The sequence below is a fragment of the Myiozetetes cayanensis genome, unplaced genomic scaffold (genome assembly GCF_022539395.1).
Source record: "Myiozetetes cayanensis isolate MyiCay16 unplaced genomic scaffold, myiCay2020 scf3, whole genome shotgun sequence".
Lineage (NCBI taxonomy): Eukaryota > Metazoa > Chordata > Aves > Passeriformes > Tyrannidae > Myiozetetes > Myiozetetes cayanensis.
The window spans coordinates 58,203,111-58,313,836 of NW_026087521.1; the positions used below are offsets into that span (position 1 = coordinate 58,203,111).

Below are 110,726 nucleotides of genomic sequence, written 5' to 3' on the forward strand. Positions count from 1 at the left end.
CCTGCTGGTGGTGCAAATCCTGAACAGCCATGCCAGGACTGAACACATAACTCTGTGATGAAAAGAAGATGCCAAGGTGTGGATGGAATGGAGTAGTTTACTTCACTAAGAAGGACTCCAGGTGAGTGCTATTGCCCGCGCTGGGACTAGCTGTACAGTGCTTTTCATTGTCACAGATGGTAGGTGTTAGATGATGCAATGTGTATGGTGCCAGACAAATTACTTTTTTAGCTCATTCCTGTGGAAACAGGAGAGGAATCTGAACTGGATTTCTGCGCAAACCTGGAGCAGGAGCTGCAAGCTGCAAACCCAGCTGAGACCTAAGCAGTGAATGGACCCAGTCTTTCAAGTGAAGGCAGAGACTTGCTCTGGGGAAAGGGAATTACACAGAAATTGCCTGGAGTTTGGAACAAGTCCACTTAGTTTTAAATTAAGCTGTGGATTGGGGAACACTCTTATTCAATGGATGTAATGAACCTAAAAGTTGGAAAAGCCTGCTCCTAAATGAAAGCCTTGATACAACTCCAGCAACCACTACAACCAGAAGTGTTGAAACACCATTACAAAGGTTGTTCTCATACCGCTTTCAGGTCACGTTGAAATTAAAACCTAGGGGTGAGGACTCAGTTTGATGAATTTTTTTTTAATTGTTTTTGTGTTTTTTGTTTGTTTGTTTGATTTTGATTTGTTTGGGGGTTTTGTTTGTTTTTGTTTCTTTTGGTTGTTTTTGTCTTACTTATTTTGCACTTCCCAACAGTATTTCCAGTCCAACACGACCCCGGTCAAAATGGTAAGCTCGAAGTCAGCGAGGCTAAAGTTAAAGCTCCCCAAACTCTGACAGGCAAAGACGATCCGGGCAAAAGCTGCTTTGGATGTTTGTACCTGCAAAGGCAGCTGAAGCCCCGACGAGCCCCCGCACCGGCTGGGGGTGGGGTACCATAAGGTGCACCTCCCGGCCCTCGGCTCCCCCTCTCGCTGGGTACCGTGAGGAAGAGGAGAGGAGGCTGACAAGCCCGGTAGGGGCTCTCTGGCCAGCCCCGCTGCCGCGCTGCGCCGCCCCGCCGGGCTGTCCCCCGGTGCGCTCCCCCGGCGGGAGGAGCGGGGGGAGCTCCCGCCGAGCCCCGGCGGAGCGGAGCGGCCCCGTCCCTCCCCCTGCATCCGCCCAGCCCCGGCGGCGGGGGCGAGGCTGCCCCTCGGGTGACCCGCCCGGCGGGCGCGCCCCTCCGCATCACACGAGGGGGCAGCGCGGCCGCTCGCTCTGGCCCGGCACCCGCCTGCCTCCCTCCTCTCGCCGCCTCGCCGCAGCCCGGGCTCCGCCGAGTCAAAGAGCGGATCAGGTTCCCTGCCTCCAGTATAAAAATCTCGGCGAGAAACCTCCGGCGGGAGAGAGAGACGGGGCGCGGGTGGAGAGGAGCGGCGGCCGGCGAGCCCGTCCGTGGGGAAGAGAAGGGACGCGCGGCGGCCGCACCAGCCGCTGGTCACCGGCGACGGTCGCTGCTCGCCCCTTTCTGCTGCGGAAGAGGAGCTTTTTGACGCCCGAAGTAAGTCCGAGGCGGCGGCGGTGGCGGGGACTCCTGCGGTCTGCCCGAGGGATGGTACCCCCAGCAGATCTCCTGTGGTCTGACAGCCCTCACTCCCCCGGGGGCAGTGCGGGAAGCACTTTCCCCTTCCCTGTCTTGGCTCCAGGGCATTTGCTCCAGTGGGGATCCGCAGAGGGTGACCGGACAGAGGGGCCGTGGGGCTGGGTGGGAGCCTGGACCCGGTGGTTGTGGGGGGGTACCCCGGAGACATCTGCCCGAGGGGCAGCCGAGGGGGGAGGTCTGGGGGTGTCCGGGAGCACCCCGGGCACGGGACCGCGCTGTGCCGTGGTGGGGAGGCGGCGGCGGGTCAGTACGTGTGAGCGCTTAAATGCCAAGGCAGGGCGAGAGGGAGAGAGGTGGCAGTGGGTGACTTGACCCAGAGGGAAAGGGAGGCAGGAGTCGTAGGACGGGTCCGTTTAGAGAGGACAAAAGGTCAGCAGAGTGACCCCGGAGCGGCAAACCCCCTGGGGGTCCCAGTTACTGTGTGCCAGGAATGTCCCGGCTGAGACTTGGGATAATGAGTTTAAATTGTACCTTCAGACCGAGCACTGCAACTGATATTTTTCTTGGGACTTTGCCTTCTTATCCCTATTTACTTCTGGTGGAACAACTGAATCTAGCAAGTGCTGATAGATCTATTTCAAACTGCCGTCGTTAGTTTGTGTCTTCTGCTTCCTCCAGAAGGATGGGTTGGGCAAAAATCTGAGTTAACAATGGTGAAAACACAGTTGCCTCTTTGTTGAGCATATATATTATTCTGCAAATCTACCGTGGTCTCCAACACTGGTGCTTCTAGCTCCTTACCCTCCTTCATTCCCTCCTTTTTAAAAGTAGAACGTTTCATAGAGGAAATGTAGTCTTCGTTCTTTAAGAGCTTATCTGCTCCTTTCATATCTTCCACACATCTGTCGCACATCTTTCTCTTCCCCACTGCAAGTGGCTTTTCGTGAATGTCTACTATGCTTTCACTTGGAGATACACTTGGAATTTGGCTTCTAGGGTGTAAAGCTTAGAGACTAGTTGGTTCTTGGGAACACTGTGTTTGCAACGTGTTAAATCTTTCTCTGTGAGATAACCCTGCGTCTGTGGATAGTGGTAGGTGTTTTAATTAGATCCTGTTTGCATTACATTACTTGTATTACCATAGAGGAAAGCTTTACCTGTGGCCATCAAGTCTTGAGTTCTCTGCCCTTTCCTTGTTTCGCCTTTGGGCATTGATTTTTTTTGAGCTTTTAGCAAAGCTCAACTTTTTTAGCAAGCAATAGTAGACTGAGTGTGTAACTAACTGTATTAGGGAGAAGGAGGGGAGAGAAAGAGAGTAGGAAAGGAAAGTTATTATGAAGAAATAATTATTTTTTACCTGGTCTGAACAGTGGTCTTGAGCTAATTATGAAACAAATTTAATGTTTCTGTGTGTTTGTTATGTTTTGTTTATTTCACTTTCCTCCTTGCAAACAAATAAAAATAAAAAGTCTGAACTCGTGATCATGAGAAATGGTTCCAAGGGAAAAAGGAACCTATGTATTTGTGATAGAATTTAATAACTTGCTGTAGAAATTAAAATTTGGAAGTGCATGGACAGGGTACTTCATTGGACTTAAAAAAAAACCCCAAACCCCCCAACCAACCCAAAAAAGTAGCAACAAAAAAACCTGCTGCAATAATTTAGTGACTTTTCCTAAAGAGAAGGAAAGCAGATGTTTAATATACTCCTGTCTTCAGGCTAAGCTAAACTCCTCAGTGACTTATTACGCATGAAGCTTTGTGTAAAATTGAAGGACAGAAACTTATTGACTTTAGCAAGCTCCTGAGCCAGCTCTTGGGTGAGCAAAAGAGAAGACAGCAACAATTTTTTTATTTTATTTTATTTTATTTTTACAAATGGTAAACCTTTGTTTATAGTGTAGAAGTGGCCTAAGAAAAACAGACTTTTTGCAATTATCCAGATGTCTATCCCCAGTTATTTGAGATGCAACCTGTGGTTGATACACCCTTGCCAGCAGAAGGTTTGTCTTGCTATAGTATTACAAAACACAGCCCTGCTCTCCCAGTACCATATGCCTGTCTTCTACGCCTATACTGACACTGGGGACACTTTGGAGGCTTATCTTATTCCTGACACAGCTGTACTGATGGATGTTTTGTGTAGATTATTTTCTGCCACAAATGTGAACATTATTACTTAGTGGACTTCCAGCAGTCATGACTCCAGCGAGGTACTTCCCTGACATGTCCTGTATTTCTTCTTTATTGTTCTGGGAATGGTTCTCACTGAGTGCTCAGATATTAGTTAAAAATAATGCTTTACAGGAGCTTAAAAATATGCTCTTTTTTTTTTTTTTTTTTGCTGTAGTTTTTTTTTTTTTTTTTTTTTTTTTGGGGTGGGGGGATTTGTTTGGCTGGATTTTTTGTTTTATGGTTGTTGGTTTCCTTTTTTTTTTTTTCCAGGAAAGATACAATTTATCTAGTGTTATAGTGTAACAAGTGTTTTAGTGTAACACTAGAGCATTAGGGATGGAGCTGGCATGGCTCATTGCTCCTGCTCTGTTCAGACCCCCTCATTACCTACATTCCCAACCGTGGCGTTTTCTGTGGGAATTGGTCTTTAACAATGTCCGCTTTGCTTCGATATTTACAACTTCTTGCTGATCAGTGTATCAAAAGCATTTTCATTTAGAGGATGCATTTCAGGACTTTAATTGAGGAAATCTCTTTGTTTCAAGCCTCTATAATAAACCATTCAAAATGCAGTCTTTGAACGAACTAGGTCACTGTAACGCGTGCACACATAGAGTGATTCTCATCTGCTTAGGGTAGCTGAAACTCAGTTGAGCCATATCCCTGGTGAGCTTGTCCCTGATTTATCCTTCTTGGACTGGCTTGTTCACAGGGAGCTTATGCTGAAAATTCACTGCTGGAGGTCATTCTCCATTCTTGGCATCTCTGGCAGCCTTAAGCTTAAATTGCAGTCTCGTTTTCTATCCAATCAATACCACTCTTATGTCGCTGAGTTTCCATGGTGCCCCCAATCTTCTGTCTACATATTGATGTCTGACAGCAGGAATAGCATTCTGTGTCGCTATATATACTTACTAAACCTGTCAAAACTATTTAGGGTCTGTCGCACTAATTTATATCCATATCCTGATATTATTTGTATCTGTTGAGCTTTGACTGATGGAACTCGCTGCACTAAGGAATCAGCCCCAACAATGCACTCCAGGGATGGCTCAAGGAATGGATGTTTTGAGAAAGGGGAAAAAGACTCTCTTCTAGAGTAGCTGGGGTAGTCTAGAATCCTTTGAAAACAAAAGAGTCATTTTAAAAACATCCAAGTCTCAATGGCTCCAAGTTAATGCTTTGGAAATCATTCTTCATTGTGCTGCTCTGAATGCACAGAGGGTCCTCTCTGATGGAACCGTGCAGAGGAAAATAAAAAAGTGGGCTTTGTCAAGTGTTCAATGTGCATTTGAGGAGAGGTGGGGAAAATTTGAGTCAGTTGTCTTACATCAATTTCTTAGCAGAAGCACAGTGGAAAAATTCAATTAAAGGAGCCAACAATGTCTTCTGTAATAACTCACAGAGCACTGTAGTTGTGTAAGAAATGATATGGTGGTGTCTCTGTGGACTGACACAGCAGCAGCTAAGCTAGGTGAGAAAAGGCATATCTTTTGTGTATCACTAAATTTCAAGGTACTGATTCTTGTTATTCATGCCAACAGTAATAGACACTAAAAAAAGATCAATGGATTTTTTTTTTTTTAAATTTAAATATGCTTTGCAAACTCTTGGATTTGCATTGAACAGCAGTGGTCATAGCTGAAGAAACTCTTAAATCTCACTACCTTTAACATGAGATTGATCCAACTCATGAAATAAGAACTGGCAGTCCATATGGGATTTGCTGACTAAAATTTTTCTTGTTCTGAGTTGCCAGAAAAACTGATTTTGTGATGCCAAATTCATCAATACTTTTCAGACCCTCTCCAGGTTCCTACAGTCTTTTCACTAGTGAATACTTTCACTTGAAGACTTAAAAAGCCCCATTGCAGGTGGTAGTATTAAAGTAGTTCAGTTTATGTTTTCAGCTACATTTACTTTACCATCATGGAAAGGGTCAGTAGGACTTTACCAAACTAGATGCTCTCTTGGCCAGTAGGTCTCACCTTCTTTTATTCCAAGGAGTAGAATCACTGGGCCATTTAAAATACCTGGCTCTATACTCTTCTGCAGTGGCACCATGATGGTTCTGTTATTTTTCAACTTTTTTAAGGTCCTTCCTTACTTATGTGTGGAAGTGGCTTTGTAAAAACTGTAGTCATCTTGCAGACTGCTTTTTAATCTTTTTTCAGAATGAAGATTGAGAGAACACAGCAGTAGGCAGTTTCAAGGGAGATGAGAAGGGAGAATGTAAATACTAATAAAGAGCTAACTATATTACTGATACAGCCAGGGGATTTTTACCCTCACCATCCCTCAACTCCAAAAAGCCACTGCCCTTCCTTGCCTTCCCAGAATGGCACATTCTGGTTTCAATGTGGATAACCTCTGGAGGTGAGGAATGGAGCTAACTATGTCTGAGGCAAAACCTAGTTCCATTAAGTTAAGAAAAATGTATTAATGTGTTATTTTGGGCCCTAGGAACACACTGCTCAGTAAGTACCACTGACTGCATGGCAGCTGCAAGAGAGGGGTAAAGACTTAAGAGCAGAAGAGCATTACAGGAGTTAGGGACTTTCTGATAAAAATAGTCTCTGCAAATAAATAGTGCTTGGGGCTCCAGTACACTGCCATGTAGCAAACTGCAAAGTTCAATTTTAAACTCGGCCTTTCTCCTTTGAGGCCTGCCAGCACTATTTCAGAGATCATTAAATGTTTCACAAGACTATTATAAAAATCTTCCTTCCTCATTAGTTTCTACACAGTTGCAGTGTAGCTGGACCTTGTAAACATCCCCTGTTTAGTTGTAGATGATATCATTGTCAATGCCTGTGGGAAGGGAAGAGAAAGACAAGAAATTCTATAATTTGGCACTGATCAGAAAGCTCGCTATCAACTTAAATGAAACAGAACTTTTGCCATCTTTCTAAAAATATTTTTTGAACCACTCCCTATCTATACAAAAGCTCTTCTCTTAGTACTAAAACCAGACAGAACAACTGGAAGGAAAGAGGAGGCCAGACAGACTGCTTTTTTTCTGCAAGCATCCTTCTACACACCTGGGCTGATGCTCAGTTGTCTAAGGGAGGCTGGTCCAGCTGGCACAGGAGACAGGCACAGGACTAGTGAAGCTGGCAGTGAGGTGGAGGTAGCCTATTTCTTAGGCTTGAGTGCAAAATTGGTCTTGATCTTCTGAGCCTGTGAAGGCAGATAGATCACTCTGCTGTTGTCTTCACCATCTGACTTTGCTGACTACATTATCTGTTGCCTTATGCTGCCTTAAAAGATTAGAAAGTCAGAAACCAGACAATTTCACTTTATGGGTATAAGGGAAAGGAGGAATTCCTTGTGCATTGACACAAACAGCAAATATATAGATATTTGTGGAAGCAGAGAATCCCTGCCCAATTGAAGGCAACAGAAAAAACTGAATTAACTTCTCTGATTCAGTTCCAGTGTATATCAGGCACAAAAACCTGTTTTGTTCTTTTTCTTTTTCTTTTTTTCCCCTCAGTGCCATGTGAACAGTGGCATTAGTTTATAACCAACTAAAAATGATATGACTATTGCATTTAAGGCTTCCTTGTTTTGACTGGATCATTAATACAACAGATTCATTTATGTATGTGTTTATTTTTTTAGCTCCACTTCTCACACATCATGTTCTCAAAGTGCAAAAGAGTCTTAGTAGTGCAATGCAAATGTATGTACCCATCTGTAGCCAACAACAGAAGGCTCACAGTCTGTAGCATCTTTGCCTCTGTGATAGGAGCATCTAAAATGTGCTTAATACTGAGTGTAAGCATTTGTCATCTCAAAAGCTTTGTATTTAAAGATTTTTTTTAACAGGTTTACAGCATGTAAGCAACAGTGGAAAGACTGACATTGTCTCAAAAATATCCATTTTAACATTACTGTGATGCCCTTTTAGGCCCTTTGTTAGATGGTAAAGGATGGCTCTCTTAAGAAAGATCTATTGTCTTTGAAAGTGAGATAGGAAGGGACTTAGAAATAGCCTTGGTAGAAGGATGGCATCTGTAATATGGTGATGTCTCTGCAGTGGCACTACGAAGTCACAGCTTGCTTTCAGACAACCAAGCTTCTTCCATTTCGATATTGAGACCTTTCCCAGCTCACTAGAAATCTTGCTCTTCCTGTTGAGCAGAGATTAATATTAAACCAGGCACACATTCTCCAGCAACTCTTTAGGCAAAGTTGATGTTTCAGCAAGAGCTTCATCAGAATGAGGATTATGGAATTCACACTAAGATTTAGAAAGAATACCTACTCCTTTGTTCTGGTAGCAAATTCTTCCAAATAAGGTGAGCTATAGGGCTGGTAAATGACTGTGAGTCTTCTTGTACTTCTTGCAGCAAAATCTCATTGTTTTAATTAAAAGTGCTTTTGGAGTGAAGCATATTTTAGTAAATTAAAGTTTAATCAAGAGATTGTTCTGATATTCTGCCTTAATTACAGTAGGAAAACACTTTTTTCCCTTAGTTTGAATAATAAAATTTACATGTTAAAAGTAGTCACCCCACCTCTATCACATTATACAAAAATAATTTGAACTTGCTCTACCTGGGATGGTTTCACCTGGAAACGCAGGTCTTCTATAACAGTGGCTTAGCTGGCAAAAAGCCCCTGAGATGCTCTGGTTGCTTCCCAGTAGCTTGTACCACCTGACTGCCTGGTTGTTTGTTTGGATTACTGCCTTCCCAGAGGTCAGAAAGATGTTTTGCTTTGTACAAGAGTCACTTGCTTTTATTAGAAGCCCGTCTGGCTGCAGCTGATATGCAGTAAGGACAGACGGATGGAAAAAATCTACTAGCTTTCCCTTTAAGGCCAACAGATAGGATTTTCAGCAGTCTTCCAAAAGTACTGCAAGCTTTGATTCAGGAACTTCATGTCATTTCACTTATTAAATCCTCACTTTTCTAAGCTGTCCCTTCAGCCCCTGTTTCTTGTCCGATTTGCGCGTTGTCAGACGCTTTTGCTAATCTCTGTAGTTGATGTTTGCTTAAGTGATTATTTGGCAGAAGAGTGTGAGCGGGTGTGTGTGTGTGATTGCTGCTGGCATGGCAGTTGGTATGATATGGCATTAGCATACTTGTCCTGTGCTGTGGGCCTCCTCCTCTTCTAGGCTTATTTATGCAGCAGAAGGACAAAAAAACCCCAAACCAAACCAGAAACTCATGGGGGAGCTGGTTATGGTGTGGTGATCCTCTAGCTGGTTTGACCAAAGATCTACAGAGTTCAGAGGAGCCTAAAGGTTGCTTTCATTTTCTTTCTGTTAGTAATCCTAAATAGACCATCCACCAGCAGAGGATTTACAAAGAATGCAGGAATTATGGGCTGCCTAAATAGGGGTATCTACACTGAATCGAGTTTTCCCTGTGCTTGCAAAATAGCATGGGAACTGTGGTTATGGGGTGATAAGGAAAAGGCAAACTCCTCTCCCTTCATGTTTGTTTGCTCAAGAACATGTCTTTAAATGGGACATGTGTTTTAGTTTGTGTTTTGGACTCACTAATGCTGAGTGGTTATTGGGATTATTGGTACCTGTGTTTTAAGAGGTACTATTCTCCTCTTTCTGTCACTTTTAATTTGAAATATAGTCTTTGCATGTCTTGTGTGATGTTGGAACATCTATATGGGCTCTGAGTTACCTCACTGAGAACAGTGGGATTTACTTAGACAATGTAAATGTAAAAGTGCCTGTGAAATCTTTTCTTGATCAGTGCCTTCATTTTTAAGTTTAATGAACTTATTGGAAATAAAACTCTCTGACACAGTAGGTGCTCAGGTCCATGCCCTTCGTGAGAAGGTGGGGATGCAATCTCTTGTGATGAGTCTTATAGCAATACGTTTACTATGGGGCCTTTGACAGCTTCACTTGATACCTGATATTTTTCTGGAAATCTGTTTAAGCATGAGCTGCTCTAAATTTTTTTTATTTTTTTTTTTTTTTTAAGTCAAACTAATGGTGAGCTGGGTTTCTTTTCCACTGTCTGATGTAAACTGCTCCTGTTGGTCCACGTTAATAACCGTACCCTTCCAAGGCAGGGTCTGGGCTGTGCATAACCCTTCACCATAAACATGTCCCTGAATGATTGTTTCATGTTGTGAGTTTATCCTGATGAGAGGTAGAGGCTGCCATCTTCCCACTGGAATCATCCCTTTGTTTTATCTCTGAAGGCAGAAATCTTCTCGCTTTGACATCTGAAATGTTTTGTAAAGTTGGCTGAAATGAGAAATGTAAGAGAGAGGGGAACATTTTCTCTCTCTGTCCACAACTACCTGCAAAATTAGTCACGTTTTCATAATGGAAAAAATCTGAAGTTCAAAAAGGATGGGAACGTGAGGAAGAGTGTGTGAACTTCCTGCTGTTACTCATGATTTTGATCTATAAAAGTTATTTTGAAGCTGCTTTCAAAAACATTTATAGATGCTTCTAGTATATTGTAACTGAGTTAACAAACATCTCTTTTACATCTATTTACAAACATCTCTTCTTATTTGGTATTATAATGTGCTATATGGTCCTGGCTTTTCTTTAGCTGCTTCTCTGCGCACAAATACAGCATCTCTGTGCTAATTTTCCCAAAGGGTTGGAACGTTTGAGAACAGCTGGAGATTGAATACTGATGCACCAGAAAAGGACTAAGAAATGAAGGTGGCGTGTTACGGCATCTACTGTGTTCATTTAATTGCTGTGTACTATATTTTAGTTTGAATTATTTATTACTATATCTGAAAGTCCTTTAAATAAGAACCCTTCTTTCTTGTGCTAAGCACAACTGTAGGATGAGTGGATATGGCGAGCATGTGTTTTTATAGAGGAAAAAAAGAGGTGTGTAGAAACCTTGCCCTGACATTATCCTTTACACACCCCCCCTCCAGAAGCAAGTGTCTGCTTGGAGAAACTTTTCAAAGCTGTAGGGTTGTGTAGCAAAAATATGTCAGATAACTTTAGACTTTCCAATTGTGCAACATGTACTATAAATGACAAGTTCACATCTTTATGCATTGACACTTTCAGCATGTGCAACAAGGCTCCAATTCTAGTTGGGATTTTACCAACTGAGATTTCTCAAGTAATTGTGGGTGGGAATTTCTTGTCTGATTTAAACAGCAACAAACAAAAAACCCAAAGCAAGTAAAGTCTGTGAAGTGTAAATTGTCTGTCTTAAGTCAAGAAAAATTGAGGTTGAAATATTTCATTTAAGGCTTATTGAAATGGAAATTTTTGAGTTAACTGAATCCGTGATTTCTGTTCCAGGTCAGTGAAATTCAGTTCAAGTGTGTGTCTGAACACTTACAACCCTTAATGGGCATTGAGAGAATAGAAACAAGAACTTGAGCCTATATATTAGATAGACACATTGGCTGCAGTAAGGTCTTCATGATGCTCTGTGATGTCCAGCTGGTGCTGTTCATTATGGTATTTTTATGATCATGGTGTCTCACAAAAAGTGCTAGAGTGTGAAGCAGTGGGGAATGAGGAGCAATTTCTCAAATTTGTCCTTTCCTGATCAGTTTAAAATTTTCCTCAAAGCTTTGAAAGTTAGAATACAAACACGATATTTGTAAACATTTTAAACAATTGTTATAATTAGTTGTTATAAAATTACTTCTATATGATATATTTGTAAACAGTTGTAATAATTGGCAATTTTTATTTACAATTATTATTACTATAACTACAGAGTTGAATAAAAATGGAAGTGTGATTTGATTTTTTTCCCAAAGGCTTGTCCTTGTCCTTTTCAGTTGCTTCACAGGACACAGTGTTTTGGATTTTTTTCTTTTTCTTTCTTGATTATATAGGGAGAAAAAAAGAAGAAGGAAAAAAATCCCAAACATCATAACTTCTGTAGGGAAAGACAATTTAGCCTTTGTTCTGTGTTCTTAGCATAGAATAAATGTACTCTTCACTGCCTGATGCAAAGTGTGATTTGTATGAAATGAGAGGGATATTTCTTAAATCTCATTTATATGTATCTTCTATTCCTCCAGGTTTTAAAAAAAAATATTCTAGGCCTAAATACTTTTTGGAGTAGCAGAACTTCCAAGCTCCAGCTGCTGATCCCAGGTGAACTCTGGTTTCCTTGCTCAGATTCCTACATTGTCCCAGTTTTGCTGCCTTGCAAAGCTAAACCATCAAAGGCTGCTAATGCTTCTGTAGCAGAAGTTGTATCAGTCTGTGAATTCAGCCTAGGTTTTTCCAAGACATGGACCACGCCCTGTGAGTGGCAGTCCACTTGTACAAAATATGAGTGCATGGCAGGTTTTGTAAAACCAGGCTTGTGGGGACTCCTTAAAACTCTTTGCAAATCGTGTTCATCTTCCTCAGCTTTAAATGTGAAGAGACTTTTAAAAGAATTTTCCTCTAAACAGATGAACCACGCCCAAGCTGTTTTGGTGTTGAAGATGTATTTTCACTACTCTGAATAGCTGAGGTTTTCTTAACCTTAATTTTGAATTCATGTGTCTCTGTCCTTATTTTCATAACCTCAGCTTCTCTTTGCTTTAATCTCTCTTCTATTTAAATAGTGCAGTAGGTCACCTTTCATAAATATTACACATTCTCTCATGTTTCTCATTTTCAGTGGCCTTTTCCAGCCCCACGCCTTGTTCTAAATCACCACAATGTTTCAGTTCTTTATTTCTAAATGTACTCACAATTCACGTCCTTATTTTAGCGAGCACATTTAGTTGAACTTTAACCCAGCATTCTACAATTATGTTATAATGTTATAATTAAACATTTTTTTCATATTACATTTTAAAATGTTAGAAGTGCTGTTCTAAAGTTTTGTCCACTCTGAAATGACTCTTTTCATTAAGCACATGGATGTGACAACTTCAGTCTCCAGAACTTTTTTGATGTCTAGAAGTTCATTCAGGGGTCATTGAATTACACTGAATATACATATAGAAGTAGATATATATATTTGTTCCATTAGACTTCAATTTTATTTGATATTTGTGTTGTCCCGTTGCCTGGCTATTTGTGAGGACAAGGACCTCCATATTGTTGACTCATACTATATTATATAAAGGCATTATATCTTATTGCCTTGCTTTTAAATCTTTCTTTCAGATGCTTCATAAATGCATTCCACAACATTGATCCTAGGCTGTACTTTGGGTGCTAAAGCATCCCCCTTTTGTACAAAGGACTGATTATTGTTCTTACCCTGGGATTCTCTGCTTCTTGGCTAATGTTGAAAGAGAGACAGGATCTTACCTCTTATCCTGAGAAGAGAAAGCTCTCCTAACTATTTCAGTCTTTGAAAATCTGAACAATTTACATCTAGTGAAAAATAGCCAGGGTATGTTTTTAAAGTCCTTTTGTAGATTAATGAAGCATGATTTATCATTTTGAAAAAATCTGCTTTTTTTAGACTCTAGTTTGTGGGGCTCCTATTTCAGCCTCGCTGGTTTACACTTGCTTTTAACTGACTTCTCTCAGCTCTGGAAATGCAGTTTAGCGCAATTGAATTTCTCACGTAGTTTCTTTTTTTAATTTACTTTATTTTATTTTCCCTAACTCTCTCTGGCAGTTCTGCCTCAAGTTCTTTACTGCTACAACCCTGGAGTATGCATCTCTCATCTCTATTTCAAAGCAAAGACTGAAGCAGAGGAGCCACTTAACTTCTGTGCAATCTCTTTTTCTGCCCTCATTGGCTTTGCATTCAGGGTAGTCTGCAAGACCCACTGACTCTTCTGGAGTTCCAGTTATCTGTGTGCTTAAGGAATGCCTTATTACTTGTCACTATGTATTTGCTTCCTTGTTCTTCAGCCTTGCTCTTGGACCTCTTAATTTCCATCTTACATCTCACCTGCCAAAGTTGTTCTCTCCCATTAGTTTCACTTGGGCTGCGTTTCCATTTTCTTTCTCTTACAGATAATCCGTGAGTGAATAAATTCTTAAACTACATTTGCAAAGTAATTTTTTTCTTTTTTTTTTTTTTTTTTTTCCTGAGTGACCAGGAGTACCATCAATGACTGCACTTTGGTACCCTGTCAGAATATCTGTGCTCATTCCTGGCATGCTTTTTGAAAGGAAAGCAATCTTCAAGCCAACTGCCACCATGTGAATTGGTTACATGGGCAAGAAATTGTTTATAAAAATTAGCACATTTTCACCTTTTTAGAAAATGATAACACCATCATCATTTGATCACCAAGTGTTTCATGTTGATCTGCTCTGTTCTGAATTGGAGGCTTGCATACTATCATCCTCAAGATTGGAGTTCAGAATTTCTAGTTGGAAACTCTCCCCTGTTGTACCTCCCTGCGAGAAAAGCCTGAAAAGTCAGATTTGTACTTCTGACTTCTTCCTTAGTTGGTATGTGTGCAAGCACAGATTCGAGATTGAACGTTTTTGCCTTTTAAAAGAATCCCCTCTAAACATTAGCTAAAGACCTGATCTGAAGTACCTTAAGTCTACCAAAGTAACTAAATATATATGTAAAAATAATTGTATATAGGCTAATTATGATTTATATTGACTGTATAATTTAAAATTTTGGTGCTGTTGTTGGGGGAGGAAATTTTTTTGTTTGGTTGTTTGTTTGGTTGGTTTTTTTTGTTTGATTAACATATGGGCAAACTGTGCTCCAGGAAGTTGTTTGTGATACTAGAAATGTGTGCTGATTGCACCCATACACATCTAATCTGTTGGCCTGATTCTTTTCAGCTGTGGTAAATGGACTGCTATTTGAAAACAAATGTGTTGTCAGAGTTGGAATATCCTGTGCAAGTTACCCATTTTCCCTTAAGTCTGACTGTGTTCAATTTTTCTAATTTCGTGTTAACTTAGTCTCCATGTATCTCACAGAGAATGATTTTAATATTAACTTCTCATAGCAGCACTTATACTTCTAAAATATCTTTCATTTAACTTATAGAATTATTTATATTATTTGCAAAAATTGATTTTTATTCTCCCCTCCCCCTTCATGATTCTTATTGCAGAAAATAGAGACTCAGTAAGTTGAGGTTACAGGTACTTTAAGGTTATTACCTTTTAAGTAATGAATCCCAAAGCAACTCTTTGTTTTTTGAATGGGAGGAATCTGTTGTTTCATCCTTCACTTTTGGATGGATCCTACATGCTTGGTGGTGTGGGGAGGGCTGAGCCTGGATGTGTACTGCTGTGCTTGCTGCTCAGCAGAAGGTCAGGAGCAATCCCTTCCCCAGGTTGCATCTCTGTGCACAGATGGAGCGAGGGAGACAGGGGACAGTAGTGTGTTATCACTAGCTGATGTCACAAGCAGTCTCAAAGCATCTCTGCGCATTTTTATTTTTTTCTGTTTTGATGCATGCCAGCATCTTTTTAGCAGAATCAAATCAACTTATGCAAACATATGCCAAGAGCAGGAAGGGAAGGCTATTTGATCAGGAAGAATAAAATGGGCTTGTCTTTAACAGTTGTTTTTTTACTTTGGGCTCGTGGAACAAGATTTATAGTACTGATTAGTAATCACAAAGGTCACTTAAGCCATTTTAAATTCATATATTTAGAGAAAAGCATCTGTAAAGGAGTATATGGGGAGGAAAGAGTCAATTATGAACCAGAGCTAGGCAGAGCCAACACGTTCTTCCTTCTTAGCAAACTAGTGTGTGCAAGTTAGATGCATTGTCACTTGTCAGCTCTGCCTCTCAGTATTTCCATATAAGCCTGTTAAATGGATTGGGCTGGACTTAAGAAAGAGCTCATTCCTAATCTTGATGAGCTCAACTGGCTTTTATGCGGGGTGCTGTGCATGGGCACAAGGACTTGGTGTTCCTTGTCATCACGTGAGTCAATAAGTGTGTTACAGGTTTTGCTATGACGTACATGGCACCAGGAGCAACAGAAGCCAACTGGGCTTGCAGATGACCTCCTGCTTCTAATGATGGTGCTTTTAGAACATTTGTCTAACATGCCTCTGAGTGTGGCAAATGAAAGGGTGACAATAAGTAGCTTTTATTTAAAGTCATTCATTGTTTAGATGGAACATGAAGAAAAACGTGCCCGATTTGAATGATGCTCCACTGTGCATAGGCTTTGGAAATGAAATAACTTGACCTTTCTTAATAGCACACCCGTGTTTCACATCCAGCTGCTATTGCCACTGGACTGAACTGCACAGGGAGAGGATTTTGGGGGGAGGGAAGAGATTAACTTAATGCACTGATGACAGGTAGAAACAAAGACCGCCAGCCCCCTGGGACTGGAGTGAGCCTTCACCTTGGTACGGTGGGTCTATGGGTTTTGACAGCTCTGTCAACTCAGCAGTGTCGTGTTAGTACACCAATAGAGCAGGTGTGTTCTGCTGCCTTGGTGTTCCCCCTGGCTCACTCGGGGTTCATGAAGTTGTCTTACAGTGTGCTTTCCCATATGGGTGATTTGCAGGCTGCCAGCAGATTTGGGAAGTCCCAGAGTAACCTGCCATTGATCCCATTCTCCTTCCACCCTGTTTGTGTGGTGGAATAGAAAGCATATGTGTACACCTTGCAAATCACAGCAGCAGAGGGCACGAGGTAGTAAAACTCAAAATGATCCAGAAAAATTGGACAGTTTCTCTGTGACTGAGAGAGTTTTTCATAGAGAAATAAAGCATGCTGTCTTTTGGGGTTTAATAAGATGCACACACATAAAATTTGGAAATGTTGTATGATAGCAGGAGGTGGTCTGACAGCAGTTTCTATATGCTGATGAGAATGTCTGAGTGTTCATCTGTTAACCCAGTCCCACCAGGACAGCTGAGCTCTTCTTGTGGTCTATATGGGTTACTAACAACTTTGCACAGGAGCTAACCTAGTTACTGTGTGCTTTCAGTTATGACACATTTTGGTCCAAGAATCTCCAAGTGAAAATTGAGTGTAGTGGCTGAAATGTGCTTGACCTCATTTGGTGCTACTTCAGCATCTACCTCTTTGGAGGCTGGGTTGGTTTGGAGGTCAGAAGAGTCCTAAAGGGGCAGAGACATCTTGTAGCATTTGACTTTGTGATTCCTGCAACATCTGCCATAGCTATCAAGGCAGAGGAAGATGGTGTCCAAGAAAGGATCAAAGAGAATTGTCACCTGAGGACGGAGAACTTCTTTGATGTGCCATGACAAACCTAGGCAGGATATGTTGAGAAGCTCCCTGGCCTAACATTCATTGGAAATGCAGCTGCACTGTCGTGCTCTTAGACCATTTTCCCAGGGCCAGGCTTGGGATGGCTGGTGGGGCTGGGATAAAAGAACTCCCACACTGTGGGGTCCAGTGGATGTTGCAGGTAGCAATTAAGAAATGCTGACTGTGGTGGTGTGAGTTCAGTGGCACCAACGACTGCAGCGGCAATGCATCTTTTATTCCCCTCCTTTTGGTTAGAACAGGACTGTGAATACAGAGGAGGTGCTGTAGATTAAGATACATGGAAGACCAGGGCAACAGAAATGAAATGATGCAGTGTGAAAGGCTTTTGCAGAGTTGTGTGTGGGAAGGTTACATTTCACTTGCCTGCAGCCAGCTTGGTGTAGCTAATAGTATTTAATGCTCTGTTATTTGTTTGTTTGGGGTTTCTTTCCTCCCTTTTAAGCAATGTATTTACTGCATAGAGGAAAACAAAATCTTATTCATGTACATAGTACGTTCCTGGGAACTGGGAGGAGCACAGAGCAGTTTGCAACCGACACAGATTTATTCCTGGCTGCAAAAGTGGTTCCTGAGATGCTGTGGGCCCATTCCTAAGCAGCTGTGTGACTGGACTTCCATGGAATTCTGGCTTTTTGTGTCATAGTATCAATTCAAAAGATTTCAGGATATTTTTAAAAGCTGGTCATGATCTGGGCCCATTTCTGATTTTTCTCTCCCATCTCTTTTCTATTCTAACTACTTTTAATTTACAGCACCTGAGCCTTGAAGAGAAACCCCCTTACAGATTATGTGGAGCCTCTAGATCTTTTACTGCATACAGAGTCCAGGCTTTCTCTTGTTCCTCTTTGGCAAAAAGGAGGAAAAAAATCTATTGCTGACGTCACATTGGGCTAAAAAGGCAAGAGATGAAATAAATATACATTATGGTCCCTTGGATGTAAGAATAAGTGGGTGTAGAATCAGATTGCAAGGGAGATCAGAGGTAGAGCTCCTTCAAAGACTCTCCCCTGGCAGGAGCTGGCTGGTCTGATGGCAGGGAGTTTGCAGACTCTTTGAGGAGGTCAGTGTTATGGTGCTCCTCAGTAGCCTGGGTGTTAAATAGCATCTCTTTCCCCTTTTCCCAGTCACACGGCTGCACAAGATAAAAGCTCCATCGGACTCCTAGACCTTGGATCCGTCTTGCAAAATCCAGTCAGCCATTGTGAGCGGGGTTAATTCACACCGTCACCACAGAAGACAAAATGGACCTTTGAAACAAATGTGGTGGTGGGGGTAAACCCATCAATCATGTGAATACTGCTTTACAGTAATTCACAACTGCAGCTTTTCTCTTAAGCAAGGGCTGGCTGAGTCCGATCAATCCCTTGGCTCTCAAATAGGTCTCAGCAGGCAGTAGCTTGCTCCTTGTGGGTTTGTATGTACATGAAAGCCCACTTTATATTAACTCTGTGGAATAGTATTTTTTCCTCTCTCTAAACCCCTTAGCACTAATTCAGTGTAATTATACTCATTGAATACGGTACTGACAGCCCCACTCCTCCCCCTTTCCTGTCAGGATATTGGCCTAAAAATCACTAGATGAGGAAAATTCAAACCAACGATGGGATTCTTTGTTCTGGCCTTCCACGTAAGTTTTTATTATTTTAATATAACCCAATGATAGTACTTTCAAGTATTTTCTTTAAAGCTGAAGACTGAAAACACATTTTAATTCTTTTTTCTTTTAAAAATTTATGAAGAATTGAACTTTAGTCATTAAGGAAAATATTAAATATTGCAAAATTCATTACTAACTGAACACTGGCATAGTTATTAACAGCCTGAGGCTGCTGAGGACCTCTTTCTACCTTTCTGGAAACAGGGAAAGATGTCAAGAAAAAACAGGGAGCCTCTTTCCACCTGTTCCTTCCCATGTCTGTGTCTTAGGGTTGGGTGACATTTTCTGTGTCGTGTTTCAGTGCTGAAAATAATGATGCAGGTGGCTTAGCACAGCATGTTTTAGTCCCTTCTATCTCTCTGCATATGAACAAAATATATGGTGGGAAATAGCTGGAAAGCAGTGATTAAAAAGGATTTTAGGGGGTCACATTGGCAGATGAGCTTTGAATGTAGTGTTGTGGAGAAATGCCTAAAACCATAGGCATATGCATGAGAGGTCTAGACTAGGGCAATGATGGTGATGACAGAGATAACAGGATAAGGTATCCTCTGTTCATACCAACATTTTCAAAATGTGAAAAAATTAAAAAGAGAAATGGAAAAATTCTCCAACAAACTAATGTCTGGAGAAAGTTTGCTCTGTGGCTTAAAGAGCTTAGTCTGCCTGACAAACTCAAGAAGAACAGATAGCCACATTATAAATATCTTCTAGGGAAGAAAAATAGCAAGTACCGAAGGCCTCTATAACTTACTGGGAAAAGCCATGATAAGAAAAATTCAATTACAAACTAATTTACTATTTTACAGTGTTGATGGTGGGAGGCTGGATGATAATTTCACAAAAGCTTTCATAGTAGGCAGTGGATCCCTCATTTTACAGAGTGTAAATGGCAAATGTGGAGTTGTGGATACCAGAAGATTGGTACAAGGAACTAACTTGGGGCTCTTGCATAAGGACATCCATTTTGTCTCGACAGAAGAGTTTTTCTCAGGTTCTCAGAGGTGAAATATGGGCAGGTCAGCGAAGCAGAAGCCTGTGTTTTAAAAGATAGCAAATGTGTCCTGCTTTAACAAGTCATTGAGTTCCCTTTTTAACTGTAATATGCATATACTGTAGTTTAGGTGCCAATTTGCTTCCTACAAGGGCTGTAACGTTGCAAGTCACACCTCTTGTGTTGCCCTTTATCATATGAAATTGTAACTCAGCTCCTGCAAACCTACTTGAATAGAGTCAAACATCGTGTGAAAAACAGAGTGAATGGAGAAACATGTATTATAGAAATTAAAAGGTACCTGCTTTTAAAAGGTCATTTTACTATCAAAGTACAGAGTAGCTTAACCTTCTCTTTCTAAGCATATGGGTTTTTTTGCTGATGTCCTTTTGTCTGTTTTCTTTCTCTATCTGCTTTTTCTCCTGCTGACCTTGCCTTTGTGGAATGCTAGCTAAGTGTGTGCTTTCCTTTCCAATCAGGAAATATTTTTCTTGATAGCAGACAGGCAGGACAGAGCCCTTATTCCAGAAACCCAGATCCTCTAGCACAAAAGGTCTCCATCTAAGCATTATCTCACTGTCTTCATGTTTCACCTGTATAAAACCTCTTAGAAAAGTGACTCTGAATGAAGAAAAGCATGCATTTTTGAGATAGGTAAACTGTGTTTACACGGGGTGGAGGAAGGTGTCAGCTTTATAGGCTTCCTTTGCTTATGTGAACACCTTTATTTATGCTTTTCTAGTTATGTGGATAAGCCAGTTCAGTTTCCAGAATCAAGAAAAATGCTGATTTTCCCCTCATTAAGAAGAATGAAGCTTAGCACTTTTGAACTCTAGTTCAGTTTGAGCACTGGCTATGGTTATAATAAATTGCTGGCTTTATTTAAGAAGATTCTGAAACATCAAATACCAAACAGGATCTTCCCAAACGGGAAAAACTTGTTTGCTTCTCTCTCTGACAATATGGAACTGTGCCACAAAGTACATTTCCTTAAATTGAGTTTTCATGTGTGACACAACTTGGGTGGAGAGGGCAGGGGGCAAAAAGCAGAAGTTGTAAGCCTATGATGTGGAAACTGGTTACAGACTATGTCAGTTCCCCAGACTTAGAGCAGCCTCTGTTCTCTCTTTCCCCTGCTTTGTTTTACACAAAGATCATTCTTCCCCAGTGACCATTAGGACCCATTACCTTTTGGTTTGTCTCTGTGATTAATGTTGCTTATTTTGATGATTGTGTTGATGTTGTGGAACCATCTGGTGATTCAACTTCAAAAGGCTGAAGCTCTAGGCTGAAACCTTTGGATAGAATTGCCAGAATTGGGCCAACCTAGCTTCTGTGAGAGCACAGGGAAAGTAATTCCAGATTTCTACAGCTGATGAGATATCTATTCTCTAGCTTTATGTAGGTAGTTCCTCCTATTTTTACAAGAAGTGTTTTCAACCAGTTCTATTGTTTAGGCGAGGGCATCTTAATTTTGAACTTTTTTTCTGTGAGTAGTTACCTAGACAGCAAACTTTCCAGCACAAGAGACAACTTAGTTTAAACAACACAGATGATAAGTGTTACCAGAGCCAGTTAGCTACAGATAAGCAGGCAGTTTGATGAGATTAGAAGGGCAGCAGTAGATACCACAAACAGAGGCATATACATTGTGAGCTTTTCTGATTAGCTCCTAATCCTTAAACAGACTTTACTGAACTCTGCCTGATTGAATTGTTCTTTTTGGGGACACTATTTTTTGATTTGTGTTGCTTACACAGAAGATCCATCCGTGCTACCTTTTGGGTGACTGTGAGCTGCCAAGGCTGAGAGTTCAGCCCTGGAGCACACTGAATTGGGGAACAGCGGCCAGGAGCTGGTGCTCTTGCTGAACAGATGGTGACCCAGAAAGCTGTCTGCTCAGCATTAAGTGCTTAATGACATGCAGGTGTCCTTCATGTTTGGTGCACTGAAGTTTTTAAATTTACTGTAGGAAGTTTCTTTGAAGACCAAATGAAGCTTCCCACCTCTGTGGAGCCATTTGTGGCACAATTTACAGCTACCAAAATCTGTCTGTTTTACATAAACAGAAGTGCAGCACAGAGCTGACCTGAACTGCCCTACAGTGGGAATTAAACATGGATCAATCAGAAACATCTTCATTCAAGACAATCCAAGGCCTTAGCCTGAGGCTACCAGAGAGTACCCTTTAGAGGATAACTCCTCACTAAAATATTACTTTTACCTGTTCTTAACACTAACACAAGTTTTATTGAACCAGAGCTGTGTGGTTGCTCTGCTTGTGTGGTATAGCATCATCCTATTAATTTCTGTCATTCCCTGGATAAACAGTAATTTTTCCATAACTAGCAAAACCTTTCCTTAGTGATCTTTCTGTTTTGCAAGCCAGTTTTGAAGAGGCAAAGCTCCAGGTCCATGGAGGTGGGAGATAAGAAGAGGTCTGCAGGTCAGAGGCATGGGGAGGATAAGGCAAGGTGTTGAGGATATGAGGAGCATCACTGTAAGGTTTCTTAGTGCCTTTCCTTTCCCTCCCTGCTGTGTTGCAGTGCTCTCCTTTCTGTTCTCATTCTATGAGGCTGTAGCATTACTTCTGGCTTTTCCACATTAGCAGAGCTGCTTCTTATGAAGGACAACACACAGAGAGGCAGCAGCTATTCTGCATCGTGCCTTCAGTGCTGGCATCCTTCTGCAGTGAAATATGCTTTCCTAGATTTAATAGGTGATACCTGTGGTCTTAGCAAGCCTTTGGGTATTTGGAGGGATTGATTCGCCAATGACAGGGAAGGAACAAAAAGGTAAACCCCCATTTCAGTAGTAGGCGTTCTGCAGGTGAAAAGGAGTAGTATCTGTGCCTATTTCCATTTTTGATAACTGTGAAAGAGAGATTTGGGAGCTATGGAGAAAGTCAGCTTTAGTTTCAGTTAATTTGTGTACAAGTTGCCAATTCCACTTTTCTTTTTTTTTTTTTTTTCAAAAGGCTTTGTGAATATACTGGGTCCCTCTTACTGTGACTCACAGGCTCTATACAGTACATATACTGATGTGAATGTTTCTGCTTGTGTGCCTGAACTTCCCTCCCAGAGTAGCTCAGGCTAGAGTTAGTGTTTGAGCCACCATGGAGGGAAACATAGATTAACAAAAGATGAAGCTTAAGTATGAGCTCTGGGTCTGAGCTCACTGGTCAGCAGAGGTGCTAATGCCACTCCCAGGAAGCTTGGCTTGGCATCTAGTTCACTGAATTAACAAAGAATAAATGTTTAATGATTCCTGCCTCTCGAGTGATACCTTTTCACTAGAATACTAGAAAGAGGAATGAGATTGTGGCAAAGGGATTGGAGGAATGAAAGAGAATCATGCCTGATTAGCTTTTGGAAGGAGGAAAAAGAATCTCACGGTTCAGAATGGTAATCACTCTGCAAGGGGTAACTATCTCCTGGAGTTATCACTTAATCCCTAGGTAGGCTCTCTTCTGAGTCATACTTAATGGGTAAGCTTTAGACTGGTCTTCAGTGAAAAGGAGAACTGCATTATCACTTCTCTGTCAGGATAAGGTAGAACGCAGTCTTAGGCAAGAATTTGCCTCTTAGTGAGATTTGCCCTTTACAGCTTTTCTCCCATACCAATCCCCAAGGACCCTGCTGGCATCTGCCTGATTTTTGGCATGCTTGAGATGAATTTTGACTGGTTATTCTGGAAAGTCATCAATTATATAAATATTCCTTTATAATCTATGACACTCTCATCTAATACCTTTGCAAAATATTCTGGGTTTAGGGAATCACTTGTCACTGCTTCTTGCCTTCCTTCTGTCCTGCTTATCTCTTTTTCAAGTGGCACAGGCAAATAAGCTCTTTGGAGCTCCTGTATTTCAGACTTTCTTTTCTGCCCTTCTCCTTTTTTTCTGTCACCAGCATCAGGAGGCTCCCTCATCTCTGTGGGACAGTGTGCAGTAGCACATTTTCCTTCATCTGACGTTGGGATACATGGTGTCATTTAACTAATTTTTTTTACTTATTGCAATTTTATGTACATCTGTTTCAGATTATCTGAAAAAGAGCTCTTTGCAGTTGTTGCAGCTGTAGTTAAGTTGCAAGAAATGGGGAAATCAGAGGAACACACCAGGAAAACTGGTGCTATGTCTGTATGAATAAGCTATTGTCTCTTAAGTGCTTTAATCCCTAGTGCTAAAAATTGCCTTGGTATTTGATTGATATCAGATATCAAGACAAATCAAGCTATGTGATGCAGAGGTGATGGGGAGAAAAGGCAGGTGTATGCATTGAGAGAAAAATGCCTCCAAAATAGGAAATTTGGTGAAGGGAATTTCTACACTACAAACACAGTTTTGTTTCTAATTATGTTTTTTTCTTGCGATAAGTTATCCATCCTTCCGACTTTCACTGAAATTTCTTTTCAGGCATTTCTTCCTTCTCTCCTGAAGTTTCTATCTTTTCCTGGTAGTCTGACAAGAAATTTTATCTCAGGAAGTGGCTGAGGAAACCACCCCTACTCCCCAAATAAGCATCTTTCTTGGTGGAATCTGCAGCTTTTGCAAGTGAACTGTGTTCCCTCACACCTCCTGTGCTTTTCTTTTTCAAATCACATAACTTCCTGCATGAGGTAACCTTTTCTATCTCAGTCTGTCTCTCTCCCTTGCTTGCTCTGCCTCTGGCTTGCTCTCTGGGTCCCTTGCTCAGTGATGAATGAGTTTCATTCATCTTTCTTTTGGGGGCTCTGTGAAAAGCTTTAGACTTTGCCTGCTCCCATTTTTTCGCTCAGCTATTCATTTCCATGGCAATGGAGAAAGGAGGGGGGTGGCAGAGTGGGTGGCAGCGGGGCCAGAGGTCAAGAGTGGCCACTTTCTGAATTAAAGCTTTGAATTCCATTAAAGGTGACACGTTGTAACCTGGAGTAACTCTCCAAGAACTTGGCTGTCAAAATCATCAAAGCAAAGGGAGAGGGAGGCAGGAGAAAGAGAGAGATCAGAGGAGGAGGAGGAACTCAAGAGCTTGGAGCTGCTGTCAGGATTACATCTGGTGACTTAATATAGGGGTAGTTCATTTGTGTTGCTATACACTGTGCTTTAGTGAGGCCATGCTCTGAAATCTGCATGTGGATGGGGCGTGTGAGGTAGAGAGGATTCCCTTTATCCTTTGATCAACAAATGTAATCTTCTGATTAAGTAAACAACCCTTCTCCTCTGAGAAATGGGAGGGGGAAATTGAGTATAGATAAGTATCCCAGCTACATTGGCATTTCATTAGGTTATTTTTCAATTTCTTTCACAGAGGTGCCAGTAGGACTCAGCCAACAAAGATGAGGGATGTTTCCTTGGCATCGTACAAATAGCCATGGAGTGAAAGTCTGTGTCCCAGAAGACAGCATGTGAAGTAGAGCAAAGTGTATCAAGCTGTTTCCAAACTTTAGGTGTTTTAAAAACATTAATTTTGGAAACATGCCAATTTCTATATTAAAGACAAAAAGCAAACAACAAAACCCCAAACCCAAAACAAAACCTGCTGACTTTTGACATTTGCAGGTGTTTTTTCTCTGAAAGTTGATTATGTGGGGGAGGAATTGGAAGAAGACACCAGGACCTCGTGCCTTACATGTTATATTCTGAATTCACATCTCCTCTTTAAATAGTGGTCTTATCATAGTGATAATTGGGGTCTGTGTTGAGACTCACCCTTTTCACTTGCTTGACCTGATGAGCACGTGGTTTTCGGTTAGTTTCTGAATGCGAGATCTTACTTCTGATACTATTGAGTTTCAGGACTTGTTATCCCTCCATCTCCAAGGTTATCCAGTTCTTTTAGGATGACCTGAACCTAATGTGAGTTAACAGGAAAGCCTGCTAATTTTATAGTGTATAAAATTTATCATCCTTGATCTCTTATTTTCTGTATTAAGTGAAAATTAAACTCCCTGTGGAGCTTGCTTTTAAACCTTGCCACAGCATTATGTTTGTAAGGTTGCTAAATCTGCCTAGATCCCAGACTGAAAAATACTGTTCTTGCCAGTCCCAAGCATGCCACCATCAAAAACTGTGCTGTGTGCCCAGCAACCAAGATTTATAAAAGTCTCTCTGTACCCTGAATCATACATGATATGAAGCCTTCAGCATCCAGATCAGGTTGGGATGTTTGGAAAGACTCTGTTCCTTCTCACTCAGGGTACTTGACATTTCTTAGCAAGATTTTTCTTATAATTATGGTTCCCCTGTCATTTTGCTATTCACTAGGATCCCTGTGCTTCCCTGGGCCCTGTAACAAATAACTTAACCTGTTCAAGGTGGAGGAAGATTCTGGGGTTTTATTTGGTTAGAAAAGTGTGGTTTTTATTGCTGGAGGCTGTAAGGGTTTTTTATTGAAAGTAAACTGTGACTCTCGCCTGTGTTTTGCAGTTGTATTTTTTTATTATTATACATTCTTCCATAAAAAAATCCAGAATATTGTAAAATAATTAATCTTTTATTGTCAAATTGTGTGTTTTCATGGTGTTTTTTTCACTGATGTGTGGTATATGAAACAGTAGTAGCCAGTAATTCACCTAGTAACATAATATATTGGTTTTTATTCTTTTTCATTTCTTTACTTGTTTAAAAAGCAATAAGGAGGAACTCAAAGTAAAAGGAACAATAAATTTTTCAGACCAATTTGCACAAATTCTGCCAATTTGTGATGGAGTAAAAGTAAGAATTGAGGCTGTATATACTGACTACAGAAGTTAAAAATGAGGAATAATATGCTAATAAAAGTTATTAGTTATTATCAAAGTTGCACGTTCATGTGCATTTTTTTGTTTGTTTGTTTCTTTGGGGCTTTGCAGCTGGAGAAGATAGGGAAGGAATAGTTTGAGTTGTCACAAATGCCCTAAACTGACAAGCAGAGGAGGAACAGAGACTCATATTACTATATGAACAAGACTTCCCTCAGTCAAATGTAACTCAAGAGATGTTAAAAGTCCTCTAATTAGGCAGAGAATCAGCTGTAATATGTATTATTCCATGCTAAGGCAGAGACTGCTGAGAGAAAGAACTCTAACTTTGGAGACATGCTGCAGCTAATAAAGGCAACTAAACCAGCCAGGGAAAGGATCAAAACTGTAACAGAACTGCTGGTTCAGAGGTATGCAAACTCGGGCCGAAGGGACCTCAGAAATGGGGCAGAGACAAAGTGAATGGAGAATAAAGGCATCGTGGGTTTTTTACATGAGAGGTAGAAAGAAGCAGCGCAGGGACTGAGAGTGGAGAGTTTCTTTGTTAATAAGAAAGATATTGGCCTACTTTAGCACACTGTTTGGCAGCACACAAATAGGAGGGGAGCGGCTGACATGTTTGTAATGATGGCATTTGATGGGATATCTCTCTATATCTGCAGGATGCTGTTTGATACAGCATTATCTCAAAGAAAGGGTACTGAGAACTGCCTCTAGAGCAGCACTTGTATCAAGTATAATGACCAGCAAACCAGGACCATTCTCTTTTTTCCTTTTAAGAGGTCTGTTTCCTTTTCTAATCTGCTTTTGTTGGTGAGATGCTTGTTTGAAACAAATCTGCTCCAGCAGGACTTTCAGTTCTGTTATTCCTCTCTTCCACTCACCTGAAACAAAATAAACAAGAAGTTAGGCAGTGGAGAGGAAGCACAGAGATTTGATTTGATCCAGAGACTTGATTTATCTGTTCCTCTATTCTTGATCTTACTTTTCCACACACTCTTCCCTTCATGTGACATTCTCGTAGTTTCACCCTCAAGGCTTTTGCTTTGCTTACTCTTATTACATTTCTTTTCATTGTCATATTTACGTTCTTCCCCTCTCTGTAGCAAACCCACTTGATAATGTTGGCTCTTGCCTCAAAAAGCTAGTGCTAAGAGTAATCAGGAAGCTGACCTCGTTAATCTGTGTGTTACCTGAGGAGTGAGAGTTAATCTCTGTGTTACCTGAGGAGTGAGAGTATACTGTCTCACAGAGGCTGTAATAGGATTGATTGGGTAAAGCACAGGAAGTTTCCTTTCCTCTGTCAAGACATTTTGAGCATTAAAATGCAGAAATACAGCATTTTGTAAGCTGTAATAATTATGCCTTCCATTTAGAGATGTATCTTGCTGAAGAGCAGCCATGACAAACCATTAAATCACAGGAGTTTTGCCTCCCTAGCTAGTTGGGTGTTGACTGTAAAACTTGCACGCAGTAGCACAGAGGCTACACAGCATTGTGGGTGCTCCAGGACTGGAAGAAGCAATGCCCCACACCACAATAAGGGGATTTGACTAATCATTGAGTACCTAGCCTTGCAAAAAGCCAGACTTGCCTGTGATGTCAAGTGTGTGGGGTTCTTCCTGACTGAGCACTGGCACAGGTTGCCCAGGGAGATGTGAAAGTCTACATCCTTGGAGGTAGCAAAAGACACCTGGACATGGTCCTGGGCAACTGGCTCATGGTGGTTCTGCATGAGCAGGGGGATTGGACAAGATGAATCCCAGAGGTCCCTTTCAACCTCAACCATTCTGTGATGTCTATACAGAGTAGTGTTGTGATTATTGGGCAATTGTCTTGTTCAGGCCTGTACGTCATTCCTGTCTTTCTGCTGGTCAGTTTTTATGTTACAGAATAGCTGTGTGTGTTAATAGAGGTGAGGAGAAGGACATGCACTATGAGTTACGTTAAAAGAGAAGGGGACAAGCAGTATTAAACTAACCTGTTACTTGTAGGAACTAAGGGCAGAAACACTGCCATTTCAGCCATTGTCTCAGTCATGTGCAGAGAGCGATGTCCTGATGAAGTTTTGTGTCTGAAGGAACAATGTTCTTACTCCTTCAAAGAGACTCAGTTGCTGTGTAAGACAACCTGGAGTTAAGGGGAAATTAGTCCTATGTTGTGTTTTATACCAAAGTAACACTTAAGACTGCAGTGCTTTCTGGGCATCCTATGTGTCTTCTTTGGTCATGTGGCAGGGAAGAAAAAGTAGCCAGGGGCTAACTTTGTTAGGAAGCCATCTAAATCAGAATTATCTTTGCTTCAGAGGAAAGTCCAAACCTCCATATATGCAGAGGAATAGTTGGATGTTTTGTGCAGTCTGGGTGCTGTGAAGAGGTCCTGATCACATGAAGTGTTTAAATACAGCTTTCCTGAAACCCATGTGAATGAATTGCTGCTAGGAAAACTGGTAGGAATGTCCTGAGAATGGGCTGCTGTTAACTGGGCACTGGAATGGCTTGAACTCCTGGGATAGTTTTTCTCCTTCCTTCCCCAGTCTCCAGGCTTTTTCACTGAGGGTTGTGCTTTTTTTTTTTTTTAAGGTTATTTCTGGGTCAGTAAAGAGGAAGATGTAATCCTTGAGCCTTGTGAGGTAGTTACCTTAATCATCCAAACTTCTTCTGGCAGAAAGCTGCTTACAACAAGCCTATCTTGTGGCAGGGTGGAGGAAATACGGTGGCCTAGATCATAAATCTAGAAATAGGTGTTGGAAATCCCACTCTTGTGACGTAGAACTTCCATCGTCAAATCCCTGACAGCCTTTGGCTTATGTAAATGTTTATATGAGGGGGCATTAAATTACTTTGATCTCCTAGTGGTTGAAATCTGACATCTACCTGTAACTGGTTTACAGTTAAATTCTGTAGGGTTTAGTAGTAATAGCTATTAAGTTTTATGTTTCCATCCTTTGAAATCTTACAGGATGCCTTTTGTTTAAAATCTAGACCCTAGAAAATTCCAGCATAATTAAGCTGTCATCACCTTGGCTTGAGAAGAGAATCTTCCGAAGTATTTATTTTTCTCCATTTTCTTCCCTGGGTTTCTAAAAGTGTCAGGACACAAACCAGTCCTGTCTCTAGTGCTCCCAGGTGAGCTACTGCCTCAGTTCCTGTGTCCTCAGCCCAGTTGGCTGGGCTGAGTTTCATATTCAGATATTTTTCTGTATTAGCCTTCCTCCTCAATTCATAGGCTGCTTCTCCCTGTGTCTCCTGGCCCATTACATTCCTGATCGTCATCTTCTTCCAAGTCCTTTCTTGTACCATCTGTTTTAGGCCTTGGCCATCTGTGACACAGTCCTCTACCCTGAAAGGTTTCAGAGTCTTTTCTTTGAGTGACAGAGTTGGGAATGATTGTTTCTGTGTTCAGTTTTTGCGCCATCTCTGTCAGCTTTTGAAAACTTTTTCTCAAAACATATATATGCAATATCTGCGAATGTAGATACTTGCTTTTATTTTTTCACCCTTAAGAACCTCTTGGTAGTAGAGGGTCACAGTTCTGTCTTCTGTGTGCTGTTTGGATGAGCTCATTCCTTGGATTGGCTGTATCATAGACCCTGCATATGGGTGAAGCAAGGACCCTGTGGCTCTTTCTCTGCTACAAATGTCTGCAGTAATGCAAATGTGAGCCATAAGATGAAGAAAGGGTCGTGGCACTAGGCTGCATTTTGGGATTGTACCCCTGGGAGAGAAGGATTGGTCCAATGCCCAGCTGAACTGAGCCTTTCTTTGTACCCAGGTGCAGTCAGTCAGCAAAGCGGCATTCACTGGGAAATGGGTCCAGGACTGGGCTTCAGGGAGTAGGTCTAAGTTTACAAAGCATCACAGCCCACCTGTGTGAGATCCAGCCCTGGATCTGGAAGGGCTTTTGGAGGGAATCAACTCTTGAGTCACATGCTACATGTATGACACTCTGGAGAGATCCGTAAAGTCAGGCTGCTGGGGCTGCTCACATGCTCACTTCTCCGAGGTCCCAGGTATAGACAGTGCAGGTGACAGCTGTGCCATGCGTGCTTTTTTTCCTTTTTATAACTTCTGAATAGAAGTGCCTTTTTTTTTTTTGCAGATGGGGTAAGTGTACTAGGACCTTACTTTGTATCTTCAGGAATGAATAAGATCTTGAGTGACAGATCATGCAAAAATGCAGTGATGTCGTGCTTTTTAATATATATATATAAAAGAACTAGTAGACAAGGGATATAGACATAGACAAATGTAAAGCCAAGTTCCTGTTCACTTCTCACTACATTTGTTGTGACTGAATCATGACTTTTTTTTCTGGAAAACTGCAAACCAGGCAAATGCTGACTCTGAAAATATCAAGTAAATAATTTCTGCTCTTATTTGGTTTGTGCTCTTGCAGTATGAGGGTAGATCAGTGGGTTGAATCAGAAGCTGAATATCTGCCCTGACCAATAAAGAAACACTGTCCTTTGGGTGGAGTGAGATATTTGTAGAAGACATGCTGCCTTTATTCCCACCTGTTCCAAGGGCAGACTGCTGTTAAGACCAGTCCTGGTTGGTATGGTACTGAGGATGTATTGCAGGTTGTTGTGCATCAGAGCGTCACAGTAACCAGCAATGCTGCTCTGGGAATCTAGGAAGAGCATCAGACTAGCTCTAATTTGCTCATCACTTTTGGCTGATGTGATTAGCAGTCAAGGCTAATTACCTGCAGGAATGCTCCCTCTTGCCTCCCTGAACCCACACATGAGAAAGCTGGTGTTATGATCCTTGGCAGTATAAGCTGTTCTTCCTTCTTTCTGTCATAGATGAAGACATAAATATTAATGACTTGGTGACAAGGTAATGCTTCAGGATCAAACATCCTCTTTCCTCAACTCTTCTTCTTTCTGTGTTCTGCTTTGTGTGATTTTGTTTCTCCTATTGCTAGAACAAAGAATGGCAGGAATGTTCTCAGAAGCAATCTTGTATGCATACATCCATTATGCAAACAGATGCAGGCTTGCTCCGTGCCAGCACTTTTTAATGTTGGCGTAGAAAGAGTAAAAGTAACTGGAAAATGGATATAAAGTATTTATACAATGTGATTTAGTGATCTAAGGAGGAGGTGGTAGAGAAGGAAATTAATTGAAATGGTCTGGAACTTCAAGAAATTCTGAATGTAACCCTGTGTTCCTTTATGTACGTGTGTCTGCTGCCCTTTATTGGACAGGGAGGTAATCTCCCCTGAAAGGTGAACCCCCAAAAAGTAAAAGCAGAAAAAAGCTAACTGGCATCAGCATACCCTGTGTACCACAAACCATCCAGAAGGAAAAAACTAACAGGGTGAGGCTGGATTTTGGTGCTTGAACCTGTGACTCCTGTGGCAGCACACATCACCAAAGGTGCCTTCAGACTTGTTGAGCTAATCGTACAGGAGTAAAATCAAGAATCATTAAAACTGATGTACAGAGAGAATTAAGAGTGCGTGACTGAGATCATGAAGGCCTGCTGACTGAGTGCTAGCTTGGGTGCTGAAGATTATGTGGCTACAGTAAAAAGGTAATGAGGTAAGTTAGCTTATAATGAGCCCTATGAATCCAGCGATTTCCAATATTCTGGCTCTTCAGGAGAGAGCTGAGATACATTTATATTTACCTGTATTTAAACTGCACTGCCATCTGAGAAATTATCAGTGCTAGCTGGGCCCTGAGCAGAGGTGCAAAAGATACACATTTTGTGAATCTACCTCACATGCCAGTGAGGTCCCAAGTCCCTTAAGACAGTATATGCAAGCACTTGCCTGGTTAACCATATCAGCACAAGAAGTTGCCAGAAAAAATCATGGAGTTCGTGGGATCCACACTTTTGTTCATTAAAGATAGAAAGTTCACCTAATACAGCTTTTTACTTTCTAAAGCATGCACCCTTACAGACATGAACATGTGATCCTGTTGTTGTATATGTGAAAGAAAATCCAATGCTGGGGTCCACTGAATATTTTGGGGTTTGCTTTGTTTTGGCTTGATTATTTTTAAATATTATTATTTTTATTTTTGCAGAAATTGAGGTGGGAACAAGTTATAAATGCATGAAATTGTCCAGTACTTCAGGCTTTGTTTGTAAATGAAACAGTTTTTGGCAGTGCTTTCTCTTGGCATGTAATGAACAATAACAAATAGTATAATTTTCAGGAAGTTTTGACAGTGGAAGGTTGTTCCTTGCCCTTCTGTCAGCATTACTCTTTCATTTTCCAAATTTCCTTAGGAATCACAGTGCCAAGAGATCTGAGCTGAATGTAAATCTTTCTGTTTGAGCTTGGACTGCACTTACCTTACTGCAGTTGTAATTTGAACTCAATCTTCATAGGTATTTTCTCTGATAGGGCTAAAAGTCAGCATCAGGAAGTCTTGAATACAACAGTTTCTTTCAGGTAAGATATTTTAAAATCGAGACTAGACTTTTTCTACCTACTTGTTGACAATAATTTCCAAATGCAATTATATAGTTTAACTATAAAGAGAACAAACTGGATTGTTTCCCTTTTCCCTTTGGCAACATTTAACTCTAAAGGGGACTGCATGTTGCCAGTCCTCCTACTCCAGTGGACTCTGCAAATCGCTTTGGAATGTGCCAGGACCTTTGGGACACTCCCACCCTGGGAGAGAAAAGAAAGATCAGCAGTTTGAAAGTGTTCTTCCATTGGTTTTCTGACACTGCTATTAAAAAGTATCAGGGATATATTGCCACTATTGTATTTGTGGACATCTAAAGTCTTGCAAAGTATTTTTTTTCCTTTTGTTCCCTGTGGTTGTTTATATGCAGATAGGTTTGAGACAGGGCTAGTGTCACATGGAGCTTTTTCACATTCTGATATATCATCATCACCAGCATTTTCCAGTTTAAAACATGAATATAATGGTGTAGAAAATATGTGCTATGATATAATCAGCCATGATGTACAGTGTGTCCAAAGATCAAGAGCAGTCCGAAGTAAAGTTTGTCTTTGTAACTTATATTTTAAATGGGAGTTTGGGTGTTTTGTTTGTTTGTTTGCTTTTGTTTTTTTCATTTTTTTTCCATTTGAATGGTTGTGGTTTGAAATACAAAGTAAAGAATGAATCTGAGTGTGACACATTGAGAATTTTATGATATTGCTTTGCACTTGACTGCTTTGTTGAACCATTTGCACTATGATTTATTCTCCCAGTCTTAAATTGGAGAGATCATCTGCATCACTGGCCAGAGAGACTGCTGATAATTCCAAAACAATTGATAACTGCTACTGTTTTGGAATTGCTGCATATTTAGGTTTTTCCCATAATTAACCAGAATTTTATGCCCTTGCATGTTGTCCAGTGTTTGGTTCAAGGTGAGATTATATTCTTTAATGGTCTACCTCATCCATAAAAGTCTATTTTGGTATCTAGGTAAACTTTGTATTTAAGAGTTGACTTCTAAATAATGTGAACCTTTCCACCTTTCTTATTTTACTATATATATAATTCTTATCTTGCATTTGTCACCCTTTTAGTACACTCCTCACAATTTCATGTCTGAATGCTTTCATTTATAATGGTGCAGACCTTGTATTACTATTAAGTTTCCTACCTTGCATAGTTTGTAAGATGGACTTGCTAGAATATAAAATCTGGACTTATATGCTAACTTCTTTCTAGAGATCAAAGAATGTGAGGTGCATTTTTTGTTTTCATTGCATGTGGCTGGGGTTGAAAATTTTTAAGTCTAAAACCAGCCACTGCTTTTGGCTTGACAGTACAGGGGGTAAAAAAGAAGTGGGAAAAGGGCAAAGTGCAGTCTGTTACTTTGGAAATGCAGTATAATGAAAAGGTGAAATGTTATGGTGGCAAAATTTAATTAGCTGTAACATAAGAGAAAGCAAATCATGACATTTATTTTTAGGAAGAAGCCTCCCACAGAGAACTGTGAATACCTTGCAGGGAGAAGCAGACAAGAGGGAGCTTTTTAGAGTACAGATATTCTCATTAAGCAACAAAGCAGGAAAGTATCATTAGTAGCTAAGTTGTTTATTATTGTTGTTGTTGTTGTTATTATTATTAACAATGGAACCCATGAAGAATAGTGAGTTTCTCCCACAGCCACTGGTGCAGAACAGACACATAATAGAGTTGGAATCCTAAGAAAGCTAGGGATATAAGCAGCTGCTTTTGCAGACTAGATGTTCTGAAGAGAATATACTGCATGTATTTTTGATGGAAGAGGGAAAATCTAAGGTAGAGAGTGAAAAGGAGAAAGAATGGTGGGAACAGCAAAGTTGGAAGAAATCTGATAAAGGACCACTTAAGAGGCACAAAGGTAAACTATGGGTTGGAAATTAGTATAAATGGTAAAGAGTTTTCTTTTTGCACTCCTTTTTAATCTGAAACAGTATTTTTCTAACTCTCAGCTTCCCATATATTAGTCTGAATTAGCAGATGTCCTGATTCTCTGGATGTGGTCCCATTTTGCACAGCATCAAGCTACAGGATGCAAAATGCCCTGCTGTGTCTTTTACATGATCAGCAAGAATAATAGCTGAAGAAATATAGAAATGGGATTTACTGTCTTTATCTAGATCATATGGGTTTAATTAACCTGCCACGGGCCACTATGTTCAAAGAAGTATAGGTATAGCTATATAAATACACATACAGGTATAGCTATAGCTATATACCTGCACATGCCTGTGCCTTTGGATATTTTCACCAGATGTCAATAAACCAGGGAACAGTCAGCAAATGACAGATGATGAAAAGCAAGGATGGACAAAATGATTTGCTTTATATTGTAATGCTGCATCCAGTTTGCCCTTTGTCGCGGTTTAACCCTAGCTGGCAATAAAGTACCATGCAGCCACTAGCTCACCTTTTTCTCCAGTGGGAAGAGGATTATCATTGGGAAGAAGGTAAAACCCATGAGTTGAGGTAAGAACAGTTTAAATACTGAAATAAAATAGAATATAATAATAACTGTAATGAAAAAGGAGACAGCAAAAAGAGAGAAATAAAATAGACTTAAGATAAAAAAATCCAAGTGATGCACAAGACAATTGCTCACTACCCCCTGACCAATGCCCAGTCTATCCCTGAGCAGTGGTAGGTATCTCCTGGCCAACTTTCCTCAGTTTATATACTGATCCTGATGTTCTATGGTATGGAATAGCTCTTCAGTCAGTTGGGGTCAGCTGTCCCCTCTGTGTCCCCTCAGAACTTCTTGTGCACCCCCAGCCTGCTCATTGGCAGAGAATGAGAAGCTGAAAAGTCCTTGACTTAGTATAAACAAAACACCACTTAGCAACAACTAAAACATCAGTGTGTTATCAACATCATTTGCATACTAAATCAAAAACACAGGGCTGTAGCACCTCCTAGGAACAAAATTAACCCTATCTGAGTCAAAAACAGGAGATCCTTTCTCATTTTTGTCATACTCATCCTACATCTGTCCACAGCCACTGTATTCATACCTATGAAGAGATTGAAAATAACTCTTGAATTTTCATCAGGAGATGCCCAGAAAGAAGTTGGCATCAACAGGCTTTTATATAGCAGGAAAACTATATGTGTGTTGGGTAACACCCAATTAGGTGTGACAGTCATGTAGGATGGACCATTCATGTAGGTACCAGAACTGTGGCATGGATTTAGCCAGAGTTCACCTACAGTTCAACTTTGGCCTTTTTAGATGTTGTATATCTGATTGTGCACTGACTCTGTTCAGTGTTTGGACTCTGGGGGATGCATTACAGCCTGTGACTGTTGCTGGACTGGGTAAGGGCTGAATGAGTCAATACTGGCCCTGTGTGAAGCAGAGCTAGTCCTGTGGAAGAAAAAAAAGGCCAAGGAATAAGCATTTATTCACTATTTCATTCCTTATTTGGTGGCAAGATATTCTCTTATGGTAATTAGTACAGTGCTTGTTTAAAAATCATCCACTCTAGCTCAGCCAGAGGCAACCTTTTCATGAGTAGAGAGCTTAAAATCCAGCAGAGGGCAATGCTGTATTGCACCTATACACACACTGCAAGGGAATCTACCTTGAGGACCTATGAGTTATCTTCCCTAATGGGAAATCATGCATTTAATTCATGATAGATTATTTCAGCCTTGTGGTTGGGGTTTTGCAATAAAGTCCTGAGGCATTTCTGGAGAAATCACTCCTATTGGTGGTAGGTGTGTTGCTAGTATCTGAATGGACTGATTGCATTGCATGTTTGAGCCGTGCAGAAATAAAACAATAAGGACTTATCATAGTTGTGGTGGAAAGTTTTCAAGAATTGCCATCCTCCACCTTTTCCTCTTTCCTTCCCCCACCTCTTCCCAATACCTGTCTATGAACTTCTCCAGCTATTGCAGTTCTATAATGGCTTTCCCCCCCCATCATTGTTTCTTGCAAATTCACAAAAATGAGAAATGACAAAACTGAGTAGTTAAAATAGGCTGTGTTCTTGGGAGTCTCATTGAAACTGAATTTCTTTTTTACAGAAATTGTAACAACCATGCATACCACAACACTTTCCTGTCTATTGAACCTCTGGGAAGAAATCAGAAACAAAGGATCAATGGGAAGTACTATTTAGAGTTACAACAATATTCAGCTTCCTAGTCCCTCATGAAGAGTATAAAAAGCAGTGGAGAGCTTACAAGGTCTGGTGCTCTAGTTTGATTTCTAGACGACTGCAATTTCACTGGTTTATATGACACTGATTTCATTTGAGGTCGATTGCAATCTTCTTGTCTCAGGATTCTTCTGTGTGTAATTCTACTGTAACTGAAGAATCCAGGGCCTTCAGGAGCTCTATGCTCTGACAAGGGTCTCTGGGCCCGGAGAGGAGCCCATGAAATTGATCTTTCAGCCACACACTAACTCACCTTTATTACCACTGTGGCAACTCACAGTACTAGTGAAGTCCCTGGAGAGCTGCTTTTACCATGCTGGTCTCAAAATTCCTCGGTCAGCAATAGCAGCAAAGAGTTTCAGTTGAGTTTATGGGAACAGAAACAAAAAGTGTTCACAAGGGATTCTGTCTGGAGTAAAGGACCTCTTTGAGAAACCTTTTGTAACCTTCCTGTCCTCCCAGGTTGGACTACTCTCTGGAGTAATCTGCAGAGTGACTAGAAGCAACAAATGGAGAAGGACTTGACTTTAGAAGTCCAAAATGTGTATGTGTTTTTATCACATTTTGTTGGTTTTCTCCTGTTCCTACTTCAAAAACAAGTCATGTAATTCCACATCTTGCAAACCATTTTGTTCTAGGGTTTGCATATTTGATTATAATTGTAGAGAGCAAAGGAGACGAGAGGGTAGAGGGGATGAGAATTTGTTTTAGTGGTGCTTATCTCTAGGACAGTAAGGATGGTATGATATTGAGGGATGATATATTGGAAGGGAAGGAGCACAAATTACTGATTTGAATTGTGGGTGATATACCTTTTTGTATTTAAGTGTCAGTTTCTGGTAGAATCCATCTTGTACAAAGAGAACTTGCTGGAGAATAGCAGACAGATGACATCCCTGCTTTGTCTGAGGGGTACATGCTGATACCCCTGTGCTGGGCAGCCACTGCATACAGACAGGGACCAATAAATTACTATGAATAATAAATTAATATTTTTTACACCACTGTTGTAAAGAACAGAAAAACAAGCACAAGTTAAATATTAAAGGTTTTATGACAGTGGAGTACATGAAGGAGATGGTTGTGAGCTTTTCAGTGACAAACACTACGGTTAAAGATTTGTGACTAATCTCTGGGTAAACTGTTTTTCCTAATTGATCTGTGCAGCACTGTAGTTAACTTTGGCTGCTTAAAATTCAAAATCTGGAGCCAGTCACTTTGCTGATTCAATGTGTGTGTGAGATGCCCCTAGTGATACAGACTGCTTGTTGTTTTCTAGGAGAACTGAAGTTGCTGAATCAAAGCTGTAAAACCTGGGAGCTATCTCCTCAGTAGGCACCAAGCCAGTGGATCAGCCAAGAGCTGTGTTGTGGGAGGGAGAGCTGTCTCAGGTGCTGTTCCTGCTCTGGACCTACCCCAGTGGGAGCTTCAAAGTGCTTTTTGGTTTTGGGTCTCCTCCGTACTCACCAAATCTAGCCCTAGGTGATTTTAATCTAGGTGATTAAAAATGGATGAGAAAATGAAATTTATTTGTGTTGCAAACAACAGGCTGTATGTGCAGATAAAGATGAAGGCAAAGAGACTGACATCACATTTCTCTTCCAGTGAGAACTAAAGCCTCCAAGTGTTGTTTATAAAACAAGCCTCAATATCCAGCTTTTCTTAAGTCTTTAGGACTGCAAATATAACTTGCAGCCAATGAAATTTCATTGTCTCTGTTCTGTGGTGAAGTAAGTGTTTTAATTATATATTTTTTAAAGGACATTTGGACTGGATCTCTGAATACCAAGTCCTGGCTAAGCATGAATTCAAATGACTGAGGCCTAAGCCCCTGATAATAAGGGTTTATTAAAGAAGCACTAACAGAGCTGAACTGGAGTGAACTGAATGGTCAAATGGAAATAATGGGATGCTTGTGGCAACCAGAAAATGATTATTTATTGGCATAATCCCAGGGTAAACTTCTGCCAAGAGCACACAGTCTTTCCTTGCCAAGTTCTTCATATGGGGAAATATAGTACTGAATTTCTGCACGTCATAGCAGTGCAGAAGACTGGGAGGAGGAGAAGTGGCAGTCTGCATGAGCAGGAAAAAAAGTGTACATCCCAAATGGTGTAAAGAATGTGATCCCTAGAGCTCCACTCACCAGCAGGCTCTAAAGAGACCACCTGGGATTCAACTTTAGGAATATGGTCGGAAAAATACGGCTTTGGCTATGGAGTTCCATCACTTGAATCTCTAAGTATTGCTACATACAGCATGCAGAGAACAGAAAAATTTGGAACTTCTTTTCTGAAAAATCTGCCTTTATGATTGTTGAAGTGTTTACAAGCAGTTTCTTTCATGCGTGAAAAAAAGGACTGTCTTGCAACTCTGCTGAGAAACACATTCTCAAGAAAATTCTGTTGAATCTCACTTAGCAAATATTTTATTCACTGTGAAACGCAGTTACAAGATGTAGTTACACATAACTGCAGGTTTAAGTTTAAAAGTTTATGGAATAACTGCTGCTTACTCAAGGAAAAAGAGAGCAGAGAGGCTACTCTTTATCATAGTGCCTTGCCCTTATCTGGTATTATTTTGGATAGGATATTCAGTGAGTCAGTCTTGATTCACATCACCTCTCTGTTGTGTTGGAAAAGGTTTTTCTTTTTAGCCCAAAGCTCACATATCTTGACGCTGTAAATGTTGTCCTTTATAGTGGTAGTTTCTCTGTATCTCCTGTGGAAGGTAAATATGTGGTATAAAATACTTAAATATTCACTAGGACACAATAATCTCACCTTCCAGGAAAATGTCTTAGAGGCCATTTAGAAATATCTCTACTGTGAAACAAGTTCTCTTTATGGGTGATTGAGATGCCTGCCTGAAAAATCTTTGAGCTGTAGCTAGGGCTATATTGAGGAACAGGAATGAGTAACCAAAACTTCAGCTATTAATCACAGACAGAATCTGAAGACAGATCCTCCAAGCCTTAAATTTTTGTTTTGTAATCAAGCAAAATCATGAATGATTTTTCTCTTTCTTTACTTTCTGCTTGTTAATTTACAAGTTTATGTGACTAACTGATTGTTCAAAGTCCCAAAGAGATGGTTCTCAAAGAGCTTCATCAAGAGCCTGGTTCCTATGATATAAGGTCCAAAGGTGAAAAACAGTCTGGTTTGGAAAGAAGTGGGAGAGGATATTGTCTGGAAACAACTAGTAGAACAATAACAAATCTGAGCTGTTCTGGGCCTTCTATTTTTTTTTCTTTTTATTTTCAGTTATTAGTGCATGTAGATATGTGGCATAGATACAGCTTTTAAAAATTACCCTATTTATATGTTAATAAGATCTCAATTTGAATAAAACCTGCCTTCCAGCAGTACTTCAACCTCCTCCAGGCTGTAGCCTCCCTTTGGAGGTTAAAAAAGTCAACTTCTTTCTTCCTATGTGCAATCCAATCTTTCTGGCATCTACTGACTGATTCTGTACCACTGTGATGATACAGTATGTCATTAGTATGACTCTTGTCACACAAGTCTGTGCAGAATCTGGACTTCATAAAACAAGAAAGAAATATAAAGAAAATATTTCTTTAGCTGTTGTGGTTTGGAAAGACGACTCTGTAGAAAGCTTTTAACGTGTGACCTGTTGCATTTTTATTTATGTGACTCTTGAGTCAGCTGAAAAGTAGGCCTTGAATCATTCTGTTTTTCTCAGCTTGCTATTAAGTCTCTACACATAAGATAGTGGTCTTAAATTTCAATGTTTAATACTTATTTTCTTCTTTGAGTATCCAGTTCTCCTGATTGGACTCTTAGGATAACAATGAGTCTGGTTCTCCCTCTGTAATCTGCCAAAGTATCCAGTTGTGTCCCTGAGATTTTTTGGCTCCTACTTGCATGGTGAATACAGAGATCTCTGGCAGATGCAATGTGAAGACTATGAGAACAGTGGAAAATGTGTTTTTGCCTGTCCACATTTTAAGAAGAGTTTCAACTCTGCTTTGTAAATTTTTGCATTAGTGTTACTCAATGAAATTTCAGTTCTCTGATTATTGTTGTGTATGATCTTCCCATCCAAAAAATCTATTAAATATTTAATTCAGTATAAATAACTCCTCCATTTTTTCCCCTTGTGGTGTTGTTCTCCCAATGGTAAAAGTTATTCTTAGTTTCAGAAACAGAGATAGAATTGTGTATGTGTCTGGTTTTGGAAGGACATAGCTTCCCTTAGGAACTCTCACCTTCCAGTGATTTGGTGAATGCTACCTCTCAGTTTGGAAAGAGGACTTTGTATATTTTTTTTTTATTTAAAAAGGTTGTTTTTGTACTTTTGAGAGAACTTTGTGACCATGAGTTTACAGCAGGGATGTCAGATGAGAAGAATTTTTAATTTGAACGAAATTTCCTAATTTTTTTCTACAACCTTCCACCAGACAAAGATGATGACAGAGAAGACTAATCAGCCATGAAAGCACATTCCCACCCTGCCTGGGTAGGTGAAAACAGACTTTAAAAAAATTAAATATATTGTGATGTTGCATGGCTGGAAGGTAGCTGCAGCACAGTGTGCTTTGAATAGTACTACAGCAGCATGCAGATTTATTCTGTAGCTACCAAAATTTTGCTGCAAGTATGCAGTATTGCATTCCAAAATGGAGAGATCTTATGGAATACAGCAAAAAAGCTCAGTGGTCTAAAAGCCAGAAAGGCTGCACTGAAGTCTCACCTCAAATGTACTGGATGCTGTACAACTTCATCCTCTTCCATCTGCCTCACGTGGTACAGTCACCATATCTTTTGATGTTTTCTTACCTTGTGTAGAAATATGAAATTTATTCAAATAAAACAGGGGACTGGACAGGGGCAACTCTGTCTTCCTGACCATATTTAAAAGCGGGATTGTCTATCTAGGATGTTTTTCTGGTTAAGGTGAAAGACTATTTTCTCTGAAAAAAGTTCTCTCTGTCACACAATTTTTCTATCCTCAGTTTCTGTTCTGCCAAGGGAAGATGATTTTACTTTCTTCTCTCCCACTGGCTTGCTTATTTCTAGGAGGATCTCCTATGGGTGGAGGCACTACCTTATGGTGCTGACACAGAATACAGATGTTCACTATCAGTGCCTGAAGGTGCTTCACTGAAGCTGTTGAAAGCTGTTGCTCTTTACTGGCACTAATATGGTTATTGATGAACATTGTCCAGTCTCCTGCCACCACCTGAAAAGGGAGTGGCAGCACATCCCAACTCATTTTTGTTACTATTAAATGCCATGGTGAATGTTCTTTTTTTAATTTAAGGCAGGGTCTGTCTTAAGTGCTTGTTAAGTTGCACTGGAGACAAGAGAGGCAGTTCTTGAAGTTGTAGCTATGTGGGAAGGGCTGTGGAGTATCTGAAAGGAGAATATAATGAGGTGGGGTTGGTTTCTTTTCTCAAGTAACAGAATGAGTGGAGATGGCCTCCAGTTGCACCAGGGGAAGTTTAGATTGGATATCAGGAAAAATTTCTTCACTGAAAGGGCTGTCAAACATTGGAACAGGCTGGCCAAGGAAGAGTTTGAGTCACCATCCCTGGAGGTATTTAAAAGATGTGTAGATGTCACACTGAGAGACATGGATTAGTTGTGGTTTTGGTAGTCTAGGTGAAAGGTTGAACTTAATGATTTTAAAGGTGTTTTCCAAGCTAAATCATTCTATGTTTCTATGAATTTCAGAACATGAAGTCTGGGCTTTTGTCTTTATTTGCTGACTGGTGTCACACTGCAGGGCATATGTGCCTTGGAGATGCCATTTGCATCCTGACTGGCAAAGATGACATAACATGCTACACAACTACCGCTCTCTGCTCGCTAACCGGTTTTGAAGGAGAATGATTTAAAAACACATTTTAGCCCTGTGTTACAACAAGGCCAAAACACAGATTTAATTTCACTCAGCCTTTGTTTCAGTTTAATTAATTTTTTCTTCATTCATTTTTGCATAGTTGTCCCAATGCCCTGGCATTTGGCACTTGAAGCAAAGCAACAGTTTATCTGAAAAAAAAATATAAATGCAGGCCCTGGCAAAGATTAATAGAAGGCATAGTGAGAGGCTATGTGCTTTCAGCTTAGATAGGTTTCTGACCATATTGCATATTTGGAATGTCATCTGGAAGGACAGACAGCAAAAGGGATAGAGTCATAATAAGTAAAAGAAATTTTTATTTATTTATTTATTTTCTGAGTATGGAGTATTTCCCAGAGCCTGACTGGAGGTAAAAAAAAACATTAAAAAAATTCTCCAACCTCACAGTTAGCTCAGGCAAATCAAAACTCAAATATTTGACAAAATTTGTTTACTTTCAATGAAAGGTATTTGTCAAAGATAAGAAAGTTCTGCTGAGTCTTGCAGCTTTCCCTCAACAACACGCTGAGCCACTGAGAGCTGCACAGTGTTGCTGCTCTCCTCTGCTAAGGGGAGTCTGGGTATCCTGCTCAAAACCTGGAACCATGGAGGCATGAGTTTCAGGAATGTAGAGCAAGCTGCAGCTGATGCTGGATAATAAAATTATCCCCTCTTCACATAATCACTTTTATTATGGGTTTCTCAGTGTTCTTTTGAAAAAGGCAAGTGCTATTATCCCTATATCATAGATGGAGAAGTGGGGATATTGACACATGCTGTGATTTGCCTACTGCCATTGAGCTGAAAATGTCCTCATTGGGGCAGAGGAAGAAAATTAAAATACAGTGGAGGCATCTGTTTGGCTTGTACAGTACAGCTGTTCACAATGAAAATCGTGTCACAGCTTAAATAGCTCTCAAACCATGATTAATTCACGATGATGGTGTGACCACTGGGCCTGTGGTGACATCAGTGTATATCTGCACACATTTTTTGTCTTCATAGTAGTAGTAATAATCTTCAGCTCTGGACCTGGTTACAAAAATAGTTGTACTCCTTGATCACTCCATTTTTTATCGCCCCAACTGTGATACCCATAGGACACTGTTACAACTGCAATGGTCAAGAAAATGGGGCTTCATAAATTTGTTCTGTTTCAATAAATGTATTTATATTAGTGAAGAAAACTTTCCCTTAGATAGACAAGGAGAATAAAAGATTCCTTTCTGCTCTCTGTTTCACAAGTGGATGGGAATGTGCCACACCCTACTGTAACATTTTACAGAAGATACCCAAATTAGTCTCTGGTAGATGGAAACACATTAGCTAGCCAAGTAGGTGTCAGCAACATTCCTTATGCCAGAAGGCTCTCTGTGACAGTATTTATTTGCCCTCTCCTGGTACTTGTAGTGTCACAGTAGCCGTGTAGTGGGGATCTGTTGCTTGTCAGGGACTTTGAAAAACCATGAAAAAAATCTTTTTTTAACTATCTGAGGCAACCAGATGATCATTAGGCAAAGTAATGATACTAGCTAGTTTGGGGTAGGAAAGAAGGCGATAAGCAATAAGAACCATTTCCCCCCTAGATAAGTTTACCCCTCTGCCATTATCAAGTAATTATATCTTTTGCACATTGGAGGAGCAGAGTTGAAAGGTTTACCAGTGGCTGGAGAAATTGTGACCACAACACATCGTTGCTCCAGGAGAGAAATAGTGATGCAGATGATGCACGGGAGAGTTTAGTCAGAAGTCTGGCCTCGCTGTCACTGAAACAAAAACATTTGGAGAAAATGGAGGTAAGTCTCCTGTGGTCTTCCCAGTGATCAGATCCAGGAGTGTTTAATCTCACCTTTAGTCCTGGTAAAATGAAGAGTCTGAGAAACCCACTGTGACTTCACTGATAGTGAGATAGCAGCTGTGATTGTTGTGGGAAGAGCAGGGAGGGAAAAAAATTGCAGTAACAAGTTGCTTAAAATGTCTTTTTCAGTAAGGATCTTGAAATACAGCAGAATGAACTGAAATATGAGTTGGTTTGGTTTGGTTTTTTGCTTTGTTTTCTTCAGCCTCTCAGCTGGAGCAGTGGGAGGGGAAGGTTAATAGAATAGGCATAGGCAATTGCAGAAGTCAGCATTAGTTATTACTTAGGAACCCAGATTTGCTCAAACCCAGCATGAGCAAAAGAGAGGAAGAAAATGTGGATGAGAACAAAATAAGAGCGTGGGGAAGGAAGAAAACTCATTTCAACAGCTACGTTCTTTTCAATGATCTTGTTTCTAAGAGAAATTTTGAAGGCTGAGGTTAAGAAAGTAATCTCTGTACCCTGACTGGGAACCAACAGGAAAAATAGCAACCATCTCTTTTACACTAAATAAATGTAATGCTTAATGCTTTTTTTTTTTTAAAGAACAGCATGTTTTTTCATACTTTTATTGACATGGTTAATTTCTTAACATCAATTTATTATACTGGATGGGGTTTTTTTGTTGCTGTTTTGTTTTGTATGGATGTTTTGTTTTGTTTTGTTTCCAATTGTGATGGTTTAGAAATAGCTGTGTTTCCTAGGCTTTCTGAAAATAAAATAACTTTTTAAAAATCTCATGTTGGAAGTCTGTAAAGAGAGAAACAAAAAAAATTTAACCACCTTGGGAGGTTTTGGCCATCTCCATTAGATTTTTAATTCTTTGGCCTTTTAACCATCCATACTGCCTGTTGTGTGTGTTTAGCACTGTTTCCACTTACTACAATTTTCCTCTGAGGAAGAAACTATCTGTTACCATTTTATATTCTTGTTTACAACTCTACTGCAGGAATGCTCAAGTTTGACCCAAAATTGATACCTTTAACAACTTGTTCATTCTTCTGTGATCAGACAGGGGCTTATAGTGACCTGGTTTGGCAAAATTTTGCTTAAAATTTGCAATGAAGGAATTACATATTTCTTGGTGCTCCCTGAGAGACAGAGCTGGCTAATGAGAAGTTCAAACAGAGGTTCAGATTTCTAGTTCTGATATTATGTTGCATACATGTCTGTAGAGTCTGCCTATGAGAAGCATTAAGATCCTTTGTATAGCTTATGTAAAATTATATTTTTAATGGGAGGGAATGAAGTTGTGTAGTCGTGAGCTTATAAGAACACAAAATTATTCTAATTCATAAAATTCTTTCAAAAACTTGCCATCTTGTTGAAATTAATTTTCTCCCATGAAATATTTTTATTTTGTTAAAACAATTTTGAAAAAATGAAAGAAATGTTCTATCTGTATTTGTTTCTACTGTCCATTTTCTTGAGTCAGTCTAAATTATGCTCAGAACTTAAAGGCAAAATTTATATACCTAGGGGTAGCTATTATCAACTTGAACTATTAATTTATGTCTGGGGAACTAGAAATATAAAATATCCACAGCATGGGTGTTTGCCTTAGTCTGATGTGAGAGATAAATATGCAATCAACTAAGCAAATATCAAAGGCTGGGGGAATTGTTATCCACAACTTAACTAATTACTTTAGCTTTGGTAAATAAGCTAGATGGGACATGTGAATAGATCATTGGTTTGGGGTTTGGTTTTTTTTGTGTGTGTTTTTATTTGTTCTTTTTTTGGTTTTGTTTTGTTTGGTTTGGGGTTTTTTTGTGTGTGTTTTTTTTTTGTTTGTTTGGTTGGTTGGTTTGGTTTGCTTTTTTTTATTTATTTACATGAAACTCTTGGTTCCCTACTCATTTTTATGGAATTGGCACAGCTCACTGGCTTCAATGCTCATTTTTCTGGTCCTTAATAATGTCCATGTTGAAAAGAGAATATGGAGTTGATTACATATTTAAAAATGTCATCCCCAAGCCGCACAGTGCAATTTTTGAAGTGAAGTGTTTAACTTGGGCTGGTCAGGCTGTGATTTCCCCCCCTTTTTAGCTAACTGTTTAATTCTGGCTTTTTATTACAGGTACCCCATGTTGTGGCTAAGTATAAATGTTAGTTTACAAAACAAAGAAAGTTTTGTCAAACATAATTTCAACCTTCTAGAGTTTTCCCACTTCCCCCGGGCTGATCTGTAGCAACAAACAGATAGTTATATTCAATTTTAGGCTTTTAAAATTTGCACTGTACCGCTGAATAAATTGCTGCTTACCCAACTCCTTCCAGCACTGGCTCACCTCGAAGCAATTACCTCCTCCCCACCAGTTGCTGCTTGCCGGCTTCTCCTCTCCTACACAGAGGGAGAGCATTGCTGGAGCTGCTTCCATGTGGGGTGACCCCTCTCTCTACTCTCAAACGGAAGCAAGGTAGTGGAAGGACAAAAGAAAAGCTGAGAAGTGCCTGCTAATTGACACTCCCTGATTCTTTACCATTTTGCTAGACAAGCTGCTAGCTGCTCTGGGTTGTGTGTTTTGAAATGGGGGCCTGCAGGCTGATGCTGGGATGCTGGCTCCGCTACCAAAACATGCTCCCAGACTGAAATGCTGGGAGCTTATTTTCAGTAAGGTTTACGGCTTCCTACATGGCTTTGGACTGCCTTGTTAGCTCACAGGCTGAGGCTACTGACATCCATTCACTGATGTTACTGATGGAGCTCCTGAAGTCCCATTACTATATGACAAGAGGATATCAAGCTCTCACAGGAAAGTCAAAGGAGTAAGGGAAATGAGCACACAGATTTTGCTTTGGGCAGGATTGCAGTAGCTGCAGGTTTCTGAATTAATATATGTGAGCATTTTGATACACTGAACAACTCACTGAGCCCTTCCCACCCCCAGCCTCCCTCCTAAGTGTAAAATATAATTTCATTACTTAATTAGTCCAAAGATGAAAACTTTGTGTTTCATTATTATTCTAGTAGGTTTTCTTTAACATTCTGAAAGATCACCACTGTTAGAAATGAGATTAAGTCATGGGTTTTGAGACAGAGAGAGTACTGTTGGTTGAACAGTCAGTTACTGTGATTAAAGATAATTTCTTTCCTTAAATCTTGGCTCACTCTTAGGCTTAGACCACTAAGGCTATAGTATGGTTTGAAATTAACACAGCATTTCTTTGGTCCATGAAGGTGTAACAAAATGAGGCAGACCTGCAAGTTGGTTCAAGGTTTTATGCTCTGAAGAGCGTTTGGGGATCTTTATCCATAAGAAAGCATACAGAGAAATGTTTGTGATTTCTATGTCTGCTTTTAGTACTCAGGAAGGAAAAGTAAAGTGAATAAAGATTTTGCATCAGATAAAGAAAGAACATTTCAATGGCAGATTAGACAAGAGAAAGAACTAAATTAAATTGAAAACCACAGTAGTCAGAGTCGACTGTAATTAGTAAAAAGCTGGTACCTGGAAGACATTTGGGTGAGAACAGATAGAAATATTGAGTACAAGTGGCCTAGGAAATTTATTGGGGAAGCTGGAAAGAGGTGTAGTACTTGCAAATGGATGTTATTGGGTTAGCCCCTACGCACTCTATAATGGTAATCACGACTGGTTGACAGAACTTGAAGGTCCTGAAAAGGTTCAGAAAAGATAAACTACAGTGTAAAAAATAAAGCTGTAAATGTAATGAATGATACCCAGTAAATAAATAAACAAATAAGAGCTATTGATATACTTGGTTTATTTAGCCTGGGGAAAAGGAGAATGAGGGGAGACCTCATTGCAGTCTTCAACATCCTCATGAGGGAAAGTTGAGGGGAAGGCACTGTGCTCTTCACTCTCATGACCAGTGACAGGACCCCAGGAAACAGCATGAAGCTGAGTCAGGGGAGGTTTAGGGTTGATATCAGGAAGTTTTTCACCCAAGGGGAGGTTGGCACTGGAACCCAGGCAAGTGGTCACAGTGCTGAGCCTGTCTGAATTCAAGAAGCCTGTGGATAATACTCCCTGACACATGGTGTGATTCTTGGGGTGTTCTGCACAGGGCTGGGAGTCGGCCTGATGGGTCCTTCCCAGCTCAACATATTTATTCTATGATGCATAAAATAGGATTAATATGACTCAAAAACTATCTTGGAGAAGTATGGAAAAACACCTGCTAGTTCTGTGTCATCCCAAAGTTGAATGTGATTTTAGTTGGAAGTCCTTGTGTTATTATGCATGGGGAAAAGAGAAGGAGGTCTTTCATTACAGAAGGGTTTATCTTTCAAAACTCAAATCAGAAACTAAATGGTGCTAAATATATTAGGGGCCAAATATTTGTGGATGTGATTTCTTCACTACCTATCAGAGGACTGCAAAAATTTGAGCTACTTTAGAATTTAATTCATGATGGCCTTACAGCTCATTCTCAAAGCTCATCCTTAAAAATAACCACTTGTATCAAGTTTTATCAAGCTGTTTTGCTTTATGTTGCATAGAAGCATGAACGTAACTCTAATTAAGATTTTAAATTTTAGAAGTTGATTTTTGTGAAATTAGGTGAACTGGTGATATATATTGGCCCACTGCAAGATTTTTAATAAAGGACTGACTCAGATTTATTTCTATCAAAGTAGGAAAAATTTTGTTTCCTTAAAAAACCAAAACCAACAAAACAAAAAAACAACAAAACCAAAACAAAGAGTGAGCAAAAAAAATGTAGAGAGGAATTTGAAATCTATCTGGGGATCAACCACTAAAGGGCTATCAGGAGCTTGTAAAAATTTTAAAAATGGTACTGATCACCCAATAAGGAAGTATCTTGGCAGTTCAGAAGTGGAAGACTGCTGAGACTCACCATAAAGTAAGTTGACTTAAACCCTGCAAAGGAAATGAAAAGCAAATTTAGAGTTTTAATTTTATTTCCCTAGTAGTGTAAATAAAGACAACAAAGGAAATGTGTATGTGTGCAAGGGAGGAGGGAACACCTTGCAGAGGGAAGATTATGGTTCATAAAGGTCTGGCTCCAGAAGTGTGTGAGCATTTGCCTAAGTTTCCTAAATAGGAGGACATAGGGTCAGGACACAGGGCCATGCACCAGATGGAGAATGAGAAAGAGACCTGGAGAAGCAGAAGTTTCTGCAGCTGTTACTGAATTGAAACTCCTAAGAGCCAAATGCTCTCAATTTCTCTTTAACAGAGAAACCGTGTGCTTCCACCTCGTAGTACTGTAAAAATGGCATTTGGCATCTCAGGTTCTTTAGGACTGTTAAAGCATGCAACAAATTTTATTTCTTGCTGCTGTACAACTGGAGCATAGCAAATATAATATTTAAGAAGGGGGAAAGGAAACAGATCCAGGTAACTCCAGACATATTCATCTGCCCTTGATGGACTGCAAAGTAGAACATATTTTGAATAAGAGAATAATTTAAGAGGTGGAGTTAAATATTAAGTTTCATTAAACACAGCATGTGTTTACTGGAATGAGACTGATGTCCCAACCTAGCTCATTTAAAAACTGATTTTGTAGATGTGACTAATCTGGGACTAATCAAACTGTTATTTATTTGTTGTGGGACTTGATGAGAAATTATTCATTCAAGCAGGAAAAAAAGAAGGATTAATGCAAAAGTTATTTCTAACATAGAAAAGGAGTTTAAAGAGGACTTAAAATGAGTAGTGTTGTGAAGAGAAATAATGGGTTGTAGGAACTTAAGTCTGTGTTTGGGATGCATTGTTATTATGGGTATGAGATGAAAATAATACTGTGCTAAAAGATGAAGCTGAGAATCATAGTTATGATCAAAATATTGTTTACTGGAAAAGAGGAACCACACCTTTTATATATATTCATATTAAGTCAAAGATTTACTGTTAGTGTAATTGAAATCTTAATGGTAATCCAAGAATCATTATTAGTGCAGATGTAATTATTACAGAAAAAGAACTGCCTATGCAGATGCTTTAATAATGTTGACAACAATGCCACCACCACCAAAGTTACAATTGTTATACATACACTTGGATTCAATTACTTTTCCTAATGTTATGCTGACCCTTCCCCAGCTCCTGTTGGCCCTAAGGTTGCTGGTTTCATTGTGGTGTTGGTGGTGAGGATTGTTATGGAGATCTCTCATCATCTGGGGTCCTCGGTCAGGAGGATGTTCATGTTGTTGGTTTCTTTTTCTTTGCTCCAGGATCCACTTGGGGTTGTTTTTTTTTTTTTTATGTATGCAAGCATGCTTTGAAGCCTTTCTCTTTCTTTGCTGGTCTGCAGTTCATGTTATACCCAAACTTACTAGATATGGCACCTTTTAGGTATTTCTGTGTTCTTTGTCTTACTTCAGGTCTGTATTTCTTTATCTGAACTTGGGTCAGTTATTTATAGGAGGTGTATTCTCCGTTGTCAAGCCAGTGCCTCATCTCATATCTCGCATATCTGTACTCTTCTACACTGCATTCTCTTATCCACTTCTAAAGGCCTTTGCTAAGATACCAGCTCTGTATTTCTCTATAGTATATTATTATAGGAGTCATAAAACCTGGGTGGCTCCACACAGTGACAAAGAAAACTAAACTAAGTTAGCCATAGCTAGTTGGGTGATTAGGGAAAAAATATGCTATTGCAGCTAAAGGAAATGTGACAAAGTTGTGAACAGGCCAAGGAACACTCAGGAAGGGCAAAACCTCTACAAGCCTCAGTTCAGAGCCCTTGCAAACTCACTGCAAAGCCTGTGGTTCATCATTAGCAATGGTAATACCTACAGTATTGCACTATGTGTAGCATAACAGCATTATAAATGTAACTGGCATTTGGCATTTTATACTGGAAGAGCTGGAGGATATGAACAGGTTAAGTCACATGAGAAAACCTGATTGTCCAGAGTGGTAGATTACTTTCACATGGACTAATAATAAAATACTCTCTTCTGTTATCTGGCACCTTCCCAGGTGCTTTGGAAAGAACATTATTAGTAGCAAAAAAAGCCACCTGCAAAAGGCATATGTGATCCTGGGATGTGCTGCATACGCTAGCTCCAGTCAGGCTAGGAAAAATAACACCGACAGAGCTTCATCTGACAGTGTCTGTTTTGTTCTAAAATGTTCAGGAAAGACTTGTTCAGATGTGAGAAATGGAGTACCTGGGTATGAGTTAATTGCATGAGTGAAGATAGAGTCACTCTGGCAAGCTTAACTTGCACTAACAGACATTCAGAGGTCTAAGGAGCACAGCATGAAAACACCTGGGATGTCTTGGGCTGCCAACTTTGGTCTGCACTTTCAGGGCCTGGAGTTGGATGGACTAAACTTTCTCTTGGGCTGATAGATAAAGCTGGCTCTACATGAAGGTGTCAGTAGCATTTCTGGACCCACATGGAAGTGACTGCATGCCACTGTGCTACACTATGCAGATACTGTTTGTTCTGAGTTGGAAGGGACCCACAAGGATGACTGAGTCCAACTCTTAATTGAATGGCCCATACAGGGATTGAACCCACAACACAATCGTAGCACCATGCTGAAACCAACTGAGCTAATCTCTCAGGTGTTCCTAAAGGTGTTCCACTTAGTCACATGGATGATACTCATTGCAGCAAATGAATGATTTCATGAATCCAGTTCAGGAGAGATGAGTGTGATTATAAAATCAGATTGGAGATAGTATGGGATTTGAAGTGGGAGGTTCAAGCTCTGCTCAGATCACTTAAACTGCAGCTACAGGGTTACTTCTGCCTGACTGTCTGGTGCTCAACATGCAATTGAACCCATGGGCAGATGGTTGATGAACTCATTAATTCTCTGATTGCCTGACATTTTTAAATTTTCCTTTCACTTCTTACCCCTAAGCAGAAATTGACTGTGAAATCAACTGTAAGACTCAAGTAATTCCTGTGCCTTATTTTTGCTGCAAGAAGCCACTTGCTATGGTGCATCTCAACTGGCCTTTACTTCTCACTTTGTTACACTCTTCGTATTTTCTTAACACTTCTGTTTTAGTGTTTCCCTATCATTAACTACTTGTCTCTTCTCTCTTTCCTGTTTTGGTTCTCTTTTCATGATTACTCAGTCTCTTTTTCTGATCTTGTTCCAGATTCCAACTTAAACTGTTCTAAACTATTTTCTCTACCTTTTCTCTCTTCTGAATTTTCCTGGAGCTCCCCCCACCCCAAATATCTTTCCTCTCTTTCACTTTTATCACTGTCTTTCTGTGGTTGTAAATACCACTGCCATTTGTTTAAATGCTGCTGTCGTGCTCTCTTTAGGGGTTGTCATACAGGATTTTAGACAAACTTTCCCTTCATGACACAGGTTACCTGTTACCACTGGTATGGCTAGAAGGCTTATTACAAAAATGAAAATATCAAGGAGGAGTCCATTTTGTATATCACAAAACACTTGTTATTTCATTGCTAACAGCAGTTTTGGCAGCTCTTTAAATCAAAGGTTGAACTGGTAATGTTATCAAAGAATCTAATAAAAAAGAAAAACTGTCACCTTTGAATTTTGAAAAAGTAAACCAAAAAAGGTAAAGTTATTTTCAGTAGAATATATTGTTTGCAGAAATAAGACCAATCTGACAATTTTTTTGTCTTTATAACTGTCAACTGAAATATTTGCAAGGAAAACCGAAAGTCAAATAATTGCTGGTAGGTGGGATTTTCTGGCCTTCTGAAAAAACATCTACTATTTCATAGGTACTAAATATTGGCTGTTTGTACTTTTGTGATAGCACCCACCCTTGTTATCTACCATGTGCAAAGCACTTATATGGTCTTCTCTAGTCATACTGGCTATATCATATTTGAGGTGTTGGTGCGGTGCAAGGCAAGGTCTCCATTTGTACAACCTTGGCTTTTCAGTTGTTGGTAATTAGAAGCAAAGGCACTTCAACAACCAGCCTGGGTCTCTCTGCAGAGAAACAAAATCTATAACTGTATCTGCACGTTTAGCATTTGCCTTAGACAACTTGGCAAGTATTTTGGCTGTAGGAAAGCTTGAGTCTTAGGAAACATACTATATTAAGGCTCTGCTGAGTTTTGTTTATAGGGTTTCTGGAATGTTTGAGAATCCCAAACCCAACTGTTTTCCCTGCCTGTTTTGCTGAAAACATTGTCAGTCAGGTTTGAATTTGAGTCTCTGCAAATTTAATAAAGGGCAGCTTTCCTAGTAAGAGTTTTATCCACGATTCCCAGTGTGATCACATCTGAGGTGCCTGGGGTGGGCAAAAAAGATGTAGGGAGGAAATCCAAACCCACCGTGGCCATCTCTTGTAGGGGCTGAGTGAGGAGTTGGATGTTTTAACAGTATGGAAACTCTGTTTGAATCACAGAATCACAGAATTCTTTGTGTCGGAAGGGACCTTAAAGATCATCTAGTTCCAAACCCCTGCTGTGGGCAGGGACACCTATTGCTAGACCAGGTTGGTCAGAGCTCCATCCATCCAGGCCTTGAAATATGGGCCCTTCCTTTCAAAAACGTGGCTTCCATAACTTCTCTGGGCAACCTGTTCCAGTGTCTCAGCACCCTCTCAGTAAAGAAATTTTCCCTGATATCTACAGAATATGCTGAGTTGGAAGGGACCCACAAGGATCACTGACTCCAACCCTTAGCCCTGCACAGGATCATCCCAAAGAGTCACAGCTTGAACTCTGTCAGGATTGGTGCTGTGACCACTTCCCTGGGGAGCCTGTTCCAGGACCCAACCACCCTCTGGATGAAGAACCTTTTTCTAATATCCAGCCTAAACTCCCCTGACACAAATTCAGTCCATTCCTTTGGGTCCTGACACTGGTCACCACAGAGAAGGGATCAGTGCCTGACCAGCCTTTTCTTCTCATGAGGAAGTTGTAACTGCAACGGGGTTTCCCCTGAGTCTTCTCCAGGCTGAACAGACCAAGTGACCTCAGCTGCTCCTAATAAAGCTTCCCCACAAGGCCCTTTACCATCTTTGTTGCTCTCCTTTGGATGCTCTCTAACAGCTTAATATCTTTCTTATGTTATGGTGACCAAAACTAATCTAAACCCACTCTTTTTCAGCTTGAATCCATTCCTTGTTGCCCTTTCACTACATGCTCTTGTAAAAAGTATCTCCATCCTTCTTGTGAGCCCTTCTCAGGTACTGGAAGGCTTCAATTCGGTCACCTCAAAGCCTTCTCTTTTCCAGGCTGAACAAAGCCAGTTATCTTAGCCTTTCCTCACAGGAAGTGGTGCTTGTTTGATTATGGAAAACCAGTTTGAAGTAAGCCAAACTAAAAGGCAGGTTGCATATTTATTTTTTATTTGCCTATTTCTATTTATTTACTTATTTATTTAATAATTAATTATTTTTCTGTGAAACATGAGAGGCTCTAAGTGGTAACATGTAGCAGAATAAGGGAAAAACAAACCCAAGCTCACACACAACTCGTGCTCTAGCTCCGGGCTCTGTTTGAGTTCACTGGAAACATTGGGGGCCCTTTCTTCGTAATGGGAAATGGTACTTCTGTTTGAAGTAAACCAAACTGGTGCTAATGACAACTCTTTCAGACATTTGAATGCCAGGTCTCTTGCAGTCTTCACAGGAACTTTATTTCAACAAAACTGTTAAGTTGTTTCATGTGATTTCTAGCATGATATAAAAGCTAGATACTTGAAAGCCTGTGTTTGGGATTCCTCTGCTGGTTTCCACGTCAATTACAATTATGTTGCATTTGAGCTAGAGGTTACCAGCAGAGAATACTGAGGAGTGCCAAATTAAATTTCAAATACGTTTTGTTCTTTGCTCATGTTGAGAAATATTTCTCCCCTGAGGTTGTTGTGCTCAGCAAATGAGATCAGGTTGCCATTAAACTTTCTGTAAATAACAGTCTAGTTGAGTTTTTAAGGCCATCTTAGTGGCTAGCACTACTGACACCTCCTTGGAGGGCTGGTGTAACATGAATATCATGGGTACTGGTTTGAAAAAAAAAAAGAAAAGCTGGAAAAACCTTCCTTTCATCCAAACAATCTCTGGTCCACCATCTTGGTACCTGGCTGCTTCATAGAGAGGTGTCTCTAGGAAATGGGGAGGTTGCTTATTTTTAACATATGTATTTGTTAAGACCCTGCTTTCCTATAAAGATTGCCAAAATGAGACAATACAAATTATAGCAAAATGAAAGGGAAAGCTCTGAATGACTTTTGCTGACTGGCTAGTGACCAATGCTCCACCAACAAGCAAATGTTTTTAATTCTTTTTCATATTTGAATAGCTGCTTCCCAAATCCAAATTTTGGGTTCATTAGCGTGGTATAGATAGCCTCTATCAGTGTGTGCAAGTCCTATCTCTGTGCCTATTTTGCATTTCAAGCAATTAGCTTAATTTATATTAGGAAGAGACACTAATTGGAGGGGAAGGAAAAAGTAGGTAGCAACATGCCAGTGATGATTAAGATAAAGCATCACGTATTATCTCTATAACTTTTCATGAAAAAGCTCTTTTCTGATGTCAGTGAAGCCTAATAAGAACTTGAATCCTTGCAAGGTGGACAATATAGAATTATCTACTTAATATGAATTGGTAAGCTGAAACATAAAGTCTATGTTTTGCTTAGGTTTACAAAGCCAGAGGTCAGCAAAGAAGAGGGAAGTTCAGACCTGTCAGGATCCTTGATTCTCTGACAGGTTTCTAGAAGATGAGCAATAGTTACAGAACTTCCTGTGGCAAAACTCATCCAGTGACATCAGTGATGTATATTGGGGATTTGGTGTACAGGCTGGAAAACAGCTAAAAGTCTCCACGTTCGCTCTGGAATGAAGATAATTGCCCATTCTGCCAGTAGCTGATTATGTTTGACCTGCTTTAGATGGAGTCCCACTTGTTACGGTCTAACCAACCTTTTTGTTTCCTCTCTGTCATTGATCTCCAGAATGCAACAGCAACACCACCACCGTCGGATGTTCACAGCTGCCCTCCTGGCACTTGTTTTCATTCTGGCAGCTGTGAGTACCACTGAGGCTGGGAAAAAAGAGAAACCAGGTAAGGTTCAGTGGAATTCAGAGTTAATCCCCAAGATAGAGTGCATATGTGGGAGAATGTCAAATGCTTCTAGTTTTGTTGTGAAATTCAGGTAATTCGTTAACCTTTTGACATCCAGGGTAGGGATTTGTGACTGTGACATGTTGTTCTGTGTTAAACAGGAAACCAGAAAGTGGTTTCCATGCAAACTGGCAGCTTGACAACCCCAGAGACTGGAGTCCTTGGTTTATCACACAGTGGGTATTGCAAGGCAGCTTAAAATTTGCTCTGGGAATAGTTTCATGCTTGACTTAGGGAGAACCAAACAGGAGTGATGAAAGAGCAGTTATGTTGCTTGTTCAGTGTTGTATATGACAATACTACACCAATGCTGCGTGATGTGGAAATCCTCTGACAAAGAATTGAACTAACTTGCTGTTGCAAAGCCAGCCAGACATCCAGTGGTAATTGCTTTCTGTCAGTGATGAACTCAGACCTCATTATAGGAGAGACAGGCCTGGGGTGGAAAATTCATATCTGTCAAACCCAGTTCTGACATTTTTTAAAGAACATATTTTTTGGTGTTTTTCTTAAGGTCTTATTATTTACAGTGTACTTACACTCAAGATAATAGGAACTGTGAGTCTATCAGAATTAGTGTTCCCCTTAAAAAAAAAGGGGCTTTCTAACCACTGTGGCTGCATGGAAATATGAGAAAATAATTTAATATAAGTTTATTTAAAGTTACTTGTGATGTTTTGGGGGCCTAAATAGTGACAATTATCTCTTTACTCATAAGGCTTGGGTTTAAAGGATTGAAATGAAGTCGTGATCCTTGCTTTTGTCACTGAGCAATAAACCCACCTGTACTAACAGCACTTGAAATATGCTTCTCCATACAGGTTTGGTTTTTTTTACCTTTGGAGTTTTGGTCATATTCTGACATTAAATGTGATATGGTATACCAAGTCAAAAGTTTGAATCGCACAGCTGTTTCCCAGAGGTGCTCAAATCCTCTGATACACAATGTCTACACATTTTAAGTTGTTTAGTGTATAGTGCTTCAGCTGGAACTGAGAATATTTGCCTGCCATTGGCTACTGGAGACAGAGGAGTGTCCTTTCTGAGTTTCTGTCCTTCTGCCTGTTTGGTCAGTGATCCTTGAGAGTTTTTAGGTGATTCCCTATTCTGACATGGTAGTGGGAGTGAATTTGAATGATCACCCTGCTTTGGACTCAAAGAGGCTGACCTGTCTCTGCAGAACTGGGAAGAGGATGTCAGACTTTTTTTAAAGCAACTGCGTTACAAATGTCTTCCTTATTCACCCTTTAAGGTGCTGTGACACTTTGGTTAAGTTTAGGGAACATCTCCACAGGCTCTGGGTATTGACCACTTCTCTTACTTGTCTCCTTGTCTTCATCCAGAGAAAAAGGCGAAGAAGTCTGACTGTGGGGAATGGCAGTGGAGTGTCTGTGTCCCCACCAGCGGTGACTGTGGTCTGGGCACACGTGAGGGCACTCGCACTGGAGCTGAGTGCAAACAAACCACCAAGACTCAGAAGTGTAAGATTCCCTGCAACTGGAAGAAGCAATTTGGAGGTAAGCATTGCTCTCTTAAGGGATCTGCTTTGTTTTTTTATTTTAAGAATGGAGCAGGAAGCCTGTATTTTCTGCTTAGTTCTGCAAATGTCTTGGTGAAGAGGTTAGTCCTGTATTTCAAGTTCATCAGAGCTACAACATGTAAGGCATCAGAAGGCAGCCTCTTCAGAGCTCCTCTGTATAGAGTCCACATAACCTACTTATTATAAACTCAGCCTTCCAGTATGCTGACATCTGCCCTCCTGTGGTGTCCAACCCTATTTAAGGCAGTAGTGTAAGTTCACAGCTGTGAATCATCTCTGATGGTTACCACAGGCTTTATGTGACTTTGTAATGCGTGATATGAACCTCACTACCAGAGTGTGCAGTGGAAGGAGCGAATGAAGACCAGTGTATTTCATCTTTACCATTCAGTTCAGAAGGTTCATATGCAACAGTTTAGAAAGATGCATCAGATCTGTGATGGGTAAGATGTCTGTACAAGAGTCAAATTTGATTATGCTTGCAATCTTGTTTTTTTTTCTAGTAAGCAGCCTGAGTGATTTTGACATTATTGTGACCTTACCAACACAATTGGTGCTGCAGTTTCAGACCTGAGAAGTTTGTAGTTGCATATACATTTTTGAAACTCTTCAAGCCTTATTTGGTAACATTTGGTATCCTACAAATATTGGAATATAGAATGTAGATGATGTTTCACATTGCTATTGTTTTTTCCTTGGTTTTGTTTTGTTTTGTTTATTGTTCATATTCACAGTTGAATATATTTTCTTTTACATGAAAAAAATCCAATATCCATGCAAAAGCAAGAGGATTAAATTTTAGAACACTGAGAAGAGGGAAGACTGCAATTACATCTGCAAAATTATCTTTAAATTTTTCTCGGGATTCTTTTCCTCAGCTGCATACCCTTTTTTCTATACATACTGACTGTTTGTGACATCCTATTAGACTCATAACATTTTTGTTTTCCCAAATTGTGTTTTAAATTTGTCATTGTGTTTTAAAAATAGCCCTTTATTTACTCATTGCAGCTGAGTGCAAATACCAGTTCCAGGCCTGGGGAGAATGTGACTTGAACACCGCCCTGAAGACTCGAACCGGAAACCTAAAGAGAGCCCTTCATAATGCTGACTGCCAGAAGACTGTCACAATCTCGAAGCCCTGTGGGAAGCTTACCAAACCCAAACCTCAAGGTAAATTCTATTTTCCAAAAGCTGCACGCTAGTTCATTTAAATCCCTGGATTTTTGATGTCCTGCATGCTTTGGTGGGAACTCAGTTGCACAGGAGATTACACTTTTGTGGTCCTTCCTCAGTTTTGCACTGCTCCTATCCCTCAGTGGTCAGGTATACAATATTCCTGAGCTGTGTAGTCAAGGCTGTCTCACACACACACAGCGTAAGCTGAAGATTAGAGCTCCAGTTTTAACTTTAGACCACCTGTACCGCTACCACTTTGCTTATGTGACTAGACTGCCAGACTGCAGATTGTTTCCATAACTGTTGATGGAAAAGACCAATAAGAGCATGAAAATAATATCCCTTGATAAAGACATCTTTTATATAGATTTTGTTTGGTATCAATTAATGACTAGTTGAAAAAAGAACCGCTTTCCTTCTGGGCAGGACACATTGAAAAGATATTCTGCTCCCTGCACCCTGAAATGTGTACACGTTGTGCACCCTTGGGCTTGTTTATTCTTTATTCAAATATAGCAGGAAGGAGACTACAGAAAGTATATGTCTTATTTAAATGTGACTGACAGTGTAATTCCTAGCACACATAAAGACATATGCCCTGCATTTGTGTTTCCAGGTGTCCCTTAGAAAAACTTGTATTCTTTCTAATCATTAAAGCCTTTTAATGTACTCTTTTGTTGGAGTAGCAGGTGTTATGTGTGTGGGATGATTTATAGTGGGAGCTAAAACTGTGAGGTCTTGTTTGAGATACAAAAGTAATGTGTTTTAAGTGGATTATACAAGCTATGCAACCCTGACATTTGTTTGCTTAAAACTAGCAAGGTTTAACACACTCCAGGCTCTGACTACTTGGATAGTAATGCAAATAAATGTGATTAGGTGTGACAGGTGCACCTGGGACAAGCAACTTTCTAATTGTGGATGGTGGTGCACCATTGATCTGAGGAGCACCTGCAGGTGGCCTGCTCTGCTTGTACAACCAGGGAGATGCTTGACGAGGCTAAAGGTGCTTTCTGTGTGTGTTTTTCCATCTGCTTTGCAGTCAGCGCGGTTGTACCTGCTTTACCTTGCACACCATCCATGGAGTTATCAGATGAGTCTGGAACCTGCCTAGATAGTGACAGGCTGTGAAGCAGGAGGATTACAACTAACTTTTTAGAGATCAGCTGACTTGGTTGAGATGAGGGTCAAAGTGGTTGGGTGGGAATGCAGGAAGGGCTTTGAGATTTTATTGTGTAACTGTTTTTGGAGGGAAGTACTTTTTTTTCCATGTTTTTGTGGTTTAGATTGCTTTCTTGGCAGTTTTTAATTTGTTGTTGTTTGGGTTTTTTTGTTTGTTGGTTGTGGTTGTTTTGGTTTGTATGTTTTTTGGTTTGGTTTTTGCTTGTTTGTTTGGGGGTTTTGTATGTTTGTTTTTTGTGTGGGTTTCTTTTTTTTTGTTTTAGTAAGTTTGCATGCCTGTGGAGCATTTGGGAGTTTACTGAAGCTTCCTAGTGTGCTACCAGAAGGCCTCTGCCAGTTGAGCCACCAGTAGCCCTCTGCCTTGTCCTGCTCCCACTGAGTCAGTTTATTCTATCAATGGCTGCCAGAAGAGGGGAGCGGGAGACATAGCAGAGCGTTGATGCAGCCTGTTTTGTGAAAGCAGTGCTGTTGGGCAGTACAGACTTGCTTTCAAATTATACTGGGTTGAAGTTAACTTTAATTGATTCTAGATATCACTGAGCTATAGCTGAGACTGAAGCTCAGGTTGGGACAGCTGCAGCAAAGAGGTATGGGGCTTTACTTAATTAGGAAACCTGACTTCATTTGATTTGAAGGAATGCAAAAGGAGAAATAGGTGCAAATGTAGGGGTTTGGTCATAATAACTGTGAGCAGGACTTCTGCTCTCCCGATTTGCTTTAGAAATCTCATGGCATCTTCCTGCAGGCCACCTGCTCCTTCATCTGCTGCTGGCATTAGTAGGAGCAGCAGGCATGGAAGTCACACACACACAGAGCCTGCCTGGGCTCTGGGTTAAGTCCATATTACAGATATGTGGGTATAACTACATAGGAGCTACAGTGGACAGTATGTTGGCATCAGTAGGAGGAACTAGAGTAAGAAATTGGGTCAAGCATATTAGTACTGTGTGAAATGTTTTGCCCTACTAGACTTTATTTCTGTCTGCTGACATGTTGGCTGGTATGAGTGTATTTGCTTTCTTCCTGAGGTGAAGGAAATTACAAGTTGGAGGTACGTCCTTATCCACAATTAGATGAAGGAAAAAAATCAAACTGCATTCAATCTATAGCCAGAATTTTAATGAATTTACTTCTTTGGTGATGAGAAGTAAGAACTGGATTATTGCCTGAGTGCTTAGAATGGACTGCAGGTATATATTAGTGTCCCTTTTCACACATAGCTTTGCATTAGTGTCTCAAGACTACAAGAGAAAAAGTCTATGATATATCATTTGGAAGCAGCAGGGTTTTTTTCTGAGGCACAGTGTTGCAAAAGGTCTATGTTGATAAGCAGCTACATCTGTAAACACAGGTCAAGGGCCATGAGTTCCTACTGTGATTGCCTGGGGTAGCAGGACAGTGGCTTCCTGGCATTTGAGAGCTCTGGCAACAGAGCACTAAGTTGGGCTTATCAGTTCCAGGAATCTGTTTTACCGCTGGATGGTTACCTTTCTGTCTGTATGCTTCGAGAGCTACCCCAATGAATACATCTCTGACAGCAACAGGTTGGGAGTACCAAAAGTAGATGTGAACTGACTGAGAATATTGCTCTGAAAAATGCTGACTTATTCAGAAAAAAAGTGTTGTTTTTATGATTCTCCTGACTAGACTCCTTCCCTGTGCACTGAAATTTTTCTTTTATTAACTTGTGTTTGTAACCTCTCCATGATATCACTTTTCCTTTTGATTTCATACTGAAAATGAGTTGAATAAAACCCACTTTTAGCTTATCCAGTCAATGGTAGTTATATACATCTTCTGTTACTTTTTGTCACTTGCCAGCTTTTCAAGCTAAAACCTCTGACTTAGGTATTTCTTTGTATAACAATTTGTCCACCTAAGAATACCCACTACTGGACTTACCTAAATTTCTTCTATTGTTGCAAAATAATTTTTGTGATGAAGAGACTGGACTGTACACAGTATTTCAAGCACATCCTCTACAGATCTGTGTTGAAAAAGAAAATATCATTGTAATACTACCTTAATTGTTCATTATACTCACTAAATATTTTAACTATGATTTAAATTTTGATCACTGCTCACATGTGAAGTAAACATCTTTATCTAAGACCTTCACAGTTCTCCCTAAGTCTTATATTTTTTTAAAAGTTAATTAATGTGATTAGTTAAGAACCCAGAAGGTGTGTGGTAAGACAGGTTATTTTTGTTTAGGCCTGACCAATGAAGTGTTGCACATCAAATTTGACCTGACACATTTCCTTGATATGACTTGGTGCCTGAAGCTCCTCCTCACATTTTCTGTTCTTTGAGAAAATTGCAAATAAATAGATCTTTACTGTAGATGCTGCCTTACTGTTGGTCATCCATCTTTCCAGCTCATGAACATATGGCAACTTTGCTGGTAGCATGAATTGTATGTTTCTTTCCTCTCACTTAAAGATTTCAAAAATGACTGCTGTTTATAAGATTTTCATCTATTCTTAACAGAAAGGAAACTGATACCTGCAGAAAAATCCTAAGGGTTATAATTTTGCAGATTTGTTGATAAAAGTATTGTTTGGTTTTCTAGAAACTTCTATGAGCTGTGACAAAATTTGTGCTAAATTAAACCAGGAGATACTCATGAACTTTGGGTATCAATGCCTTCTTCATAAACTGGTGACCCAAGTGTTCTTATGGATTTGTTTTATTGTTAGTCAGCTTCCATGTAAAAACATTAAAGTCTTTTTGAAGCACTCCTCGTTATTTTGGAAAATTAATAAGAAACAAAAATATTTTTTTCTTACTTAAAATTGCTCCATGACAGTACTTTTTTTCTTCTGAGCACCTGATTTCTATAGATTATTGTCTATGACACTTGAACATTTTGGAGCCCAGTGCTGTATGTTGAATTTAAGGGTGAGAGCAGATGATGAACCAGGTATTTGAATTTTATCTGGCTTTCTGATGAGCTCTTTTCTCCATAACTCTGTTCAGGTTGGAAGACAGAATTTGGTCCTGGGCTGCTGTGCTAAAGTGTAGCTAACACAGAATGAAATACATATTTGGTTTTTGAATATTGTGCCTTTGGACAGAGAGATTGTCAGCAAAGTGACAGTGATATCCCAGACACCATGGTTTGTGTATTTAGTGTACAAATGAGGTCATGAGAAAGCCTGTCACAAAGTCTGGACGGGATGAAAGGATAATTTTTATCACAAAATCCCGGTGGAGGCAACCACCTCTCTTCTAGCACACAACAATTGCATATTCTAATTGGCATCTGCAAGGCTGGAGATGTTCAGGGTCCCCCTAAACTGTCTTGACAGGTATGAAAGTCTTGGGCACTTCTGTCAAGTGGCTGCTCTAATGGCCAACTTGCACTGAAGAGCACAAAGCACTTCCGACATACTCCATCTGTCCTACTTCACAGCCACCCAAACTTTGATTAATGGTTGTTCGAGTTCCAACCACCTAGAAAGCAGAAGAATGGAGTATTGTTGGGATTCAGGACACATTTTGCTTTAGCTGCTAAAAGAGGAGGAATTTATTTTCGTTGAGCTGGGTTGCCTGATAGGCTTTATTTCTTTTTACACTCATTCTGTGTCTCTTGTTCTTTCTCTCTCTCTCCATAAGTCTTGTACTTTTAGATATTTATTCTTCTGATTAAGATAAAATTAAATAGAATAGACTATCTGTCTGCCCCTTCTGCAATGTACCCTTCATTTTTTGAATTATGCTCTTTTCTCGTAAGTTTTCACCTTCCTGTACTTAGTTCTTTTTAATAAATCTCCCTTCCCAACTTTTTATCAATTCACAGTGAGTTACTTTATCCTAGCTCAGCTCAGTCCTTGCCACATAGAAGAACAATTCCAGCTAAGGCTGGCAAACATTAACACTGCTCACAGCACTGTTGTCTTTTAATAATTGGGGTGCCGACCAAACACCACATCCTCCAACGTGCAGTGTTTGAAAAGATTTCCCACACAAAGGCAAAACTCAACTGAGTTGTTAATGGCTGTAATCTCTTTCGTATAATTCAGATCAGGTGTAGCATTTGAGAGCCTACAAGGTGTCAATACAGTTCCCTGTGTGCGTGCTGCTACAGCGGAGGAAAGACTGCACTTTGTGTGTGTTTTTAATCATTTAATATAATTTGAAGAGTTTTACTCAAGAGTTTAGTGGAATATAAATAATATGCCCTGCCTTGTTACTTTTATCTATCTATCTTTACAGGTAGCAATTAGCTAATCTCGCTATCACTCCTTGGAGCTCAGGAAGTTCAATTTAAAGAAAAGTAGTAATTGAAAGTCAGAAAGGCTAAATGGTTTTCCAGGTTGACACAAGTATCAGTGGCAGGTCCAGGCACACATCTAGTAGCTGCTGCTCCCTTTTATCCTGGTCTGCAATTAAAATTATCAGAATGTGACAACTGACTTCAAGGTGAGTGTCTGAACTGCAGTCTTTAATTAGGGTCTTTGGTTTTGATGGTGGTAACATCAGACAACTTAAGTCTGTGTAAACACTGTCTTACCTTGGGTCATCTTAGATAGCTTGGTGCCAAATTTAGAGATGTACTTATGGTAATGAACAGGTATATCCCTGTCTTTATGTTGGTGACAGAAGAAGAAAAATGTGTATTTTGAGTGCTCCAGTGGCAGATTTCTACCTGCAGAGAGAACATCTTACTTGCAGTGCTCTGCCAGGACAACTGGCCGTGTTTTGGCAGGAGGATTTGGCTGCTGGTTGTTACAAGGAGCTGAAAGTGGTGCTGTATGAGTGAATTGCTCTCCTGAGCTGTTTGTTGCTCAGACAAACAGGGTGTTGCACTGATGAAATAGAACCACCCCATTTTGCATGTTGGAAAAACTGCTTTTTCTGGAGTGCCCTCCCTCAACCTTGCCTTTGTGAAGTAACAAAACGTCTACTTCTAAAGAGCAGCTGAAGGGGACACAGAGTGAGAAGCAATGACTTGTTAGGACTGCGATTTCCTTTTGTTTGATGCTGGTATCTCCTGTTTTGGCTTCACAGTCACGCTGTATCTCCCTCTGTAGGTTTTAGAATTCCCCATCTTTAATGTAACTCATTAGTCGTGCAGGCATGCAGCTAGTGTAATAATTAGTATTACAGGAGGCAGAATAATAGGATCTGCTCAAACTAATTAGTTATAAAAATGAGGGATTTTCTCATATTAGGAAACAGCTGTGATAGCTAAAGAAAAAATCTGAAAGGCAAAATTGGGAGATTTTTCTCTTGTCTTAAGGGGTGAGACAGGTTTATTGAAGAACGGCCTCTGGCACTGACCACGAGCCTGTAGTGAAATACAATGATCTGAGCTCTGTGGGGCAGGACACTGGCAGTGGATGCCCAGTGGGAACAGCATAGCTGACTGTTATTATTGTTGCTATCACCATGATTATTTGTATTGCATGAGTGCCCAGAGGCCTCAACTGAAAAAGTGTGCCATTGTACTAAGCACTGCATAAACATTGTGAGAAGCAGTTTTGCCATGAATAATTTATGCCCTATGGCGCTGGGAAATGTGAAAACCAAGAGAAGAAACAGTGGTCCAGGGTGGTGAGACTGGATACTAAATGCTTGGTTGTGTTTCCCCATGCCCCTTGCTAGCCTGAGGACAAGGCTTGTATTTCAAGATGAAGTAAAACTCATTGGAAACTTTAGGCTCTGAGACATATCTCTGTGTTTTGACTCCTTGCTACCATAACATATGGAAATATGATTTTTCTCAATTTAAGTGGGAATGAGAGTAAGCCATATAAGAAAAATAAAACACAATGGTGCTTACAGTGTGGACCAGCCTCAAGCTGCTTGTAAGCTGTCAGTGCAGCCCATTACTAATAAAGTTTGGATGCCTTTTAATGGTGTTTTTTCTGCTTCCACTTCCTTATGTTTCTTGGAGGCTTTGCAGTGTAGTCTCCCTTGAGACTGCTTTTGTACCTTTGAAAAATTACACTGTTTGGATAAATAATTTGAATGCCTTGTCAGATCACAGCATAATATCAATCTGATTGACACAACACTAATTCCAGGGAACAGAAAATGCATATAGGAGAGGGAGAAAATAATTATTTTTCTTTAACTAAGTATTTTGCAATTTTCAGTTGTTCTGCAGGTTTTATGAGTGTTTTTGAAAAGAAGAATATTGTGATGTTCATGGGAAACCTAAACCCCCATGTTTTCTGACGCCTATTTTGTTTTTCATGTTTGTTTTTTTTCTATGCTGCCCCAAAAGATGAAAAACTGGATTTGACAAATTCTCGTTTAAGTGTCTAGTACCTGCAGGAGTTTCTTTTAGGGTTCAATATGGACCTTTATGGGTGAAAGTTTAAATACCCTTGTGTGTGCCAATTCTGTTACATGCTCATTGTCTCACTTTCCTGGCTTACAAGAGCAGCTCAGCCTCCTTGGCATTAGTTAGTGCCCTTGAGCCATGAAAATGCCTTAAGCTGTGGGATTTGCTGTGATAAAAGATATGCCATCAGCAAATGTTTACACTCACTACTGTTCCCAGCAATGAAACAGAGAGAAAGCCCTGTCCCTTCCTCTCTGTCCTTTCTTTTCCTTTTCTAATTCTTCACTTCCTTTCCTTTAAAGCTTTTTTTCTTTCCCCCACCTTCTTTATCCCTTCATCTCATTTTTCACACTGCCATCTCTTAATTTTTTCTTCTGTCTGTGCTTACTGAGGAACTTTTGCTGGCGACTCTTCAGAGTGTGCAGTGATCAAAGCCAAACCTGTGTCCTGTGCCCTGAGGGGAGATCTCATCTGGGGCAGATGCAGAAAGCACAGCTGAGAAATGCACATGCCTGGTTTTCAAGAACTAACAGAATAAAATAGGTTCTCTATTCACAGTAAACCACAAACAACTTTCTGCTAAATAACAATTCATATATACTATATATATTTATATACTATATATATTTATATACATACATATAATACAGATCTCAGGTTTCCATATATACTGCCTTAATATGTGATCTTTTTGCTGTATAGGTATATGTTAAAGTCCAAAGGTATTATCAATGCTTTCTGTTTTCAGCAGTCTCCTGCAGGCATGTTAATGCAGAGAGTAAACTCTGAGTATCAGTCTGTGCCTGCACCTGTCTTGCTGGCATTAAGAGGGATCTTGTGTACAGAGTAGACACAGAGAGGGCTGAAGAGCCAGCTGGGACTGTGTCCTTCTTGTGCTGAACACAGAACATGACTAACAACAGCAAGAAGTCCATTACTGCAGAAGCAGCAGCATAAATACACCTGAGGCAGATGAGAAGAAGACAACAACAGAAAAGCAAAGTGAGCTGCTTCTGGATATCATTTTCCAGTTAGCCAGACCCCTTCAGCAGTCTCCAGTTGCAAAACAGTCTTGATTTGAAAACTTTACCCCTTGCACTCTTCTGTATACTTACTCTTAAGATTCTAACATCTTAGATACATGTGACCTAGATGTAAAGAAAATTAGATGAAACTTCCATGTTCTTTGCCTTTGGGCAATTAGGCCACTCAGCAAAATCAGAGAGTATGTGTGTCTTTGTGGTCTTTTGTATCCCTAGGCTATTTTGAAACCTTTTTTCCCAAAAATGTGAAGAAAATCACCAAAATTAAACTTTTCTGTTGAAAATCCTTGTTTCAGCAAATTATCTCTTAAATAAAAGTTCCCTGTAATTCCTGACTAGTTTAAGTAAGGATGATAAAGGCAAGGTTTTAATCATCTTACATCTCTATGTCAGGTTCAAGAAAAGGTTTCTGACTGTCTAAGATTGTTTCAGAGTTTTCTGGCTCATTTTAGAATAATTTGGATTAATTTTTCCCCACAGTTATTTCTTCTTGCAATTCCAAGGAAAACAGGAATTAAATGACCATGAAATGTTCTCTTTCTCTACAAGAAGAAGAAGAAATCCGATATTTAAATGGTTTTTCATAAATCCAGGGATTTGTTTCCACAGTCGTGGAAATCACAAGATTGTACCATTTCTCTTCCTAGAGAGCAGGATGAACCTCTGTAGGGTGAGATTTCTTCACCAAAGGATAAAATCCTTGATTTCACCGAAGTCCATTCCATGTGCATTGGCCTTTCATCCCCAAAATTCAGAAGCTGCCTGCACCACCACCAGCAACCTGGTGCTTTTGAAAATTTACTCCAATTAGAGGTAGAGAGGCTTTTTTGAAAACATGCCTTGTTCCGTGTTTAGTACGATTGAGTGCTAGTTCCTGGGAAAACTGTGTCCTGAATATCTGATGTGGAATTTTTTTACTCTAACCTTCCATAAGCACAACTTTTGCTATTTCCAATGATTTACATTACCTTGGGGACACTGCTTGACTTTTATGTACAGGAGTTCAGCAGTGCCATGAGTGAATTGTTACCATCTTTTCAACAAATGAAAATAAATGCCTGCAAATCTTGGCATACAAAGCTTGACTTCCACTAAAATGTAATTACCTCCCTTTTGTGCCTTATACATTAAGACTGGCTTCAAACAGCAAGTGGCTCCTGTTCAACTGAATTACTTTCGTTTGCTGCTTGCATAGTAAGAATGAGGCACTGGAATAAAGATGACTGTTTAAAGAGGACTGCTGCCATTCGAAATTGAATAGAGAAAGTTCTGCTTATAAAATTCATTTGCTTGTTCCGTAAGCTCCTGACTGAAATTTTTGTTACTGGTCATCAGGGGCCCACAGAAATGGGTCCAGTGCTAATCCATAACCACAAAATTTTTAATCCTGGGACTTATTCTAAGGCATAAACCAATTTGTAGGGTAATTCAGGTGATGAGTGATTAGATAATCCAGTGTCTGTGCATTGACACAGTTTGCTCCTGCAGCTACTGTTTGTTTTTTACCTTGCAGGAAGTGTGTTGGTTCCAGAAGGGAGCAGAGTGGCTGTGCAGTGCTCAGTTGTTGCACACTGCAAGGACTGCCAGGCATTTGGAATTTGTTTTTTGCATGTACCCTGGTCCAGGATCCCGGCCTCCATCTGAGCAAGAGCATGGATAGGCAGTCCCTCACTGTAGGATAAGAGGGAAGAAGGAAAGTGTATGCAGTAAAACACACAAAAATGTAGGACTGTTTTGTCATCCTCATTAATATTCGGAAGCATATGTAGCTCGCTCTTCCACTACTTGCGTTTTGCTACAAGGAGGGGAAACAGAAGTATTTCCTTGATATGAAAGCAGCCAGAGAGAAGACATAATTTCTTCTACTTTTCTCAGTGTGGCTTTGTCCTGAGCCATGCCAGAGGTGGAAGGACAATTTGTCTGGGGCTCTTGGTGCTCTTGGAACAGCAGGCAAAGAGCTACCCTGGTCTATTCCCTCCACTGCAAAGCCTGCTCATCTCAACTGTTGAGAGACACATCAGTGCTGACCCTGGTATTAGTGTCTGTAGGAGAAATACCTTTGATAAGGCATTTAATGTATTTAAATTAATGTGAGTATAAGTATCAAGTATGTTTGCATACCTTTCATAAGGTTTAATCCTGAGGTGTTCCAGTTTGTGGGACATGAATCAGATGTGGCTTGTAGGATACTTCTTTCACAGTAAGGTACGTAGCCTGGCTGAGCAGGTCCCTGAACTGACCAAAGTCTGCTCTTCTGAAACACAGGATTATCATCCTGATTTTAACTTTGCTTCTTTCTCTCTGGATCCTGCGCTCTACTACAGTAGCTCATAAAGGCAACTCCAACTGCTGTCTGGCTCAACTGGGCCACCTAACTTAAAAACAAATAGGGTAGTGAGTAGGTTCAGATTAAAATTCTATGTGGGTTGGCATGAACCTGAATTTCATCTGGTCACGTGGTTCTGCCTTTGTAGCTCTCAATATAATTGGTAGCACTTGTCCGCAGCAAATACATTTCCATGGACAGCTGGTGCACAGATCCATGGCTCTGTCTTTGGGAATACTGTACTTAACGGGGCAGGTGAGGTGAAAAAGGCTGCTTTTGGCCCAAAGTGCCTCCAAATGACAATGTTCTGCTCAAAGCAGTCCCTGTCACTGTGCAGGTTTTCCCGCTTGCTTCTGACTCAGTGGTGAATGTTACTGTGATAAAGCTGCTTTGCAGGGCCAGTGAGATGTCAAGATGAGCTTAGTGGCTTTCCCATCATAAAGGCTGGCTCAATGGGCACTGCTTGATGGGTTACTATAATTTCTGATGGCAGGCTGGCAGCATATTAAGATGCCAGGTAGGAAATGGCTGAACCAAAGGTATTACCTCTGATACTGTGCTAACCTGAATTGAATTTCTATAATTTTCATGTATGGAATAGGAGACTGTATGGGATTGTTGGACACAGAGTATCAAGGGGATCTTCCCCTCACTTATCTGTCAGATGGCTACAGCTGGTGCTGGACTATGGGACTGTTGAGCTTTCAGATAACTGGTATTGTGGTCTAAACTGGTCAGCCTTTGGATCATGATGTCAGAGCTAGCACATGGTGACCCTTCCAGTCATGCCTGATTACTCCAGGAAGGATAACATTGGCAGGTTGATCAGGGTGACGTGGTTCCCAGTGTGGCTGCATGAGCTGACCTGATAGTGTGTCATAAAAGTTGAAATAAGTAGCACAGGGTAAACAGGCATGAGGACAATAAAAGCCTGAATGACCCAACTGCAAACAGTAGGTCTAAGCATTGAAGAAACATGAGCCGAGTGCATCTTAATGCAACTTTGTACTTTGTTTGCAGTGGACATACCATAGTCTGTAGTATGATCATAATCAGAACAGGTAGTGTAGCTGTGAGCAGACTTGTGCATAAGCATATGAACATCAACATTTGCATAGGTCAGTGCATGGGTATTGGTGTCTGTGTTCTGATTTTTAAAAGAGCCTAAGGACTGGGATTATTTGAGCAGATTTCTTTCTTCTTTTAAATTTTTTTTTAATATTGTTGCAATTCTGTGTGTGCATGTAATTTCATGTAGCGAATATGCTTTGCATCAGTCCAGCTTACCTGCCTGAAAGATGACTCTGTGGTGATGTGAGTACTTTTAATGAGGGAGGAGTTACGTCTGGCACATGAGAGTTTTACCCTGCTGAGGCACAAAGCGCAGTCACTTGTCTTTGTAGGTAGATGGGTTTGGCAGTTTAGATGATGTGCAAATTATAACAAGGTAGACAACGGGAAGCAACTGAGCTTTTGCTATCAAGAGCAGATACAGATCCACAGGAGCTGGGTTGTCTGGTCATGTGAGTGTGGGGACCTGATGAGATCACATGACTCCAGACCAAAGTCTTCTCCTGGTGGTCACTTCATCCCTGCCCATGAACTCCACATACTCTTCAATAGGTCCTGCCTGCATTTATATGTCTCATTTGCTTTTAGTAAATCTGGTTGAAGTCTGCATAGTGCCCTTACACTTGTACTGGGTCTAAATAGATTTTACAGATTCGAGTGCTGAGAAAGTGGTGGTGTGGGAGGGTAGAGAGCATGAAAGAGAGCACAATCAATACAGAATACAGGAGGATGAGTGATACAGAGGGAAAATTAGAGGAAGTGGAGGATGTGGGTAAAAGAGACTCGGGGGGATGCAGGAAATTTGCAGGGGTAAAAAAGCTTTAGCTGAAAGCAAATTAGATATTAACTTAATGAAAAATGGCTTCTTCACGTGAGAGGTCATAAAATAGCATCAGATTCTGTGAATGGCTCCAGACTGCAGATGGTCACACACACATGTAAGCACACACAGAGACACATACAAAGGCAGGAGGGGAAAAATTGTTCATTTTCAAATGAAAAGAAATTTCAAGTTATTATGCCTTTAAATGTTAAGCAAAGTTTTTAAGGAAAAGAGATTTAGAGTAGATTATATGACTAAACACTAAAAAGCTGGGTTTTTTTGTTGCTTTGACTAAAGGATTATTGGAAACAATTTTTGTCTTGTTAAAAGAGGTGAAGAAAAAAATGTTGGTTTGAAACACTAGCAAACAGGAAAAATAACATAAGAGAAACATGACAACCTTCTGCTGAAGTTACCTGGCCCTATCTATACCTGAAAGATGTTGGTGTAGTTCCCTTGGCTTTAATAAAAATAAGTTGGTTTTACCAGAACTGGTGTTTACTAGACTGTCTGTATTATGCAGATGGTTCAGAAAGAAAAGAATCATTGTCACAAAGAACAATACCACCTTAAGGGCCCAATGCTAGTTTTCTCTTTCAGGGTGATATTTATTTAACCTGAGATAACCTGATGTTTGTTATTTAACCTGAGACAGTGTTCACGGCAGCAAGACTGACAGAGTTCAAGAAGCTCTCAGGCACATGGTGTGATTTTTGGGGTGGTCCTCTGCAGGGCCAGGAGTTGGGACTCAATGGTCCTTGTGGGTCCCTTCCAACTCAGGATATTTTATGATTCCATGATAGTAAAATCCGGGTTAAGGCAAACCTGGATCTGGTTGCTTGCTGTTTTGGTGCCAGGAAAGATGCTTCACAGAAGGTCGGTTGCCATCTCTTTGTGGTACCTGTTATGCTGTTTTTTTGTGCTGGAATCCATAAGGATTTATTCATGCTCCCAGTGAGAGCTGTTATTTTCCCCATTACAAGGTGACATGTGATACAAGAGCATCTAATCCTCTTAATTCACATTAATTTTTTAGGTCCCTCTGTGAATTTCCTTCACCTGTATAATACCACACTACCCTAGAATGCAGTGAATGTTGCTGCAGATGGTAATATAATATACAAATTTTCACTAGTACATTCACATTGTTGTCTTATTTCTCCCAAATTAATCAGAGAGGCAGATGATCCCTAGTCCTTTCCTCATCCTATCAGTACCAGCTGTGTGGACACACCATGTTTGAATGACTCCAGGCCGAGCTTCATTTGCCTCTTGAGAGTGTGTAGGTGTTTGTCCCAGACAAAGGGGGAAGGGTTGGCAGTGGAGGAGCTGAAGAAACAAGGGAGCTTTCTCACCATGCTCTGGAGTTGCTCTCATATTCAGAGACAGCCAAAGACTAACAATGAGAACAGAGAGGAAGCAAGGGAAGGGTATGTGTGTGGGTAGTGTGTGCAAAGCTTTCTTCCAGCTCTCCACTGAGCCATGACCTGGTTTCTCCAGGAGATGCCTGCTGTTTTCTTATTTTTGAAGCAAGTTCCTGAGACAATGCTTTGCATGCCAAGCAGGGTCAGCCACTCAGATAGGAAGGATTCTGAATGGGACACAAAATCCCCTTTCCACCTTCTCTAGTGCTTTCCTCTTTTTTTCTTCTTTTCCTTCTCTTTTCCCTTTCTTTGTTCAAAATGAGGAAATAATTTTTATGTGCATCAAGAAAAAAAGGGGAACTTTCAAAAATATTAAATTAAACTTATTGCAGTGCCTGCTAGACACTAATTTTTTATTGTTATTGTTATCTTGACAGAATCCAAGAAGAAGAAAAAGGAAGGCAAGAAACAAGAGAAGATGCTGGATTAATGGAGTCAACTTGGGCAATTTGAGAAAGGGACATCAGCAAACATGATCAGTTAACAGTTTCATTTATACCTAGGCATTTTATCCTAAAATTATTTATAGCTTAATGCTACCATAGAAGAAAACAAGCAAACACAGAAAAAAAAAATCCTTTTTTCTTATTACTTTAGTATTTTTAATGTATAACCCTAACAGCAACTTTTAGAGGCCTGTAATCAAGGACTCCAAACTCATTTAGAAAATTATTTCTATTGTATATCGAACGATGTAGACCTTTTTAAAATATTTTTTTTTCTCAAGTCTTGCCATAGGTCTCAATCTGGTAATTAGTCCATGCAAGCAGAACCTGAGCCTGTGTGGAGCTCTGCTGAAGCCAGTGGTACCCTGTGTGAATACAGGACTCTGGCTGGATGCATTTATACTTATGATTGGAACCTTATAGCTAAAAAAACCTGAGGTTTGTTTCTTAATTTCTGATTACATCTGGATAACTGTATGAAATTGTTTGTTTAAGGAAAAGATGAGGGCATTTTGTTTAGATTTTACAAGTAGGGAATTTTCTTGGATTTGTGGTGAATGTTCATTCCAAAATGTCACCATTTACTGGTAAAACCCAGTAATACTCCTTTCCTTGGCCATGTTTTGGATCTTGGCAGTAAATCTGAAATCTTTCAATGGCTGGACATAGAAAAGTCCTAATTTTTTCATGATTTTCTAGAAACAATTTTTCCATGTGGAATTATAGCAAAACTTTTCATTTTTTAACATATCAGTGTTGAGGTAGTGTCCTCTGTTTTACCTATAAAAGATGAAAAATGCTTTATTTTGTTTGTTTATTTTGCCAGAAGGGAGAATATCCTTTTCATAAAAGATCTAGTTGAAATTGTTGCGATTCTGCCTGACCCAGCTCCCTTTCGTATCAGTGGCAATCTTCCTGTTGATTTTAATTATAGCTGGTTGAAAAATAGTATGTCTGGTGGGAAATAACAGAGGAAATCTGTTTGGAAACTGCCAGAGGTAGTTCATATTTTCGATCAAAAAGGGACAATTTGTGGTACTTGAAACCAATTGGAATTAAATGAATTTTTGTTCCTCTGTTAGTAAATCAGAAAGGAAATATAAAACCAGTACCTTTTGCTTTCTTCCATTTTTACATAAGCAAAAAGACCTTGGAAAAACTCAGTCAAGATAACAATAGTTTTGATTTTTTATTAAATAGTCTGCGAGGGGGAGGGGGGGGAAGAAAAAAATATTACCAGCTGGTTTTCAGTTTGCTCAATTTTACCTAATTTAAATGATTCTGAGTCCTGAGAAAAGTCACAACGTAGAAAAAAAAATACTCTGAAAAAGAGTTGGTCCGTCCCAAGCTTGTTGTCTAACAAGCTAATAACCATCAGACCAAAATTTTTAGAGGAAACAGAAGGGATTTCAGTGCCCAAATTAAGTTCAAAATCACTGTTTCTAAATTCTAAACCTTTAAATTCAACAGCAAGAAATAAGCTTTGCTATTTGAGTAGGCTGCAGGCTTGCCTGCTGGTCAAGAGGAATAGTCTCCCTTGTACTCCTGCACGGTACCCACTGACTTCAGCAAAGCTGCAGCAGGGTGTGTTCATCTGAGTAAATCACACTGCTTTCTTGGGATTAGCTTGTAGACAAGCAGAGAGTCTTTGTCCAGACTAACATCAGTACATTTTTCTATGCAAGAACTTTATAAGAATTGAAGAGCTTGCCCTCTTTTTTTCTCAAATGGAGGGTATGGCTGATCCGGACTCACAGTGAGACAAGTCCTTCTGTAGATGTTCCCAAACACTTCTGAAGCCAGCTAGCCAGGGCTGCACATAGCTTAAGGTAGACTAGCCTCACAATTATTTCCCAGACTCCTTGGGTGTGTCTTGCAGTCTCTGTTGATGTCCTTGTTAATTTGACTATGCTGTTAGACATACCTGAGCCCCAGGTGCAGTTAAAGAATGTCCCCCACATGTGGTGGATGTGCAATGACCAAATCTAAAATCACAAAGGCTCATATTTAGGTGGTTCTGGGTGCTATTTGGTTTGTTCGTGGTCTAATCAGGTCTACCTGTGCTTGTGCCTCAGATTTAAACTAATGGGATGGTAGGTCTGATTGAAAGCAAAGGGAGAAAGAAACTTTTTCACTCACCAAAGGTTTGTCTGTCTAAATGCTGCATCAGTTCACTTAAAGTGGTACAGCTTTGAGTGCAAACAACTGTTGCACCATTGTCTTACACTGGTTAATCTAGTCCATGTTTCATAGGGAGCTGGCAGGAATTTGGAATGATGCTGAGACTATCCTTTGACACTTTGACTATCCTTTAGTCAAAACCTTAGGTGTGACTTCTGATTTCCAACTTTGCGAGTAAGAAGAAAAACTCCCCTGTGTTCCCTCTGATGCCTTTATGGCCCTTTTGAGTAACTGCCCATCTGGCTTGTTAAAGAAACATTCCTAATAGTTTTTGAAGGAGGCCAGTCAAGTTCCTATGGTGGTATAAGGCCTCCATGGAAGAGAGTTTACAGAAAACAAAGAAACAAAGCAAAAAATACCATGTTAGGACCAGAAGACTCCTGGTAGCAAAGGGTGTGAAATAGGAGAACATTTACTACTCAGCCTTATATGTTTGGATCTCTATTGGCATCTTATTATTGACAGCAATTGGAGTCAAAGTTTATAAACTTAAAATTAAGAAAATTTCCAATAAACCAGCAGAAAAGGTTCAGTGGAAACTCTAGCTATGCAGGAGATGACAAAAGTAATTCATGGCAGAACACAGAGGAAGACTGAATATGTCAGTTGGTTCAGCTCTGAAAGTAGGTACCTGGTACCTACTTGAGGCCATTGTTTCACTAGTGACATTATCAACAAAGCAAAAGGCAAGTATCTGAATAAAACCCCTCCCCACTCATATTGCTCAGTTTCTACTTCAGTCACTTTGAAATTTCTCCTTATTTGCTTTCTAATCTTCTACCCTCCATCATTTGTGAGGGCAAGCTTGTCTGATAATGCTGTGGGAGTGGCTACTTCAGATGAAATATGTGTTTACCCTCGTGGTGCTATCCTGTTACAATGGAAAATGACTTAGCATAGGTGTATTGCTTACTAGTTTAACTGACAGAAGCTTGTTTCGTGAATGTTCCTCTCAAGGAGTGGTTTACATCTTCATATGCTCCAACTATAATATAGTATGGGGAGGTGATAGAAATCCCCCAAATGACAACCTTTTTCTGAGCACTCAAATCTCTTGGAAAAGAGAGGGTTGAATTGCTGAACATCAGCTAAGGATGAATCTCCATCCAGAGTCTGTATTCTAGCAAGTTTAAACTTAGGGTATATTTGGATATATCTCCCTTCTCTTTCTCTACATAGGCTGAGGCAATGCTTCTACGCAGTTAGGCCTGTCTGTATCTTGACTCAAAACAGTATTTGAGGATTGGAACATTTTCTGACTTTGACATGTCTTCTGACAGCAGTGCCCACAGTGAAAGAGAATCATTGCTTGTCAGCCTGGCTTATTTAATAGTCTATTAAGTGCAGCAAAACTGCAGGGCAAGGCTCCAGGAAGGGAAAACATTTGTACATGCAGGTAGATACTAAATTGTAATTTACTGATTCTCATCTTCTAATTCCATAATGACATTCTGGGCTGAGCTGTTTTTCAAAGGAGAAAAATTAGAAGAAATGAAAGAATAATAATTATAAAATGTATCAACAGACAATGTTAGAGACTGTCAAGAGGAGACAGATATAAAGCCAGGAGCATTTTATACAAACTTCTTTTGCATGCTCCTTAAGTACGGAAGGCAGAATTACTGGTTGGCACATTTGTTTTTATGCTTTCCTTGATTTGTGCCTTAATGAAAACTAATCCAATGTATAGTGTTACAGAGAAGTAAAGTCCCACTCCAACCTCAAAGAAAGAGTTCATCTGGAGGTAAAGTCAAAGGAGACAATAGTATGTCTATTTTTTCTGGTTTAGGAATGCAAGGTACGATTCTTTAACTCTGCTGTATATCCTTCACCACTTGGCATGTGGCAGTGGACAATTCAAGTAAAACAATGGAGCATTAGGATGAACTAAGGGGAAGTGAATAGTGATGAAGACTGTTTATGAAAACAAGCCTATAAATCCCCTGAATCTAATGACGCTGCTAGCAGGGAGCTTCTGAAGACAAACATCGTGTAGCTTTCCCACTTGTTTAATGAAATTCCTTGATATATGATGAAAACTTCAGAGCTTTCTTAGCCTAATGTCAGTGTTGAGGGTGGGACAAAAGCCAACCTGATTTTCTCTCATTCTAGGAACTGCAATAATGCTAACAATGTAAATTCACCACTTTTCTAAAGCAAAATATTGATGTTTTGACATGACACAGATAGTCTTTCTTATCTCCTGGATTCTTCTAAGAAGGGGAAATGTGCATAGTAGGTATCATCTTGTATTCAATCTCTCTTAATTCTCCAAGACAGCATTCCTGTGGACTTGTGAATAAGTTCCCTCCTTTGCAGAGATAGATTATACCTGTTGCCAACCTTCCCCCATCATCCATAATTTTGATAGCATTTATAGGTTTTCTGTCAATTCTGCTAAGGCATTCTACCTCTCAGTTAAGCTCCTGTGGATGTTGCTGATCTTTCCTCATTTAAGAGGCTATATTCTCCATTTCTTCCTGGATTGTTGCACAACTGTCCCAGGAAGCCCATACCATCAGGTACCTCCAAGGATGTCCTAAGATTAAAAGACACAGTAGCAACCTGTTAATCAGATGATGACAGTGAACCAGGAATTATGAGAATGAGCAAAGAGATTCCCTGGATTCACTAGGAGGGTGGATTGCTGATAAAACCTTTGCCATAGTCCAACCTGGGCAAGATTTCCTAGGGGATAGAAAAGATTGAATGATCACCTCAAAAATTAGAGGCACTGATTCAGGAGTGTCTGCCCTCAAAGATAGTGGCAAAAAGCTGCATCCTTTACCTCTGTCCTCTTTTATCATTAATTTAAAGGGAAGAGACATGGTGCATAGAGTTTCAGGGGTAGTGAAAGACTTGCCTGAGCAAAGGAGAACATGGGGAGAGCTTCATCCACCCATGTGTGTTTGCATTTGGAGAAGGTGTAGTTAGTCTTGTTAATAGCAGCATCAAACTTTGCTTTTGAACCAAAACTAAACAATACTGAAGTCTAATCATTTTCTTAATGGTCCCTTTCTTCTACTCTTCAAAAAATGACCATCTGTCCTGTGGCCTCACCACTCTGACCTGAGTAGAAGTAAGGTATTTCAAGGAAAACATGAGAATTCATCTCTATTCAACTATTGTTATCTCATTGGTGGGGCTGTACCATCCTTTAGCCCTTCCTACCATTTGCCATTTAAATGTGGAGTGTCTTGGAGTCCCAGATGTCCAAAAAATTCAGTAGGTGTCTCCTAGCCTTTAAATCACTCGGCTTTGAGTGAGTTGTGTATGAAAAAAAACCTGTACCTGCAGATTTTCTTCCTTTCTTAGAAAAAACACAGTAACAAACAAAACCTACAAAAAACCTGAAAACATGTGTCCAATGGATGGATTTACTGATGAGATAAAACAGAGGCTCACAAGTATTCCCATTTCAGAAGGTCATTGAAAGTTGAAGACTGTACAAAGCATTTAACCCTGAATTCAGTGATGAAAAGCTAGGAAAGGAGATAGCCTCTGCAGGGCTGTCTTACTCGCAGCCAGTTTCAGTCAATTAATTCTACTGTTTGAATTCCCTCACCCTAATCTACCTGGCTACAAGACATTATTTAACTTTTCTCATTAGGTTATTCATTGCACTTCCCATATTATAATTATGTAGTTCATCTAGACTTTTACGGCTGAAGGAAATGGCTGTGAAAACCCAGAGTGTGTTGTGGTCTCTGAGGGGACCAGAAGCAGAGGCAGGCTAGTACTGCTGCAGCTTGGAGCTAGAAACCACCTAATGAAGATGTCAGCATCAGACAGAGCAGCTCTCTAAATGCACATGCATACATACTGCATATATTATATATATCCATATTTGGGGAAGTAAAATTCTGTAGAAAACTGCATGCATAACTCTAAATGTGAATCCCAACTAGTGCTGCCACGTTTTCATGCCATGGTTGAAATGGAAGAGCTTTTTGTCCTGTGTCATTTAAATGAGGATACAAAAGTAGGAGGAAGAGCTGGATTTCTTCCCACTTACCAGCACATCAGTTTAAGAATAGCTGTGTCCAAGGGAAATGCAAAACACATGCCAATGAAATGGCCCAAAGGACTTACTATTACAGTGATGTTCTCTTCTGTCACACCAAGTACATGGAAGAGTTTTGTTCAAAGCTTCAAAGTGGATGAACTGCTTCAGTAAGGTGTGATAGAAACCCAGGCAGAAAAAGCCTTTTTCTCTGCCAATAAAAAGTGAGGAAAGTGGGTAAAGAAAAGATGGAAAAATCAAAGTAAGACAGAAACTATCTTAATAATTGTAGTTTGATTGTTAAACTGAAAGAAGGAATGAAAGTCAAAATTAACAAATGAAAGCCTGAACATCATGTTCAGTGGATTTCTAATTCTGTATATATCTATTAAACCAGTGCTATATGATATCTTCTCAAGGGTTACTTTCTTTTTCCTGTTCTTTTTCCTTTTTTTTTTTTTTTTCAGTTTGTATATTGATTTTGTAAGCTAGCAGTGTGTTACCTTTCCAGTTTTTTAAAACTTGTATGAAAGCCATATATCCATATTGTAGAATGAAAGCATTAATCCTGTAACATCCCTTAATGTTTCCTTTAGCTCTGTGGGATTGTGGGGGGCTCTAGCGAATGTATATGTTTACCAATTGTATCAACATAATTTACTTGCTCTTAGTGGCGATAAAGAATTAAATAAACTAATACACAGATACATGGTGTTCTCGTTTGTTTGTGAAAACTCTTTCAGGAATTTCTTAAATTAATTGCAAGTTCTTAATGATATTTCTGTTATTGTACTAATTTTCGTCTGCTCTAGGTGTTGTTTGTTAGAGAAACAACCTTGTAAATTCAGAAAAAGTTTTAGTCTGTAGAAAGAAATCTTCCAGAAAATTATTCTAGCAGAAAGTATCTCTTTGGTTTATGCATATTAAAGTCTGTCTGTCTCAACTTCCTGACACTTTTCAGTTTTGTTTCAGTATACAGTTATTTTAACCTGTGTAATACTGACAACAATGATGGGTTGCAGAGAAAGAGTTTGATTTTTTTTTTTAAATTATCAGCTACGTTGTGGGAAAACCTTATTCCCAGCCCTGTCATGCTCAGCTGTTTTACTTTAACGGTGACTTTAATGAGTGTGTATGTGTTTGTTTGGTGAAAGATGATTATGACTCAAGAGTAGAACAAAGAAATTATGTCACATCAATGAACTAAATAGAATTATGCAGAAATCCAGGTAGTGGTCACTGTATGATAATTTTTTCTCCTTTCTTTTTGTTCTTTCATTGTCCCTTTTTCCTAAATCTACTTTCTTTTTCAAGTGCTTTTCCAGATCCTGTCTCTGTGTTCAAGTATTAATTTAAATGTTAGAATAATTAATTACTCCATACAAACCCTTCCATCACTCACTGCCAAAAGAGGAAGATGCATCATACTGTTTACAAGACTAGGAGATTTATACAGGCTTCTGAAATTGTTTGGAAGAAAATGGAGTATTAAAAGGCATGAAAACTGACAGTACATTCTTCAAAGCACTAATGGACTCAGCAATCTGAATCCTATCCTTGAAAAGGAGATCAAGCACTCATATTGTTAAATTACAGAAGAAAAACTTTAATTCCTTTTTAATATGCTACTTGGCAGTTAGTTACATTTTTAAGCTACTGAGTAATGAGAGAGTTTTAAGATGCTCTTGTATTTCCATGTGAGGTACCTGATCTCATCAGTAAGCCTGAGCTGCTTGACAATTGTCTCAAGTCATGAGTACCTTCCCTGAGCTCCATCATGCAGGGAACAGAGTTCTCTGATTTCTCTTGTCTTTCTCACCTCTGTCCCCAAATGCTGAGTGAACTACAAACAGGCCTGGAAAACAGCTTTTACGTCAGCTCTTTTCTGGTGGGTTGCTTTCATGGAATAGGGTCTTGGAAGGCCATCTCTGTCTTTACATGGCCTCTTTTTTATATATGGCATATGTGAATAGAGAGAACTTCAAGTTCTGCTATCGCTTTGTGCTCCAAACTTTTGGGAATGGTGGTTCATTAAGTGTGTCTAAGGATGCAAGGAGGACCTCCAGAGGTGAGTGGGGAGAGATGTCTGCATGAAAGTAACCACTAGCACTGCAAAGCCCCTTTGAGAACTTTAAGAGTCCAGAACTCATATAGTGCAGTACTGCAGCTGAAGTTAAAAGCCTGTTTGTACTTCATCATCCCTCTGGCCTTGCACAGGGTGAATATGTATTTAATACTTAAATGTGTGATAGTCACATTTGCACAGAAACAGAGAAACACTCACTTCATCCCTTGCTTTGCAGACGATGGAACAACGTCTGATTTGCACTGAGAACAGAGAATTTGCAAAATGAAATATTCATGTTCAAGATGAAGCATTCTCACAAAGTAGTAATTCAGCTTTTTGTCCATTATCACATTTTACAGTGATACGGGAAGTCGTCTATGTGAGATCCTCTCTTGGTTTTCCTTAGCCTGTACTAATTGTATCTAGTAAAATACAAATGGAAGAAAAAACCTGTAATCGTGTGGTAAAATAGCAGTCTGTTATAAAACCTTCGTTGGGAGCATTTTTGAAGAAAGATCATTATATTTAGAATCAAATGAGATGTGACATGAAATATAAATATACATACAAAGACACAGAGAGTAGCTTACAGGAAAATATCTCCATCCTTTCTGGGCACACTGAGTTACAGAAGGCTTCATTGCTACACAATCAACATTGAAATTATTGTTTCCATTGTCAAAGAATGTTTTTTATTTGTACTTATTCAGTTTCTGTTTTCTTAGTTATACTTTTATTTGCTGCTTTGCACCATTTCTACCACAGGAGCAAAAGAGGAAAGCTTGGATCTAAAAAGGTCAGTGACTGTCTTTTTTTCCTGTTCAGTAGATAAAACCTTGCAAGACCAAAACCACAAGAAAGAATCCTTATTAAAAAAAATAAATATTTTTCAATTAATTGACAGATATTTAGCAGTTCCCAAGTGTTTGTTACTGGAAGTCCTGGTGGCAGAGTAAAAAAGTATTGTATGTTGGGGGTGGGCGAAAGGCAAAGATCTTCCCATAATCATAATTAACTTGCATACTACTACATTTTGAGTAGTATAACAAATAACAAACTGTTATGTTGTTTTGATTTTTCCCCCTCATGTACAACTTAAAAATTCACTGTTCACAATAAAAGAGTTCTGCACCCATCCAATTATGTGGGAATTTTTCTGTCTGAAAAGTTTTAGCTTTTTTATGAAATTAATTTTTATATTTTGTACAGATGCTCATGGAACCTAGATACTCAGCCTCAGTCAAGTGCAGTCTGTGTTGCCCCAGGGTGCACAGTGGCACTCATACAAAGTGGCTGCCTGGGGATGTGCTTGATGCAAAAGGAATCTCCAGCTGCAAGAATGGACAAATTTCCACTTTTTCCTTAAAGCATTTATGGTGGAGGTAGTGGTCAAGGGGCAATATTATCCCTATTGGCCTTTCCCCTTCCTTTTTTTTCCTTTCTTCCTTTCTTGCTTCCTTCCTTCCTTTGTTCCTTTCTTTTACTCTCTGCTTGGGCTTAGGCCTCACACTGGGAATAACCTGGGAAGACACAAGTTCACAATGCCTGCAATTGCACGGAGTCACTGTTGTATATAGTCTTTAAAATTCTGTGGGGCTAGAAAATTTGGGAAGAAATGTTGGGGAGAGGTGATTTTGAAAGGTTGGAGTAAAATCCTTGATATAAAGATCAACACAACAAAAACCTAAGTGCATGTATCAGAAAAAGACATAGGAAAGAACCCAAACTGGGGTGCTGAAGAATCCTGTCCCAAAGGTTGGATTACGTGGGCGGTTGCTGGAACTGACTGCAAGGAAAGCTAAAGATTTCTTCTCTTGTCTTCTGGTAAGATATAATAAGAAGATTTATGTTGAATTCAGGATGTGATTTTGGTTATATTCTGAGTGTGAAGTGGCCCATTTTCAGCCTGGAAAAATGTCTTGAGGATCATGACATCATGCGCAAAGATCCTAAAATATGTAATATCTCGCCTGTAATAATTTACGTGAGTGTTGTGCTTTATGTGCTGCATGCAGTCCTACTGATCCAACAGGACACTTCCCCATGCAAAAAGGGGTGGTAAGGTCTCCATTTATCCTCAGCTGGAAGTGAAGCACCACATTTGTTCTCTTTGCTGTTGTCCTCCTTTGATGACAGGGGTCCATCACGCCACCTGTAACTGAGTGTCTCAGAGAGAAAACATACGCTCCCTCAGATAAAGAACATTTTGCAAGTAGCTGAATTTGAGCTGGACCTGTCTTATCACAGATGCTACTTGCTGTCTTATCAGGTAAGCTCCCTAAATAAGCTCCTGCCCCCAAAAGAGTAAGTGCTCTGCAACCTTAAAGTAAGGGTCACAATAAAGTGGTAAAGGCAGAACAACAAGCTCTTAGAGTAACAAGGAGGTAATGGAAAAGGCAGCCACCTTCCTACTTTGCAACATTTATGCTGCAGGTCCCTAGAGTAGTAGATGGACTTCATCAAGGGAGAAAAAACAATCTTAAATCCAGAAATAGACTTTATTTATTGTTGTTATTAGTAGCAATGACAACACTGTAATAGCCATTGTTGTGATTTATGCTGTAGTTTAGTGATATACTCTCAGTTAACACCTTTGATTCTGAAGCTTTTATGCAGTTTGTCAGTACTAAGTACCCAGCACCCCTGTGTGTGGGGTTGAAGGTTAATCTCAGAGGCTGTGCTTAGGCTTCTTCTGTACTCAATGCAGCATGACAAGTCCATTCAGAAGGTGATTCAGACTAGAGGGCTAATTTAGCAAATCTGAAAGATGTCATGGAGGGCTTCTTTCCTTGCTACCTGCTGAGGGAGCTTAGGGAAATGAAGTGTATGAGGCTGACCTAAGTTTTGCCTGGTAGTTTGCTCTTCCAGTAAGGTAGCAAGCTGCAACACTGGAGGCCAGCACCTCAGAAGTGTTTAGGAATTTAAAAAACAAAGTATCTTAACAGCTTGGAAACAGGGACCAAAATACGTAAAAAAGAAGTGGGCTACAGCCATGAATTGTGGCAGGGAGTGGTTGGATCTGAAGTCCCAGTGCAAAACTCCCTTGTCAGATTGGAGGGAGGACCAGAGAGTGGGAGAGAGATGTCAGCGGAGAGCTCATTGGCTCCTGCTTGGCTCTGACACTGGTATTGAGGAGAGAAAGTCCCTGCTTTTGTTCACTTGTTTGCCTCAGCTGAGGGAGAGAGGGAGGGAGGCTGGGCCCGTGCCCCCTGCCGAGCTCTGGGTCCTTTGTGCCACACAGCAGGTGCGAGGGGAAGCTCCTCTCCGTGCGTGAATACATATGTGGATGTGGATGCCCCAGCTCCTTTCATGACCGTGCTGGGAACCAGAGCGAAGCCGCATTTCTCAACAGCAGGCCAGTAATTCCTGGAAACAAGTGAGCACAGGAAGGGGCCATGGAGCGAGAATGGGGATGTTTTGGGAATAGCTCTGCAGGACCACTCCTTATCTCGCATTTCCTATTGACAGCTTTAGGGCTTCATCCCAGAAGGTGATTGGCATCTCCCGAGAGACCTCAAACTGGTATCTTAACTACTTTTCTCTGTGAAAAGTTGATCTGGACAAAAAATATCTTTAAAATTCTTCAGTTGAAGGGGGCTATATAAACTTAGACAAAATCATCACAGTACCCACAGTCCTGTCTTATTCAGATCCCAGTTCCTCACTTGCCCTCTCTTTGCCATGGGTGAGCTGTTGCTGGCCCCACGCCCTTCCCACCGCATCCATGTCAGCAGCTGCAATGACAGGAGCTCTAAGCCAAATGCCTGGCATGCAGGAGCCTCTGCCAGGACAAAACCACATATTTAGCTCTCTGCCTCAGTGCCAGGTGGGAGGTGTGAACGCCAAGGAGAGGAGGCCTGAGCCTGCAGCTGGCAGGCTGTGCTATTGATCCAGAGGGTCAAGCCACTGTCAAGGAGCTTCAGAAAAACAGAATTAAGCAGAGAATCATTGAGGTTAGAAAAGACCTTTTAGATCATCAAGTGCAACCATTAACCTGGAACTGCCAAGTCCATGAATTAGAGCAGAAGGGTTGGAGTGCTAAATTGGCCACGTACTTTTAGTACTTTAGATAAGCTTATAAAAAAGGGCAAGAATGACTTTTCACACAGACAGATAGTGATACATTTGTAAACAAAAAGAGGAGAGATTTAGATTAAATGTTAGGAAGAAACTCTTTACTCAGGGAGTGGTGAGACACTAGAACAGGTTTCCCAAAGTTATGGATGCCCCATCCCTGGAATTGTTGAAAACCAGGTAGGACAGGACTTTGAGCAACGTGTTATAGTGGAAGATGCCCCTGCCCACGGCAGGGGAATGTGCGATTTTTGGTGATCTCTAAGGTCCCTTCCAATCCAAACCATTCTCTGATTCTATTATTCCTGACATGGCAATGGTTTGCCTTAAAGCCAAAGCATGCCATCTTTGCAGAGAAAAACTGAGCTTGCTTTTAAGTTTTTGAGTACAGTTTTAGCAACCTAGGCAAATAAAGAAACAATCTTATGTACTTATATCTTTTGTAGCAGATATACTAGGTCAGGCTGTGAGAATTAATGCCTCTAGGGATCAAATCTGAAGCCACTGGAGCTAAAAACTTGCTGAACTAAGGGATCCATCCCCCAGCTTTGCTGAAACACCCAGGATTACGTGCAGATAGCCCAAACTCCTACTGTATCTCTGAGAAATGGGTCTTCTTCTCAGGTGGGGCAAAACTGACCTGGTCTCTGACTTGTGAAACCAACAGATCCTGTGGATCTCTTGACAGGAATAGGCAGTCCAGATTTTCAGGGATACTGAAGATGAAAAAAAAACATAGCAAAAAGACAGCATACAAATATTCCACCAGAAATGGGTGCAGCAGAAGATAAAGCAGCTTTTAGACATGCAGAGACACTTTATACATATCCATGGAAAAATAAACAATTGTGAGTATAAGAATCTGAATTTTTGTATTGCCAACCAGAAGGTAATTTAGGAAGTCCTAAACTGGCATTCCTAGAAAACAAAACTTTCTCTTTCCAAAAAAGTCATCGAACTTATTATATGTGTTGTGGGAACAGAACTGGGCTATTTGTAGATGTGGTTGGTCATTTACAGTCATTCCACCCCAGTGACAAAAGGGATAACCATTATCTACACCAGAAAGTCATCTTGAATTATGTGAGTAAAGGAAAAAAATAAGAAATTATGAATAAACACTGGATGAGAATGGTGAAAGATTCACAGCAAAGTGCACAAAGAAAACGAGCCAAAAGAAAACTAAACTTTTAAGCTTGGTTCACAGTTTTGGGGGAGGTTTTGCCTGGCAAGTTCTAGAGATGGCAGAAAAAGGTTTCTTCCTGTGTGTCTCTAGTGCTTGCAGCACACAGTCTAGCCTCCTGCTAGGAAAGCATGTTTTCCTGAGAAGTTTGTTTTCATAGTCTGTCAGGTAGGCTTGCAAAACAGCACTTATAAAATTAGACAGACTACTGCTCAAAACAGCTCTGCATCAAAACACTTTAAAGGGCAGGAGAATTGATTACAGGTACCTTTTGGCTTGGAATAAAAAGCTGAAACAAACTCTCTTACTTAACATCATTCATTCTGTAAACACCCTGGCAAGATGTGAGCATGCCATTCTTATATCATGGCAAGAGCTCAGGGCCTTCAGCTCACCTCTCTAGTGAGAGACCTCTGCTCAGATTCTCTGCTCTTTGTCAAAAGCACATTATGCTTCTCCAAGCTCTACGTGCTTTCTAATCTTCACCTCATCAGAACAGCTGACTCAAAAAACAGTACATTTAACAGTCATGGGTTGGAACTAAAGGCTTTTCTCCACTGATTGGTTTCCTATGTGTGAATTCCTTTGATTAAAGCCTTTTAAATTACCTGAATATTGGAAACATTTAAAAGGAAATCTGGATATTTTCCTATGCAACTGAAAGAAAGCATAGTCCCTGAGTGAAGAGATAGCACTAGTTTCTTTTTAAAAAAGCTGACCTGGAAGAGCCCTGAGCCCTGCTTCAGATAGACATCTTCCCTCATAATAACTCTTGGCCCTCTGGGTAATGCCTGGGTTTGACCTAGTCCTGAATATTCTGTTACCCAACTGCAGCATCGCAGGGGCAGGACACTCTCCAAGAGGCATCATATTTACAACCACCATTTGGAACAGCTTTTATCTCCATTTCTGTCCAGGAGTGGGCTGTAAAGAAATTAGGTGGCATGGCAAAGAGAAGTACAGTTGATATTTTCAGCCTGCTTTATTTCTTTATCAACTGTTTGTGCTAATGACGTTTGCAGAGTTCATTTTCTATCTGGCACAGATGGAGAATGCTTTGGGGTTGACTGCTTTACACAACGTTTATGCAGGTCATATTTTTTATAGAGATTTAAATATATATCCTATATTTAAATATATTTTTACATAGCCTATATGTGCATTATTGTGAGTTCTCTGTTGAAAGCAGTGTATGCTTAAGTTGTGTGTTTCTATTGGGGTTGTTATCATAGTTAAAAATCCAAACAGGTTCAAAGGGTGATTGGACAAAGTCATAGGAAATAAATAAACCATTCTGAACTGCTAAATGCAAAGTTGCCATCTGTAATTTAAGATGTCTCAAAGATGCAGCTGTTAAGTTGGCAGTAGACATGAATCAGAAGTTGAGAGGTTGCCTTCCTTGCCCTGACCTTATTCTTTCCCCTGGTGCCACTGGTCACTCTCTGTACTGACAACTCTTCCAGCTGGAATGATATTTGACCTCTAAAACTGCTTCACAGTACCAGTCTCACCAGGCAAAAAAAGGAAAAAGGAAAAACTAGAAGATAAACCAAAGGTGTTGTAGGACAATAACTGAAAAAGAGAAAGAGACGAGACCACAAAACATTCTGACCATGTGGAGGCAGCACACAAAGCTTTCTGTACTTCAGCTCTTACCTGGTTGTCTGTCTGCACGTTTTCTGAAATATTTCCAGTGTTTAACTGTAAGACATTGAATCCCTTACTGCAACCTTTATTAAACAACATTTCCTTCTGCTTCCTTGCAACAGCAATCTGGTGTCAGTGTGCACAGTGAAATAGAGCTCAAGGAGAGCAAAGAGAGCAGACAGCCTGGAGGGACCAGTGTCCAGAGTCATGGCCAGAGAGCCTGGCAGTGCATCCTGCTGCAGGAAGGTGAGGGCTACTGCCATCCTTTCATGTTTCCTGCCCTCCTCTAGTCACAGGCTTGAATAAAGTCTGAAATGTCATGTATCAGTCGTATTTTAGTGTTTTTAAGCTGCCATATTTATCCTATATTCATGAATATTTTTTAAATGAGCAAATAATTCTCACTTAGTTGTTTTCTTTTAGTTCCACTCTTCTATATGTCTGCTGTTCCTGAACAGCTCCTACGTGTTTTTCTACATGGGTGCTTTCATTATTGGGATCTAGTTGCAAACATCTTCCTGCAGGGATTTGCTGTGTGACATCTTGTGCTGCATTTTCAGCCATACACAGGCAGTATGGCATGAACTCTGTCCCTAAGTGAGTCCATGAAACTATTAGAATTGCCTCAATGGCAGGAATTATAACATTTTCAGATTCAAAAAATTGACATAAATGAACTGTTTATTCTGACTTTTTTTTTTTTTTTTTTTTTTTCTTTCCCCCCCCCCCCCAGCAAACCACACTGCTGGCTTCTTTCCAGTAATAGAGAAAGGGCATCTGTGCATTCAGAGTGAACTCACTTATAATCTGAATTACTATTAGTGGAAGACATTTTACACTTGATTTAATGAGAGTTTTTGGTTTTATCTGGGACTCCATGACTTTTTGCTTTTGGCTAAATTTCTACTGAGCTACGTGGAAGCCTGAAAATCAGAAGAATTGAACCATCATGCCCTCATTTTCAACAGTTATTAAATTCTTTATTTGAGTTCTAGTAGGCTGGGAAGTTTCAGTAACAGGTGAGCACCCTTGTACAGATAATTATTTTCCATACTCTGAGTTGGAAGGTTGTCTTTCTGCCAAGGGAATGTGCTTATCTATTTTTATTTTCCTGTAATGTAGTTCCAATTTGAACTTGTTTATAAAGTGTTGGCATGGACTCTGAATGCAAACCAGCCATTGTTGATGGGCTGGTATGTACTGTGACCCCATGAGCAAACAATAAGGTTTTACTACTGTGTCCATATATTGCTGAAGAGAAAATAAGCTTTCTGAGAAAGCGAAAAAATACAGGTGATTCAGCAAACTAGACTTGAAGATTTCTCTTCAGTCATGGCTAAAAAACACAGTTGGCCTATCATGCAAGTGAATTTGATCAAAAGACACATTATTAGCTTATAGTGAAATGATTTGGTCCCCTATTTCTGCCTTGAATACACCACTTCTGAATTTTTTTCATTACTCTCATTCTTTACAGTGTCATGTAATTTTCAAGACAAAGTGTGCTTGATAAATTTATCCCCTCTCATTACTGTAGCTGTGAAAATGCATTTTCAGCATTTAGTTGTCTTTGCTGTTTGAGATGGCCCTCTTCTGCCAGCACATTGAGATCAAGACAGGCTGCTGTTATTTCCCAGACATCCAGCAGGAAGCCCAAGGACTGACGGCTCTCCTGGCAAAACCATCATCTCCACCACACAGGGAAAAGACTAGAAAAACATAATTTTCTAGGTGGACTAGAGGAGATGCTTTGGTGCCAGATAGTGCCTTTTGTGCAGGGAGAAGACACTTTATTTTCCAGAGGAGCCCTGGCACAAAGTGCAGTGCTTTGGAGGGTCACTGCTCAAGGCAATCTCTGGCTGGGACACCTTCATACTTGCTTTTATCCCTTCTGGTCCTCCTTGATCTGGCAGCACTTGTGGCTGAGCTCTTGTTGCTTGTCCACTTTCAGGAATTTTGCACTGCATCTGCCATCAGGTTATGCAGTCACTTGCATTCTATTTTTGCATCTGGAACTGTCTTATCCCTTGTCATCTTTATTGGAAAAACTAAGTGAAGACTGAGAAAGCGCTGGGGCAAAAACATGACAGGAAGTCATTGTCTTGTGCTGATAAAACCTTAGGAAGGTGACAACAAATCTACCTTATAGACTAAGTAAAAATCCTGCATTACCATCCTAGGCATTTTGCTTTATTCGATGTCCTTTTCCCATCCCAATGTCATTTTATTTTGACTTTTATACCAGAGGAATAACCAAAAAGCTTTCTCTGTATATATGTCTCCATAAACTAACATCCTCTAGGACCACTTAGACTGGAGACTGGACAGATTGCCCTGGGACACTAATTAATGCAGAGCATTTACTGACATTACATCACATTAAAACCAATTACACTTCCATTACACTCATCTACTTCACCCCTTCCTGCATATGTGCCCGTTGAATCCAGTCCATATTTAATTTGGGGACGGATTAGCTAATGAGGTGGCAGAATCAGTTACTAGCCTGGCAGCAAGGCAGGGGAAGGCATCCAGCAAACAATTTCTGATTTGGAAGTTTTCTCGGAAGGGCAACAAGACGAAAAGAAGCTGGAGCAGGGCCTCTCTGTTAATCCATCTGCTCTTAGGAATGGTCTGAACATAGTTCCCTCACTCTCTGAATTTTCTTCTTTTTCTTCTATCTCATGGTAGCATGGGGTGATTGAAAGAACAGTTCTTGAGTAAAAAAGCATTTGTGCAGTAAGAATTCCAGGTAGAGGAAAGGCTTACATCTGCACAAAACAACTCCAGAAAAGTCTGCTTTAGTTATACAGCAAATATTCTGGGATTGAAGTGGTGTTCCAGAAATGTTCTATCAGTGGAATTATTCTGGAATAATTCTAATTCTGTATCTAATGTTGTTTACAGCTCTGCTCATGGAATTTTTGCATGGGGGCAGGAACGGAGCTTGCAGCATCCATAGCCGAGCAAACATGTGGTGGGTGCATCAAGCAGGTCTGTGTCACACTTGCTGGAAAAGAGCACACAGCGGCAAACAAAACTCAAGCTCAAAGTTCTCAACAGTGAGGGGAATCAGGAATCTGTTCAGAAGGAAAGGATGTTCTGTGCTACCAGGGAGGGAACAGAAATGAGCCTGGGTCCAGCTGGAACAAAGGGAGCAGGAGGGATAGTGGCTCCCATCACAGCAGAAGAGTACTGAAGGCCACATGGTACCTCACTCAGGTACTTGAACAAACTTGGTTTGAAGAGGGTATCAGTGTACAAGATGAGCAGCTCCAACACTGTCAGAGCTTGTGTGCTGAGCTGTGTTTAGGGTAAGAAGGAAGGTAAAGCTGTGGAAAGGTGCAGCATGGACTAATTTTGTGGTGGTTTGTGATGATTTGTGCTGGTATCGCTTCATGAGAGCCAAGAGGACTGAGCAGGCTTGGAGGAGTTGAGCACTTTTAGGTCAGCAAGTATTGTAGGACTTTTCTAACATAAAGTTGTGTGTCATTAAGAGGAGAATTTAGAAAATACTTTAAAAATAACAAAACTGGCAAGTCTGTGTTTTGCCAGCAATGCTACCAATTCCATGGTTTGAGACGAGGAAAGAGAAAGGGTGGTGTGAGCGCTGTTACATAGGCAAGATTTTGTTTGCTGCTTAGTGTTACTCTTATCCATTTCTTTGACCACACTGATGTTGGTGCCTGGCTTTTTGAACAGTGACAACTCTTAGGTATAGATGTATCTAAAATGCACAGTCAAAAGCCTTTTTGAAATGACAGCTGATTTTAATAGCTTGTGGTTTTCAATCATGAAGGGAAGAGCAAAAGAACCTTTTCTGCTAATAACGTTTACACAAGTCTCAAAGCAGGCTATTTTATCCTTTTCTACAGTCAAGCTAAAATAAACCAAACCAGACCTTCCAAAGAAGGGAAGAATGAAGGAGCTTTTCATCCAGGCTCTTCCCTCCTGTTCTCCACCCTCTATTACCTACAAAAAAAAATTGACTGAATCATGAAAGATAGGAAATATAGCATCACAGATTACAAGGATATGCAGCACATCCACTTGCTTTATTGGGACACAGAACTGTCTTCTAGTCACAGCTCCATCTAGCCCTTTCAGAGCCCTGTTAACAGCAACCTGGCTGAGCATGGCAGCTTGACAGGGCCAGGCTGATCTGTATTGTTTTGCTACTGCTTTTCATCCAAGCTGCTGTCACTCTGCTGTTTGGTTGGTTTGAATGGCAGCGTGCAAGGGCTGTGCTTGAAAGTAGAGGAGTTTTTCGAGGTGAAGTTGCATGCAGCTTCACAGATGAGGATTTAAGCAAGTGGTAGTCACAAAATGAAGGGATTGAAATTATTATCCTAACACTGGTGTGAAATCAACCATGAATTCAAGACACGGCAGGAAATGGTGCAAAGAGGAATACGAGTCACTTTAGTACAGAGTTTAGTCTCATATATTTTTAATGACACGAAATCTTTGTGTTTCTTTATAGATGAACATACCTTGTTGAGGGGCAAGTATCTTCTGTTTCTGATGTAATGCTTTTAGCTCTTCAGCTCTACCATCGTACTGAATTTCTGTTTTAATTCAAAGTAAGGTACATAGGAAGGAGCAAATACATGTGCGTGGTGTTGCCCAGTAAACTATTAATTTTGCACTTTGCAAATATCATATGGATATCTGAGACAGTTTTAATCATGCTATCTTATGGACTGGCCAAAGAATCATGCAGTTCTTTAGCTACACTATTGCACAGATTAATATGCTGTGTGTCTCTGTAATAGCTGGGCTGCTGCTGGTGCCTGGACTACGTGGTTTAGAGGTCACCTGAGATATGCTGTAGTCCATATCAGTGTAAGCATGAACTAAACAGTAGATCACTGAATTACAGTGCGGTATCAGCCAACAAAAGCAGTAATAAAGGGATTTGGCAGTAAGCACAGAAAGGACAATGTGAGTTTTGGGTGCTGCAAAGATTTCCAAGATTCTAGGGAATAGAATAGCAGTCGCATCTATTAGCAACAATCTAAATACAAGTCTGTGAGAGTGAGAAAAGAGAAGACAGTACAGAAGCTTCTGCTATTATTAATCATTGTAGAGATGGAGCAGGGAAGATAGGGAATTCATGTCTGGTTTGTTGGATTTGGATGCGTGGAGGAACTTGGAGCTGTGACAGTTTGGGAGGGCACTCTGCCACAGTGTGCCTTACACTTTGCCCTTCCAAGGTCATCTTTAAAACTGTAGTGTATGCATGCACTTGCCAGGAAGCCAATGAGATCTAAAAGCAGTCCAAAAACATTCAAGCTGCTGTCAGCCCTGTCTCAGAATGGCCAGTGTGCCCAGCCATCACCAACCAACTTGGGGGTTACACAGGGTTTTTTAATGCAAGACATTTTAGCACAGTCCAAAGATGCTGTCATGACACATGCCAGCAGTGATTCACTGCTTCTCAGCTACTATGTGATTACCCCCTCACCAATTCATTCTCTCTAATCATTACTTCCTTATTTTTAAAAAAAACAACATTGTGTTCTCATTTTTCCCATATAAAACCATCAACTTGTCAAAAAAAGAGAAGACCTGGAAAAAATTTCTCTTTTTTTTGCCTTGTCTGGCATCTTTCAAACTGATTTATGCAAAGCTCTAGTGCAGCCTGACGAGTCCAAACTGCTGAGATTTCCCAGACACTGAGGGAATAGTGGTGGGAGGGAGCAGGAGAATTGTTCCTGTAAGGGATTTGCTGCAAACTGCTGCATTCTGCAGGGGCTCTCACAGACACCTTGCAACTGAGGGAGGTCAGGCAGCTAAAATGGAGCAGATAGAATCACATTCAACAGGAAAGTAATGGTTGTAGGAGTAGAAAAATATGGTGATAAGTTGTATATTTCAGTGTATAAAAAGCTGCTGATTTAAACAAACAGGAAAAGTGAAAACTTATTTCTGTAATGAGACTTGCCCCTGGAAAGGAAACAGAGGGTCCTGAGTCATTATTTGGTGTCTTTTATTTTGAGGCAGAGAACTTATTTTACTGACTGAAACTGGATTGAAGGATTGCTGTGCTACAAGCAGGCCATCTGTCCATAACTATATTAGATATGATAATCTTTTCTTCACAGCTATTAATACCAGGGCTCCAGTTGGCCTGCTCCTCTGCATCATCTGCCTGGATCTGCATGGTAAACAGGTGGTAAAAGAGACTACTCTATTCCTAAGATAAAAATATTGTATTGGGTCTAAAAACTAAATTGGAGGATTAGTGAACTGAATGGAGCTTCTCTTTGTTGCCTTGCAAGATGTAAACCCCAGGTAGCTGGAAAGTTTTGTAGGTCAGGGTTCATCAGCAGAGCTGGACCTCTTTACACCGCTGGTATCCTTCAGACATTTGCTGCATCATGACAGCACCGGATCAGGATGGTGCCTTCTTACTTTACCTTTTCATATAATTTAAACAATTCTTAATTGAAGACATTTGGAGCAGCATTCCTATTCGTTACTTTCTTGTGCAGGTCTCCAGCTCCCTGCCAGGTGCAATTAAACTGTTGGCATATTTTCATGAAGGATAGTATTTCATGGGTAACAGAAGCAGGGTAGGGAGCACAGACATGATGAAAAGTCAGACTTGCAGAAAGCAATCTGCTTTTTTAAAAGCAAAGTTTCAGCTTATTTGCCTCTTTGATTGTGACAACTTTTATTTTGCCAAAGGAAGCAAGTAATAAGTAGAATTTAATCATCAGAACACAGGGATGCAAATACATTGTGATTATATTGAGACTTTCTTCTGCCACCATCTGGATCAGCAATTGAGTTTACAGCTGTAAAAATATCTCTTTTTTTTGTCTTTTTTTTTTTTCTCAGTCATTACCTTTCTATATGGCAGATAGGAGTGAAGTTTCTCTTAAGTAGTTGTCAAGCTATTTCTTAAACAAAAGCTGCTGTAGGAACTCCTCTTTCTCCTAAGTTATAATAGATTCACTTAGGGGCAGGAAATCACTTAGGAGCAGGAACTGAGGAGCCATCTTGCTCCAGAGGTCCTTTACAGTTTTCCTGCAAACATGTACCAAGCCTTCATGTCACTGGATGAGCAGCCAGGGGAATTTGTTAGGGCACTTCATCAGCTACAGTTTCTTCTCAGATGAACACTTCCCAGATGAATACTACCTTTCCTTTCTTCTACATTCATATATGCCTGTTCCCAAGTCCTGAGCAATGGTTTTATTTGGCCAGGAGCTCAGAGCTTCTGGAGCTGCTGGTGGCAGGGCAGAAATTGTGAAAGAAACTGTACTTCCAATAGCTCCTCAAAGGGACATTTCTTCTGGAAGCCACCCAGCTTCTGCTAGCTAAATATGCCAGAAAGGACACAGTTTCAATCTCTTCAGAATACCTTTCCTCTCTTTCCTTTTGGACCATTTATCTTTGAATAACAGAGCTCTGAGCTGAAAGAACAGCTTGTCATATGGTGATCTGCAGCAGCATTACCCTGGGCCCCCTTTGCAGACTCCGAGGAGCAGTAGGAGGCTTTGAGTCCACTGTACTTCATCCAAAAAGAGGCACTGAAAAGGTTCAGAGGACTTCTTCTCCAGGAAGTGCCTCTGTTTTCTTTATTGGCTACAGAATCTGGTGTTCCTACCTCATCTCTAGACATTCATGTTGTAGAGAGCTGAAATATGGTGAGAGAAAGTCAATCTCTCTTTTAGTCTAGACACTGACTGTCTTTCAAGGGATTGAATATGTTATTTTTATAGTACGTTCTCCAGTGTTAGCCCTGCATTTCGTACTCTCCTCGTTAATCTTTATTCAAGACCATGATCATATCTTCCTGTGTTAACCTCACAAGCCTGGAGAAATGTAAGCCATGTTCAGGGATGATTGTCCTGAGTGCTTCCTCATGCTCAGCTGCAGCAAAATGTCTCCCTGCTTCCAGTGCCCACCCGGGCAAGCACTGAGTTGATGTAGAAGGACCTGAGCCTGGTTGACAGGACTGCTGCTCTTCAAGGAAGGGGCTGATGCCTGGTGAGAGCAGTGGCTAAAAGAAGCCTGTTAGGAGCAACTGAAGGAGCAGGGAAAACAACTGATTCTTTGAAGATGCCTTTGGGAAGTATCCAGTACCGTGAACAGGGGAATACCAAGGAAGAGCACGCTAAAGCAAATAGCTCTAGGCAATTCCTGTCTCCTTGCTCTCTCCTGCCTGGCCACTGTATTCAGTTGAGACCCCCTCATCACTTTAGTTCTTAAATTTTGAGGAGCCCCACAGTGCAGGTTGTCTTAATCCAGAGGAAGTACAGTTACACAATAACAGTGAGTGAAGTGTCATTATAAAAAGAAAAAAAAATTGAAGGAATATTCCTTGGGTATAATGACATCACTTTGTCAATATTCTCTAACTCAATAAACAAGCAATAGAGCATTGATTCATTACTAGTGGAAAAAAGAACCACAGTTCTCACTAATAACATTTCTCATTTCTGATTTGACAACAGCTGATGGCAGCTTTTATAGACCGACCTCTGCTGAGCACACAACTGCAAGGAAATGAACCTGTGAGTTAATGTATTATATAGACTTAGCTCAGGAATAATTTGTACAAATTGATGATAAAAGCCAAATCAAACAGAGGAAGTCTGCTATGACAGAAGCTCGAGAGGGACACGCCTAGAGGAGGTAGGTGACTTCCCCATGCACTTCAGTCAGAGTCCACAAGGTGCCCTGCTCTTCCAGCTGAGCCTAGGGTAAAAAAAAATTAGCCAACCCTTTGCTGCAGCTGCTTTTGGTAGTGAGTTCTCCCATGCATGTGTAATTCACACCTGAGCCAATGTTCTTCACGACAAGGAGGGATTAAACAGTTTAGTACCATGTCAAGGGCTGAGAGGAGGAAAAATGAGTGAACACATGTGGAGAAAGCAAATGGCAGTGCATTCCTGATGCCAAAGGAGGGTTTTTTAGGTTCTCCTTGACTCAGCATTTCAAGGCAAAACACCATTGTGCTGGGTTTGCCCTTTGTGGTAAAATGTTTTTGCAGTTCTGTTTCTGATGGAGAATGTGTAAGGCTCAAGTATAAAGGCTTTGTATTGAAGGCCAAATTTTACCAAAAGATGCTAAATTACTGTTATCCCTCTCAGCATTAAGCTTCAAATGAAAAGCAGCTTTGATCACTTCATGCTTCTTCTCTCTCCAGGTGTTCACTGAGCCTTTTAGCATTGTTTGAGTGGAGATGTTTCACAAAATTGTGTTTCAGATTTGTCTCTAGTAAGCAATTCTAAAAAAAAAATTGTTTATTTTTCTGTGCAAATTACTGCTGGGTGATTTATAACACTAGTGTTACGCGTGAGACTAAATCAGCTTGAATAAGAGCAAAAATTGAACTGTTTTTCTACATGTGTCAGATTATTTGAATAGAGAAATAGTATCAAGGCTGTAGCTATTCCACTTCTGTGGATTAAGTGTTTATTAGTGCAAGGAGGGCTGGCTATGCCACTGCTTTGAGCATGCAGATGCTGAGTGGATGTTGATGGGCACAGGGAAACATCTGGCGTTGTGTCACCAGAGGAAGACAGTCCTTCCTCAGAGGTCCTTGAGATATACAGGCTAATGTGTAGTGTGAAGAAAACTGATTTTCAATTCATAGGAGTTGTTAAGGGAGGCATGGGAGCCTCTTGCTGGTAAAGCCGTGCAGGTGTATCTTCTGGACTTCCTCTGGCACAGAAGAGGCTCTGTTAGGATCAACGTGTTCCATGAAAAACAAAAAAAAAAGGTGGTCACTCACCAAATTCTCAGGCTTGAAGGACCTCTTTTTAAATTTTTTCTTCCCTCTTTCAGTAGGCAGAAACCTATGAGTTTCTTTCTAGAGACATATTAAGTTCTCAATTTTATCAGAAGAAACTACCCTCTTGTGGTTTTCAAATATTCCTTTCCCTTTCCATGACCAAACTGCAACAAAGATATGATGTGATACTGTATGCTGAAGCTTTCTTGTCCTCAGAAAATATCTGTGAAAGGTAGGGTCAAGCCAAATGGCGATATCTTCTATCCTAGTACAATCCTTTGTGCTAAGTGAAAATAGACTACTTGATACCTTTTATGGAGAAAAAAAGAAGAGTGAATCAGGAAAGTTGCTGTAAGAAAACATTAGTCAGTGCACAGCACAAGAGGTGGTTTGCTTTCTTTTTCATGTGAGTGCAAATTGAGCCTGGCTCCTAGAAAACTATACTGTCTCCAGGAGGATATCATCAGCTATAACTCACCTTTGGAAATATTTTCCCGGTAGAGAAAAATTGATTCCTTACATGTATGGAGAAAGCAATGGATAAAATAGTGGAGACTGTAAAGTTTTGTTTTCAGTATCTACTTCTGAGGCCCCTAAATGTATGTTGTGCATTGGGGAGAATAAATTCACAGTGAAGACCCCAGCTAGAATACAATGACTATAGACAAAATAAAAACGGCAGAAATAAAAATAGCAAACACTGTCCACCCTGCTGGTTTTCATCCACATTTTATTAGCCAATTCATGTGTTCTGCTGTCATTAATTCTTTCTGAGCATATCTTTTTCTCTCTTCATTTTGCTCTCATCCTAGTACACTGTGTTGCAAGAAGCAAGAACTACTAAGCAGATGTTTCTGCTTTGCGGACTCTGGCATTCCATACGTGGTTGTTTCTTGACAATTAGAAATCCTGACTGGGATGTTTCATTTTTCTCATATGAGCTATGGGAGCACCACAGAATAACATCTAATCAGTACTAATTCCTATAGCTTGTATTAACATTAATTACTCAACTTCGGGGACAGAATATACTCTTAGCAAATTTGCAGATGATGCTAAACTGGGGGAATGCTTAACATGCTGAACAGCAAAGTTACAAGCCAAAGAAACTTGAATACTGGGCCAAAAGGAACTTCATGAAGTGCAGAAAGGGGAATGCAAAGCTCTGCACTTGGGAAGGAATAACAGCAGGCATGAGTGCTGAGTTAGAGCAGGTGGCAAGTTGTGAGTTAGCAGTGAACTCTCGTTGCTATCAACACGAACTGCACACTGGGCAACGTCAGGGGCGGCGTTGCCAGCAGACCAAGGGGATGTGATAATTTGGCACTGGTTAAATAGTTTCATGTTTTTGGACTTTGCAGCCCAAGAGGGAAAGGGAAAGAAGAGAGAGGATCGAGTAGAAGACTAATAGGATCATCAGGCACTTGGAGGACCTAGAAGGACACAGTTGGGCTATTCTAGCCTGGTGAAGAAACTATTAGTCTGACTAACCACAGCATACAGCTACCTGACCAGGAGCTGCAGAGGTGCCTGAGATAAACTCTTCTCAACAGTAGCAGGTGGTACAAAAAGGGGCAAAAGTCACCTGTTGCAGCTTGGCAAGTTCAGATTAGACATCAGGAAAAACTTCTTCACTGTGAGGGTGGTGCAGCACTGGAATAGGTTACCCAGAGAGGTACTCTCAGGGACTCTCTGTCCTTAGAAGTTCTCAGGACTCAGCTAGGCAAAGCAACAGCTGATCTGATCTAGTGTTGGCAACAGCCCTGCTTTGTGTGGGAGACGTGACCAGAGGCATCCAAAGAACCCTTCCAACCAGGACTCCAATGCCTGTATGAATTTGAGGGATGTAGTCAGCCAATCTAAAAGAATCCTGTTGCAGTCAGACTTTAATTGAACAGCCTATAGTTATGAAGTGTTACTGAGAAGTGAACTGTGTCTTCACGTGTGATGGGAAATCTATTTTCCCAAATCGTGCTGCATGTGTTATAAAGCTGTACCAGAGTACATGAGTCCCAGATGAGGACAACTTTTCTTACTGGCTTATGCCCCAGTTCCAGGAGGCTTATAGTACTTATATGCCAACATATAAGTATGGACATTGTTTTAAGCCTCTGTATTTATTTGTTGTTTGGTTAAACTCTGAAAGTATGAGCATAATTATTTAATGAATCAAAGGATTTGCACGTCCTTAGCTGGCTCCTGTTGGTTGTTCTATTCCTGAGGTACCTCAGCTGTGGCTAACTCTGAAGAATTAGGTCAGACAAACAGAATGTACATTTTACATTGTGCACATCTGTGTCCCTTATTCAGGTTACTGGTTCACAAAATATCATATCTGTATTCCAAGTGAAACGTCCATGAAAACACAAGCTGCTCCCACCTTATGAGTGCAATCCTTCCCAGAAGGAAAATCCCTCAACATCTGCAGAAACGATAACTATTTCATCAAGAGTGTTTGCTGTCCCTTATAAAGTCCATCCAAAACAGCTGAGGAGCATTTTTGAAGGTAAAATAGCACTTGCAAGAAGTCCATGACATACTGCAGTGCTTCATCAGATTCTTGTTGTGTTACACTAAAGACAAGAATGTTATCACTCTAGTTGATTAATTATTTATAGGACTCACTAATTTGCTGTCACACTGCCAGAATTATTTTTTTCACAGTATCTTGTGTGAGTGAAAACTGTAGAGCCTAAATTCCAAGTGTGTTCCAGCCTCTGGAAACCTTTTCTAAGGCTCTTTTTCAAGTAACCATGTACAAAGTTTGGGGGAATGACATTACATGCTGAGACATTCTCATCTGACTGCAGTATTTTGATAATATGCATGTCTGTAAGAGTGTATGCTGTGTGAGTTTAAATCTCTAAAAACTCAGACGTGCACTGCTCTGTTCAATGTACTTCTCCAGAATTGTTTTGTGTTTCTCTACGTGTTTTCACAATTTTTGTTTTCGTGTACTTTTCTGATACTCTTATTCTATGGAGATAATGGTTATATCTAATGTAGAAAAAGCCTTTGCTGTATTCAAACCTCATTATGTGCCCAATACTTTCTGATAGGTTTGAAAGGATTGCAAGCTGTCACTTGTAGCTAAGAACAGGTAAGTTAGTGAATCTTCTATTTGGTAAAGGCTTCTTATCAGTGGAGAGATGAGAACTATAACAAACATTACATGCATGTAATATGAAGGCAAATTATGGGGTGCTACTGACAGATTTTATCTTTTGCCTCCTTTCCAAAGTATAACATTTCAAGGCTTCCTGATTTGAACTTTGGATTCAGAAATACAGAAACCTATATGTTGTATTAACTGCAAAATCTCCTGCAAATCCTTCAGCCAGCATCCTGTTGTCCAGTACTGTGTCTTTAGCTTGAAACATTGATATTTACTCAGTGTAACCAAGTTTGTGTTATTGTAATACAAATTACTTCATCCAGGAAAGTAAGAATAACAACGCTCAAGTACTGTGACTTTTTGTTTGATCCTCACTCATGCTTTAATTTCCATATCATTTATGTATTATAGGAAGCCAGAGACAGAATTAGTGTCAAGAAAAGCCAGAAAGAAAATATTGCTCGAACATGCAAGATTCTCCTAGAGTCAGCTCATTCAGCCATTATACTAAGTACATTTGAACAAGGTTCTTTTTGTCAAATCTTTTTATCCTGAAGCTGTGATTTAGTCAAACAAAAGAATGGAAAAGTACCACGTGTTATAATGTGCTTGGGTATAAAACACTTACTTGTGCCTTTTCTGAAGCTGTTACATTGTCCTGTTTCCAGCCCTTTGGATAATGTTTGGGGTTCAGAGGTTGCTTTGTACCTCTGCCAGCTGCCCTCTGTATGGTGATACCACTCATTTATGCCTTGCCTACTGTTGTAACACAAGTGGCCCATCTGCAACAGGAGTAGTATGTGGCTCAGTAGCTGCCCCTCTGAAGGACTCATAGCTGGAGCTTTAGGAAAAGTTTAGATCAACATTTAAAGTGGATGCAGTAACCCACTTCTTTACGAGAGACCCAGTATGTGTTTTGAAAAGAAATCAGTATTCAAAAAAAAAAAAAAAAGTTTGGGTTTAGGCCTCCATTGAGTATTGCTGTTCATCTGGTGGATCTGCTGGTCTTTTTGTTGCTGCTCATCTGTGGATGTCCTGGTCTTTTTAAGTGGGTATCACTGAATTAAGGTGTATACATATAAAATTAAGAGATTACTATGTGAAATATAGATTTTTTTTAAACAATTACTTGTTATTGACAAGAATATTTGATGCTGGAGATACCATTTTGTGTGTGGAAAAGATAAAGACTTGTAAGCAAATATCCATGGTTTAGAAAGGGAGGCTGGAACTGAGGATGATATCCAGCTCCAGATTGTAGACACCTGCATTAGGAATATGAAAGAGAGATCTCAATATGAGTTGTGTGGGTAGGTACCCTTTCTAATCAGAGGAGAATCAGTGTTTTATTTAGCTGTATTTTTTATAAATATTTAATCAAGAGAAATTCTTTTAAGGTACCTGAAGTATCATCTTTGCACTGGCAAATATGACAGAAGACACCAGGGAATCCTGTACTCTTCTGCACACAAATGAAAGTTGGGAAAGATACCATAGGATAACTGAAACAGCAGCATGAGGACAAATAAACAAGCCCTAGATCTCCAGTGACTACACTGGGAGTTCAGACATCAGGATCACAGATTAATACATACAGCTCCTTTAGATATCTGAATTTCAGTGTAATGAATAATCTGACTGAAGTCTTCACTGAAGTTGAGAAGGGTACAAAGTCATTTTACATATATGACTGATGATCCATTAAAAAAATTCCAAATTGTTGGACTAGTTATAAGTTAGTTTTTAATTAATAGCTAAAGTTGTTCAAACTCTGAGCTCACCATCTAACGGCTGTGCAAAAGTAGCCCTACTGGGCAATCACAGAGCTCAGAGGATGAATTCATGAAAGTCCTTAGCTTTTGTTCAATGGCTCTTTGATGGACAACTCAGTGAATTACCAGGTGGTTCTGGCTTGTGTAGGAATAAGCCTAATTACATTCTTTGATCTGGGTAAGTTACAGTGTTCTCTTTGTTGTCTCTTGTAAATGACCTGGTCACTTCCTTCAGAGAAGCAAGCTCCAGGGATGCAATTACATCCTAAACGTATGTGGACACATAAGATTCACCAGTTGTTTGCTGTTTATCAGAGCACAATACATGAAGCCAATCTATTTAAAAGTTGGTTTTCTCAGAAACTCTGAGTATTACAATGTTCTTATGTACAGGCAAAGTTTTCACTTCCAGCTGTGCAAGAAACTCATGAATCTAGGCAAAACAGCAAGAGACCTGAATTTCTACCCTTGCACTGTGTTCTTTGGACTTAGGCCAGGTAAATCAGGGTCTCTGTAATTCCTCTTACATGTTTTCTATACAGCCCATTTTCTTCCCCCCTGAGTATTCTCAGCATAACCAGTATATTAACCCAAATTTCTTATCAGTTGAAAGTGGTGAATTGACTTCTCTGATATTTTGTTCACATACCCCTAGACTTTTTAAAGTGGCCTCTGAAAGGCTTCTTGTCTGTTGGATCCCAAGGCAAATCTGTCTGCAATCAGGAACATTTACCCTAATTACATTTCTAAACACTTTTTCAGAGGTCTGAGCCTCACCATTTCCTCCTGAATTCTTAACTCTCTTTCTCCTTTGCTGTGACAGTCACATTTGGGTATTTGCATTGCTTATTCAAATGCCAGTTCTACTCAGAGATTAATGAGAAAGACAGTAGACTTACCGCAAGAAAGTGTACAGGAGGCACCAGGTACAGTTCAACCTGTACCTTGTTCGTAGTCTGTATCTTCCTGTTGAAGAGTACTGTGCTATATCTCCAGTTTAAAGAAGCTTCTTCCAGTATTACACTGTGTTCTTCAAAGTAATAGTGATTTACACTAGCTGACAGCCTAGTTATGATCAGATTTTTAGAAATAACCTAGCAGAAAAGTGTAGTGAATGCTAAGGGTTATCAAATAAGCCCTATTTGTGGTTCATTCTGTTGCATATCTCACTGGTGTCCCAAATGCTTGTGTGGTTCTCTCTGAGGAAATAATTCTTCCATTTCAATTTTGATTTCTTCATCCTACCTTCTCTGTGTTATGAGTTTCTTTTCCAGAGAATTACCTTGCAGCAGAGGACCATAGCATCTTGGGTGAAACAGTCAATGGGCAGAAACTGCAATCTGGGCATTTTCAAGGGGAGATCAAATTACACAGTTTGCTGTATAAAGCACAAACAAATTTTAGTCTGGTTGGCGCTTATCTGTTTTTGCAAGTACATCACTTTGGAAAGAGACTTGCTCAGCTAATCTATAGCTGTCATAGAAATGAAATTTTTCCTTCCTCCCAACCAGTAACAGGCACCTGGCAAGCTTGCTTGTGCACCCATGCGTTCAAGTCTAGCAGTTTCCATGGAAACCCATCAAACTGTCGCACGGGTTTTCTAACATGCTGCCACTTCACAAACACAGGACAAGCTGTTTTGCACAAAATTCCTGTATAATGCTGCTCTGTTTTCTCTCTGAAGACAATTCAGCAAAACTAAATGTTTGCAGACTGCAAAAATTGCTTCTTATTGCAACAAAACCAGCTCATCTACATGTGAACGTTCAGGCTGAAGCTTTCAGAAGCTCACTGTAAAGTACATTTTAGGCAATTAAACTCCCCATCTTTAGATAAGAAAAAGAAAAAAGTTCCTTTTAAAATGGAAGTATATTTATCCTGTGATTTCTTTAATACGCTACACGTGTCTCTGGTTCACTCCTAGGAAGATGCTTCAATTCTGAACTCAAGAAGCCAGACACAGCTGCCTCTTTTGTGAGACTATCATGCCAACTTTTAAGTTAGTTTTATAAAGTTGTGGAGGGAGTTCAGGAACACGATCTCTGTGGAAACAGGAGATGGGACTCAGAGATCCAAGAGGTCTTGTTTACTCTATGGCTTAAGGCCCATCTGGCGACAGAAAAACTGAAGTCTTCTTTGATTATTAATAATTTACACTTCAAGCTGTATCCTAATTTGCCCAACAAACAAGTTTTTAGAGGAACTTCAAAATCACAGAGGTAGAGAAAGTCATCTGCTACCCTTTCATTAACACTTTCTGAACACATAGGTTTCTGATATGGTCCCACACATATATCCCTCCTAGGTTTTCTGTTTCAGTAAAACTCATGGCACATACCCTCCTACAATGCAACTCAACGTCTATGTATTAGGCAGCCAATAGCAAGGTTTTCCAGTAAACAAATATCCTGACATGATAATTTTTTGATTCAAACTCTTCTAATTTTTAAAAATGATTCCTGCATCTTAGAAGCTGCCAGCTCCTATAAGTGAGTAGTATGTTATGAGACTTTTTAACAATATCAAGCATTTTTCTGCATAAGTTTCTTCCCTATGCAGTACTGTTTTACTGATATCAGCAGTTGGTCTTCATTTAGATTGGAAAAGCATGAAACACAATGATTTCATCCTGTAGAACAGCAAAAAATAGTTAATGGAATGTGTGAGATGAAGCTCAAAGAAAAAGTTCAAAGAACAGGACAATTAGTTGGCAGGAGCCTCAGAATTAATGCACAGCAAAATTTACAAGAATGTCTTATCCAGTGAATTTTTATAATAGAGATGAGATAGATTTGGTAGCTGAAGAAGCACAAATGGGATAAATGCCCATTTATCAAGAAGCATCTTTCAGCTGAGGAAACTGAATAGTGCATACTGTAAAAGATTGAATACACTTAATATTGGCTTGCTTAATGGAAAACTTTGTCTATGCTATTAGCTTTAATTTAATGCTAATTTTCCCATTTAATAACAATTGATATTAAACAGTTTCCTATTTAATGTTAATTGAAAATCACTGGTCTCCTGTTCCAGACAATATTTAATGTCACTTATTCCAGCTAGTGACAAAAATGCATTTTTACTGTGACCTGAAAACTTTGCAGGAAATGTAAAGTATGGAAGAAACATAGATCAGTCAGTAGAACTATACACTTCAATTTAATTTCATTATTGTTGAAAAAAAATTACCATTAAAGCCCTAGCAATGTAATTAAATGCCACCAACTACAAAATCACTGATACTGCAGTGGCAGCAAACTGAGTCATGCTTGTGCTTGTTCCCTTCACTTTTTTCCCCTTACTTTTAATATCCAGTTGAGCACGGGCATAAAGTGGTTGTAGTAAGGAAAGGAATTCTAGTTTGACAGCCACCTTTTTCAGATTAAACCATGTAATCACCACCTGAATTTCCAGTGCAGGTGCCACTGTCTTGCCAACAAAAAGTGATGACATAACTCCTTGATTTGAACTCCCTATTTTTCTAGCTCTGTGAATATACACTTAAAATATGCCTTGTGGATTACAGACTGTCTGTGAACTGTAAAAAGATTCTCAGCACCCAACAACCTTTCCCTATAAGTATGGGTAAGCTTCTTTTTAGATCCAAAATCTAAGGTTCTTTGGAAGTTATATCCTATCTCTACTGCAGGTGTGTTACTTGTATCATATGGACCATGTGTGTAGCCTGTTCATAAAATGACTCTGTCACTTCCCTCATGCATGTACATGCACAGAGTAAAAAGAATACGTGACACCTGAGGGTAAGATCATAAAGTGAAATATTTTTACATGCTATGGTAACTATATAATTCTATATAGTTATATTCTATAACTATATGATCTGTATAATCTGCTACTGATGTCATGGTCTTCTTACAGCCTTCAGTCTTGCTATGTTTCTTTACTATCATTTTCTTTTGCAGGATTTGTGACTCCAGTTTTATACAAGGTACTGTGGTTATGTTTTCTGTGCATTATCTTACTGGTTTATTTCAAAAAGTACAATGAGTCAATTATACTATTGCCTGTTTCCTACATGCTGGAGAGAAGCTCTAACTGCTTTCTGTCAGTTGACCCAGGTATGGCTATTTCCTAAGTAATTTCTCTTCACCAGCAGAATAGTCTCCTGCTGAGAATATTCCCTCCTTATTGTGGAAATATGTATTTTGGTAGGTTATATTTAATAACAGTGATGTTATTAATTTTCACTGCATTTTCTAACCATTAAGGCAGGGAAAAAAAAAGAAAAAAAGCATAATTTATAATGTTAGGGAATAAAATTATGGCCCACTCCTTCCCTGAGGGGAAATAGGTTTCCAGCACAATTCGCAATTCTTCCCCACAGTGAATATAGCCTGTAGCAGTCTTTTAAGAGCAAAGCTAATTGTAGAGGAGTGGGAGGCAATATGAATGGCATTGCTTTACTGTTTGACTCATTGCTCTTGCACATGGAAAGTGAAGAATGAATTCAGGAATATGGTAATGGGTCCATTTTGGATGGGAGGTAGACGAGTCTATTGTGAGCACCACTGATGGATCATCCTGTTTCTGATTCTGATTTGTGCTGACATGCAAACATCCGTATATCTGAATCAGTCTGAGGTACTGAACACGTCAAGCTGTTTCTCTCCCAGTACTTGCATTGATAATTCATCTTCTGCACTGAAATTTGACAAGCATAAAATTTTGAAAAGGTCAAGTCTGGGGTCTCCTGAGATTATTTTTGACCTTAACTTTGACAGCAAATGAAGGAAATCACTACCTGTATGCATTTTGCAAGTCCATTGAGCAACTGAGGCCTGGCAAGTTGTTGTTATTAGTAGGATTAGTGATAGCAACCTTTCCATAGCTAATGGAAGCCATCGTTGACATTAGAGTCTTGGCAAATACAGAAGGGCTTGAATCGCTGTAGGTGCAGAATAAATACATGCGATTTCCAAACTGGAAATCCCACTGTTTTGAAATGACTAGACCATACCCTGGTATGGTCTTTGATCTCTAAGGAATCATTATTTCAGAAGGAGACACTAAGTTTTTGATGAGGTTTTTTGTAGGTTCTTCTTCATGGTGACCTAAAACCTCTGAATTGCTGGTCTGATGACTGTGGAGTCTTATCCAGCTGGAACAGGAAAATAATCCCCACTTATACATGACTTTGCAAGGTCAGATTGAAAGGTTTAAGAAAATATCCCAGACCAGTCTTTGCCATCTCCAAAGGAAACAGTAGGGAAACAGAGAGGAACTCTGTGTACTCAGTCATTTCTACCATCAATAAATTACAGCTGTGGTACTCCTTCTTACAGGTGTGCTCTGAGAGGAGCCACCTTAGTGATGGAGTTACTTATGCAGTAAATACATCAGAATCCATTTTTCATGTGTGCCAGAATAAGAAAGTCTAATTAACTGAAGCTTAGGTAAAATTTAAGAACACTGCGTTGTGAAATGGTCATGCCTGGGAGACTAACCACCCATAAATTACACATATAACAGTGCACTGGAGTTTTACCTGGTTGATGTTAGCCTCTGCATGATAGATACAGAAAGAAAAGGAGGAATGAATCTAACAGGAATACTGTGAACTTAGTATTAATGAAGGAGCCCTTCTTATGAGTGCAAGAGGGACAGAGGCAGTATAGATGGCAAAACCAAGAGAGACTGCATTTTAACAGATGGAGATGCTCTAGCACAGAAGAATGGGAGAAATTGAGATAAAAGCTCACTGAGATGCTCAAGAAGCACATGTACTGCAAAGTAGTGTTACAACAGATTGTTTTGCTGTTCCATATTTGGTAATGTTTCCATTTTATTACAGCCATGCCTTAAGACAAATAACTTGATGTCATTCAAGTGAAGTGATAAAACAGACTGTGCAATTTAGTTTGTCCCTGGGCATTTCCCTCCTAGAGGTGTGGCTCCTTTGAAAAACCCTCTACCATACAAGAATATTCTAAGTCCTCCTTTACTCTCCAGCACTAATCATATAATAACTGTATGCTCTTCAATCTGGCTTGCATAGGCTGATTAGAGCATCAGTGCAGCAAAAGTACCTGTAACCTTCATTTGTAAGATAACAGATATTTTATGCTTATTCTTCCAAAGAGCAAATGCATCAGAGCTAATTGGCAAGCTCGTCAAACCCAGTTCAACAGAGAATTTATGAAAATTCTTTTAACAATTTTTAGGCACCAATGTAGACTTTGGCCAAATCAATATAAATATTATTTATTAGTGGAACCTTACAGATTTTTAGTAGTGGCACGGTTTGCTTTTATAAGTCTTGTTGGTTTTACGTAGTCTTGCTTTTAGGGAACAGAGATGGGTTCACTTTCTTTAAGATCATTCCTCCCTTTCAGGTTTTGATTTAGTCTATTTAGAAAGGAAGATAGATCCATTGCAATGAAAAACAATATGACATGGGAAAAGACAGGGCTGGAGCCAGGGCTGGTACAGGCCCACAGGCTGGTCCACTTTTTTTGCCAGAGAGTCAGAGATCTTCCAGACACATTCCCTCGCTGCCATCAGTGCTGTCTGTGTGTCCCAGCTCTACCCATTCACCTGGTCAGTCAGTAGTGCTGACTCCTCCTTTCTGCATATCTGGCTCCAGCACAGCACTCCCAGTACAGGGAAATACCTCATCTGCCTCTTGGCACATGCTCTCTGGCTCAGTTCTTGGATGGCTATCTAGTGGTGATGCATTTCTACTCTTTTGCCATAGTAGCAAAAAGTAAGGAGGGAAGACAAGAAACTTCAGTCAAAGAGAACTGATTTCACTTCCAAAAGGAAACCAAAAAACCAACCAAACAACAACAACAACAAAAAAACCCTGGTGTTTGTTAGAAAAAAAGTAACCTTAAGTCAATTCAGAAAGTGTTGAAATTATAGGCAATATGGTCCTGTTTTGTTCCCTACTCAGTTTCTGGTTTGGCTGTACAGTATTTCAGTTTATTTTTTATTTATAGCTATTTTTAATCTCACAGTCAGC

General features: G+C 40.0%; 1 protein-coding gene across 2 annotated transcripts; it reads left to right on the forward strand.

Annotated features, from left to right (window-relative positions):
• The first annotated feature begins 1,337 nt into the window (after positions 1 to 1,337).
• Positions 1,338 to 80,839, forward strand: PTN (pleiotrophin). Of its 2 annotated transcripts, none has more exons than XM_050324763.1 (5): positions 1,338 to 1,541; positions 56,452 to 56,561; positions 57,965 to 58,138; positions 59,173 to 59,334; positions 73,882 to 80,839. In XM_050324763.1, the coding sequence occupies exons 2-5, from the start codon at positions 56,453 to 56,455 to the stop codon at positions 73,932 to 73,934; spliced, it is 498 nt and encodes a 165-aa protein (XP_050180720.1). In that variant the 5' UTR covers positions 1,338 to 1,541; position 56,452; the 3' UTR covers positions 73,935 to 80,839. The 2 variants fall into 2 exon arrangements, with proteins under 2 accessions (XP_050180720.1, XP_050180722.1); XM_050324765.1 differs by lacking the exon at positions 1,338 to 1,541 and adding an exon at positions 32,645 to 32,662.
• The last annotated feature ends 29,887 nt before the right edge of the window (positions 80,840 to 110,726 follow it).

What these genes read in the sequence shown, in the direction of transcription:
- PTN (XM_050324763.1), top strand. Translation starts at nt 56,453, where the DNA reads ATGCAACAGCAACACCACCACCGTCGGATGTTCACAGCTGCCCTCCTG. An exon ending in CTGGAAGAAGCAATTTGGAG is followed by an intron (nt 58,139 to 59,172) that starts GTAAGCATTGCT and finishes TACTCATTGCAG; the next exon opens with CTGAGTGCAAATACCAGTTC. An exon ending in TACCAAACCCAAACCTCAAG is followed by an intron (nt 59,335 to 73,881) that starts GTAAATTCTATT and finishes TTATCTTGACAG; the next exon opens with AATCCAAGAAGAAGAAAAAG.